The sequence below is a fragment of the Theobroma cacao genome, chromosome 5 (genome assembly GCF_053813885.1).
Source record: "Theobroma cacao isolate CCN51 chromosome 5, ASM5381388v1, whole genome shotgun sequence".
NCBI lineage: Eukaryota > Viridiplantae > Streptophyta > Magnoliopsida > Malvales > Malvaceae > Theobroma > Theobroma cacao.
Genome location: NC_142643.1, coordinates 39,147,232 through 39,291,410, shown reverse-complemented (window position 1 = coordinate 39,291,410; position 144,179 = coordinate 39,147,232). Strand labels below are relative to the sequence as shown.

Sequence of the window (144,179 nt, the reverse complement as noted above, 5' to 3'; positions counted from 1 at the left end):
TTGAGCGAACTCAGTCCAGCCAATACCCCATATAGGCGCTTCTTATCTTTCACTAACCTCAACAATCCAACTAAAAGACTCAAACTTGCAACATTTTCAGACGCAGAATCATTCCCTTCCATCAACATTCCAATCAACCTCGTACAGTTGATCTTGGTCTCAATCGACCCTTCATTTAAAATATCCACCATTAAAGATATTTTAGCGAGCTGCAATAAATCAGACTTGGAATCGAAATCAAGATTCAAGTTCACAAGAACTCCAACTACCTCTGACCCAACAACATGAGTTGTAAAAGGACTTAACAAAGATGAAATCAAACCAACACCTCCACATGCCACAACTGTCTTTTTAGCTGTCCCATGAGCTTGAACCACTTGCCTAAGCTCCTTAAGAGCTTGACCTCTAGCTTGACCCTTAACTTTCTTCAAATTCTCCAAGATCTCTTTGACCCTTCCTTGCACATCCTCTGACAGAACCCAAACAGTGGAAGAGTGATGGAGAGAAAGAAGGGAAGAGCGGGGAAGAACGGTTGAGAGAGAGAGGGGAAGAGCGGCTGACAAAAAGAGGGGAAGAGTGGGGAAGAGCGGTTGAGAGAAAAAGGGGAAGAGCAGCAGAGAGAGAAAGAAGGGAAGATCGGCTAAGAGAAAGAGGGGAAGATCGGCTGAGAGAAGAGGGAAAGGAGGATGAGAGAGAAAAAAATATTTTATATGGACCAAGTTGTAAATTTGTGAATAGGATAAGGGTATTTTAGTTATTAAATATTTTAAAGCTATTCCATGATTCACGAAAAAATAAAATCAAGAGAGAATCGGGAATACTTAAAGCAGACTTCTCACACTTTAAAGAATACTGATTCCTGAGGAATTTTTATTCCTTATTCAACTTTTAAACCAAATAAGGGTTTAGGGATTAGTTGGAAATAGAGGGGGAATAGCATAGTTATTCCTCATACTAAACGTGCAGTTAATAATTTTGGATACGACACAAGAAGATATGAAATCTAACAGATTTGAATTTAATTCTAACGTGTTTTTTGTTTAATTGTGTCTGACATATTTAAGACATAAAATTTTTGTGTATTAAACGTGTCATACATGAATAACACGTTTAAATACGTTTAATTAATCGTGTTAATCGTATTTAAAGGTATATAAATGACACGTTTATCAATCCATTAAAATTAATAGTAAGATAATATTTTAACCTTACTTAAATAATTTTAAACAATTATTTTAAAAAGTTTTTTGAATTTCATAAAGATAATAATATAATTATCCCCAAACCCTAATTTGAACCTTTTCTTTGTTTTCATTTTAAGGCTTTTTTTAAAAAAAAAAATTGAAAGAGGAGATGTGAACCTCACTCTCTAAACAAAGAAATCATACACCAACCAATAAATTAAATGCTCGAGTATTATTTTTATTTTAAGTTTAGATGTTAATGATAAATTTTATTAATATGAATATGATAAATTGATAATGAATTTTATGTATGTTATTTATATTAAATTTTATTATATTCGATGTTATTGTTATTTTATTTTATTATAATTATTTTTATTTAATTTTATTAAACATGTCGTATGTTGATATATTTAATAAATGTATTAAACATGTCGTATGTTGATATATTTAATAAATGTATTAAACATATGATGTCATATTACACGATTATTAAACATATTCGTATACATTTTATGTTCATATTTAACCTTATCATATTTCGTATGTGATCATATCTAACATAATTAAAACACAAAAACATGAATTTTCAGATCTCATTAATTTATCCCATTGCCAGACCCGAATGAGGAAGAGGAATAAGAGTTGCTTTAGGCAAAACCTCAAAATTCAGCTGTTTTTGCTAGTAAGGTCTGGCATCGGTTGAGCAAATAACTATGCCTAAAACTACAACAAGTACAAGAGAAAGGTCAAGAATGGCTCAATGGCCATTCTTAGTGATAATGCACAAGTAAATGCTTAAGCTTGTACAGAAGAAACCTCACATAAATTAAGGGGGCAGGATAAAATATATAGTAACGAGAACTTTTTTTAAAATTAAATTATTTATTTTACTTATGGTACGTTTGGTTGACGGAATAGACAGAAATAGAATAGAATAGCTATTATGTGGGAATAGAATGAGGTGAAAATAGAATAAAATAGTTATTATTTAGTTTGGTATGACAAAGGGAATAGGACATGAATAATTATTATGACTTATTGTAGTGTTTGGTTGGCAACAATAATTTTGGAATAAGAAAGGAATAGAAAATAAAAAGACAAAAACACTCTTTATTATTTATGTGACATTTTATTTTTATTAGATTTTTTAAATATTAATAATCTAAAATTTAATTAAAATATTAATAATTAATCATTTAAATATTAACATTTATTTAATTTAAATATTATTATGATTAATTTTTATTTTATTTTTAAAATATTAATAATTGATAATTTATTTAAAATATTAATAATTGATAATTTCAATATTAATATTTATTTATAATTTAATTATTTATATTTTAAAATATTAATATTTTATTTAATTTAAATATTATGATGATCAATTATTTTATTTTATTTTATTTTTGAAAATTAATAATTGATTATTTATTTAAAATATTAATAATAGATAATTTAAATATTAATATTTTATTTTATTTAAATATTATTATGATTAATTTTTTATTTTATTTTTTAAATATTAATAATTGGTAATTTATTTAAAATATTAATAATTGATGATTTAATTATTAATATTGTTTATCTAATTTAAATGATATTATGTTTATTTATTTTTAATTTATTTTGTTTTTAAATAGGAATAATTTATAATTTATTTTATTAATAATTGATAATTTAAATATTAATATTTTATTTATAATTTAATATTAATATTTTATTAAAAGTTGGAATCAAGTGAGAGAAAGAGGAGAGAGAAAAAAATAATATTTTATACTAATAAAGTTGTAAATTTTCAAACTTATAAGGGGTATTTTTGTCTTTATAAATTTTTGAATTTATTCCTCAACCATTGAATAGCTAATACAATGGGGGAGGGTTGTATTAGCTATTCCTTGGTTTTGAAAGATTTTGAATAATAGCCATTCCTATGGAATAGCTATTCCTTGGATCATTTTTCAACCAAATAAAAAAACCAAAATTCCTTGAGAATAAAGCCATTCCCCCAACCAAACATGCTATTAAAAGTAGTGAATGAATAATGTAATACTTTAGATTTAGAGTCCATTGACTGTTTAACACTCATAGCACGTTTGGTTCGCGGAATAAATAGAAATGGAATAGAATAGTTATTACGTGAGAATAAAATGAGATGAGAATAAAATAGAATAAGTATTATGTAATTTGGTATGATGAATGGAATAGAGTAGGAATAATTATTATGACTTATTACAGTGTTTGGTTGGTAACAATAACTTTTGAATAAGAAAGGAATAGAAAATAAAAAGATAAAAATACCCTTTATTATATATAATTATTTATTTTTATTTTTATTTTTTAAGTATTAATAATTTATAATTAATTAAAAAATTAATAATTAATAATTTAAATATCAATATTTTAATATAATTTAATTACCTATATTTTAATTAATAATATTTTATTTATAATTTAATATTATTTTGATTAAAATATTAATAATTTTTATTTTTATTTATACTCATTAAAAATTAAATATATTAATAATTTAATAAATAAAACATTAATAATTTAAAATATTAATATTTAATATTTTAATCATATTAATATTAATAATGTTTCAATTATATATAAAATATTAATATTTTAAATTTTACAAATAATTTATTCTTTTTTATTCTATTTTTGCCTTCTTTTTTTTTCATGGGCCGATCGTCGAAAAGGCAACCGGTGTAACAAAACGCCGATCTGGCGCACCATGTGGCCGGATCTGGCCACTATGGCGCCAGATCGACCTTTCCCCACGGCTGGATCTGGCCGTGGAGTGCCAGATCCAACCGTGGGATTTGATCGAGAAGCACCAAATCCGATGCTTCCCGCGACGAGATCTGGCCGTTGAGTGCCAGATCTGGCTGGATCTCGGTTCAATGTTGTCGGAAAGGACTAGATCGACGTTTTTCGATCATATTCGGTCGCTACCGTTGCCGTCGTCACCGTTGCCGCCGCCGTCACCAATTTTGAGTTCCAATTAGAGAGAGAATGAGAGAGGGAGAAGAGAGAGAAAGAAAAGGGAAAATGGGAGAAAAAAAGTATTTATAGGTATAGGGTTGTAATATTTTTAGGTTATAAGGGCTATTTTGGTCATTATATATTTGAAAGCTATTCCATGAGCCATAGAATAGCTATTACCGGGGGGAGGGAAGGGAATAGATAAAGATGACTTATAGCCTATTTGACAGAATTTTTATTCCTGTGGAATTGCTATTCCGTGTTTCAATTTTGTACCAAACAAAGGAATAGAAAATGACCGAGAATAGAGGGGGAATAGCATAGCTATTCCCCGTACCAAACGTGCCATCACTGTGTCAGGATATGATACAGTATAAAAATGCTGATAATACATCATACATAATACTGGTAAAGGGGAAATGTGAGTATGAAACAAATTCATACCTAAGGTTCATTAGGGAGCAATTTTGCCCCTGAAACTCATCCTTCCACTTCAGGCATCCACGCGACTGAGTTAAGAAATTATAATATACAAAAATCTTGATTGCCAAAAAGCTGTGTGAATGCCATTTGCACAGCCACACAATGGTCCCTTCCCCCTTACATTTCAATGTCTTCCAGATCCGGAAGAGGGAAACGAAGGATTGCTGCAATACCAGTCAGCTGCGCCAGTTCTGTTTATGACACAAAAATAAGTGAGGTGACTACAGAGTAATAAAACTAAATACCAAAAGCAGAAACTGGTACTCACGTTCCCCTGACACGTGCATTGATGAAAAAATGTGAGCAGTGCCCCCTGAATCCTTAACCGAGTTTACCAAATTGACATACTTTTGCCTCGTAGCTATATCAGAGTTCCTGAATGCCAAGTGAATAAATGAACAAAAAGACTAAATCAGCACAGACCTCTAATCAAGAAACTTCCACCACAAAAAACTAACAATGTACAGAGGTAAGAGAGAGAGAGAGGTAGATATAATTGGTGAACAAAAGCCATCCAAAAAGAAGAGGTAATAATAAGTTAATCTCTTCAGAATATCAGAGTAACAGTTTCAATACATTAATTGGTAGTTTATCACTTTATCCCCTCCTATGCTTGTAAAGAAGTATATCTTGATATGTACAGCAATTTTCTCAAGAAAACTTGATACACAATTATTGGTCAGTGCTTGCTGAATACGCATCAGGGTGAGAATTTGTGATGCTTTCAGCAAGTAAATAAAGTGAAACATAAAGCAATTTGAGGATTAAAAAGCACGTGGGTGCTTCCCATCAATCTCACAGTCAATTTGAGAGAGCATTGGCAGAAAAACCACATGAAATGAAATATAATTATCTGCAGCTTCATCTCATTGAATCTAAACTTCAAACAAATTGAGCTGATCACATGATACATACCTGAAGAGATCATCTGTAATAAGAAGGGTTTGAACTGCCATTCGTTCATGGGCAATCTCCACATGTTTTGGTCCATAGCATGCACGAGCTGGATCCTTTACAATAAAATTGAACCAATTACAGCACAAGGGACAAAAAGAAGACAACTAACTTTTAAGACAGGCACTGAGTAAAATAGAAGTTTTAAGACAAGCAAACAGGACGCTGTATCACGCAAGCACATCCCAATTCCCCCAACCTCTTCCTAACTAGTTCATATGGGCACAGATATTATGTACATGGGCATCCATGAGTGTGTGTGTGTGTGTGTGTGAGAGAGAGAGAGAGAGAGAAGTCACATTTTGGTAACTATTCCCGACACCCAGAACAGCCATTGTGAATTTGTGACTCATTCTTTGCTGCATCTTCATCCAACTTCTTATCCTTTCTCTGTAATTTTTTAAAGCCTAATAAAATACTTGATATTAATTCTAGTTATCAACGAAAAAATTCTATTAATTGCCTAGCTGCCTATCATTAAGTTATTCCAGTCACTGATATCTGGCTCTGCTTCATAGCAAAACCTTTTTCACCAATAATTAAAAGAAAAACCCATTTTGACTAGCATTCTCTTGAAGCCTGAAACTACAATTAACATTAACTCACAATATCATTAAGTCATTCCAACCACAGCATATAACCAAAAAATAGTGTGGAAAAACAGACACACTCACACACCCCATACATCTCTATGTTAGAACCTGACATTTGAAAGCATGCTGAAGAAATCTTTGAGAGCTCGGACCTGGTAAAATTGGGGAAATGGAGAATAAAAAGATGTTGTCAAAAGTAAAAAAAATTAAAATAAGAAACAATCAGTGCAAAAATAAAATTCTTAACCAAGTATGGTTTCTAGAATACCTCTTGGGCTGCTTTGGTATCTTTTATCATGTTCATGACATTTGGGGCATCAAGCACTTCTCTCAAACTATGCCTGTAGTCCAAATATATTGCCAAATCACGCTAAGATCCATATGTGCACAAAAGCTCCAAATGAAAAAGCATCTATTAGAGAAACTATGATTGCATCCAATTCAAACAGGAATATGGATAAGACACAAGAAGACGCATCAACTTTTAGAGTCTTGTTACCAGATCAAAGCATTTCAGAATCATGAAGGAGGTGAGCATCGTTCTCTAGTGTTTTTAATGTATAAACCAGTATATTCTAATGCCACATTTTTCAAAATAGTTATTCTATGCAATTTAAGCAGGGAGGGAAGCAAAGAAGGCATCACAGTCTACTAAGAGTATACTCCAAGCAATTCTCAAGATATATAGAATGTATCAAGACATCATAAAATAATGGACTTGTCAGCTGTATCAACATGGAGCCCCTAGATACATGGTTTTTCAGATGAGGGGAAAATTTACATTGCCCAATCCAGTTAGCAGAATAAACCCAAAGCAAAAGGCAAACATACTTGTATCCAGAGCTTGTGTGCACAAGAATTATTCGTGACTTATTCTCAATAATTGGTCTCAGCTGTCTTCTTTCTGCCTCCAATAAAAGATGACGATGAAACTGGTCCTGAAACAGATCAAAGAAATAATAAAAATAATGATTATCATGATGATAATAATAAAAGCCAAATGTAATGTGAATGGTGTAAGAAGATAAGTGCTGTAAACTTCTCCTTCCATGAGTAGATGTTTGAGGAACATTAAAATAATCATAGAATTATGCCAATCAGAAACGGAAACAAAGTTACAAGGTTTTCTCACAGACCTTTGTGAAACCAGGACTTGCAATAACAGCACAGCGAACAACATTAAAATCAATATGTTTCATGAAAGCCTATAAAAGATGCACAAAAGCCAATTAGGAGCCACAAAAACTCACTTACTATCCTCAACCAAGACAATTCAAGCATAACTGACCTGTAGAACATTCTCAAAGAACTTCTTCAAAGCCTGTAAAATGTTAAAAAAGAAATCAACAATTTCACAAATTAATAAGGTTGAGAACAAAACCGATTCTAATTATATGCTGTCAGCAGAGGTAAATGGCTTTCTAAATCAGAAATAAATTCCAAATTCAAAGAAATAATAAAGAAAGAAATACATACCGCCTCATAACCGGCAATGGCAGGTCCATGCTTGCGAGGAATTGAAGTTTCAATCCGTGAACGAGTACTTGTCATACTTTTGTACAAGCCACAGTAATAATACTTAAGTTAAAAATCTTGGACACCATTACATACTAAAAAATTTATCATTTGAAAGTCAAATATGTAAGCAGTAGACAGGAAGGGTCAAGGAGACATTGTGTGACTTTGAAAGGGATGATTCAATAAGAAGGTTCATGTGCTTCCTAAATCTGCAACCAATGATTTCATTTTTGCAGGAAAATAAAACAAAACAAAACAAAACCCTGCAACCAATAAATTACACTTCCAGCAAGGATTCGTCACTTGCTCCCAACTTTCTTCACACCTTACCCCAAAAGCTTTTGCCGACAATTTATATAGATGCTTAACAAAAGATTAAGGAGACAAAATACCTAATGACCCCATCTTTCTAGGAAGTAATGCTATACAGAGGCATTTAGATTGTTGTCAATTCCATACTACCACAAAACCTTAAAAGAAGCTTGTGTTACTTCTCCTTAAATGACTTCTCTAACCAACCAAATTCCTCTAAACTAGCCCAAAAAAGAATGAATACCATCCATTCTAGGCCTCTACGAAACTAGATACAAAAAGATAGTACTGAAAATATACATCATCAAAGTCAGGATCCAGAATTTGTTTATATAAGAACAATATGTTGTTAAAATGTTATTTCCCCAAGTATCACGGGCAAAGTTTAATCCATTTTATTTAAACCTAAACTGGCAACAATTCCAGTTTTTTAAGAACCCCAAACGAAAATACTACCTGTTTCAATTTCAACATGTTTAGGCAAATAACTTCAACCAAGAGAAATTCAAGTGACCTTGGAATGGGCAATCACACCAGTACTTGCCACTATTTCTGTTCTATAAAGGTTTCATCATGAAAGGAAAATCCCCAATTCCCAGAGTTTCCTATGTCACTTTTCTCTTCCCAGAATTTGTGTCTGGACAAGGACAACAGAGAGTGGCAATTTACTTAGTTGCACTGTGTTTTGGGTTTTCACCTTCCAAGTTTCAAAACTTCATGAGCTTTGAGGAATATGATAGGGTCCACAGCCACATTGGAAAGTTTAATGAAAGCTATTTGTCTTCCTTTTCTTCTTCCTTGTCTTTTCCTATTTTGGAGATTGTGATAGTTGTAACAGTGGCTTAGAATTAGCAACAAAATCAATCTTGATTCCACTTGAATTTGGGATTTGTTAACATTCTGCCCTTCAGTTATTATTGTTCCTTTGGCCACACTGCTTTTATGAATGTAAAAACATATTTTGGGAGGTAATGTTTCCCAGCAATAAATGCTAAATGGTACATCAAAGTTCAAAACAGTCTGAAACTGTCTGAAACATGAAATATTTCATTCCAACACAGAAAACAAACGCAGAATGGACATAATCGATTCTGGCACTGAGACCCATTCAAAGCAGCCCATGCACATGTACTTGTTTTCTCTGCGTTTTGGCCCATAATCATATGTTGAGTCCATACCTTTCTGAATTATCCTTTGCTATGGTGAACCTCACTAGGTATCCACATGATATTTCAGAGCAAGTACAGCAAGCATTAAATAAACAAGTGTGATCCCAGCTGATCAAATAATAATTTTAACTCCTCCCATCCTGCACCCTACAAACTTTCACTCACTTATAAATACTAATTACTTTAGCATCCTTATCAATTAAACTAAGTGAAATATGACAAAGCCAAGCTGCAGATGTCAAACCACTTTTCAACAATATCCTGAACATTATATCATAGACAATATGGATGGATCCACAGACAAATTAAAGGGTGATTTCCAAACTTTATTGATAACAATCACTTCACCAAGCAGGCAAGCACCTGAAACAAAGTTATGAACATTCATACTTCAAGTTAGTCACACATACCTTTTACCAACAAGCAAAATATTTGCTAACCCTTCTTGCATTAACACCACAGCCAGATCAGCACTTGCACCAGGATCTGAAATATGCTAAGTATTAGTTACAAAGTTAAATCACACTTAGTAAAAACTTTTCAAATACAAAAATGATGCAACCTGAATTAGCATTACTCAAGTCATGACACAATATAAGGATTGAAGTGCAAAATGAAGACACATGACAACAAAAACTATATTTTAGGAAAAAGAGAACAGGCAAAAGGAGAAAGAAGAGAAATATCAAATGCTTAAATGATGAGAGAGAGAGACAGAGAGAGAGAAAAACAGACAAACATACAGAAAGAAAGCAAGCTTTTAAAAAATTTTTATCGGCCATCTTTATCACAGCTATAACATAAGCACTATACATTATGCATTAGAAGCCCATGCACACACATAAACACAAGTTAATTCAAGGAAAAATCAAGAAACGACTAAGCAATGATGGTAGCTGCCTATATAAGCTAGCCAGCAAAACATACATCCTATACTTGGACACCAAATATGTCATACATCACCTCACATTCATCTCTTTCAACAATATTTAGTATTAGTACAAAAAAAATCTATGTTTAATGATGTGAACAAAAAAAAAAATGAGGCAGCAATGACAAAAAGTTAGAGCAAAAGTGAGAGAAAAAAAAAGAGGAAGAGAGAGAATGGGAGGAAATGAAAGCCAAGAAAGAGAACCATTAGAGAGAGTATTTGAAAATTTCAATTCCCAAATATCAATTTTAATTCAAAAATAACAATAATAAGCATTTATAACACAAGCCTTACATTATGTCAAATATTGTTAGCATCCAACCTGAAACTAATTAGCATGAGAGTCCCAACCTGACTATAAAGCCACCATAAACCCCAAAATTAACTGATATAGGATAACAACTCTTAACACTCACATGTAGCCGAAACACCTACTGAAACAAAGGGGCTACCATGTGAATAACAAATTGGAAAACCAGAAACAGTTAAGAAATAACAAACAAAGAACAACCAACCTAGGTGATGACAAGGTAATACCATGTAAAGACCCAACCTAAAATCAATTTCTAGTAAATGAAGTAATAAACCTGAATATAGGGCCCCAACAACTGCCCAACTTGACCAATGTAAGATACACCACTTAACAATAACAAACAAGGAACACCTGGAAATAACCTAATAATGAACAATTTAACCTTGCTGTCAACTCTTATTCCAATCAATACTTCAACCCTAAAATTCAGATATGGAACCAGCTAAAATTACTATTCAACCATAGAAAACACTTCTCAGAAACCCTAACCAAGATCAGAGCAATTTGCCACCAAACACAGAAGAAACTCTGAAATCTGTTCTAAGGATAATAACAAATGTCAGATGCTTTCTTGTGGAGATATACAGAAGAATAGAAAAATCAGACTGCATACCAGAGGCCTGTTGGAGTACATCTAATGCCAATGAGTCCCAAATATCCTGAAATATGTAAGGAAAATTCCGCAAGTCGGTGAGAGTACCAAATATTTGGGGAGAGCAACAGAGAGAGCACAAATACACTTTAAGGAGAACAAACACTGAAAAACTAGTAATGGATGAAAATAATAAGACTAATAAGATAGACCAAAAGCTCTGAACAAATAATCAAAGCAACCAGATGATGTCAAGTGTAAAATATATTCCACGTAATCATTGTCAGGTAAATGTATTCCAAAAGAGGAGGGTCGTTCAGAAGGCTATAAAGGAAAAACCGAATATGAGAAACTGAAACTAAAAGTGTAGTCAGCATTTAGTGTCGCACTCAGGATAGGCTAAAATCATTATTCAGATTTCTCACTGTTGTTATAATTAGTTTTTAACAATGGGTTTCACTAAGCTATTTTACTTTTCAAACTTAAGTCCATGCCGGTAGCAGCCTACATATAGCTTATGAAAACAAAGATATGCTAGCTTATTTTTCTTGACCTCTTTGTTTGCCCTCTTTTATTATATTTGTTCCACTATGAATTTGAACTTCAGTAGATTTGCCTCTTCAGTACCAAGCACATACAGCCCTAAACTTCAGATCTTTTTCCATACCCTTCAGCATGCACTCAGCCCACTATCCTTAAACCCTCAAATAATAGCAAATTAATGTTGAGCATAAAAATCCTGCATCCATTATACTCCTTTGATGTTATTGGGCCTTTACTTATGGTCCAAGAGTGGGTGATAGTCAAGTTTGGCAGCTTCCATTGTCATACAAGAAATCTTTGTGGGACTATGATCAGCAAAAGCCAACATAAATCCCTTACTCTTTCATTTAACTAATGAGTATATTGAAAACTTACTATTTGGTTACAAATCCTTTTCTGAAAACAATTACCAGAAACAACACAAACACACTCTCAGATTGAAGGGAGAAAACTAAGACTAGGGACTGATGTAGAATTCATCTTCTTTTCTTATTCCCTTCACCCTAGAAAACCCCTTTAGAAACTATAATCCACATCTATTTTTCCAACTCTATTGTAACCAAATAGTCCTTGATAATACCCTTTGAAACTGTTGTTTCTTGACATCTATGTCAAAAGGCTACTTAAGCCACACACACACAAAGGAAAAAAAAATTCAGTCCAATTTATTGATATAGCCTCAAAAATAGCCAGTCTCCAAATAACAAGGAGAGAGAAAATAAATAGGATGCATCACATATAAAGGAGTATATATTTACAAGCACATCTTCTACAAAGCTGAAAAGCAAGCTGAGAAGTGCCACTGTTATCATTAGTTGATCCTCATAGTGCATTTAATCTGAGTAAACTTTTAACTGTAGATGCTTCTATTTCTGTCACCTATTCTCCTACAAACATTCGTGGTGATCTCCCTCCCTCCCTTTCCTACAAACACACGCACACATAGATGGAGAGACACCTCTTCCACTAGTCACAAACCTCCTTAAATTCTATAATGGCATATCTTTAAAAAGCCAAAACATGTAGAAAGTATAGAACTTGGGTAACATTTATTACTGTATCAAAGAATTTTGAACTATATGAAGAACGAAAGATATGGGAACAAACGAAGAGGAACATCTAAAGATTCATAACTATCAACAACAGGAGCTTGACTACTGAATTAAGGCTCCATTCGGTAACCAGGAAAATGGACTTCAAAAGAAAATTTGGTCAACTGAAAATGGACTTCTGGTCAATGTAAAAAACACTCAAATCTGAGGAATTTGTGTTCCCTTTTGGAGACCTGGAAGACAATTTCCTAAACTCACCCATAACACATAGCTAACAACACAACAGCCTAAAACCCCTCCCAAACCCAGCAGACTCAAAACCCAACTCCAGTGACCACCACTGGAGCAACTGGAGACCAGTCCAGCCACTGACTTCCTTCTCATACTCCACGCTCTCCCTCTCTCCTCCACACTCTCATTTTCTTCCTTTCCTTCAAACATAACACAGCCACCAAAATTCCTTCTTCCACTTTGAACACCAATATCCTCCACCTGTAACTTTCCCTTTGCAACCACCAAGAAAGATATCCCTTTTTTTGATCAAATATTGCTATTTGGTTCTTTTATTGTGTTTATTTATATGGGTATTTATGAATTTGAAACGGGTTTCATGTGCTTTGAACAATTTTGCTTGATTTGGATTAAAATCATGATGAAATGTTGAGGATAATGGAAAATGTAAATCGCTGAATGGGAAGATGACAAAACTTGGTTAACAGGAGGAGTTTGGTGATGTTTCAAGTTAGAGAGAGGTTTAAACAGGGAGATGGGAAAGAGAAGAGAGAGGAAGGAAGAAAATGTTAGGTGTTTTTCATTTGAATCATAAACCAGAAAATGATTTTCTCTAAAGCCATCCAAACAATGGAAAATTTTTTATTTTCTGGAAGTTGTTTTCTACAAACAAATGGAGCCTGAGAGAGAGATGCCTAAAAGCATATGATGTTTATATTGCATGAATATAGCACCCATAGCAAGTGGACAAACAAGAAAAGATACACTGCTGTAGATTACTCTCAAAAGGATAGCTACCTTTCTCAATACAAAAGGTCGATGAAGCTCAAGTTCTAGAGTATGGAATGCTCCTATCTGCAACAAGACAATGATGCATTTAAACACAAGAAACTAATAACATTTCATAAAATCAGACAAAATTCTATGGTGCACCTACCTTAACATGTTCATTTTCCAGTATGTTCTTTCCCCTTATACGCAAGATAGAACCTTCTTTGTCATAATCTATTGCCTGAATAAACAAAATAACATAATATCAGTAGTAATCTTCATAATAGCAAAGTTAAAAATTAATCAAGCTGTTCAACATATTGGCAGATATACCTCAACTTTGATTTCTAACTTCAGAGTAATACGCTCTGCATCTCTTCCACCAGCTGTCTCCCGTAGAACTTTCCTATTATAGAATGTCCACAATAATAAAAAGATTTGACCTCAAGAAACATATAAACATCAAACTAGTTGGATTTTACAAGCTAAAAATACAATTGCAATTAAAAGTTATGAGCTAGCATTAGAAATAAGACCTGCAATTGCAGGAAAAAGGATTTTTTTTTTTATCAACTAACAAATATCTGACTGATAACCAATAATTCATTAAAAAGAAACCCATATTAGGAGCTAATAATAACATTAAAGAAGAAGAAAAATAAACTATTTATAGTACATAAAAAAACTCTACAAACCCTAAATTACCCCATCCATAACCACACAAAGTAGCTAAATTTCATCAGAAAAAAAAAAAAAGAAAGTCAATTACTAACAAAATAGAATAAAGCAATCCATTCAATAAAAAAAATTGAGAGGAAAAAGAAAAACCTGACGGTTCGAGCCATAACACTATCTCCAGTAGCTATCAAATTGTAAACAGACCAGAGATCATCTGAATCCACCGGTATCATCTGCAATCAATAATTTCTCGTTAAAACAAGGCTCAAAATTGTATTATATAAATAACTTTTTTTACCTTGACGCTGCCGGGGCCGTTGGGAACGAGGTCTCGGCGTACGACTTTCATGATTTTTACTACAAAATCTGTTTTTTTTTTTTTCTTTCTTTCTTTTTCTCTTGTAAGCTCCGCAAAAGAGAACTCGTAAGTACATAAACACGACTAGTTCATATTTGTAAAAATATAATACCAAACGCAGGGCAGTAGTATAGATATAGGATCTAAAATATTATTAGTTTAATTTTGGATTACGTAGAAAATCGTTAAATTTTTTTTTTAATATTAACCTTTTGATAAAATTTTTAAATTTTTTAACATTATATTTTTATATTGAATAGTGTTCTAAAATTAAAAGGCTAAAATTAAAATATAAGTAAAATAAAATTACTTCATAATAAAGTTTAATTTTCCAATTTTAATGTAAATATTTAAACATAATTAAGTAAAAGTCTCTAAATATATACATATAAAGATTATTTAAGAATAAATAATTTTTAAGAAATAAAAAAAATACAAAATGGTAATATTGGTGGGTGGAAATGGCCTATGAAATATATAAAATAAATCACCCAATTTTTATTTTTTTAAAAAAATAAACATTTTAAATGGACTGAATTAGTACAAAATTTGAAAGTTGAATTGAGTTTTGTCATCTTTAAAATAAATAATAAAATTTATTTTTATCTAAAGATTTTTAAAATTAAAATATTCAAAATTTAAATTTTTTTAAAAAATAATAAACATTTAATTCAATTTTATTATTACTATAAATTATATATTTTATTTAGAAACTATATTAATGATGAAGGTCTAACTGTTTTCCTAAACCTTCTTTCTCAAATAAATATATGAACAGAAGTAATAACAATATACACAAGGAATGGTTTCTAATTTTCTAGTTATTAATTACTAGTTGTTGCATTCTTAATTAATAAATTATTCCAGCATGATCAATGGTAAAAGTTATATGAACTTAAATGTAACCAAATCGACTAACTTTCACACTTATTTTCCTACATAGTTATGCAAATTGATTCAAATTTAAATATGATAACTTGGATAAAATATAAAGACGAATTGGTTAGATATTTAATGAACAAACTGGGTTCTGTTCTGTTACTTACTATATTCAGAAAAATTTTAATATAAATCCATTAAAAATAATAATAAACAAATAGCCCAAAGTTTGATGAACCCATACACATTAATGAGACTTGAATTTGGAATTTAGAGGTTCAAGATCTCTTGCTGATTTATTATGCTTTCTCACCATGAAAGTCTGTAAAAGATATCTGTCTGACCATTTAGCTGATAATTGGGATGCCCACCTAGATGCTTGAGGTTGGGGCTGGCTGAAGGCTTGAAGAAGTTTCCATAACCACTCTCAGAATATATTTTCTGGAGAAGTACTATTTGAATCAACATGTTATAATCATCAGAAAGAAGGTTGTATCAACTTTGAGGAAGCTGCATGGATTAGCAGAGTATCTGATTCTACTAAAATGGATGTGTTCTGAGCTTTGTTTGCGATAACACAAGTTGCTTCTGCAGTTATATTAATTTCCAAAAGAGTCCTCCTATAAGTGCTTAACCTTCATGCCATTGTTCTGACATGCACAGGCCGATGAAACAGGTCTTTAGTGTTGCCAGTGTTAAGCAACCACGTTGAAGTGCGGAAACCTATCTCTGCATGCAAATGGACATCTGGCAATCTCCTCTTTCCAACGCGTGTCATTATCAACACTCAATGATCATTTCCTTCTTTGCTCTTTTCTATGTTACAGCTTACACTGCTACTCCACTGCTAGGCTTTATGTTTCTACTCCCCTCTTTTTCAAGTTTCAATCAAACCTACACCTGCTTGAAAGATCCATCATGACTTCAACAATGTTCGAAGTAACTATCTAAGTATTTTTATCAGGTAAAAACTTGTACAGATTTTTTGGTTCCTAAGAAAACTTGAGAGAAAAAATTCCTGTGTTTCTCTTTTCTTGGGGGTAGGTGTGGTAGTAAGATCAAAGGGTTGAAAAAAATTCTCTTAGAGATATCAAAACCCTCTGTTTGTTGTTCTTTCTTTCTCTTACCTTTAATTTCTAGACAGTTAATTTGCAGGACCATGTTTCAGAATTTGGAATTATCATTATGAAGATTAATTTTGTGCCCTGTAATGTATGTTCTAAATATTATTCTGTTTTTGGCTCTTTCGGCTCCATTTGTTAGCATCCATGAAAATCTGAAGGCAAGTTACAAAGCAACCAAACAAAAGGTTAGCTGGTTAACTTTTCTAATGCTGAATTTTGTTCAGAATTTTATTTTATTAATTCAATGATGGCAATTTTATTTTCTTTTCTTTTTTTTTTTTATTTTCTTCAGCTAAGTGAGTAACTAATTTAAGGCTTGTTAATTTGTTCTAGGATGGATGACCCAGAATCAGAATGGGAAATCCAAGAATCATCAGGAGGGAACAGTGACAACGGAAAACTACGTTGGATGATGAGATTAGGAAAGAAAATACTGGTCACTGGAATTGTTGTATCGTCTGCACCATTTGTGCTTCCTCCACTTGTGGCTATCTCCGCTATTGGGTTCTTTTGTTTGGTCCCTTATGGGATCTTCTTGCTAAGCTATGCTTGCACTGAGACTGTCATGAGTAGGTTATTTCCAATGCCTTCACCAACTGCCCCATTATTGTTGGAATATAGAGAGGCATATGATGGTGAAGAAGAAGCTAATGGGGATGAGAAGCAAGGAGAACAAAATGAAGTGATTAAAGGAGGTTTTAATATGGAGAGGGAGGAAAAAGAAATAAAGGAGGATACAATTGAAGAAGTTGAGATGAGAATTGAATTAGTTGACAAGGTCAAGGAGGAACTTGTTGAAGGGAATATTTTGCAAGGGGATGCATTTTCAAATGATGGTGTTGAAAATGATGAAAAGAAATCAATGGAAGAAGTGGATGAAATTTTAGAGGGAAACAGGCATGAGGAAGATGATGGTGAATTTTTGGATGAAGAAAAGGAAAGTCCATCCCAAAGTTTTGAGGTAGAAGTTAAGGAAGTTACAGAATCGAAAGCAGAGCAGCCTACTGTAGAGGAAAGTAGGGGTGAACAGCTAGCAGGTGATGGCCAAGGTTCTGAGGCTATCGTTGAGGGAGACAAGAAGCACAGCAGCAATATTGAGAAGGAACCACCACTGGAAGCTGAAAATGTCGAAGACAATGGGGAATTAGTAAGAGAGAGAAGTGGTTTATTGGGAAGAAATAAAGTTGAGAACAAATCTGATTATGCAAGGGATGATAAGGAGAGTGTTCAGAACGTAGATGCACAGAGAAAACCAACAAAGAAGACTGAGTTGAAAGTTGAGGGAACAACAAAAAGGAAAGGGGAACAATCCATCGCAGAAAGTGTGAATGAACATCCAGGAGATGAGATTCATCAGGGTGAAGAGAAGGAAAGGGGCAATTTGAATAAGGAAACGACATCTGAACTGAAAAATGTTGCCGCTCAAATAGTTCAGGCCACTAATATAGAGAGTGATGAATTGGTAAGAGAGTCAAGGGGATCATTAGAAAGAGGCAGAGAAAAGGGCAGAAATCGTGATGCAGTGGAAGATAAGCAGGGTGTGAAAAGGGCAAAAGTTGATGCCGAAGGAGAACTACTTGAAGGGAATGAGAGAGCAACAGAAAGGAAACAGAAACAACCCCTTGTAGAAGAAAGTGTGGGTGAGCAGCCAGTAGATGAGGTTAGTGGTATTCTAGGTGGCTTAGAGGGAAGTGATAAGAATGACAGCAATATGGAGGAAACACCACTGGAAGTTAAAAATATACTTGTTCAGTTAGTCCAGTCCATTGATGTTGAAGAGAATGAGAAATTAGTGATAGAAGCAAGGGGTTTATCAGAAAGAATCAGTGATGAGAGCAAACCAGATCATGAAGTGGATGATAAGCAGAGAGCAGAAAGAGTAAATGTAGGTGGAGTTGGAAAGCAATCAAAAGAGATAGAGGCGAAAATTGAGGGAACAACAGAAGTGAAAGTGGAACAATTCCTTGGAGATGAAAGTATGAGTGAAGAGCCAATAGAGGAGGTTTGTAATATTACGGTTGAGTTTGAGGGAGATGAGAAGAATGGCAGCAATATTGGGGAGGAAACACCATTTCAAATAAAAAATGTAGCTGTACAATTATCAGAGTCTACTGATATTGAAGAGGATGAGAATGACAGCAATATGGAGGAAACACCACTGGAAGTAAAAAATATACCTGTTCAGTTAGTCCAGGCCATTGATGTTGAAGAGAATGAGAAATTAGAGATAGAAGCAAGGGGTTTATCAGAAAGAATCAGTGATGAGAGCAAACCAGATCATGAAGTGGATGATAAGCAGAGAGCAGAAAGAGTTAATGTAGGTGGAGTTGGAGAGCAATCAAAAGAGATAGAGGCGAAAATTGAGGGAACAACAGAAGTGAAAGTGGAACAATTCCTCGGAGATGAAAGTATGAGTGAAGAGCCAATAGAGGAGGTTTGTAATATTGTGGTTGAGTTTGAGGGAGATGAGAAGAATGGCAGCAATATTGAGGAGGAAACACCATTTCAAATAAAAAATGTAGCTGTACAATTATCAGAGTCTACTGATATTGAAGAGGATGAAGAATTAGTAAGCGAGACTACGGGATTACTAGAAAAAATCAGGGATGAGGGGAAAACTGATTATGCAGTGGATGATACGCTGCGTACAGTAAAAGAGCATGCAGGTGCAGAGAAGGATGATAAGAAAATTGTTGGGGATGTTGGAGAGGCTGAAAATAGATGTATTCTTGCCTATGACAGAATGGGAAAGCCAACTAGGGTGTTCGAACCCAAAGAAAATAAGGAAGATAACAAAGTGCAAATGAAGGAATCTATGGAAAATTTGGATGCTGCCTCAAAGGAGATGAAGCTGGGTACAGATATTGAAGGTTTATCTGAGAAAATGGATGTTGATAATATTCCCTCAGTAGGGCTGGTGAGTGAAACAGCAAAAAATGGTAGCAGTACAACAGAGATTATAGTAGAAAGTGCTATATTAATGGAAGGAGGACGAGCAGAAGTTGGTAATGAAAACAATGTAGAACAAAATTATCTACTGAATTGGGAGAAGAAAGATGTGATTTTCTCCAATAAAGATGAAAGAGAAATCGGTGATGAACAAGGGCTTGACTTGTTAAGTACGGTTAGTCAGCAGGGCTCCCCTTCATATGTGAACACTTTTGAAGGTAGCCTTTTGCAATAGTTGCTTTTCAGTTTATCTTGTTCTCAGTATTGCTCTTGGTAATAAGGGTAAATGCGATTCTCATATTTATACCCATATGGTGCACATGCAGAAAGTCATCCTTCATTAAGTTACTCAGATCACCAAGAGATTTCTGATTCTTTAGAGCTTCCTATTTCTACAAAGGCTCAAGAATCAGACGACATTCATATATCTGCAGCAGGTGCCATTGATAAAGCTTCCAATGAGGTAAGGCCTAAGTTTATTTATATTGCATATCATTGTGGCTGTTACTGAATAGAATTCTCAGTCTCACTAAGATTGGGAGCCATACTCCAAATAATTGATGTATAAGGGCAGAACTTTTTTAGCTTACTTTTTTTTTATTGTTTCAGAATATTCTTAGTATTAACCACTTTATTATTTGTTTCTTACCTTCGTTACTTCTTGTTCCAAAATCATTTTACAATCAATAAGGCTTAGCTTTCTGAGTCCAAGGACTGATTTGGTCATCTTCAATCAAATCATTGCCTTTCTGGCATTACCCTTTGTTGACTGCTGCATGCACCATTTTTTTTCAGTGACCATCTATGCATGCTTTCTCTATTCTTTGTTTGTTATAAAAATGTCAGTGGCGCTTCATATGCCACATTTGTATTATATACAATGACTGCAAGCTTAGGTCTTAAAGGAGGATGCCACAGATTGTTTTAGGTGACTATTAAACTTTTACAAGAAAAAAAAATTGAATATTTGCATTGTGGAGAACATTAAATCCTGGGGCCAGCACATGAAACATAAGCACCTGGCCTGATGCTGCTCATAATTTAAGTGAAACCTTTACTGTTCTTTCCACTTTCTTCCTTTTTTTTTTTCCCTGAAAGCTTTTAACTCAATAGTCATGTTGTCAACAGTTTGTATGGATGCATAGGCTGTACACCTATGTGCTCTTTTATTTTGTGTCATTAAAGTCTTGAGAGGCTCTACTGAGCATTTACCAACCTGTGAGTGTTTGCGGTTTAGAGAGAAGTGAACATTTTAAGGGTTTATACAAACATTTACTGGTGTCTAGTGATTGTTGCCAGTGTTAACTTTGAGAAACCTTTAGATTCTGAGAGCAACATTAAGTTGCATGTTGGATGTTCTTGGATAGGTATAGGCCCTCAATTTCCACTATGGCCAAGGGAGAAAAATGAAAAAAAAAAAAAAAAGGTAAGAAATCAGGAACATATAATATAATACAATGCTGTAACACATCCCAGATGAATCTTGCCACCAAAACAAGTTGCCTTTTCAAGACAGAATCAGTCTCATTAGACAGCAATTCCGAATAATATGTTGCTGCTGGTTGTATTGAGCTTCTTGAGTTTCTTCTCTTCCTAAGTTCTCACACGTACACCCATAGGTTCGGACATAGTTCAAAAAATATAAGATTGAAAGCAAATAATGGAAACACTTACTTTAAAATTATCGACATGGTAACTTTTTGATTTGTGGGATGAGAACGCAATTGATCACACTGGTCCTATTGGTCATTTTCAATTTATTTGTTGTTCCTTTGTTTTGATCTTTTTTAAACTTAGAACAGGCTAGCTTGCTCGAACATGAATTAACTTGTCGGAACATGACCGTCATGATGGTAAAACCCCTAGCACATAGGGAAGAGGTCTTTCCTGAAGTAAATGTGCTTATGGCAAAGGATTATAAACATTTCAATCCTCTTGTCTATTTGTTGCTTTTGCTTGTAGGCTACTTCATATTGATTGCATTAAGTCTATCCTACTGTAGGCATTATACAGTAAGGCGAAGGTATGGGAACAAATCAATGCGCTGCGAACAATAGTTGGATATGAAGCTGCACGAAAGGAAACGTGCACAGAGGAATTGAAAGCTCTCTATCTGTTCACTGGAATTGAACCCCCCGCTTCCTTCAAGGACACTTCTGATGTTGTGGAAGTCAATGCCAAGCTTCGGTTTCTCATGTCTGTCATTGGAGTGAAGTAGGAAACTAGTTCATCATGGACTTGCTTTTAGTAGGCTCTATGGAATTTTCATTTTCTTCTGAGATTTGTGTACTAATTAAAAACTTCATCTTGTTATGCTGTTTAGGACTTTAGACTAAAGAGTAGAGAAAGCTTGGAGTGTAGGATAATATGAGCTTGAGCTCTTTTGGTCACATGAACTATCTCTATATGTAGCATATTGAATTTTGCATTTTGGAACTAAGTGTTGTTTTTGCATTAGTGTTGAATTGGACATTGTTGCAATATTACCTTTGGGTCTAAGCCATTTCCTTTGGGGTTATAGTTTGATCATGAAGCATGCTTCAAGAGGCCCTAAGGAACAGTTTCAGATACAAAACCAGCAAAGTGATGAGCAAATTTTCTGTGATATTTCATGCTAGAGTCCCCAACATCTTCATATTCATTCCTGTATAAAAGAATCTTTTTATCATCATTAAATTATCAATTTAATACTTAAAAAAAAAAAATTCATATATATATATATATATTAACAATTTATTGAATATAAGAGAAAACAATCTCCCTTACAAAAAATCACTTGAAGCCCAAGTGTGCATAGGAGTGGGTTGCTCAATCTGGGTCAGAGCCGTTTATTTTCTCAGCCCATGATTCCACTGATCCGATCCCATCCAATCCCATACGTGCGGCTGACGAGGCACGTGTGAAGATAACTGTGAACTAGACTGTACAATCAAAAATTGTCAGACACAAGGGGGACGGAGAAACCGCTGCAGATCCTCAGCCTGCAAAACTGCAAAATCGGATCAAGCACTTAGACCGATTCTTCATTTATTTTTATTTTTTAATTTTATATGCAGTTGTTTTAGTTATAGATCCAAGAATATTATACCTTTACTTTTAATTTTTTTTTGTAAGAAATCAATATAAAAAAAAATTAGGAAATGAAATAAGTTAAAGTGAATGAATGAGAACCCCGCCTTCTTTGCTGTCTTTAACTATAGATTCAGCTGTCATAAACCTTTCCAACATCACCGATCTCTCTCCTCTACCTGATCATATCCTCATCGATCTCTTCCTGGTAAACTTTCTTTCTCTCTTCATTCTTAGTTCTTGATGCTCTTTTCTTTTTCTTTTTCTTTTCTTGAGTTGTAGATGGGTAGTTCGATTCTTGACTGTCTTTTTGAATTTCTTTCTTTTTATGTAAAGTTATGAATCTTTCATGGTTTGGGTTGGGTTGGGTTGTGTTGTGTGGCTGTAGCTATGATGATTTTCTGGGTTACACGATTCCTTTGATTTTAATGTGATATGGCTAAGACTTTAGGAAGTGGTTAATAGTTTGGTTAAGGAGTTGCCTAGTCTGTTTTCTTGCATTCACAAGTTTGTTTTGATCAGCTATCTAAACTGGGTTTCCTTCTTCTTCCTTATGTTTTTTTTTTTTTTCATATTAAACAAGTTTCAAACTTGTTTCATATGTGCTTCAATATGATTCATTGTCTTTTCAATCGAAAATGGCTTTCAGTCAATATTTTCTATCGAATTTGAATTCCAGTCTCGGTTACATCTTGATTTCCAACTGCTAACAAAAAATTGTGAGCGGGTGTATACTTAAGGGCGTGTTGGGATCTCATGCGAGTAGCTTGAAGTTATCTAGATACTAATATATGAGAACTTTAAGGCCTTAGGATGTGTAAAGCCACAGCTCTTTCTTTCTTGTTTAAATTTTCAGTCCAAGTGGTAGACAATGAAATTTTACTCTGGTAAGACAATCAGCATAGATTTTGAAGAATGGCTGTTGAATTTAATGTTTTTCATAATAGAGTAGGCAGTATTCAAAATCTGGTGGACAATTGTTGTTTCCAGTGAATGGAGAAACCTGAATAGATTACCATATTGATGGCGATTTCAACAACTAAGCGGTTAGCCATGTTGGTTGTGGTGCCTGCTGAGTCCTACAATCAATGTGGCAGGGGGCAAAGAAGAGGAGTTTCTCTTTCCATTTCAACAAGTAGCACTTTGCTTTCTTGATAAAATTTACCCACTTAAAAAAACAAGGCAGGAGAATACTTTGAGGAGTGTCTTATTGTATAGGATCCATAAGTATACTTTGCAGGAAAAGTCACCGCACTGGTTTTTAAATTGATCGATTTGAACAAATTTTCTGACAGTTTAAGTGGCATTGAATGGATTTTTGGGAGAATAAAAGTTTTGTGATTTTGGTTCGATGTCAAGGAGTTTGAGATTTGCATGTAGGTTTACATTTTGGTTCTTTAGGACTAAAGATTTTACTAATTCTTTTAAAGACATATCTAAGGAAACAGCAAACTAGCTGTTGAATTTAAGTTACAGAGGCTTCTAAATTTTTCTTCTTTGTTTCCCTTCTTATGCTTGGATGGGTAGCTCACATCACTCGCTTTAATCACTTGATTTGATAAGTTTTGTTATCTGTGCCACTTGTTTAATAAATTTCCTATGCGATGATAATGTTTTTTTTCTTCTTTTTCTTAACCTTTTATTTATTTATTCTGTATTGCATAATTTTCCACATTTTTGTTTCTGAATTCTTTCCATTTTCCTTTTCTCCATCAAATCCTTTGAACCTTAGTATAATTGAATTAAATCTCAGCTTCATGCTTATTTTTACTTTCTTTCTTCTGTCTGCCAAGCTTGAATTTAGGTTTATGAATCTAGCTTGTCTCTGGAACCTTGTGATTTCTTTGTTTGAACTTTTTGTTTGGTTCAAGTGGCATTTTTCATGATTCGGCAGAGAACATTGAGAGCTGGAAAGCTAACTGAGAGAGTTCTGAAGCTGTTTATAGCTACTGGAAAGGACGAGGTCCACTCACTTATCCAGGCACTCAACATTCAGGTCATAGTTACCCCTGTCCTTCCTACCAGTAAGTCTTTTTCAGAATAATGAATATTCCTTTTTTTTTTTTAGCAATAGGTTTTGAGCTGATTTCAAAATGAATTTTTGTTCCCTCCATAGGATGTTCTGAGAAATTCTAAGATTGGTTTAATCTGTGGAACACACGGTACTTTGGTCTAAACACCAGTTGCTTTTAAGGGGCCAGACTTTCTGAATTGGGTTGTTGTTTGTATTTGGCAAGATGTCTCTAGAAATTAAGGACGATGAGATTGACATTGTGATTGGAGCAGTCAGTTCTGACATGACATCTTTCTTGAATGAATGGAGACCTATATTCTCTCGATTTCATCTCATAATTGTCAAAGACCCTGATTTGAAAGAGGAACTCAAAATACCTGAAGGCTTTAACCTTGATGTCTATACAAAGTCTGACATAGATCGAGTGGTGGGTTCTTCTACTTCAATTCTCTTCTCTGGCTATTCATGCAGGTATTTCGGCTATCTTGTTTCTCTGAAGAAGTACATTATCTCTGTAGACGATGACTGTCTCCCTGCCAGGGACAATAAAGGCTTTTTGGTGGATGCTGTTGCCCAGCATATTACCAACCTTACAACCCCAGCCACTCCATTCTTTTTTAATACTCTGTATGACCCTTTCTCTGAAGGAGCGGATTTTGTTCGTGGCTACCCATTTAGTCTTCGGAGTGGGGTGAAATGTGCTTTGTCATGTGGGCTCTGGCTTAATCTGGCTGATCATGATGCACCTACTCAAGCCCTCAAGACAAGACAAAGGAATTCCCGATATGTTGATGCAGTTATCACTGTCCCAGCTAGGGCCCTGGCACCTATTAGTGGAATCAACATTGCTTTTGATCGTGAGGTGGTAGGACCTGCCTTGGTTCCAGCTTTGAGATTGGCTGGGGAAGGTAAGTTTAGGTGGGAAACAATGGAAGACATCTGGAGTGGGATGTGTGTTAAGGTTGTATGCGATCACCTGGGGCTTGGTGTGAAAAGTGGACTGCCTTATGTGTGGAGAACTGATAGAGGTGATGCTATCTCAAGCTTGAAAAAAGAGTGGGAGGGTGTGAAGCTGATGGAGGAAGTTGTCCCATTCTTTCAGTCAGTGAGGTTGCCACGAACAGCTACAACAGCAGAGGACTGTGTCGTTGAGGTGGCAAAAGCTGTTAAAGAGCAGCTAGGATCAACAGATCCAGTGTTTGCTCGCGCTGCTGGAGCCATGCTGGATTGGGTCAAGCTCTGGAAATCAGTTGGATCTAGCTCATCTCCCCCTGGGGTATAGGAATTAATCATGGTTATAAGTTCCTTTGTTTTTTTTTTTTTGCTAGAATGATTTCCCGTATGCACTTCCTAGATTTCCATGTTTTTATCATACTTGTACCCTATAATAGTACTTTTATAATGGTTGATGGAGTCTAGCCTGGTCAATGAATAAAACATATATGGTTGTTGCAGAGAAGGTTATGTTGTGTTAAATTTTTGGACGCTGCAATGTGATTGTATTGTTCATACTCTTATGTTTCTGATTATCTTCACTTTGCTGATTGATAGAACTTTTGGATGGAAAATTTGGGTTAAACTCTTGTGTTAAAAAAGTCATGAATTATTTCCTGCTAAATTATATTTTTTAATAGTCCAAGGACTTCTGAAGAAATCTCTTTTTCTTAGCAATAGTTATAGGCTCTCCTTTGTCACTAGTTAATCATCAATGAAAATACAAAATGAGCAATAGTCCTTTGAAGGAATCCCAAATACATAATGTTGCTGTTGTTGTTTCTTTTGCAAATCAATTGTAATTAATGGTCAATGGAGTTAAAAACCATTTTTGCACTTCATCTTTTTTTAATTTGTTTGCATCCAAATTTCATTTAAAAAATTTAAATGTAACTTTCCTTGGTTTAGGAGAATTTGAATAGAAGGTATGTTTCTTATTGAGCCAAACATTCAATGCTCATAAAATTTTATGTGTTCCTTTTGTATAAATAACCATTTTTCATGGTACCCAACTCTAAATATCTCTTTTTATAAACCCTTTCTTAAAACCCCACCAGGCACAAGCTTCCCACGAGTTCAACGAGAAGAGCCCTCCAAATAAAAAACCCAGTAATCATAACGGACTTGCGTGCCTTCGTTTTTTCCTTTTTCTTGGTTGGATTTTCAGATAAAGGCTTTTCTGGTTGTGGGAAAGTGAAAAATGTCAAAGTCTTGCAAGGGTTTGGCCATGGAACTGGTAAAGTGTTTAAGTGAATCAGATTGTATCAAGGTACTCTTTCTTCCCTTTTTCTACTACTCTCTTTTCCCTCTGCTTTCCCATTTTTTTCCCGACATAAAATTGTAGATTATTATTGAATTTGGGCAATTGGGTATTGTTGGTCAGGTTGAGAAGCGTTCCTTCAGGGAATGTGCTGGAGAAAAAAGCCCTTGTATTTCAAGCGAGTGTGTAGGACTCAGAGAAACTTATTTCAATTGCAAAAGAGGACAGGCATGCTGCTTCTTCTCTTCTTATTTCTCTGTGTTCAATTATAGATGTTTTCTATCTTATTCATGTCTCCTATATTGCTGGGGATTTCTTTTTATCTTTCATGGGTATGGTTTAAATTATGGTCCAAGTTATTATTTTAATTGGTTTAGGAAATGGTTATCTGATTTTTTTTTCTTCCTGAAAGAATGGTCTGCTGTTGATTTTTTTTCTTCTCGTATATGATTTGGGATTACAGAATGGGAGGTAGGCCTCTCCCACCTTGCTCATCCCAAGATTGGAACTTGATCTAAGACAGAATTTCAGGTTCTAACCGCTATGGTGTCCCCATGTGGAAAATGGTTGATAACGACAAGATTCATATCACTTACAGTTACCTTTGCTGCCACCCTTTTCTCTAGGTTGAATTTTACCAAATGGAAAAGGGATCACTAGTAGGATATGAATAAGTCTTTTGTATATTTCTCTGCCAGATGAATAGTTATTCCTGTAATGTATATAGAATCAGAATATATTTGAAAAACATCAGAGATACTGGTTTGTTGGTTTTATCTGTGTCCTTTTTTTTGAACTTTAAATTGAAAAAAGAAATAAATTTTTCTTAACCTGTAACTCCCAATTGGATTGCATTGCTTACAAAGGGCAAACAAACCTAATAGAGCAGTTCATTTTGAGATTTTGGCTTTCTTAGTTTATCCCCACAACAATGTCATAAAGGCATAGGCTAGAATATTTATCATTATAATTCTTCAGATTAAAGGGTCTCTGTTTTGTTATGTTCCAGTTTTCTTTAGTTTTAGATTTAGGACTATCTAGTACATTCAAAGTTTGGCCAAATCCAGAGCAATTGCTGCCCCATAAGATAATGGTACTATTCATAGTGGCATCTTAACCTGTGTCTCTTGGACCTCATATGAGTCTCAAACAGTGGGTCACTTAATTTTTTGTTAGTTTTTCCTTACATTTGAAGGACCATTTTCTTCTACCACGTCTAGTTTCAGGTGCTGGGTGTGTGCCAGACATTGGCATGGTAGAAAAAACTCTGACTAAGATGGAGCTTATGAACTTAAGCATCTCAGTATCCCTTATTTAATTTTAATCGCGGAAACCCTACATTTGTATGTATTTTTGATATGATAATAGAATGCAGGGTTCATATGTACATATTTGATAAAGTCATGAACGTGGTCTAGGATATATTGACTTTGAAAAGCATGTTAGATTGAAATAATTGGAGTCAAATTAGTTATGTAAATTGTAAAGTAAAGAACCTTCATTTTGTTAACATATATTACGTATTAATATGACCAAGATCCCAATTTGTCTGTTTGTTTTCTTAAAGCCTTACTATCTTTTAAATAAGGGGAGGGGAAACAAATTGCTAAGAGAAAGATGGAGGGAAAGCATGTTTTTTCCCTTTTGAATGCAACTTAATCCCTAGAAGCTTCTGCTATATAAGTGCTAATTGCTGTTCATTTATAGTTAGTGAGAACATTATCACATTTTGCTGCTGCGGGTGGTCCATGCATTTGTGATCTTTCTTTCCTTACATTTGAAATCTTACTTTTGTTATTGTAAACCAAGGATTGTGAAACTAATCGATCTATAATGTATCTTTGTTGCAAGATATCTGTATTGCACATAGGTATATTTGCTTCGTAGGTTCATGATAAATAGATGATAATGATTTATCATATCAAAGGAGATCAAGCAGGCTTATGATTTTAATAGTTGAAAAACACAATTGTCATAGTAACGCGTAGCTTGGATGATTGAATTTGTAAATAGGTAACATGAATACAAACTCTATAGGAGAAATGCTGGGTATTTTGGTGAAATAGTAATGAGTTATGGCCTTCTGATGATATTGAAAATCGAACACTTCCAGTTATACTAACCTGTTATGCATTCATTTTTTCACTACCAGGTTGACATGAGAGCTAGGATTCGTGGAAACAAAGGCTACTGAATGGGGGATGATCTGTTCTCTACTTGTACATGGTTTACTGCATGGCACCTTTGAAATTTTCGTTTTTGTCTCCCTTCCCAATTTGCCTCCAGAGTAACAGTTTTTGGGTTAGCTTCAACCTTAGACCTTGTCTACACACTTTAAATGAGGATACACCAATCTCCACGAGATGTTGAACATTTAAGACATGGATGTTATTATTCTGTAAAATTCTTGGTGTCACGAGTCATTGTTAGAGTCAGATATAACTATGAAAAATAATGTGCTTATAACTGGAGTATTTTGGATTTTTCGAAAGTGGATTTAGGGATCTGAATTTTGGACCCTTATTGCTAAGATTGGTATTCATTAATTTTTTTTTTCAAAATGAATGTCGATGAGTCACATTCTCTGTTGCTTGAAGCAATTAAAGGTCATCTTTTCGAAGAATGGGGAGTGAACAGTTATTTACGTTTGTGGAGAATTTTGTGTCTGTGCATATTGGATGATCAGGGGCAAAACTCGATGAGATATTGCATGTCTTTGATGATCCACCAGATTGTGTTGACCTTCTTTTATGCGAGCAGCTTGGTTCAGATTTCCTCCAGTTTAATTAGCACGTTAAGCTTTTAGCAATTTCTCTTTGTATCAATAGAAACCAAGTTTATGTAAGTTTAATTTACATGTGAATTAGACCCTGTTATTTTTCTACTCGAGTAAAGGGCCCAATATATGATGATGTAACACCCTGGATTGACTACCATAGAGTTATCCAAATAATAGGGACTCAAAATGATTAACTGCAAAAGTTAATCTCAACAGGACAAGTTAAAGGAATCGCCATCGATTAATCAAAGGTTCACAAACTCTCTACTGCTAGAGTGCTTTGAATATGAACATATGATCATTCTGTTTTAGTTAATCAATACTTTCATATACGTGTGTTCTTACCTCACTTTCATCTTAAAATTGGAACTTAAAACCTTAAATTTTAAAGTCCAATCATCGGAAAAGGAAAAAAAAAAGCATGAAAATGTTTGCTGCCATGTATTATTAGTTCCTAAAAGTATGAATTGGTGTTGAAACCACATACCTATCCTATAAGACTGGGTCCTCTTGACCACAGAGCATACCTTCTAAACCAATCATTCTCAAAAATTACTCTAACATCAACCAACATAAACCGCCTTCTTCCTTCTTTATATACCCACTTTACAAACACAATTTTTGCGTTCAATTGTTTCGTCCTTGTCCAACAAAGTTCCATTAGAAATCAAAATGGCCATCTTAAACCTTGTTAACAACCTGTTCACTATTGGTAACTTTGGAGCCACCATCACTAGGAATAGGTTAGTTTCAGCAGCTGTCAGGCCAAGATTTATTCAAGTAATTTTTTCTTCTCACTTCAGTCTTTAGCTTCACAGGTTTAGCCTAGTTGGCAATAATTAAGCGAGTTCTTGTTTGAAATATTTATTTATTTTTTTTTTGATGTGCTCTAGGCAAGTTCGAAGCAGGAAGCTCAGGCAGCATGTGATAAGGCAAAGGAGGCTGTCAAACAAGGAGCTAATGAAGCAAAGAAGACTGGTGAAAACATAAAGGATAAGGCTACTTCGACAGCTGACCAAGTAATAAAAATCCTATTCTTTCAGGCTCAAAGTCTCCAGTTTTTAATCGTCGGGGTGTTGTCTTTGGGATTATGTTGATATGTTTCTCGTTTCTGTTAGTATAATAGCGTGAACAGGTTTCTCAGCAAAAAATTTGATTAATATATATAGGTGGGACAGAAGACAAAGGAAATGGCTGGCAAGGCAACGGATGCAGCGCAAGAAATGACTGCGAAAGCAAAGCAGACTGCGCAAAACGCATGGGATTCAGCCAAGGAGACAGCTCAAAAGGCCAAAGACACTGTGCTAGGAAAGGCCGATGAAACAAAGGAAGCTATTAAAGAAAATGCAGAAAAAATTAAGCAAAGCATCAACACCAAAAACTGATACATTCCTAAGGTCGAACCACAAGAAATAAATTCGCCATTAGGCTAACAAGCCAATTAGTTGGTGCACCTTCTTCGTTCTTTGGAGCCCTTTTTTCTTTTGCTTTTCTGTTTTGGCTCTTTTCATTGGCAGTTGTGAAGTATCATGTATAAATTACTCTTCCGTTAATAAAATTTTGGAATTTTATTAAAGTATATATACTTATCACCCCTCGACAGATTTTTTTGGGTAAAATGTATTAACATCTTTAAGTTTTGATTATAATTTTACGCGCATCCATTAGTTTTTAAAATATACAATCCATCCCAAAAAATATCTTTTGTTGAACATATAAGTCTAGCTATTGAAATTGGATGGTGAATTATGCCTTGGATGACTAGTAGACTTTATGTCGTAAATAATCCGAGAATAGAGGTTGTTTGGATTCCCCAAATGAGGGTGAATTGAAATTTTTTGTCAACAAATCAGCTAAAGGGAGTCCCAGGTCGACAAGTTGTGGGGGAGTGCTTAGAGATTGTAATGGTAATGTAATGAGTTTGCTCTTTGGTCTTTTGGGTATATGAGAGTCTAATTATGCAGATTATAGCCATTCAAACTGTTTTATATCTTTATGTTGATTCTCCATGGAAAAATATTAAATCTTTGGTGATTAAGTTAGATTCATGTGTTGCATTTTCATGGGTTCTTACATAGGATACTAGGTCATGGGTTTTGTGGAAGGTTTTTACTGATATTGACAAGTTGTAGAATGATTAGTGAAGTTAGATACAAGTAGATTTATAAGGACGCTAATCATTTTGCACACGCACTTGCAACAATGAGAGTGAATTGACTCATCATGTTTAACGCGCATTAGTGATTGGATATATGCAACAAAAATGGGCATTGGTATACTTGATAGGATCAGTGTGCATTGTGGGTTGGACACATGATGCAGAATGCTTTATCTCTTTAGGCTATCATTTGTGGCTTGTTTTGACCTTTCATGGTTTTTTTGTGGGTTTATGTGCAAAGGAGTTATTGTTTGAGTCCGGACGAAGATATCAAAAAGTAAGGGTGGATTCGAGGCGGGCATTTATCCAACCGAGTGGCTAACCACATTGCGGTCCCTAGTTTTGACCTATACCATGCGATGGGGCTGTTAACCCTTACCGGAATGCCATTAACCTTATGAGGTGTGATGGAGGAGCAGCGCCAAGCCTAGGCTGTTGCTTGCTTTGCTTGATTAATGAAAGCTTCCGTACCATGTATGGAATTTTAACGTGCTCGCCTAATATTAGTGATTAATATATATAGCCTAATTTGTTGGTATTTATGATGCACAAATCCTTTAAGTTTTGGCTATTAATTAGTATTTGGCTTAGCATTACTATGGATTAAAGGATTAAAGTTGCCCAACATCAACGTAAGCTTTTGTTGTAATGGCAAGCATTTTGATTCTAACAATAGATATATTAGACCAGAGGTAAATCGGGAGGTAAAACAGTCGACGCCAATCGATTGGTGGATTACCACTAATGGTTGCTCACCCTGAGTAGAAGTAGTCAATTATGGGTGACCTACTAAGAACAACAACTTAAGTCCCTTTAGAGTTAATTGTAAACCTTTTTACATTCATCCTAATAATTAATTTGTATAACAAATAAAATCCAAATTCAATCTTCAAAAATTCATGTTATAGATGAATTTCCATCCTCACAATTAATTTTTGAATAATTTCTCTAGTTTTCATTTTATTCTTGATCCTCAACTTCTCAATCGCTTAATTCAAGTCCCAAATCCTTTTAAGGCATTACAATATAGTCCTTGTCGTTACATAATTCAGTTAAATTCGACGAAAAGTGCTTACTAAACAATCATCTAGGCATTTCTGTTTATTTGAGCGGAATTATTTAATGGTATTACATTATTAAAACAATATAAAGAGGTTTTGGATTTTACTGAAACAATTAAAAGGAGTTAGTCACCAAAATGAGTTTTTACTTAAAGGTTGGGGACTTTGGATATATTTAATTTACTCAAACAGGGAAAGGAATGCATTATATGGAAAGGAATGTGTAATATCTAAAAAAACCCTCAAAATATTTAGAAAAATTCAAATAAGTCTTTAAACTTTTATTGTATTCAATTAAGCGCTTATGCTTTTATTTTGAACTAAATTTTACAAATTCGTATTTATTGAGCCACTATAAACATTAAAAATAAACATTATAATTATTGATCTTTTATCACTTTTAATTTGCTATCTTGCTACCAACCATTTCAAATTATTAGCTCGTTCAAATTGATATTCATCAATTCAAGATATTTTGCAAAACCTTCCAAAATTAAGAGCCGTGCACAGATCAGCATAAATTTAATAAAAGGAAAGTATAATCTATCCAGCATTCTTTCGGCTATTTAAGGTTACTGTAAAATCATGATTAAGTGTTTACCATAAATAAGCGATTCTCAATATATATATTTGTATAGATTAAAAAGAAACAATCCATCAATTTTTTTTATTAGATTAAAGGGTAGCAGCTTCTTTTTTGTTTTTGAAAAGGTTAGTACGAAGAATGATTTTACAATATATATATATATATATATATATATATATATATATATATTTTATGATTACGTTTAGATTTATGATTACTGTAATGTTAATTTATATCCAGAATGAATGAAAACCTATAATTATGTACAGTTTTATAGAATAATTTTCTTTCATAATTTAGACATCGATTTTGTATCTGTCTCCCATTTGATACTTTAACCTCTTTTCTAAGAACAAGAGGTCATTATCTTTATAGGAGATAAATTCTAACTTTTATTATGTACTTGATGATTGTTTTCTTAGTGTTTTTTTTTTACCATTGTTATATATTGTTTTCATTTCCCTTTTCTATATATTCTCTTCATCCCCTTTTGTATTCTTCATACAGGATTGAAACTGTGTTAACTCAATTCGTGAAGTCGACTAAGCATACTAGAAAAGTGGTAAGATTTCTCAATTACAGTTACAAAACACATTTCTTACATATCTTTATTTGTATATTGAAAATTTCAGGCATGATTTTGTTTTCTAGATTAGTTAGAAACCAATAAATTATGATGAAGGTAAAACCTCCTTAAGAACAATTTCAATTGGAATTTTTAGTTTTCTATTTTGTTTAATTGCAATTCACCAACTTAATTATTTTTCTTCCACTTTGTGACAATCATAGAGTCTGCTACCAAATCTTGAGGCACATAGGTAGCTTTTATTGAAATTAACATATAGATTTTTATATTTTATTTCTCAATCTCGACATTTAAACTTATACTTTGATAGATGATCTTCAAGTTTAAACTGATCTGCGAGTTGTTAATTTATTGTAGATGAAGCATATCATTAAAATCAATATGACTACTTAATTAAAGTGTCAATGGAGATAAAGAAATTGGACAATCATATTCTTTTTATAGTTGATGTATTGCTATTGATGTTTTTACTATATTTTATTTAATTATCAAGCACTTGGAGAAGCAAATTTGAGAGGAAGGAAATGGTTTTTTTTTTTTTTTGAAAAGCTTGATTTGTTTTCAGTAAGAACAAAATCAGACTGATGACTGACGAAAAGGTCATAGTCTGTGAGGGCGGCAGCAATTGACCGCCCAGAACCGGAGGGAAAAGTCCAAAATAGAGTGGGTTCCCTCCACCGCAAGAACATGGGCATAAGAGCAAAGAAACTACAACCGGATGCCCAGAACAAAACAGAAAATATTTATAGGAGAGAATAGCTATTTGCAATGCAGTTTCACAGTAGCAGTCTCACAGTTAGCAGTCAGCAGCATCAATGTTGCCCAAAGGTAGATTGTTCCGTAGATTACCTATAGCCTCAGTGTTGATCCACAGTAAACCATGAGCTCTTTGAACGCCACTCTTAGTTAAAACATCAGCTTCACCATTCGCAGAGCATGGCACATACCGTAACTGCCAGTACTGAACTTTCTCAAGACATTTCATAACCTACATTACCAATCTCCTTAACGTCCATGGCATAGTATGGGGGTTTTGATTCCATTTAATAATATTTTGAGAACCATATTCAAACAGCAAAGAGTGGGAGGGGCGCACCACTCCTATGCAGCAAAGAGAAGAGTAGCTTCCTTAACAGCAAGGAGCTGGGCCCTGTTTGAATCAGAGGTTCCAATTGATTTGGAGAAGAGAATAAGAGAACCGTTGTTGTCATTGCACAAAATACCGTCAATGCCAGACTTGTCGGGGATTCCTCTAGAGGCTTCATCTGTGTTGAACTTAGCCACCTTGCTTATGGTTTTAACAAGTGCACTTGAGGCTTAACTTTTCTTCTTCTTGTGATGGGATTAGTTCCCTCATATGGAAACCGAACCAAATTTCCAATACTTAGATTCAACTCAGACCATTTTGCATTGCACCACCAGGCCACTCTAACTTTGATAAGTTCAAAGACTTGATCAACCACCCATAGTTTTCCTTTAAATACAACATCATTCCTTGAGATCCATATCGCCTAGATGATGGAATACCGTGCCATTCTCTAGACTAAACCATTTTCCAAGCAGCTGCTAAACCTGAACCAAGATAGAAAACACGAGAGAGGATCCCCATGTGCAACCCAATCAACATTCCATAGCTTCCCCACCATTTCCACAGCAGCCATGTGCACTCACATGTGAAAAAGAGATGGCCAATTGTCTCCCTTTCCTTCTTACACAGTAGACAAATAATTAGGGCATCACTAAGCATCCCCTTACTGACAAGGGAGTCCTTGACAGCCAACCTTCCCCTAACTAGTTTCCAGTAGAAAATTTCAGTCTTGAAGGGTGCGAGAACTGACCAAATCTGCCTCCAATTACTAGCATACTCAGTGTTATTGTGGACAGCTTTGTAAAGTGATCTAGTATTATAGTCCCCACTGGTGTTGCCTTTCCATATAAGCTTGTCATCAAACTCTCTAACCAAGACTTGACTCTCCAAATGCCCTATAAATTGCCCCCACTGTTCCTCTTCCCAAATAAACACATTCTACCTTAATTCAATGTGCTATTTTCAATCCCCACTATCCCAATTACCAAAATCGGCAACTTTATCCTCTTTTTTACAAGCCAAAGTGTAGACTTTGAGAAAAGAATGCATTAGAATTTGACCCTCTATCCATTCCTCGTCTAAGAAGTTGGCTCTCTCGCCAGTGCGTAAAGTAATGCCAATACCATCCAGCACAAAGTTATTGAAGCAGCAGCTGCCATCCAGAGGCTTGGTTATGCTTTTCCAGAACCCAGACACTCTAACACCTTGAGCTGGCCTCGACATAAGTCTATCTTCCTTATTACCGAGCTTCCCCACTATCACTTGCTTCCAAAGACTGTTCGAGTCATTGCAGAAGCACCAGAGCCACTTGTTTAAGAGCGCTCTATTTTTAAGGCCAATATCAATGATGCCAAGCCCACTCAAGTCACAATAATTACACATCGCATCCCAATTGACATGATGGAGTCTACTTATCAAATTAAGACCACCTCAAAGGAACTTTCTCTAGATCTTGTTGATGGAGTTCTGAACACTTACTGGCATTTGAAAGAGTGACATATTGAAGATCGGAAGGCTGTTAAGGATAGATTTTAGAAACGTGACATGACCACCCATAGATAGAGTCTTGGTCTTTCATAAGGCAAGCTTTTTGTTGAATGACTGGTTGCCACATGCTTATAGAATTTTGAGTAGCTCCCAAGGGCAGCCCTAGGTAAATTGTTGGAAGCTTGCCAGCTTTGCAGTTAATTTGATCAGCCCATGCTGCCACAACATTCTTGTCCAAGCCAATACCATAGAGCTAACTTTTCTGAAAATTAATCCTTAATCTCGAATTCGTCTAAAAACACTTCAAAATACGTTTAGCATTAACAAGAGAAAGAAAATCAGGCTTAAAGAAAATCAGGCTTAAAAACAATTACAGTTTCATCGGTGTCCTGAAGGTGTGAGACACAAATTCTTGAACGGCCGACTTCCACACCCTTCACAAGTTGATTGTTATTCGCCTTATGCATCATAAGCTGAAGACCTCAACTGCTAAATTAAAGAGCAAAGAAGAGAAAGGACAACCTTGCCTAAGTCCTTTACATATATTTACTTCTCTAGTGGGAAACCCATTAACGAGTATAGAGATTGAAGCAGTGGTATGTAGAAAAATTAGATTTGTAGGTGATTTGTTAGGAATATTTGAGGACTTTGCCTTTAGTGTTTTTGATTAAATATAAATAGAAGAGGCTAATTACAAAATAAAATCATATAATGATGATTTAAAATTGTGTAAATTGTTTTTGCACATGTGTAGACCTATTAAAACCTTGGGCTTTTTATAGATTTTACTTTGATAAAATTAATTACGTTTCAAAATAAAAAAATATTTCTAATGTATAAGTATGTTATTTGCAAATTTAAAATGACACTATGCCTCAAGCATGGGTTGATTTTTTATGTACTATATAATTACTTGTTCATTTCAACTACCTTTGATGATTATAGGAACTTTAAGTCTATTTCATATTTCATAATGTCAACCGAAGATGATACTGCAGCGGCAGCATCTGCTGAAAAGGCAGTCAAACTAGAGGCTGATACGCAGGTAATGCCTTCATAAGCCCATAACCAACTGAAATTTAAAGATTGATAAGATTTATATCAAATTTGACAATATTTAAATCTATAAAAGATTAATTTAAGAATATAATAAAACTTGTTATCCTTAAATTTACGTTCAAGAAATGTTTTACCAACATTCATACTTTATTGTATATTTGTATAAGTTATGGATGAATGCATAATATCAGGAGGGTATGGAAGGAAAAGCTGACAAAGCAGGAGCAGATGAAAGCAACAAATCTGGAGTAAAGCAACCAGATGGTAACCAACATCTTAATCAATCCCAAGCATCTATCTATAGGTATTTGACAAGCCCTATAATCCATTCACTACTCACTTCTCGTTCTTTGCAACAAGCAGGAAGTTTGCCTTCCATTTACAACTCAATTAAGGTATTATTACAACACTTATAACTTGGATTTCGTGTTTGTTTATGTATTTGACATGTGCGTATTTTATAATTTCGTTAATTCACTTATCATTTTAGTTATAGCTTAATGCATGTGTGACAATTTTTTAAATAGGCTTGTGATGTGTTCAAATTTTCAATACTGCAATATTAAAAGAATTTCTTTTCTTTTAATATCAAACAACTAAAGTATTGTTAATCTCGCGACAGGGAAAGGAGCCGCTCCTTTGTGAAAGCTTTCAATCACTCAATCATGAGCAAGACCTTAATGTCAATGATCGACGATCATTTCGTACTTCAACAGCAAGTGTTTTTCTTGCTGAACATATGTTTCCGTATGTTATATTTGCTTAAGTATCCTAATTAAATAATTAGGCATATATACAGCAACACTCACTTCTCCTACACTTTCAGCAATAATTCTTATATTTCTCTTTTCCTTGATATATATGATGCGTGAATCAAAATATTTCTTTGTTTCTTTCTTGTTGATTAATTAGGCCTCCATCAATGGAAACACCAAATCATGGTAGTACAATAACTAGTGGTCACTCAATTGGAAATTTGAACAACTCTGTTGAAGCTTCTAATGACTACCTTCTTCCACCAGAGGTTACTTTTCTATTCTTCAACAAACATTTGCAAATGACAATCTATATATGGATTTTTTGAAGTTTTAGAAAAGGTACACAGGAAATAATTATACATGATATTAACACTTTCCTTCCTTTCTATTATTCATTCGTATAGACACAACAAGGAGATTGGATAAGTGGATCCTCTTTGGCCAACACAAACTGGATTAATTGGCAGTCCTCTTCTCAGATAACTAAACCTAAAGCTGCTACTGCATGGGGGTATGAAAATCTTTACCTATTTTTTCTTTTAAATTTTATAAACTTTTACGACTGAATTATATTTTATTTTTATATAAGGAGCTGAATAATGGATATCTTTTTCAAGTAACAGCACTTTTAACTTTTAATGTATAATGTGTGCAATTGAGTTAGTCTTTAAATTACATGTTGGAGTTGGATCCTCTCACTTTTTTATTTGCTCTTTGTTAGAACTACCATTCTCTTATTTTATCTCCATATATATATATATATATATATATCTTCAAACTTTTTCAAAATTATCCATTTTCATTAGGATTGTTTTTTGTTTTTCTGAGGAGATTGTAATTACAAATAGAAATTTCAATTACAATAAAAAGTATTCATTTTTCTTTCTCATTAGGATTGTTATGTCTTAATTTTACTATATATATATTTTTATTAGATTTTTAAGTTTGTGGTAATTTAAATTTAAATATAGTAATTTTCTTTTCCTGCTAAAGACCACAAGGATTCAGATACCAAGCAGTGTTGAATCAAATTTTGGCATCAAATAACTCTCATTTGAATGATGACACTCCTCTTCAACTTCAACCAGCAAAGATGCCAATCCAACAAGTATGTATGGCACAATGTGCATCTTTAGCAATTAGCATTTCTAGCATGGTGATTCAAAAAATATCTATTACTATCCATATTATATATTCTTAAAACTTTATATTTATGAAATTTTTTTAACAGGGAGCTGGGTCTAGCACTCAAGGAGAATCAAGTCCTATTCAATTTGATGGCATCGTTCCTACCAACCCTGATTTGGTATTTAATTTGTTTCTTTGATTTTATTTTGTTATTTCCGAATACCAAAACTTTTACCGAGTGTTACTCTTAATTCTAGTTATCTGAAAGTTCTTTTGGGTTGTTCTTTGCACATCTTCTTCAACCAAATTGTTTAACATTTGATGTAGAGGAAAATGACTCGGCAAGATAGCAGTCCACCTACTCCAAAGCTTCCTTTCATCAATTGGATGTTACCAGGACAAGACAATCAAGGCCTAAACAATCCAAGCAACCAAGACCAAAGCAGTCATGGCAATCAAGACCAAAACAATATTGGGAATCAAGGCCAAAACACTCCTAGCAATCAAGGCAAAAATAATTGTATTCCTCTTGCTTTTGGTTCAAGGTATTATGTAATCTATAAACCATTCATTTTATCTTAACAATCTTATCTTGAACTTAGTATCTACAATTTGTGCAGATTAATTATCTAATGTCTTCAATATATATATATATATTAATTATCAAAGTTCAGCTTGTATTTTGCTAAACTTTGTGATGTAATGTCAGATCCCAAGAGATATTTGGAACAAGTCGTGGAGTAAGCCCTATAGCCCTTTCACCACTCTCTTCTCGTTCTTTGCAACAAGCAGGAACTTCGCCTTCCATTTACAAATCAATTAAGGTACTACAACACTTATAACTTGGATTTCATATTTATTTATATATGTAATTAGCGCATGCGTATTTCATAATTTCATTAATTTGCTAATCTTTTTAATTATAACTTATGTGACAATCTTTGTAAATACGCTTGTGATGTGTTCAAATTTTTACTACTGCAATGTTAAAAGAAATTTCTTTTCTTTTAATATAAAACAACTAAAGTATACTTGATCTTGTGACAGGGAAAGGAGCCGTTCCTTTGCGAAAGCTTTCAATCATTCAATCATGAGCAAGACATTAATGTCAATGATCAACAACCATTTCGTACTTCAACAGGAAGTGTTTTTCATGCTGAACATATGTTTCCGTATGTCATATTTGCTTAAGTATCCTAATCAAATAATTAGGCATACATACAGCAACGCTCACTTCTCTTACACTTTCAACAATAATTCTTATTTCTCTTTTCCTTGATATATATGATGCATGGATCAAAATATTTCTTTGTTTCTTTCTTGTTAATTAATTAGGCCTCCATCAATGGAAACACCAGATCATGGTAGTAAATTAACTAGTGGTCATTCAACTGGAAATTTGAAGAACTTTCTTGAAGCGTCTAATGACTACCATCTTCCAATATCAAATCTTCCACCAAAATTCCGTTTGGGTTCCTCTTCTAGACTTCAAGTTCCAGAGGTTTGTTTTCTATCCTTACACAAACAATTGCAAATGACAATCTATAATGGATTTTGAAGTTTTAGAAAAGGTTAAGGAAATAATTATGGTGCTAACATCTTTCTTCCTTTCCATTATTCATTTGTACAGACACAAAAAGGAAATTGGACGAGTGGATCCTCTTTGGCCAACACAGACTGGATTAATTGCTCTTTGGCCAACACAGACTCGATTAATTGGCAGCCTTCTTCTCAGATAACTAAACCTGAACCTGCTACTGCATTGGGGTATTAAAATTTTTACCTTCTTTTGTTTAATTTTATAAATTTTTATGAGTGGATCTTATTTTATTTTTATATACAGAGCTGAATACTGCTTATCTTTTTTAAGTTTGAAATAATTTAAATTTAAATATAGTAATTTTATTTTCTTTTTAAATTAAGGTCACAAGGATTCGAATTCCAAGCATCTTTGAATCAAGTTATGGCATCAAATAACTCTCATTTGAGCGATGACCCTCCTTGTCAACTTCAACCGACAAAGGCACCAATCCAACAAGTATGTATGGCACAATATGCATCTTCAGTGATTATGATTTCTTTTTCTTATTTTTTTCCTTAAAAGAAAAATTCTAACATTGTGAATCAAGAAATATCTACTACTGTCCATATATATATATATATATATATAAATATTTCTTCCTTTAATAGGGATTTGGGTCTAGCATTAAAGAAGCATCAAGTCCTATTCAATTTGATGACAATGTCCCGAGTAACTCTAATAAGGTATTTAATTTGTTTCTTTGATTTTATTTTGTTCTTTCTTAATAACAAATCTTTCACCGAGTATTACTCTTGATTCTAGTCATCTAATGGTTCTTTTGGGTAGTTATTTGCACATCATCTTTAACCTCCACTTGAATAGCATCCAAATTGTTTAATATTTGATGCAGAGGAAAGTGACTTGGCATGATAGCACTCCGCCAACCCCGAAGGTTCCTTTCATGAATTGGATGTTACCAGGACAAGACAATCAAAAGGTTCCTTTCATCAATTGGATGTTACCAGCACAAGACAATCAAGGCCAAAACAGTCTTGGCAATCAAGGCCAAAACACTCCTGACAATCGAGGCGACAACAGTAGTGTTTCTAATAACACTCCACCACCCCCAAAGCTTCCTTTCATCAAATGGATGTTACCAGGACAAGGCAAGCAAGGCGAAAACATTCCTGGCAATCAAGGCCAAAACATTCTTGACATTCAAGGCAAAAACAATAGTGTTTCTAATAGCACTCCACCACCCTCAAAACTTCCTTTCATCAATTGGATGTTACCAGGACAAGGCAAGCAAGGCGAAAACAATCGTGGCAATCAAGGCCAAAACACTCCTGACAATCAAGGGAAAAACAATAGTGTTTCTAATAGCACTCCAACACCCCCAAAGCTTCCTTTCATCAATTGGATGTTACCAGGACAAAGCAATCAAGGCGAAAATAGTCCTGGCAATCAAGGCCAAAACACTTCTGACAATCAAGGCACAAACAACAGTGTTTCTAATAGCACTCCACCACCCCCAAAGCTTCCTTTCATCAATTGGATGTTATCGGGACGAGGCAATCAAGGCGAAAACCATCCTGGCGATCAAGGCCGAAAGACTCTCGACAATCAAGGCACAAACAATAGTGTTTCTGATAGCACTCCACCACCCCCAAAGCTGCCTTTCATCAATTGGATGTTACCAGGACAAAGCAATCAAGGCGAAAATAGTCCTGGCAATCAAGGCCAAAACACTTCTGACAATCAAGGCACAAACAACAGTGTTTCTAATAGCACTCCACCACCCCCAAAGCTTCCTTTCATCAATTGGATGTTACCGGGACAAGGCAATCAAGGCGAAAACCATCCTGGCGATCAAGGCCGAAAGACTCTCGACAATCAAGGCACAAACAATAGTGTTTCTGATAGCACTCCACCACCCCCAAAGCTTCCTTTCATCAATTGGATGTTACCGAGGCACAACAATCAAGGAGAAAATGGTCTTGGCAATCAAGGCCAAGAGACTCCTGACAGTCAAGGCAAAAACAGTAGTGTTTCTAATAGCACTCCACCGTCCCCAAAGCTTCCTTTCATAAATTGGATGTTACCGGGACAAGGCAATCAAGGCCAAAACAGTCCTGACAATCAAGGCTAAAACACTTTTGGCAATCAAGGCGAAAACAATAATGTTCATGCTATTTTGGCTTAAGGTTTTAAGTTATCTATAAACTAGTCATTTTATCATAATATTCTTTATCCTGAACTTAATATCTAGAATTCATGCAGATTAATTATCTAATACATCCAATGTATATACATATATTTCTCGTTTCTGTTAGTATAGTAGCGTGAATAATTTCTCAGCAAAAGATTTGATGAATATATATAGGTGGGTCAGAGGACAAGCGAAAAGGCTGGTAAGGCAACCAATGCAGTGCAAGAAATGACTGCGAAAGCGAAGCAGACCGTGCAAAACGCATAGGATTCAACCAAGGAGACAACTCAAAAGGCCAAAGACACTATGCTAGGGAAGGTCGATGAAACAAAGGAAGCTATTAAAGAAAATGCAGAAAAAATCAAGTAAAGCCTCAACACCAAAAACTGATACATTCCAAAGGTTGAACCACAAGAAATAAACTCGCCATTAGGCTAACAAGCCAATTAATTAGTGCACCTTATTGGTTCTTTGGAACCTTTTTTCTTTTTTGCTCTTTTGTTTTGGATCTTTTCATTGCCAGCTATGAAGTATCATCGTATAAATTGCTCTCCTATTAAATTTTATTTGGGAATTTTATATACTTGTCTTTCATCGGTGGATTATTATTATGAGCAATATTATATAATTCATAAGAGATTAACTTAATACATTAAATATAAAATCTCTAGTCAAGTTAAATGCAGGTTATACAAAGAGTAGTAGTTACAATTATATTTACAAACATCAATATACTTTTTTATAACGAAGAATTATGTAGATTAAGGGTCAATAACTGTAAGTACAGGCTTCATTTATAATATTTCGATAGATTTTACATAATTCTTCTTTGTGATTGAACCATTAAAAGTGATATGCTATGGTCCTACCTCCTACTTATCAAAGCTCTTTTCAAGCCAAAGTCGAATATTAATAATAATAATCTCGTGTCGGTCAAGTCAAGGACTTATAATAACCGGATGTCATGATTAGTCGAGTTGGACAGAGAAATGAGAGAGTAGGGATGGATTCAAGGTGGGCATATATCCAACCGCATGGCCCACCCCATTACAGTCCATATTTCCAACCTGTACCATGCGGTTGAGGCTGTTAGGCCTTACCTGAATGCCATTAACCTTATGGGGTGTGGTGGAGGAGCAGCACCAAGCCTAATGGGTTGCTTACCTGGCTTGGTTAATGAAAGCTTCTATACCATGTATGGTATTTTAAAGTACAGACCTAATATTTGTGATTAATATATATAGCCTAGTCTTTTGATACTTACGATATGCAAATCCTTAGTTTTGGCCATCAATTAGTATTGGGCTTTGCATTACTAAGGATTAAAGGATTAAAGCTACCTAACCACAAGTTAAGCTTTTGCTGTTATGGCAAGCATTTTGATTCTAACGATATAAAGTTTATACCAACTGTGATTAGGTAAAAGTAGTCAAATTATGAGTGACCCATTGGAAACACCAACTTATGTCCCTTAGGAGTTAATTATTGTCTTTTTGAGGGGTAGGGGCAAGCGTATGGTTTTTTTTTTTAATTGGGGGTGGAGGGAATTCGAACCTTACTCTCTAGGTAAGGGATCATGTACCAACCAATGAGCAAGATGCTCGGGTGTAAGCGTATGTTTGTATGGGCATGATAGCAATATAATAGCTCAACCATTGCTGGTTACTAAAACTCGTTTGGTAGCTTAAGATGATGGAAATGAGGAAAGTAAGTCTTGATTCAAAAGTTAAGTTAGATAATAACGAAAATGTAGTTATGAAACCTAGTCATTAGACTAGGGAAGATGGAGAAATGCTTGAACTCATCCTTTATTGTGTTGATCCAAGAGGTGGATAATCCACATATAAGATTGTGGTAAAGCTGTTGGCAAGAAAATTGAGAAGGGTGATTGGATCGCTTATAAGTAACACGTATAGTGCCTTTGTAAGAGGAAGACATATAGTGGATGGATATTTTTGGTGAACGAAATAATTAATAGTCTAAGGAAGAGAGGGGTGAAAAGTGTGGGGGGAACTGCTTTAAAACTAGACCTTGAGAGAGCTTATGACCTAATGGAATGATCATTTTTCCTTAAATAATGGAGATAATGGGATTTGGAGAAATATGGTGTAGGTGGATTGAGGAATACATTTCGATGGCAAAGGTGTTAGCTCTTGTCAATGAGTCACCTACAAAAGAGTTTGTGATGCAAAAAAAAAAAAAAAGGATTAAGGTAAGGTGATCCATTATTGCCTTTCCTTTTTATCGTTGTGACGAATGCTCTGCATCTCTTGTTATGAAAAGCAGAAAGCTTGGGATACTTTAAAGGGGTGGAGGTGAGTGAAGGGGAACATCAATTTCACACTCGAATATTACATATGATACTATTGTGTTTTGTGAAGTGGAGTTAGGTGAGATTGTTAATGTGAAAAAGGTGTTGATAGCCTTTGAGAAGTTGTCAGAGTTAAAAGTAAATTTTAGGAAGTCGCGTCTAACCTTAGTTAATGGAACAAAAGAGAGATGTGAGGAAATGGCATGAAGTTGGAATTGTAAACTAGATTTGTTGCCCTTTACCTATCTAGGAATGCCCTAAGGAACAAATTCAAGAAGGGTAAGTATGTAAGAATCATTTGTGAAAATATTTAGGGATAGACTAGCAAGGTGGAAATGAAAGTTACTTTCTTTTAGGGTAAGGTCACTGATCAACTTGGCACTTGCATCTTTGCCATTTTACTACATGTCACTATTTAAAGCTCTTAAAAGTGTGGTGAGGAGATTAAATGCAATGAGGAGAAACTTCTTGTGAGGGGAAAGGGGGTGACGAAAATAGGGACATGGCAAGAATGAAGTGGGATGTGGTCTTTAGGTCAAATGATAAGGATGGGTTGGGAATCTCAAATTTACTTGAGAAGAAAGTTATAAGTAACTGGTGGTGGAGGTATGGTGTGAAGAAAGACTTACTATAAAGGAAGGTTATTACAGAGGAATATGTGAGAGATGCTCAAGAATGGATTCCATCAAGAAAAAATGAGAAAACAAGGTCGAGAATGTGGAAAGAAATTATGGATATTGTAAATGTGGAGGAAATGTCGAGCTTAATAGGAATGGAGGGGTTTTGATGGTTTATTCGAAATGGTGAGAAAATTGCTTTTCAAAGCAATGAATGGTTGGATGACATCATGACAAACTTTTAAAAATTATTTACCCTAGGTTGCATGGCTTAACGATTAATAAAGAGGCAATAGTGAGTGAAAAGTTTAGGGAGGCAAACAAGGGAGGACTAATGTTTATGATATGTCACTCCCAAACTTAAGATTTTGCTAGTCTTTAAGCAAAATATAAAAGAGAAACTAAACAAAAGCGAAAGCAATTTAAATGATGAAATCAACCTAAATAAATTAACTATAGACAAATATCACCAAATCAACGATCTTTATAATTTTCTCAAAAGTATATCTATAAATCTCCAACTCAAGGTGAAATACAAATATCATTCAAATTCATGTTTCAATTCAATTGCAAGCACATTCTTGAAGGAATATCCGTGTGTGTGTGAAATCGTTTACAAAGAATATCATACTTATCCGGATGAGTTCATGCCAATGCAAAATTTCAAATTAGTACTAGAACTCCATAAGTTTGTTTTTCCTTGCTCTTTCTCCACTAATGTAGACTAATACTAAGTCAAGGATCAATAGGTATTTATTAAGCTTGTAATGTATGTCTAGGGTCAAGGTAGGATAAAAGATAAGAAGTTGGCTCAATTCAACCTAAGCACATTATCATTCTAGGACCTATATAGAGCTCTATTTTCATTCTCTACATACACCCTTTCTTCACTTTGAACTTTTCATTTGTTCAACACTTTGTTATTCTTTTTCTTTTTTTTTTTTCATCACAATTGTACACCCCCAAACTTATTTCTTTGTATTGTAGGTAGTGGGGTAATTTTTTTTTTTTTTTACAACTTCACCTTTTTCTACCTTATGCATTTAGCTCAATATATATTTCCTAAAACAATATACATACTTAGAAGTGAGGGATGGAAAATTAGAAATTTTATTTTAAGGCCAGGCTCAATTATTATGTGGTTGAACAAAGAAAAGAAAAAATTAGGCTCAAAGGGGTATACTAGGGATAAAATATAACAAGGTTGGCTTGAAAGGCTTAAATAGTCCATAGATGGCCTAAATTATCTCTCTAACTAAGTATTACTCAGGATTTTGCCTCAAGAGAGAATCAAACAAATTCTAAAATTCTTGACATAATCCAAAATTTACATCATCATAAACCTTTTTCTAGATACGTACAATAATTCAAAGCAAAAGATAAAGTGCTCATTATATGGAAATCACATTTTAACAATAATACAAAACAAAAGAATTTAGCACAAACCAAACAATATCCTTATTTACTATGAGCTAAAGATACAAGACAACTAAATTCTCATTATTGGATAAGGAAATCATTGAAAAAAATTTGGCGGCATTAATTAATCTAGATCTTAAAATTTTCAAACAATCATAACGAAAAGTAAATGATAAACTATTCTAATTAACTTAAAATTTAAATAAACATGCAAATAAAATAAAATCTTAAGTTCTCACAAAATATCCATCATCAGAAAAATATGCTCTCCCCCTAAACTTAAATCAAACATTGTCCTCAATGTTAGAAAGAGATCAAGAAAAGGAAAAAGGATACTCCCTAGGTAATTGAATGGCTCTAGAGAAGCTTTAATCCTCTTCCTTATCATTATTGCCAAAGCTGTGTGAAAGTGAGGTATAGCTTTTTTTTTTTCAAAAGAAAAGAGATTAATGAACAAATAAATAAATAAATAAAAACAAGAGCATAAGTTTAGAAAGTTTGGGTTGCCTCCCAAGAAGAGTTTCTTTATAGCCACTAGTTTGACTATGTCACCCCTTTTTGCACTTCTTCATTCTCAACATAAGGCTTGAGGCTTTGTTTATTAACCTTGAATGCTCTTGTAAGCGTACTAAAAATCTCTACAAGGCCATAAGACAAAACCTTTAACACTTTAAAGGTTTTCCACTAATGTGGTTGAAGTTGCCATGGTAAAAGATAGAGGCGTGAACTAGAGAGTACTACTTGTTGTCCAACTGCAAAATCAAGATCAATGGAAGGTGGTGGTTCTGACTCAAAAGTTGGCGCTTGCTTGATTGAATGTGGTGGAATAGGCTTACGTTTACCTTTATCAACAACATCCATTCTACAACAACTTTTTGTAAAGGAAGGATACTTTACTGAATTGAATATATGAAACTAGACTACCTCCTCTCCAACTTTGAAAGTTATCTTGTCATTCTTCACATCAATAATTGCTACAACTGTAGCTGAGAATGGTCTTCCCAGAATAAGAGAAATTTTAATATCTTTTTCCATCTCAAGCACTATGAAGTTCACCGGAATTTACAACTTCCCAACTTTAATCAAAACATCCTCTATAATCCCAACGAGGTGCCTAATTGATCATCTACTAACTGCAACATAACTGTGGTAGGTTATAACTCCTTAAGTCCAAATTTCCTAGCAATAGTCAAAGGCATAAGTGTAACACCTACACACAAATCACACAAAGCTTTAGAAAATTTAAAACTACCAATAATACAAGGGATAGAAAAACTCTTTGGATCTTCAAGCTTTGGTGGAAGCTTATTTTAGATTATAGTACTACACTCCTCAGTAAGTGTAACTGTCTCAAAATCTTCTAATTTTCTCTTTTTACTCAAGATATCTTTCAAAAACTTAACATAATTTGGCATTTATTCCAAAGCTTTTGCAAAAGGAATATTAATATGCAGTTTTATAAATACTTCATGAAATCTTTGAAATTGTTTATCAAGTTTCTACTTTCGAAAATGTTGAGAAAAAAGTGGTGGAGGTGGTTGTGAAGGCTTTATTTTTTATTTTTCTGCACTTAATTTTTCACCAGAATTTTCAACTATGACATCTTTTTTAGCATCTTTCTCACCTTCTTTTTCAATTTCTCTTATAGCAAGCTTAACCAAATTTTCAAAATTTAAATTTGTGCCATTTACCTCTTTTCCACTTCTGATTGTGATTGCATTGCAATGCTCTTGTCCTTCTTTTCTTGGATTGGGTTTAGTGTCACTTGGTAAAGCTCCTCGTGGCCTGTTATTGATGGCATTTGCAAGTTGACCCACTTATGTGTCAAGGTTTTAGAGTGATGTTGCCTAACTTTAGATTAATGCAGATTGACTTTGAATGACAACATCATTCTTTACCCCGTATTGCATGAACATCTCTTCCATTGTTGGCCTTTTCTGTGGCATAGGAGCTTAAGGTTACGGTGAAAATCCTAGAGGAAAATTTGGCTTAGGAGCTAATGAAGATGCTTGTTGTGTGCTTTGCTTGTGTAATGTGAATTGTGCTTAAAATTAAGTGGAAAATACAAGCAAAGACTATGAGCAAGTGTACACGATTGCAACAAGTAATACACTAGTAAATAGAGTGTCTGTCCCTCGAGGAATTGTCTCTAATTCTATTACTAATTACTAATTTCAAACCAAACTAATTCTATCCAAGAGTCGATAATTGAGATTTGGTGAAAATGAAATCTAATCAACGAAACTTAACTAGAATTGCAAGTAAATTGATTTGGAAACAATGGAGAAAGACCTAGGATTAAGGTTTGAACTAATGCTTCATTTGGACTTAAGATTGATTAATTACCTACTTTAATGGAAAACTAATAGTAGCCTAGGATCCTTGAACATGTACGATTCACTATCGAGATATCGTACAATGGCCTAAGTTAATTCAATTCTTCTCTATAATATATGTCTATAGCTAATTAATTAAGCTAAGTTCCTTAAATATAGGTCATATAATTAATTATGTATGGTTAATAGGTGTATGTCTACCCTATTAACAAATCACCCAATAAATTCCTAATTGCAATGACCATATACTATCTAAATCGTGGTCGTTTAAGACTAACTTTGTCAAGTCTTACCTAAAAACCTAAACACATCGTATCGGTGGTCAGTCAATAAAATGGGAAAAAAGTGCAGATTTGAATAAACATTAAATATTCTATAAAAAGCAACTAATAGTCAATCAAGCATCCAAACTATACATGAATCTCCACCATAATCCTAGAAAGGAAAGTCTAGCCTAACATTTCCATAACCCACAACAAAATTTCAGTAAATTAAAGCATTTATACAAGGAGATTTAGAGAAAGAAAAATAAAGCTAGTGAGACAAAACTCTTTTGGTGCAACTTTGTTAAGCTTCATTTCAAGTACTCCTCTCCTTATCTCCTTGTGGAAAGCTTCCTTTTGCCTCTTTTTTCCTTTTCAAAAAACTCTTTTTTCTCAACTCAAAGACATGTATTTATACCCCCCACTTTCAGCCCTAGCCATAAAAACCCGTGCAGAAATTTCTCATTAAATGACATGTTTTGGCTGCAGCCAAAATGGATCTCACTACAGCTTGAAAGTTTCTGACTTGAAGTGCTTAGGATGGCTGAAAATCTCATTGCAGCCAAAATGGGATCTCATTGCAGCGAGAAACTTGTTGTCTTACACTACGTAGTTTGCTGCAGCCAGTCAATTTCCTATGTATTTTTTACCATGATCTCTTCCAAATTGGGTGAAGTACTGATCAAAGTTGTAGCTCTTTCTCTTAGCTTTCCATAGCTCAAGAATCTTGTCAATTGAAGTTTTGTAGCTCAAGATATGCTTCAATTACTGCAGCATAGTCTGAGGTCAACGTAAGCAAAAATGCATGATCCTTTGCAAATTGACTTCTAAGCTCTTTTGCACCTTCACCAACATATAGCATAATTAATAGAAGGTTCAAACAAGACTTATTAACATGAAAATAAACTCAAATTATTTTGTGGCTATCTATTTCCAACATAATGGGTTGTTTCAGTGTAAATAAGACAATGGTCACTAGAATGTCTTTCCCCACAAAACTCAAATATTGAAAAAAGACTATGAATAACATTAACATCGAATTTATCAATTTTCTTGATAAGAGTAACCAATTGTAAAGTCAAGACATTAATTGCATCAAACTCATGAATATCAACAATTTTCTTGGACCTAATCTCTCAAATGGCCTCTGATAATTATTGTAAGCCATCTCATCTAATAAATCATAAACCTTATCAATGAATTTACTCATAAGTGCACCTTCAGCTGCAACATCAATTGTGGTTTTAATTGGTCTCAACAAACCATTATGTAAAGTCTGAACTTGCATCCATTTAGGTAACCCATGGTGAGGAAATCTCCTTAGCAAATCTTTATACTTCTCCCAAGCCTCATATAGTGTTTCAGAATCAAGTTGCACAAACGAGATGATATCATTATGCATCTTTGTTGTCTTAGAAGGAGGAAAAATTTTTGCCAAGAATTTCTAAGTTAAATCATTCCAAGTATCGAGTATAATGGATCCCTTGATGAATTTCTCAACCTTCATGAGATTTGTCATCAGACTTCTTGTACCTATAATTTGTAGTAAAATGGATTAGGGGAGAAGAAGAATAAACAAATATTAGAAGTGGTTCATGCCTCTCTCTTTAGCATGAACATGCCTCGGTTTTATTGGGGAGAAGTTGTAAAATCTACTAACTATCTTATTAATCGAATACCTTTTTGAGTAATAGACTTTCAAACCCTCCAACAAAAATGCTATCTTTACTTTCAATTCCCCACCTCCCTAATCTTGAACCACGAGTTTTTGGTTGCATTGTATATGTTCACATTCCCAAAAACTTGTGAAATAAACTTGATCTATGTGCAAAACGATGTGTCTTTGTTAGTTGTTCTGATTTTCGGAAAAGGTATAGTTACTATGACCCTCAAACTTATAAATTACATGTAACTTTGGATGTTTCTTTTCATAAAATAGAACCTTATCATTTAGGGGGAGTCTTTTGACATTCTTTTTAAGGCGAGAACTCTAGTGAAGAGAATGCGTTACAACAAAGTGGTGAAGGATAGGAGTTTATGGAGTTAGAGGAAGTGAATGAACGTTTTGGAAAAAGTGTTTAATAATGTTGTTATAGTATTCCTGAAATTGAGAGTGAGTTAGTTCTTCTTGCAAGTGAATTAAGTGCTTTCATCATAAAGTCCTAAAAATTGCCCATGCCTATGCCTACACCATTAACTAAAGAATTAACCTAGAATGTTCTCCCTCAGGTAATCCCGAATCCCATATTTGATGAGCTAATCCCGAATCTCATAATTAAGGAGTCTCATGAAATCTTGAATCTCACATCTGATGAGTCCCATAAAACACATTTTCCTATAGAAAGGTAGTTCCTAAATATCCACAAAGATTGAATAAGGGAGTCTTAAAGAAACGGTATGAACTTGATCCTAAAGCCAAGGTCAAATACCCAATTAGCAATTGTGTGTTTTCCCATAGACTGTCTGAATCATATGCACTCATTATTAATCAATTATCCACTATATCTATTCCTAGTAGTTTGCAGGATGCATTAAAAGATTCGAAATGGATTAAGGCGATGAAGGGAGAAATGGAGGCTTTGCAAAAAATGCCACTTGGGAACTGGTTCCATTACCCGAAAGAAAGAAAATGATTGGATGTAAGTGGGTATTTATGGTGAAACTCGAAGTAGACAGCAACATTGATAAATATAAAGTAAGGTTAGTTGTAAAGAGGTATACGTAATGGTATGGGGTGGATTATCAAGAGGTTTTTGCACCAGTAGCCAAGATCAATACAATTTGCATTCTCATATCTATAGCAGCAAATCGGGATTGGCCTCTACAATAATTTGATGTTAAAAATGATTTCCTCAATGGAGACTTAGAGAAAGAGGTTTACATGGAGTTACCACCAAGAATTAAACACAATTCTTTGTGTAGAAGGAAAGTTTGTAAATTGAAGAATCATTATATGAGCTAAAACAGTCACTTAGAGCTTGGTTTGAAAGGTTTTTTTCTATAATGAAAGCATGTGGTTATAAGCAAAGTAGCTCATACCGTACTTTGTTTATAAAACACAAAGAGGGGAAAGTAATACATTTAATCATTTATGTCGATGATATAGTCTTGACAGGAGATGGCCCATGCGAAATGAAAGCATTATGGGAATATTTGACTGTTAAATTTGAAATGAAGGATCTAAGGAAACTTAAGTATTTCTTAGGGATTGAGGTTGTAAGATTGAAACAGGGGATTTTCCTTTCACAATGGAAATATGTGCTAGATCTCTTAACCGAAATTGGAATGCTTGCATGCAAACCAACAAACATGCCCATAGAGATGAATCATAAGCTTGAAATTTTTCCAGATCAAATTCCAATAGACAAAGGTCGTTATTAGCAGTTAGTTGGAAGATTACTTTATCTGTTACACACAAGACTGGATATAGCTTTGCTGTAAGTGTCATAAGTCAGTTTATGCATGCGCCAAGTGAAAACATATGAATGTAGTATATCGAATCTTAAGACAATTGAAGAGTGCTCCGAGCATAGATTTATTGTTCTAAAAAAATGGTGTTTCTGATATTGAAGGATTTATGTATTCTGATTGGGTAGGTGATCAAACAACCAGAAGATCCACATCTGGTTATTTTACATTCGTGGAAGGTAATCTTGTCACTTGGAAGAGTAAGAAACAAAAAGTTATGGAAAGATCAAGTCAGAAGCTAAATTTCGAGGTATGGCTCATGGTGTATGTGAATTATTGTGGCTTAGGAGTGTTCTCAAAGAGTTGGGAATTGAATATATAAAACCTATGAATCTTTATTGCAATAATAAAGTAGCCATTGAAATTGCATAAAATCCCACCAAACATGTTGAAGTTGATCGACATTTCATCAAGGAGAACCTCAACCAAAAAATTATATAATTTCCATTTGTTCAATTTGAAGGTTAGTTCGCTGATATTCTCACGAAAGTAGTTTCAAGGAAGGTGTTTCATGGTATAATCGACAAGTTGGGCATGATTGATATCTATGCTCCAACTTGAGGGGGGATGTTAGCATGAGCTGTAATTATTAATTTTAAAAATATCTTGTTAAAATATTTTCCTATTTTCTTTTTAGATTACCTGTACTTCAAGGAAATGTAGATTTAGAATACTTTCTTATTTGTTATTTACTTTACTTGGGCACTATGCAGGTTTTGGTCGTGTTTACTATTATAAATACTTTACTTGCACGCCAAGTAATTTAAGTTTAGTTGACTATTATAAATAGCTCCCTATGTAATTCTTTATTTTTTATCAAGCAATTTAGTTTTTTTTTTATAATTGGGAGAAGGGGGATTTGAACCTTGCTCTTTAAGGAGGGGAATCATGCACCAACCAATGAGTCAAATGCTTGGATGCTATCAAGCAATTTAATTCTTTACTTAGATCTTGAATATTTTCTACGAGAAAGCATTAATCAATTTCACAACATGCATTGGTTTTATATTGAACAGTTAAAGTAGAGATAAAGTATTTTTAGTTGAAGAGAAAGAAAGTTATGAAAAAGTTTTTAGATATAATTAATAATACATGTTGAGAAAAAAATTCATAATATATATTTTTAAAAATTGTGAGAAGGATTTAGATGTAAAAATAAAAAATCGGCTAAACTAAATTGTTTCGGTTAACATTGTGCCTAAATTTTACAAGTTGGTATTTATTGGACCACTAAAAACATTAAAAATTAACATCATAATTATTGATTTGTTGCTACTTTTAATTTGCTATCTTGCTACTGTAGACACTGTTTTTATTACTATATGTTTTTTTATTTTATATTTTATTTTACCTTACTTTATATTTTTATTTTTACACACTTCATCTTAGTAATCATTTAAATTGGGTCTAGGCTAGGTGTTATGAAACTGTTTGGGGCTGGTAATGGGAAACTTACCATTGGGTCTGGCAATTAGTGCCAATGTCTAGACAAACAAGCCTAGTGGGAATAATTTGACAAAAAAAGGATTAAACCACATAAACAAAATTGAAATTAATAAAGTAAATGAAGCTAATTAAAATGAAGAACATTTTGGAAATCAAAAGAACAAAAAAATAAAAAGAAAAAAAAAGTTCAGCTATACCACACAGTAGGGTGCTTTTTGCACCCCGCTAAGCACGATTGTGCCTTGCCAGACACGAGAAATTCGCATATGGCAAAAACCTTGTGATGTTAGGGATGGCAAAAGTGGCTGCATCCACAACACCGAAGGGTAGCTATAAAGCTGCCCTTTTCCCCAAAATCAAAATAGAGGTAGAATTAGAGAAATCCTAAAAAAAAAAAACTCCTTTCTTTTCATTTTGAAAATCGGAGAACCAAAAGCCCTAGATTTTTCAATTTACTAGCAGCCAAAAAACCACAATCAAAACAAAAAAAAAAGAGAAAAAAGAGAACCTTAAGAATCTGAAGCTAGGGAGAGCTAGGGGGATTTTTTTTCTTTTTGTTCTTTCTCTCTTTTGTGGAATTTTTACAAAGTTTGAGGCTTGGTTTTGGGTTGTAGAGGAAATAGGGCAGAGCCACCACTTGAGAGAGTGAAAAAGAAGAGTTTGAAGGTTAGGGTTAGGGTTTATAAGAAAAAGGGAAAGATTTTTAGAGAGAAAGGAAAGCGTTTGCCGCTAAAGAGAGAAAATGGGAGAGGGAAGTGAAAAGAGAGGAAAGAAAAATAGCTTTTATACTTAGGGTTCCAGCTAAAGAGAAGGGGAAAGAAATGGCATCGATTTTGGTAGACTGGAAAGCCATTCTCCATTGCATCAAATAGTGCTGTTTTGGCGCTTGGGAGCTTTAGTGCAAAGCACCAAACGATGCATTTTAGAGTAGGTGGTGGATCAGGTTGGTTAGCTTGGGCCAACTTAGGCCAGTATGGTAAACCCATTACCCTTTTTATGGACCTGCTATGGATTGGTTTGTTTGGGGCTAGCCCATTTCATTTGGTTTTAGAATTATTGTCTAATTATGCAGGGTTAATTTAAATTATTTTTAAAAAAATGTTATAAAAATTTTAGGAGATATTTTAGGGTTAAGAAATAAAACAAATGGAAGAATATAAGAATAATAATAACAAAAAAAAATAAAAAAATATTTTAAAAATGTTTAGCTATAAAAAGAACTTAAGCTTAGATGAATATTTATTTATAAAAATATATATAAACTTAGGTAAGTGAAACATATATATATATATATATAAAACAAAAGATAAATGTCTAAATAAAATATGTTTACAATGATAGATCTAGACAAAAAAAAAGAGAGAGATAAATGAATAAAGCAAATAGATGTTTGGCAAAAAATATAGATTAAATGTAGCAAAAGTTGGAAATTCTTGAGTTGTTAATGGGACGGACTTGGATAGATGAAAAACATAAGGGAATACACACACACACATTAGGTTTTAAAAAATAGGTTTAGTAAATGAGTATAAAAAAAAGGAAGAGAATATTACAAAAAGAAGTGAATAGAAAATGTATTTAAAAATAAAATAAAATATACATTTATGTAATAAGAGGGTGGAATGTTTAGTTATAAAGAGCTTTGATGTAGGTAAACAAAGTAGACATTTGATGTCAAATATTAAAAAATGGTAAGGTGAGTCAAATAATAATTATAATAAAATATATATTAGAATCAACATTAATAATTAAGAAAGTATATAAAATTAGGTCTCAAAGCACTTCAATATTAATCACGGGAATAATATACAAGTTGTGTCAATGATGGGATATTCATTTGGAACGCAAGAAGTCGCAATTCCGAATAAACTTTCCTAAGCTCGGAATTTAAATTAAGACTCAACCAATAGGATGGGAGGGTCTTAATTTTGAATTTCGATGTTTCTAATTCTAAATAAATAAAAATTATATATGCTCAATTGGTCAAAATATAAACAAAATAAATATAATAATGAATGTCAGAGGACAAATGATATATATTTACTTAAGGTGTCAAAAGATAAATATAGTATTGTGAAAAGATAATAATAATCATGACAATAAATAAATAAATAAATAATAATAAAATATTCGATGATGGTAAATTCATAATAATGAATACATTTAAAATATAAAAGGTAAATATTTAGTTACAAAAAAAAAAGATTTATAATAGTTATTTTAAAAAAGAATAGGATAGATAAAAAAATAAAGAGGAAGAAGTTGAATTAAAATATATACGTAAGTCATAATAACTATAAAATAAGATATCTTGCTCAAAAGATATAGAATTTAGGTAAAAAGAGAATCTATATAGTAAAGTAGATAGACACCTAAATAACATAAAAAATATAATTCATAATATACATGCCTATAAAGAGAAATAATAATAAGGAAATCTTAAAATAATAACAAAGAAGATATTGGAAGGTTTAGAAACAAATATTAAATTTCATAGGCACGTCACACATCATTATTGCATCGTTAAATGTCATGGCATGTAGATACTTTATGTACACGAGTATAAGCCCCAATGATGGGATTTTCCGAAAGATCTTGCGAATGTGAGTTTTCTTCAAAAAATTCCTAGGTGAAAAGATATCTTCGAATCTCACCAGTACAATGGGAGGGCTCGGAGAATATCTTTAATAAAAGGCTTTTGCTCGTAATAGGTTCACATTCATGAAAATATTTTTTTTTCTAAAAACGGGAATAATTACCCCAATGATGGGATTTATTCATTAAATTTACAAAGGTAAGTTTCTCGGATAATTTCCTAAGTGAGAGAATATTGCCGGATCCCACCAGTATGTGGGTGGATCCGGGAAATATCCTCAATAAATGGTTTTTGTCTGACATTATTTGTATTTCATACCATGCATTTCACAAGTGCACCATGTGCATGTCACACCTGAACACCAAAAAAATATTTTAATTTGCTAACAAAATGGAGGATAAAATAAATAAATGATAATTAAGGAAACATAATGAAATAAATTAAAGAATTAAGGCTCCAATAGGATAACCTACAATTAAGTGGTACCGTTCGTGGAACAAGCATCATGGGAGTGCTAATCCTTCCCCGTGCATAACCGTACTCCTGAACCCAATTCTAAAAAATCGTATACCAGTTTATTATTCTTTCGACCGACCTAAAATTAGTATAAGAGCTCATCAATTAAAATCAAGTCAATAGGTGGCCAATCGCACCTAGAAAAAAACGATTGGTGGCGACTTTTCAATATTACCTACGTCTAGCGGACGGGTTTTCTGATCCACACGTTATGACAGCTACCAACCATTTCAAATTATTGGCTTGTTCGAATTGATATTCATCAATCCTGGATGCTTTGTAAAACCTTCCAAAATTAAAAGCCGTGTGTGGATCAGCTTAAATTTAATAAAAGGAAAAAAATCCATCCAGCATGCATTCGGCTATTTAAGGTTATTGCAAAATTGTGATTAGCTTTTTACCATAATTGAGTCATCCTTAGTATATTTACATAGATTAAAAAGAAACAACCCCATCAATCTTTTTTAGATTAAAGGGTGGTAGCGTCGTCTCTATCTCTGAAAAGGTTAGTAAGAAGAGTGATTTTGCAAAAAAGAAGTTTTATATTTTACAACTGTGTTTAGATTTAAGATTACAGTAATGTTAGTTTACATGCAGAATGAATGAAAAATCTGTGATTATGTATAGCTTATTATATTGTCATAACATAGTATAGATACCCAGGAAAAATCTCTTTCACTTGTAATTTTACGGTTTTCATACTAATGCAACTACTATACATGGATTGCTCAATGGTGCAAAAATACAAAGGTAGATTTATTGGAGGATAAAGTTAGCCATAATTATTTATATATATGTCAATCGTAGACACGGTGAGACTAAAGAAGCAAAATTCTGTTGCTGGTTTGTAGATATAGTTTTTGTAGCTTTCTAAGAACAAGAGGTCACTATCTTTATAGGAGGTAAAGCCTAACTACTTTTATTATGTATTTCATGATTGTTTTCTTAGTTTTCTTTCATAATTATAAATTTCTACAGCATATATATATTCTTTTCATTTCCCTTTTCTTTTCTTCATATAGGATTGAAGGCGGATTAACTCAATTCGTGAAGTCGCCTAAGCATACAAGAGGAGTGGTAAGATTTTTTCAACTACAATTACAAAACTCACAATCATACATTTCATACATATCTTTATTTGTATATTGAAAATATTTCTAATAATAATGTTATTGGCAAATTTTTTTCAAATAATTACTTGTTCATTTTAATTACCTTTGATGATTATAGGAACTTTATTTCATACATTATGTCAACCGAAGATGATACTTCAGCGGCAGCATTTGTTGAGGAGGCATTAACCGAAGATGCTGATACGCAGGTAGTGCCTAATTTCATAAGTCCATAACCAACTGAAATTTAAAGGTTGATAATATTTATATATAATTGAACAATATTTAAATCCGAAAAAGATTAATTTAAGAATATAATGAAACTTGGTATCCTTAAATTTACGTTCAAGAAATGTTTTACCATCATTCATACTTTATTGTATATTTGTATAAGTTATGGATGAATGCATACAAAAATTTGGATTCATGCATGTGTATGCATATAAAAATTTCTTTTCTTTTAATATCTAACAACTAAAGTATACTTAATGTTGTGACAGGCAGAGAAGCCGCCCCGTCGTGAAAACTTTCAATCACTCAGTCATGAGCAAGACATTAATGTCAATGATCATACTTCAACAGAAAGTGTTTTTCATGCTGAACATATGTTTCGGTATGCCATATTTGCTTAAGTATCCTTATTAAATAATTAGGCATATATGCAGCAACACTCACTTCTCCTACACTTTCAACAATAATTCTTATTTCTCTTTTCCTTGATATATATGATGCATGAATAAAAATATTTCTTTGTTTCTTTCTTGTTAATTAATTAGGCACCCATCAATGGAAACACCAAATCATGGCAGTACATTAAGTAGTGGTCACTCAATTGGAAATTTGAACAACTCTGTTGAAGCTTCTAATGACTACCTTCTTCCACCAGAGGTTTATTTTCTATCCTTATACAAACATTTGCAAATGACAATCTATATATGGATTTTTTGAAGTTTTAAAAAAGGTACAGGAAATAATTATATATGATACTAACACTTTCCTTCCTTTCCATTATTCATTTGTATAGACACAAGAAGGAAATTGGATGAGTGGAGCCTATTTGGCCTACACAGACTGCATTAATTGGCATCTCTCTTCTCAGAAAGCTACTGAATTGGGGTATTAAAATCTTTAACTTTCTTTTTTTATAATTTTATAAACTTTTATGAGTGAATTATAGTTTATGGTTATTTTCGGAGCTGAATAATGCATATCTTTTTCAAGTAATAGCACATTTAACTGTTAACGTATAATGCATGCAATTGAGTACTCTTTTATCTATTTTTTTTTAAACACACTAAATTATATCTTGGAGTTGGATCCCTCCAATTTTTGTTTTGTTCTTTGTTAGAACTACCACTCTCTTATTTTCTCTCCATATATAATCTTTAAAAGTTTCTCAAAATTATCCATTCTCATAAGGATTTTTCCTACTTTCTAATGAGTTCGTAATTACAAATAAAATTTCAATTACAATCGAATTACTCATTTTCCATTCTCATTATGATTGTTATGTCATAACTTTAGTGTATATATATTTTTCATTAAATTTTTAAGTTTGAGATAATTTAAATTTAAATATTATAATTTTCTTTTCCTATTAAAGGTCACAAAGATTCGAATTCCAAGCATTGTCGAATCAAGTTATAGCATCAAATAACTCTCATTTGTATGATGACATTCCTTGTCTACCTCAACTGGCAAAGATGCCAATCCAACAAGTATGTATATATGGCAGAATATGCATCTTTAGTAATTAGTATTTATTTTTCTTCTTTGTTTTTCTTAAAATAAAAATACTAGCATGGTGATTCAAGAAATGTCTAGTACTGTCCATATTATAAATTGTTAAAACTTTATATTTATGAATTTTTTTTTAACAGGGAGTTGGGTCTAGCACTGAAGGAGAATCAAGTACTATTCAATTTGATGGCATTGTTCCTACCAACCATGATAAGGTATTTAATTTGTTTCTTTGATTTTATTTTATTCTTTTTTAAATATCAAAACTTTTTACCCAGTATTGCTCTTGATTCTAGTTATCTAACGGTTCTTTTGGGTAGTTATTTGCACATTATCTTTAACCACGACTTGAATAACATCCAAATTGTTTCATATTTGATGTAGAGGAAAATGACTTGGCAAGATAGCACTCCACCACCCCCAAAGCTTCCTTTCATCAATTTGATGATGCTAGGACAAGGCAATGAAGGTCAAAACAATTTTGGCAATCAAGGCCAAAACAGTCTAAACAATCAAGGCCCAAACACTCCTGGTAATCAAGGCTCAAAAAGTGTTGAGAATCAAGGTCTAACCACTTCTAGCAATCAAGATCCAAAGAGTCCTGACAATCAAGGCTCAAACACTCCTGGCAATCAGTGTCGAATCAATAGTGTTCCTATTGCTACTGGTTCAAGGTATTATATTATCTATGAACGAGTCATTCTATCATAACATTCTTATCCTGAACTTGGTATGTGAAATTCATGCTGATTAATTATCTAATGATTTCCAATGTTATATACATACATACATTTATATATATGTATGTCTGTATTTATATATGTGTGTATATAAATATATTAATAGACATATATACATATAAATACATAGACAATACATGTCAAACACCTGTATTTGAAATAATTTAAATTAAAATATAGTAATTTTCTTTTCCTTTTAAAGGCGACAAGGATTCGAATTCCAAGCTTTTTTGAATCAAGTTACGACATCAAATTATTCTCATTTGAATGATGACACTCCTTGTCAACTTCAATCAGCAAAGTTGCCAATCCGACGTGTATGTATGACAAAATATGCATCTTTAGTGATTCGAAATTCTTTTTTTCTTTCTCTTACTTAAAAGAAAAATACTAGAATGATGATTCCAGAAATATCTATTACCGTCCTTATATATTTTTTAATAGGGAGTTGGGTCTAGCACTAATGGAGTATCAAGTCTTATTCAATTTGATGGGATTGTTGCTAACAACCCTAATAAGGTATCTAATTTGTTTCTTCGATTTTATTTTGTTCATTCTAAATATCAAATCTCTTACCTAGAATTACTCTTGATTTTAGTTTTTATTTCTTTTGACAATTACTTTTGATTCTAGTTATCTGATAATTCTTTTGGCTAGTTATTTGCACACCATCTTTAACCTCCACTTAAATAGCATCCAAATTGTTTATATTGTTGTAGAGGAAAGTGACTTGGCAAGATAGCACTCCACCATCCCCAAAGCTTCGTTTCATCAATTGGATGTTACAAGGGCAAGGTAATCAGGGCAAAAATAGTCTTGGTAATCAAGACAGAAACAGTTCTGATAATCAAGACCCATACACTCTTCATAATCCAGACCCAAAGAGTCCTGAGAATCAAGTTCCAAACAATCCTGGCAATCAAAGCCCAAAGAGTTTTGAGAATCAAGGCCTATACACTCCCTACAATCACGACCCAAAGAATCTTGAGAATCAAGGCCGAAACACTCTCGGCAATCAAGCCCAAAAGAGTCCTGGAAATCAAGGTCGAAACACTCTTGGGAATGAAGGCCAAAACAATAGCGTTTCTACTGCTTCTTGTTCAAGGTATTATGTTATCTATAAACTAGTGATTTTATCATAACATTTTTATCAGAAACTTGGTATCTAGAATTCATGCAAATTAATTATCTAATGTGTCCGATGTTATTTGTGTGTGTCTATGTGTTTGTTTGTCTAAATATATGTATGTGTGCACAGGTATGTATGAATATATATATATATATATATATATATATATATATATATATATATATATATATATAAATATGTTAATACACTGATTCATACATATAGATACATAAATATTACATGTCAAAAATACCTGTATTTGAATTAACATAACATGATTCTAAGTTATATTTAAATACTTTCATGGTATCTTCTTTAAAAAAGAAAAATTAGTGAACATTCTATTTATAGGTCCAAAGCTATCCCGAACTCAGTGTACGATCCATCATATGAAGCTATGGGATTACCGATCGACCCCCATTTAAGATGTTTCCTTTTAAGACGTGAAAATGGTACATTTCATTTGCTTAATATTCTAGTTTTTTGTCTCATATTTGTTGTTTGCTGTTGAAATTGATGCAATGTCATAATATAAATGTGGATTGCATTTTTTTTCTTGATCTTCATGGCAACAGAAAACAAAGATAGTGATAAGAAGGATGATGGTGGATCGAAGACCATGGCTCGTAAAACTTAATTTCTAGCTCTTATGATCACAATTCTCTCGACTTTCGGATATTATCTATAATAAATCTTATATGAAGGTTAACTTCAAAACTTGTTTGGATCTGTATTGTTTCTTTGGAGCAACTTTGAATTTGTTTAGAACTATATTGGTGAGTAGTTTAATTTGTTTGGAATATGATAAAACTTTGATGTTTATTTTGATGGTTAATTATTTTGTTTTTTTTTAACTTATTTATCGGGCTTGTTTGTTGTTCATGAAAAACGAGTTTTTGACAAAAATTTCCATTGTTTTGATCTATTAATGGCAATTAGCGTAAATTAATTTGCAATAGAGATGGTAAATTCAGAACAAAAAAAAAATTGATGGCATTATTACATTGTTACTGATTTTTTTTTAAAAAAAAAAAACGCGATTTGTCTTAATTTTATTAATGACATATTGCCATATGCTGCTGGTTGAAGTTTTCAGCCTTTATACTTAGGCAGGAGACTTTCCCAGCCTCAATGGCTAGCAAGTAGACTGATCACACTTCAATGAAGACCCCTTTAAATAGTTTCCAACCCCGGTTACAATGGCACTTAAAAGACCCCTACCCATCAGTCTTGATGACAGCTCTCAATGCCCCTTGTCTTCTCTTCTACTAGGCTTCCTCATCAGTCATCCTCCCTCCCCAGAATTTTGCAGACCCCGCTGGTTGTTCGGTTCCGTTACTTGGCTAACCTCTCATTACCTAAACGTTGTCCTCAGTTGCCCCCTGCATTTGCCTATGTTTTCTGTTCATTGTAATGACTAAAGATGAGATGTTCATCTTGTTTAGGGCCTCATAGTTGCATGGCAGGTACTTCCATGAGACTGTGCAGACTGTGTGCCCGAAGTTGTCCTTTTTCCCCCAAGCTTTGAAGCTTTAAGCCTTCCTGTGAAAAGACCTTGTAAGCCTACATTAAGATCCACCCCTCATTCCTTTCTTTGTCCTGCTTTGCATGTTCCAGGTGTTCGTTCCTTTCTTGACTGCTGCCCTTGGTTATGTTCTCTGCCCGTAAAAAATCCCCCGCCTCACTCTTTTTATTTCTCTAGTTCTCTTCAACTCTATCCTAATCTATCCCCATTTTTTGTTTCTTATGGATGAAAAGGTAATACTAAAGGGAATGTTACATTCATAGGAATGTTACCGTACCAAACATAGGTATATTACTTACCCACTTACATTTCGAAGAATGTTTTCAACATCATGAGTTAAGACTATAAATAATTGTTTTAGATAGTTCTATGTATATCCTATCAAAATTATAGAATTGCTTTTATTTTACTTAAAGAGTAAGGTTCGAATCTCTTTTTTTCAAATTAAAAAAAAAACTTATTATGCACTAATTAATGAGTCAAATACTTGAGTGACTTTATAAACAATAAAATTAAATACAGAGTGTCCTTGGATATTTAGATATTTTAGTGACTTTTTTCCCTTCAATTTTCTTGGAAAACTTGCTAGTCAACAAGTCGGCATTAGCACCTATAAAATATAATACATCTCATTCTGAATTCATTTAAGGTGAAATGGTTTTGTTTGGAAGAAATGAATACTTTTTTTTTTGAAAGGCATAATTGTGTATTAAGATAATCAAGAGTTACAAGGTGCTGCTGCAAGTCTTCTTCCACAGCAATTTACAACCCTCATAACCAAGTCAAAATTGCTCAAAACCCAACCCAGCAAATTAAATATGACATGGCTTTGACCATCCAGGGGTAAACCTGTACACTTTTTTCTCATCAACAAAAACTTATCTCAAAGGGGAACCTCTTCTAAAGCTAACAGTATAGATTAATTTCCACCTCATGTATTATCAACATTTTCTTAATGAGCTTGTTCCTACCTTTATTATCAAATTTTATATATTTTCTTCTTCATTTTCGAATAATTTCTCTAGCTTTTATTTTATTCTTTATATTTTCACTAGTCATGTGTTCATAATTTTTCAATTCTATTAGACTTTCATTTTTTTTTCCTTTTTCCATTACAATTCATAGTTATTATTTGACCTAAACAGAAGAACCTACACGCTAATTTCTGGAAAGCATTAAGCCATTCTACGACATGCATTGGTTTTATATTTAACATTTAAAGTAGAGAAAAAGTATTTTTAGTTGGAGAGAAAGATAGTTATGAAATGGTTTCTAGATATATTTAATAATATATTTTTTTACAAATTGTGAGAAGGATTTAGATGTAAAAATAAAAACAAATAGGCTGAACCAAATTTTTTTGGATAAATTTGTGCCTAAATTTTACTAGTTGGTATTCATTGGACCACTAAAGACATTAAAAATAAACATTATAATTATTGATCCGTTGCTATTTTTCATTTGCTATCTTGTTACCAACCATTTCAAATTATTGGCTTGTTCAAATTGATATTCATCAATCCAGGATGTTTTGTAAAACCTTCCAAAATTGAGAGCCGCGTGTGGATCATCTTAAATTTAATAAAAGGAAAAAAATCCATCCAGCATGCATTCGGCTATTTAAGGTTACTGCAAAATCATGATTAGCTTTTTACCATAATTGAGTCATTCTTAGTATATTTATATAGATTAAAAAGAAACGAGCCCATCAAACATTTTTAGATTGAAGGTGGTAGCGTCGTCTTTGTCTCTAAAAAGGTTAGTAAGAAGAGTGATTTTGTAACAAAAAAGTTTTATATTTTACAACTGTGTTTAGATTTATGATTATTGTAATGTTAGTTTACATGCATAATGAATGGAAAATCTATGATTATGTATAGCTTATTATATTGTCATAACATAATATAGATACTCAAGAAAAATCTCTTTCCCTTGTAATTTTACACTTTGATTGCTCAATACAAAGGTAGTTTTATTGGAGGATAAAGTTAGCCATAATTATTTTATATATGCCAATCGTAGACATGGTCAGACTATCGAAGCAAAATTCTGTTGCCGGTTTGTAGAATAATTTGCTTTCATGATTTAGATATAGTTTTTGTAGCTTTCTAAGAACAAGAGGCCAATATCTTTATAGGAGGTAAAGTCCAACTTTTATTATGTATTTCATGATTGCTTTCTTAGTTTTCTTTCGTTGTTATAAATTTCTACAGCACATATATATTCTTTTCATTCCCCTTTCGTATTCTTCATACAGGATTGAAGGTGGATTAACTCAATTCGTGAAGTCGCCTAAGCAAACAAGAAAAGTGGTAAGATTTTTTCAATTACAATTACAAAACTCACAATCACGCATTTCATGCATATCTTTATTTGTATATCGAAAATATTTCTAATAATTATGTTATTGGCAAATTTTTTTTCTAATAATTACTTGTTCATTTTAATTACCTTTGATGATTATAGGAACTTTAAGTCTATTTCATATTTCATTATGTCAACCCAAGATGATACTGCAGCGGCAGCATTAGTTGAGGAGGCATTAACCGAAGATGCTGATTCGCAGGTAGTGCCTAATTTCACAAGCCCATAACCAACTGAATTTAAAAGGTTGCTAAGATTTATATCTAATTTAACAATATTTAAATCCATAAAAGATTAATTTAAGGTTATCCTTCAATTTACGTTCAAGAAATGTTTTACCAACATTCATACTTTATTGTATATTTGTATAAGTTATGGATGAATGCATATAAAAATTGGATCCGTGCGTGTGTATGCATAGAAAAACTTCTTTCCTTTTTATATCTAACAACTAAAGTATGCTTAATGTTGTGATAGGCAAAGAAGCGGCCCCGTCGTGAAAGCTCTCAATCACTCAGTCATAAGCAAGACATTAATGTCAATGATCATACTCCAACAGAAAGTGTTTTTCATGCTGAACATATGTTTCTGTATGCCATATTTGCTTAAGTATCCTAATTAAATAATTAGGCATATATACAGCAACAGTCACTTCTCCTACACTTTCAACAATAATTCTTAGTTCTCTTTTCCTTGATATATATGATGCATGAATCAAAATATTTCTTTGTTTCTTTCTTGTTAATTAATTAGGCCTCCATCAACGGAAACACCAAATCAAGGTAGTACATTAAGTAGTGGTCACTCAATTGGAAATTTGAACAACTCTCTTGAAGCTTCTAATGACTACCTTCGTCCACAAGAGGTTTATTTTCTATCCTTATCCAAACATTTGCAAATGACAATCTATATATGGATTTTTTGAAGTTTTAGAAAAAGTACAGGAGATAATTATATATGATATTAACACTTTCCTTCCTTTCCATTATTCATTTGTATAGACACAACAAGAAAATTGGATGAGTGGATCCTCTTTGGCTTACACAGACTGGATTAATTGGGAGCCCTCTCCTCAGATAGCTACTGAATTGGGGTATTAAAATCTTTAACTTTCTTTTTTTATAATTTTATAAACTTTTATGAGTGAATTGTATTTTTTTTTTATCTACGGACCTGAATAATGGATATCTTTTTCAAGTAATAGCACATTAAACTGTTAATGTATAATGTTTGCAATTGAGTACTCTTTTATCCATTTTTTTTAAATACTAAATTATATCTTTGAAAATTTCTCAAAATTATCCATTCTCATCTATTTTCTAATGAGTTTGTAATTGCAAATAGAAATTTCAATTACAATCGAAATTACTCCTTTTCCATTCTCGATTGTTATGTCATAACTTTAGTGTATATATATTTTTCATTAGAAATTTAAGTTTGAGATAATTTAAATTTAAATATAGTAATTTTTTTTCTTATTAAAGGTCACAAAGATTCGGATTCCAGGCATTGTTGAATCAAGTTATAGCATCAAATAACTCTCATTTGTATGGTGACATTCCTTGTCAACCTCAACAAGCAAAGATGCCAATCCAACAAGTATGTATATAGGGCAGAACATGCATCTTTAGTAATTAGTATTTCTTTTTCTTCTTTGTTTTTGTTAAAAGAAAAATACTAGCATGGTGATTCAAGAAATGTCTATTACCGTCCATATTATATATTCTTAAAACTTTATATTTGTGAAATTTGTTTAACAGGGAGTTGGGTCTAGCACTAAAGGAGAATCAAGTCCTATTCAATTTGATGGCATTGTTCCTACCAATCCTGAAAAGGTATCTAATTTGTTTCTTTGATTTTATTTTATTCTTTCTGAAATACCAAAACATTTTACTCAGTATTACTCTTGTATATAGTTATCTAAAGGTTCTTTTGGGTAGTTATTTGCGCATCATCTTTATCCTCCACTTGAATAGCATCCAAATTTTTTAATATTTTATGTAGAGGAAAATGACTTGGCAAGATAGCACTCCACCACCCCCAAAGCTTCCTTTCATCAATTTGATGATGCTAGGACAAGGCAGTCAAGGTCAAAAAAGTACGGGCAATCAAGGTCGAAACAGTCGGAACAATCAAGACTCAGACGCTGCTGGCAATCAAGGCCCAAAAAGTCTTGAGAATCAAGGCTTAACCACTTTTGACAGTCAAGACCCAAAGAGTCCTAACTATCAAGGCTCAAACACTCTTGGCAATCAAGGCCGAAACAATAGGGTTCCTCTTGCTTCTGGTTCAAGGTATTATGTTATCTATAAACTAGTCATTTTATCATAACATTCTGATCCTGAACTTGGTATGTAGAATTCATGCTGATTAATTATCTAATGATGTCCAATGTTATATATATATGAATGTATATGTGTAATTATATATATATATATATATATATATATATATATATATATCCAAGTATGTTAATATGCATATATACTTATAAATACACAGACAATACATGTCAAATACCTGTAATTGAGATAACTTAAATTTAAATATAATAATTTTCTTTTCCTTTTAAAGGTCACAAGAATTCGGATTCCAAGCATTATTGAATCAAGTTATGACATCAAATTATTCTCATATGAATGATGACACTCCTCATCACCTTCAACGAGCAAAGTTGCCAATCCAACGTGTATGTATGACAAAATATGCATCAAATTATTCAAACAGCATTTCTTTTTCTTACAAGAAAAATACTAGCATGGTGATTCAAAAAATATTTATAACTGTCCATAAATTTTTTTAAAAAAAGTTTTATATTTATCTAAATTTTTAATAGGGAGTGGAGTCCAGCACTAAAGGAGTGTCAAGTCCTATTCAATTTGACGGCATTGTTCCTAACAACCTTAATAAGGTATCTAATTTGTTTCTTTGATTTTATTTTGTTCTTTTTAATACCAAATGTCTTACCTAGAATTACTCTTGATTTTAGTTTTTATTTCTTTTGACAATTACTTTTGATTCTAGTTATCTGACAGTTCTTTTGGCTAGTTATTTCCACATCACGTTTAGCCTCCACTTTAATAGCATCCAAATTGTTTAATATTGTTGTAGAGGAAAATGACTTGGCGAGATAGCACTCCACCACCCCCAAAGCTTCCTTTCATCGATTGGATGTTACAAGGGCAAGGCAATCGAGGCAAAAATAGTCCTGGCAATCAAGACGGAAACAGTTCTGATAATCAAGACCCAAACACTCTTGATAATCCAGACTCAAAGAGTCCTGAGAATCAAGTTCTAAGCGATCCTGGCAATCAAAGCCCAAAGAGTTTTGAGAATCAAGACCTAAACACTACTCCCAACAATCAAGACCCAAAGAATCCTGAAAATCAAGACCAACACACTCAAGGCAATCAAGACCAAAAGAGTCCTGGAAGTCAAGGTCGAAACACTCCTGGCAATGCAGGCCAAAACAATAGCGTTCCTACTTCTTCTGGTTCAAGGTATTATATTATCTATAAACTAGTTATTTTATCATAACATTCTTATCCTAAACGTGGTATCTAGAATTCATGCAAATTAATTATCTAATGCATCCAATGTTATGTATGTGTATGTACGCGTGTGTGTTTGTTTATCCATATATATATATATATATATATAAATATATAACACCTATATATTAATATATAAATATGTTAATCCATAAATACTTACATATAGATACACAAACATTGCATGTCAAAAATACCTATATTTGAATTAACATAACATGATTCTAAGTTATATTGAAAGACTTTTTCTTTCATGATATCTTCTTTAAAAAAGAAAATTGGTGAACTTTCTATTCATAGGTCCAAAGCTATCCTAAACTCAGTGTACGATCCATCATATGAGGCTATGGGATTACCGATCGATCCTCATTTAAGATGTTTCCTTTTAAGACATAAAAATGGTACGTTTCATTTGCTTAACATTCTAGTTTTTGGTCTCATATTTGTTGTTTGCTGTTGAAATTGATGCAGCATCATAATATAAATGTGGATTGCATTTTTTTTCTTGATCTTCATGGCAGCAGAAAACAAAGATAGCGATAAGAAGGATGATGGTGGATTGGAGACCATGATTCGCAAAACTTAATTTCTAGCTATTATGGTCACAATTCTCTCGACTTTCGGATATTATCGAATATTTAAAACAAATCTTCTAAGAAGGTTGAAACTTCAAAACTTGTTTGGCACTATATTGTTTCTTTGGAATACCTTTGAATTTGTTTGGAACTACATTCGTGAGTAGTTGCTTGTTTAATTTGTTTGGAGTATGATAAAACTTTGCTGTTTATTTTGGTAGTTATTTTGTTTTGTTTTTTTAATTTATTTATCGGGCTTGTTTATTGTTCATCATGAAAAACGGGTCTTTGACAAAAATTTCCATCGTTTTGATCTATTAGTGGCGATTAGCTCAAATTAATTTACAATAGAGGTGGCAAATTCAGAATAAAAAAAAATTGATGGCATTATTACATTGTTACTGACAAATTTTTTTTTTAAAAAAAAAGCGATTTGTCATAAATGTATTAATGACATATTGCCATATGCTGGTTGAAGTTTTTAGCCTTTATAGTTAGGCAGAAGACTTTTCCAGCATCAATGGCTGCCAACTAGACTGATCACACTCCAATGAAGACCCCTTTAAATAGTTTCCAACCCCGGTTACGATGGCACTCAAGAGACCCCTACCCATCAGTCTTGATGACAGCTGTCAATGCCCCTTGTCTAATCTTCTACTAGGCTTCCTCATCAGTCATCCTCCCTCCCCAGAATTTTGCAGACCCCGCATGTTGATCGGGTCCGTTACTTGGCTAACCTCTCATTGCCTAAACGTAGTCCTCAGTGGCCTACTGCATTTGCCTATGTTTTCTGTTCATTGTAATGACTAAAGATGAGATGTTCATCTTGTTTAGGGCCTCGTAGTTGCATGGCAGGTCCTTCCATGAGACTGTGCAGACTGTGCGCCCGAAATTGTCCTTTCCCCCCAAGCTTTGAAGCTTTAAGCCTTCCTGTGAATAAACCCTTGTAAGCCTACATTAAGATCCACCCCTTATTCCTTTCTTTGTCCTGCTTTGTATGTTCCACGTGTTCGTTCCTTTCTTGACTGCTGCCCTTGGTTATGTTCTCTGCCCGCAAAAAATCTCCCCGCCTCACTTTTTTTATTACTCTAGTTCTCTTCAACTCTATCCTAATCTATCCCCATTTTTTGTTTCTTATGGATGAAAAGGTGATACTAAAGGGAATGTTACATTCATAGGAATGTTACCGTACCAAACATAGGTATATTACTTACCCACTAACATTTCGAAGAATGTTTTCAACATCATGAGTGAAGACTATAAATAATTGTTTTAGATAGTTCTATTTATATCCTATCAGAATTATAGAATTGCTTTTATTTTCCTTTGTAAACAATAAGGTTAAATACAGAGTCTTCTTGGATAATTAGATATTTTAGTGACTTTTTTCCCTTTAATTTTCTTGGAAAACTTGCTAGTCATCAAATCGGCACTAGAACCTATAAAATATAATACATCTCGTTCTAAATTCATTTAAGGTGAAATGGTTTTGTTTGGAAGAAATGAATACTTTTTTTTTTTATAAGCATAATTGTGTATTAAGATAATCAAGAGTTACAAGGTGCTGCTGCAAGTCTTCTTCAACAGCAATTTACAACTCTCATAACCAAGTCAAAAGTGATCGAAACCTAACCCAGCAAATTACATATAACATGGCTTTGACCATCCAGGGGTAAACCTGTACACTTTTTTTCTCATCAACAAAAACTTATCTCAAAGGGGAACCCTCTTCCTCCATACTCTTCAAAGCAAGCTTCCCATATCGGCACGCCTAGGTTATATTACTATGGTAAAAATTGTCACAGGCCACCTACATGCAGCATTAAACCAACCTCTTACATAGTAAAGGCAAAGGACTTATCAATCACAATCAATCTTCATGTGATCTTCCAAAAATCCAAAAGGTGCGCAGGCCACATAAATGCTTTGAAGAACCAACCAGAACTCAGAACAACCAAGAATTGCATCATAGGAGAATTCATTAAATATAATCGAAGAAACTGAGAAGAACCTGGTGTGTTTTACATGTCAGGGTCTCGCACTAGCTAACTTTATCTCCAGTACAAAGGATTCAACATTAAACTCGTTCCTTCTTCCCAGCATTCAAGACTCTATTGCATTAAACACATCAGCAAATTTAAATCTCTCTCCATCTCCACCTTTTCCAGTAACTCAGAAAGCAGAATGGGCGTAGCAGCTGCTCATAGTCAACCATCTGAAGATCTTGTTGCCTCTCAACTCCCGCCTTTGCTAGAGTGTCTGCCATGCTATTCGTAGTTCTAAGCGTGTGGGTGATCTGCCAATCTATAAGTTTGTTGATCAGGTTAACGATTTGCAGCACATGTTTTCTGAGCTTCCATGGTGCTTCATTTGGACTTTGTACCCATTTCAAGCGTGCAGCTGATTAACGGCAGATCTAATCAACCTTTTTTGGGATCAAAGACAAAGAGAAATAAGGATTAAAAATTTTAAAAATTAATATGTTTAAACGATTCATAATATATAATAATTTTATAACAGTTTAATACAATGATTTATATTTGAGAATTACATAATAATTTTTTTAATTTTTAAAAACTAAAATTATAGAATATAAAATCCACATAATAGACAAAAAAACATGACAAGTAGCAGTGTTGGCTCAAGGGTGAAGCCACCAAAGCGGTGGTTTTAAGTCCAAAATTTTTATAGGTTTCTAATTTTCTAATAAAACAATTAATTGTAATAAAACTATAAAAAAATAAGATAATTAATAAAATATCTATATATTCTCTTAGGCTTAATAAATATTTATTTTATCTTTTTTCACATTTTTATTAATTCTCAATTATTTGACTCATTTTTCATGTAAAAGTCAAGATAATTAATAAAATAACATATTTTCTCAATTCTCGAATTATGTGCTTAATAAATCTTAGTTTTTTTTTATCAATTCCCAATTCCTACAATACTATTAATTTTTAATTATTTTTGTTATTTCCAATCAATTAACGTATTTAATTATCTCCAATAGCTATTTTTTATATATATAATCTTTTTTTAATTTATAATACTCACTTTTAAATTTTTCTTTTCTCACTTGCTATTTCTTCTTTTAACTTCAATTTTCCTCCTAAAAATATGTAGGAAGTTTATTATACTATTATTTTCATAAAGTCGTGAATCTTATTTGCTATTTGCAATAAACATTCAACAATTAGGTACTATTATTTTAATATTTGTAAACTTTTTTGCTCTAATTTAGAGTTTATATAATATTATTATATTGTCTCTATTTTACATGATAGTTGATTTATTGAATTAGAAATTTAGCTAAAAATTTTAATAAATTTTTTTCTTAATTTCAATAAAAAAAAGCCTCATTTAAATATGTAGTTTTATACCTTTGAGGTTATTAAGCCATCCCTAACAAGTAGAAGATAGAACCTACATAATAAAAAAGAAAGAAGCAAAATATAGTTGATGGTTTATAAAAGTTTAGAGAAGAAATCTATAAAAACTTAAAAGATTTGAGCAAATAGAATAACAATGAATAATAATAGAAAAAAAAAGATAAAAGAAAACTTTACCTTTTCTTAATTTCATACAATGGTAATAAGTGGTTCTCGTCCTTCCTTATCCAAGTTGACAAGCTCATGAATCTCTCTTGAAGAATGGAGTGTGTTTTAGTGATAAGTAAGAGAAAAGAGAGTAAAGTAAAAATGAAAGGATAAAATAGAAAAGAAAGAAAAAAAGAAAGAGTTGTGAAGAAACTTAAGAGTTAGGGTAAAATTGAATACAGAGTTTACGGGATCATTTTGTTATTTTTTATTTATATTAATTATTAAATAAAAATAACTCCAAAAAAATTATTAAATAAAAAATATTTGAGTAGTTATTAAAAGAAAAAAATAATACATAAAAGATTTTAAAAAATTTGAGAGACCAAAGCCCCCTATAATTATCCACTCTTGCAACCATGGGTGAACCCATGTTGGAGGGAGTGGTGTCACATGACACCACTCACTTCCTAAAATGTTTTAATTTTTATTTTTTTTATTTAGGGTTTAAGGTAGTTAAGACACTAATGAAACCATTTTTTTTTTACAATTTTATAAGGAGTGGGGTCAAATACTATGAGTAAAAGTGATTTATTAAAAAAGTAACTTATGCATTAATATTTAAATACTACATGGAAAGACAAAAAAATTTCTTTTTATAATTTATGTATTAATTTGGGTTCATAATTACAATCTGGCTAATAGAAAATAGTATTACATGTTAAATAATATCTTGAAATTATGAGTTTTTTTTTTTATATATAGATATATTACTTGATTATTTGATTTTTGTATTTAACTTTATGTGATTTGTAGATGCTTACATTTAGTTTTGATTAATGAATAGAAAATTTTCATATTGTTAGTTATTGAACCTGATAATTTGCATTTGCTGTATAAGATCATATTTTATTTAATTTTAATATTTTAATTTATGCTAATGAGTAATAATTTTTAACAAGTTTTATAATTTTAGATAAATAAGTCATAAAAAGATATTTGAAAAAAAAGAAATGTCTCACAAGACTCAGATCTTGGGCAACAACAAAATTCAACTAATAATGGTACTCAATAATATTCTTCTAAATACAATCATGTTGAATTTGATCTAAATACTTTTCTAGTAGATCTTGGATTGAAGAAAAAAATTTCTAAGCATCATCCTAATGACACCACTTAAAAAAATTTTTGGGTCCACCCCTACGTACAACTAAGGAGAATTTGCCTATCTAGAGGCTAACAAGGCCACGTAGATCAGCAATGCTTCTTTGATGGCTAAAAGTAGGGGTATGCAAACGGTTAGTTTAGTTAATTCGGTTTTGGATATCCAATAACCGAACTAATCGAACTCCTTTTTAAAAATAATCGAAACCAAATCAAGCTATATAACTAACCGACCTAATCGAAACTGAACTAATTCTGTTAGTTCGGTTTAGTTTTCAAAAACCGAGCTTAACAAATTTTTTTTTTGTTTGTATATATTTATTTATGCTGTATTTTTTTAAATAAATCAATATTACAAAAATATTACAAATGACCCTAAAAAATTATAATAAATAAAATGAATACTCATATAATTTATATTATATAAACAACAATAAATAATTTAGATTTAGGATTTTTTTTAATGTAAAATTTCCATAATACCCTTATTTAGGTTCAATTAGTTCGGTTAGTTCAACTAAAAATTTTTCTAACCGAAACCAAACCGAAATAATTTACTAACTGAACTAACCGAATCAAAAAAACCAAACTCATTTCAGTTCGATTCGGTTTATATTTACTCACCCCTAACTAAAAGCTTTGCACTTTCAACATCTCTTACCCCAATAGCTTTGGAAAATGTCACGAGAACTCTTCCTTGCTCATCCATAAGCATCTCGGACTCTTCCTTGTAGTTCTGTCCTCATTAAATTTAAGTTGCTCCGTCCATATTTCGGAAGAAATGAATACTTAGCTTCCAATAAAGTAATTTACCTTGTTAAAAAAAATTCAATTTGTAAGTCATGATAAAAAATTTAAAAGATTAGTAATTATGACAATTGAAATATATAAGGTTAGAAGGTCATGATTTTTTTTTCTCAGGCAAAAGTAGAAATTTTATTAGAAAATAAAAGAAATAACAAAAGGTTCCACAACAGAGGAAAGGAACAAAAGTTGCAAGACAATAAGGAACTGGAGCGACAAAATAAAAGCAGTCAAGAACAGAGGATGAAGAGAAAAATCATCAAGGCAGAAATCTCTCCTAGCACAAGACCAAAGTGCAAAGCCTCCAAGAGGAGAACAGCATTAGCAAAAAAAAAGGCCCTTAACGATTAAATAGTTTACCATCGGGCGCAAAACATAGAATTTTTGTCGACACCGAACTTCGCCAAATTATCAGCGAAAGAGTTGCCTATATGCATAACACGACATAAGGAAACTGTGCCTAACGACAACTGAAGCTCGTCAATTTCATTAAATAAATGCCAATACTTCCTAGGCCTGCAAGAATCCTCAGACACCTATGCTAATGCATTACTTGCATCAGATTCAATTATCAAATGAGAGTCCTTAAAGGGAGAAGAAGCATAGAATCTCAACGCCTGAAGGATAGCATAAAGTTCAGCATAATTTGAATCATGGAAGCCTAAAGGACCAAAGAAAATACCAACAACATGGCTTGCAGAATTTTGAAGAACTCCACCACAACTTGCTAAACTAGGTTTGCCCCTAACAGAGCCGTCAATGTTGAATTTAAACTCACCATCATTTGGCGGTTGCCTAGAGATGCCAATTCGATGATGAAGAGGAGTTCAACCAAAAAAAGATATAGAAGGCTCTGTCCACCATCCAAATTCATCAATAGAATCAATACCCTCACAAACTCGAATCCAAAGAAATGATCGCATTTGAATAAGGAATAAGATTTGATAAGCATCCCAAACTTTGTTAGAAAAAATAGGTTCGTTGTGTGCTAACCACAAAAACCAAAATGTCACCCCACAAACAAGCCACCTTTTACTAGAGATTCCAGAAAAATAAGAATTTGCCCAAGACTGAATAAAAAATAAAAAGAAAAACAGTATTAGGGGAAGACCAAGAAACACCCCACTAATTCAAGATAAGACACTAGACCTTCTAGCTGAAGAAACAATTGATTAAGGCGTGGGAGCAAGTTTCATCTTCCTGACCACACCAAACACAATGATTTTGGCTCTCAGCAAATAACACTCCTCTGGTAGCTAGGAAAAACTTCGTGGGAATTGAATTGAGGATAGCAAGCCAGAGAAAACATTTGACTTTCGGAGGGATTAAAATCTTCCGCAATGAATGAAACCGAACTTTCTAATCAAAAGGGTCCGAATCCAACAATGAGCAAAATTTTTTGATAGAAAAATTACCATATGAGTCATGAACCCAAATCAGCTTATCACTTTTCCCGATGGAAAGAAAAACATTGGCAAGTTTACAAAGAATTTCGTTGTAAGAATCCATTTCCCAAGAATACAACGATCTTCTAAAAGGGATGAACCATGTACCAATATTCCACAAATCAACAACTTTGAACTCGTTGTCCACAACAATAGAGAAAAGGCTAGGAAATCAAGAGCATAAAACATCATTAAAGAGCCATTTATCATACTAGAAAAAAATAGATTCCCCATTCCCAACAATCCAACGACATGCATGAAGGCCAATCAAATTACGAACCTTATCATTGGATGGGAGTTGAGAAATACATCTCCAAACCGTTGACATTTTATTTCTCCAAGAAGTATTTGGAATTCACTGAACTTTATCGATTCCATATTTTCCAATAATTAAGCGATGCCATAGAGCCTTTTCTTCAGTGCCATAGTACCACCACCAATTGCCTAAAAAAGCCAAATCTTATGACAAAGACTGCAAATACCTAAACCTCAAAAAGTCTTGGGCTTACATACAGTGTTCCAATTAACCTTATGTAATTTACGAGAGTGATCATTGCCACCCCACAAGAATGCTCTCCTAAGTTTCTCAAGCTTTTGAATAACTCCCTTGGGGGCTCGAAAAATAGATAGATTATATAACGGTAAAGAGTTAAGAACGGAGTTAATTAGAACAGAATGACCACCAAAGGATAGGTACTTATGCTACCATAAAGCAAGTCTTTGCCTAAATTTATTAATAACAAGATCCCAAGTACGAGCAGAACGGGGGTTAGCACCAAGAAGAAGGCCGAGATAGTTGAAAGGCAGCGAACCCACAAAACACTGAAGATGGAAGCAAACTCTAGAGCTGATGAATTTGAATTGCCGACAGGATAAACATAACACTTATTGAAATTAATTCAAAGACCAGATGTAAGCTCAAAGCAGCTAAGAAGTTGTTTAACAACCATAGCGTACTGCAAAATAGGCTCCATAAAGATTATAATATCATCTGCAAATTGTAGATGGGAGATGGACAGCCCAGAAGATGAAAGAGAAATTCCTTTAAAAAGCTGTAGAGATTCTGCTTTGGAAAGAAGAAGGTGTAAAACTTCTGCTGCCAAAAGAAATAAAAAGGGCGAGAGAGGGTCACCCTGCCTAATTCCACGACTCATGGCAAACTCATTGGTGGCCGAACCATTAATAAGAACTACAACCCGAACAATGGTAATACATTCCTTGATCCAAGAGATCCATCTAGAACCAAATCCCACAGCTTCCATAACTCGAAGAAGAAAATCTCTATCCACACAATCAAAAGCCTAATCTAAATCTAATTTAAGAACAATACCTCCACAACAATAAATACCATTCTTCATACTATGAATGATTTCGTTAGCAAGCAAGATGCTGTCCGTAATCTGCTGACTATTAATAAAAGTAGATTGATTATCACCAATAACAGCATGAAGGACTTTTTCCAATCTATGAGCTAAAAATTTAGCAAGAATCTTGTAAAGAAAGTTCACCAAGCTGATAGGTCTGGATTCATTAATAGATATGGGATTGTCAACCTTCAAAATGATAGCAATAAAGGAAACATTCAAACTTTTCTATAGCTTCCTGGTGTTCAGAAATTCCACGATGAAATAAAAAATATCGTGCTTCACAAAATTAATGTTGAAGCCGTTGGGCCCAGGAGCTTTCAAACCATCACATCCCCAAACAGTCAATTTCACTTCCTCCATAGTAACCGGGGATTCAAGGAAAGCAACATCATTTCTATCAATCTTTTTAAATTGCAAACCATGAATAAGTGGGTGAGGCCAATTGTCATTAGAGAAAAGATTAGAGAAAAAGTTCAAAGTAGCTTGCCAAATTTCTCTGGGATTGGAAGTCCATTTACCATTGACTTTTAAACCTGCAATAAAATTGCATCTTGAGTGGGCCTTAGCTTTGCTTTGAGAGAAACGTGTATTTTGTCCCCCTCTTTGACCCACTAGATACAAGATTTTTGCCTCCAAATTGACTCCCAAAGACAATAAGCTGTCCAGAGGTTACGGGCAGTACTCCTCTTTAAAAAAACATTCCTCTTCAATTAAATCTCTAAAATCTCCAATTTTATCAAACTCATAAATTTTATTCTCCAACTCAACAATATTAGAATAAATATTGCCACAAATTACTTTATTCCAGCTTTTCAGATGGGATTGCAAAAGATAAAGCTTGGATTTAAGACAAAAGCTTGCAGAACCTTGCATATTAAAGGATGCCCATTTTTTCACAACAAAAGAATTGAAACGATCATCCATAAGCTAGCAATCCAAGAAATGAAATGGACGAGGGCACCTGTCCATCGTTTTAGAAGAGAGAAAGAGAGCACAATGATTAGAAAGAGATCTCTTCAAACACCTTTGAGAAAGATTATAGTAGTTCAATTTGTTATAGAGATATGGAAGTCTAGTTTTCAATTAAATATTCAAGTGCATTAAATCTATGACATTACTCTAAATTAATTGCATATTATATTAGTGGCATATAAAAATAAACTCCAGTAAATGCTTTCTGCAAATTCTTCCACGACATATATTTCCCCTATTATAATAACATCAAAATACTAAATTATTAATATCTTTAACAACTTCAAAAATAATTTCTTTAGCTTGTATTTTATTCTTTAATTTTTTTGCGAGTGTGTTCATACTTTTCAATTCCTTAGAATGTCACTTTTTTCTTCATTTCCCTACAATTCGTACTTGTCAAACCACACATCTCAAAAGTTTTGTTGATGATGGTTATACTAATTGAAAAATGTCAATGAAGTTGTTTGCATACCAAAAATTTGAAAGTTCATAACCAATTATACATAAAGCATCTATCTAGTCTTGTCTAAAAAAAATAATGAAACTAATTTTCTTTACAGATTACTTATCAAATAGTAGAAATCACTATACAAATGTTAGGCTAATTATATCTTTCAAAAAAAAATGTTAGGCTAATTATGAATACCTCTCATTCCTTTATTTCTAGATTCAAATATATATATATTCAAAGGTGAGATATATTTATAAAGAGGCAATGAAGATTCACCTCATAAAACAAATACTAAACAGACGAAAATAAACATAGCCCACCAGTGAATGGCCAGGATCGGAACAAACAGACATCAGAAAAATGTGAAACAAAAACTGGCCAAAGAACAACAGAAAAACATCCCCCACCAAAATTGAGAAAGAGCAGAGCACAAAGCAGCCAGTCAGAAGTCCCCTAAAGCAACCAGCCAAAAGTCAAATCCTTCAGAACAGAGCACAAAACAACAAGCTTGAAGTGAAGATGCAGCACAATTATCAGAGAGCTCATCAGAGCAAAATCAGACAAAGAACTTGAGTAGCAAAGGGGAAGAAGAAAACAAAAACGCAGAAGCACAAAGAAGGCAAACCCAAAAGAAGAAGAATAGAAAGATAAAACATGATAGGGATTTCATAGACAACAAGCACAAAGGGAACTAGAAAAATCAGAATGGCGCCATGAGAAACAAGAAAAACGAAAACTCAACAGAAAACAAACATTAGCAGAACACTCAGAGATTAAGAGAGCATTATAAGATGATGGTCACGCCTCACATCATCTTTGGCAAGGTAGTCTGCTAAAGAGTTAAATTTGAGATTTAAAAGACTCAATCGGAAGGATGATATGCACCAAGTGCCACAATGCTTCGTTAGGAGAAGAGGTCCATTTAATTGCATCCATGGAATCGGATTCAATAATCAGATCAAAAGAATTAATTAACCCATAAGGAGGCAACAACAAGGAGAAAAGCTTCTTTAACAGCTAACAATTCCACCATGTTAGCATCCCTCATCCGTCAAATTTGGAGAACTACAACATGACCCTGTACGCACAAATTTCTCTTCAAAATTTCTTAACTTAAAAATTATAAGACAAATATTAAATATTTGATGATGTGAGTGATAATCTTTGGAAATTCCTTTGATTAATTTCTTCGCTTCGTCTTCAAGAGCCCCGAACTCGGACTTAGTCTTAATCATGAACTTCGCTTGATCTTGGCTTTAAGGGTCTTTACCACTTAATCTTGATCACGAACACTTAACTTTGCTTGATGACTTGATCATGAACTTATCTTGATGACTTGATCTTGATCACGAACTTCGTTGTTGATGCTTTGATCTTGATTACGAACTTCGTTGCTGCTCAATCTGAATCATGAACTTCGTTGCTGCTCAATCTGAATCATGAACTTCGCTGCTGCTTAATCTTCACTTCAAAAATCTTTTACTCTTCTTGATCTCTGAAATGCTCTCAATCTTTGAATGCCTCCCAATCTTCGAATGCTTCCAAATGAATGAAAATGGCTTGAAGGAGCCCCTATTTATAATGCTAGGTGGGAAACTTTGATGAGAATGTAGTCTTTTTCAATTATCTCTAAATTATTTTAATTTATTTAGAGATAAATTATTATGACTCATTAAAAGTCTTTTGATTGGCCGGACTTTAATTCCTTGAATTTTGATTGGCCAAAGTTAGGTGTTATCTCTAAATTATCTTAATTTATTTAGAGATAAATTAAATAATTTAATTTGATTTTTATCTCTAAATTAATATAATTATTAGACATAAATTAATGACCAATAATTAAATTTTGATTGATCAAAAGTATGAATATTTTCTCTAAATTACATTGATTTATTTAGAGACAAATTGGATGCCCAACAACTAAGTTTTGATTGGTCCAATTTAAATATTATCTTCAAATTATCTCAAGGGATAAATATATGACACATAAGTGAATTGGTTCAACTATGTGTCTTTAAAACAATCCAACCAATAAATTAATTAATTAGTTATTTTATAATTAATTACTTGGTCATGACATCATCAAGTTCATGTGGCAGCACGTAATTGGCTCATAATTTTTCTCATTCTACAGACCCTACCATTGAAGTCCCTTAAAACTTTACCGATACCCCAAGACTTAGACAGATTATAGAGTAGCTTCTTCATTAATTGAGCATTTGGGAAATGTTTCCTTAATGCTTTCAATCTTACAACAGTGTTTGTAAACCTATTGTAAATTTAGTTTATCGATTCTCCATCTTTCATCCTAAACAAGGGTAAGTAAGCTTATTTTGGACTCTTCAACTTGGTTAGTTCCCTCATGAAGGGTTTCTAAGGTATCCCAAACTTCCGTTGCATTCTCACACATTAATATCCTATTGAATTCGTCAGCACCTAAAGCATAATAAAGGGTGCTGATGGCTTTGGCATTAAGTTATACTAACTTTTTGTCTCTCTCATTCCATTCCCTCATAGACTTGACTACTAGCCTTCCTTTGACACTCTTAGTTGGCATATGGAGACCTTCTAAGACAATATTCCATACATCAATGTCATGTGCTTGAATGAACATTTCTATCATTTTCTTCCAACAAATATAGTTTTCACTAGAAAAGAGAGGAAGTCTTACCAAAGATGGACCTTCACCTAGTGGAGTTGTCGTAGGTTGCAAAGCCATGATTTTTAGCTTTATAGGATCTTTCCCAAGGTGATTAAATCTATAAGCTTGAGACTAAAGCTCTGATACCAATTATTAGATTTGTAAGCTCAATATAAAGATATTCAACAGGGGGTAAATTGAATATTTAAAAAATTTTCTAAGTTTAAAACTTAAGAAGCTTTACTTTTTGAAAAATCGTTTTGATTGAGAACTATCACAAGTAAAGAAAATCTTTTAAAGAAATTAAAATTTGAAAATAACAAGTATAGTTAGAAGGAAGAAAAGCATGAGACGATTATTTTATAGAGTTTCGACCTCTTTGCTTACGTTCTTTTTCTTAGTTTGCTAAAAAATTTAGAATCCATTGTGTCTTTTAAAGATCAGGTGCAACCTTTACACTAGTCTTTTCAAAGGCTAAGACTCAACTCCTCTACCTTTTCTATAGTTAAGGTATAACCAAACAACAATACTTTTTGGAGGTTAAGGTAGAACTTTTTAATTCAATACAATAGTGAAAATATGAAAGCTTTAATGCCTTTAGAAGGCTAATAGTTTTAGTGAGCACAAAAGGTTTACAAAGTATATCACAAAGGAATGAAGAAAGTCAAAGCTCAATGATTGATACAATGAAAAGATATAAAAGTGAAAGAGAGAATTTGATGATTTTGAGGATGATTCTGGTTCTCTGCTCGAAGGAATGTTTTTCAGTGCCTTCTCATTATGTCAAACGTAGTTGAAAACTTGTATTTATAGTATGGAAGTCCTTAGGGTCCGTTTGAATTAATTTGTATGAAATATAGCCGTTATTTGTGTCTTTCTTGCGCTTTCTATCTTGAGGTATCTCGATAAGTTTTGCTCGAGTTTCAATACTTTGCCTCTTGAGCTTTTTGGGTATCAAGACTTCCCACTAGGGTATCGATACTTTCAAGTTAGAATGCTTTCTGTTTGAAATATATCGATACTTTTCTTCTAGATATCAACACTTTTGAAGTTGACTTCTAATCTTTGACTCCTCATATAGCAAGTTATCGAGACATAAGGGTTAGTATCAATACATGATGCAAAATATGAATGAGGTATCGATACTTGTTTGCTAGGTATCGATACTTTTAAGACAAAATGATTTCTATAAAAAATGTATTGATACTTTCTCGCTAGGTATTGATACTTTTTAAATAGAATGGTCTCTGTTTTATTCAAAAAAAAATAGTTTCTGTTTAAAAGGTATGGATACTTTCATGCTAGGTATCGATACTTTCAAATATAATGATTGCTATCTTAAATGCATCGATACTCATATCTTGAAAGTCTTGTTTTTGAATCATTTTGACATTTAAACTTGTCCATACTACAAATTTCATGGGGACTTAAAATACACTTGAAGAACATATTTTTGTAATTTTGATCATTTGTTTAAGTAATTTCAAAGATTAAGGTCAATTGTTAAAGCTAACAGTATAGATTAATTTCAATGTCATGTATTGTCAACATTTTCTTAATGAGCTTTTCCTACCTTTATTATCAAATTTTGTATATTTTCTTCTTCATTTTCGAATAATTTCTCTAACTTTTATTTTATTCTTTATTTATTCACGAGTCATGTGTTCATACTTTTTTAATTCTATTAGAATTTCTTTTTTCTTTTCATTTTTCCATTACAATTCATAGTTATTAATTATTTGACCTAAACAGAAGACCTACACGCTAATTTCTGGAAAGCATTAAGCCATTCCACAACATGCATTGGTTTTATATTGAACATTTAAAGTAGAGAAAAAGTATTTTTGGTTGAAGAGAAAGAAAGTTATGGAAAGGTTTTAGATATATTTAATAATATATTTTTTTACAAATTGTGAGAAGAATTTAGATATAAAAATAAAAAAAAATAAGCTGAACTTAATTTTATTGGATAAAATTGTGCCTAAATTTTACAAGTTGGTATTTATTGGACCACTAAAGACATTAAAAATAAACATTATAATAATTGATCTGTTGCTACTTTTAATTTGCTATCTTGTTACCAACCATTTCAAATTATTGGCTTGTTCAAATTGATATTCATCAATCCAGAATGTTTTGTAAAACCTTCCAAAATTGAGAGCCGTGTGTGGATCAGTTTAAATTTAATAAAAGGAAAAAAAATCCATCCAGCATGCATTCGGCTATTTAAGGTTATGTCAAAATCATGATTAGGTTTTTACCATAATTGAGTCATTCTTAATATATTTATATAGATTAAAAAGAAACAACCCCATCAATCTTTTTTAGATTAAAGGGTGGTATCGTCGTCTTTGTCTCTTAAAAGGTCATCTTTGTCTCTTGAAAGGTTAGTAAGAAAAGTGATTTTGCAAAAAAAAAAAAGTTTTATATTTGACAACTATGTTTAGATTTATTGTAATGTTAGTTTACATGCATAATGAATGGAAAATCTATGATTATGTATAGCTTATTATATTGTCATAACATAGTTTAGATACTCAAGAAAAATCTCTTTCACTGGTAATTTTACACTTTTCATACACTTTGATTGCTCAATACAAAGGTAGATTTATTGGAGGATAAAGTTAGCCATAATTATTTTATATATGTCAATCGCAGACATGGTGAGACTACAGAAGCAAAATTCTGTTGCCGGTTTGTAGAATAATTTTCTTTCATGATTTAGATATAGTTTTTGTAGCTTTCTAAGAACAAGAGGCCAAAATCTTTACAGGAGGTAAAGTCCAACTTTTATTATGTATTTCATGATTATTTTCTTAGTTTTCTTTCGTTGTTATAAATTTCTACAGCACATATATATTCTTTTCATTTCCCTTTCGTATTCTTCATACAGGATTGAAGGTGGATTAACCCAATTCGTGAAGTCGCCTAAGCATACAAGAAAAGTGGTAAGATTTTTTCAATTACAATTACAAAACTCACAATCACACATTTCATACATATCTTTATTTGTATATTGAAAATATTTCTAATAATTATGTTACTGGCAAATTTTTTTTCTAATAATTACTTGTCCATTTTAATTACCTTTGATGATTATAGGAACTTTAAGTCTATTTCATATTTCATTATGTCAACCGAAGATGATACTGCAGCATCAGCATTAGTTGAGGAGGCATTAACCGAAGATGCTGATTCGCAGGTAGTGCCTAATTTCATAAGCCCATAACCAACTGAATTTAAAGGTTGATAAGATCTATATCTAATTTAATAATATTTAAATCCATAAAAGATTAATTTAAGGTAATCCTTAAATTTACGTTCAAGAAATGTTTTACCAACATTCATACTTTATTGTATATTTGTATAAGTTATGGATGAATGCATATAAAAATGGGATCCATGCATGTGTATGCATAGAAAAACTTCTTTCCTTTTTATATCTAACAACTAAAGTATACTTAATGTTGTGACAGGCAAAGAAGCCGCCCCGTCGTGAAAGCTCTCAATCACTCAGTCATGAGCAAGACATTAATGTCAATGATCATACTTCAACAGAAAGTGTTTTTCATGCTGAACATATGTTTCTGTATGCCATATTTGCTTAAGTATCCTAATTAAATAATTAGGCATATATACAGCAACACTCACTTCTCCTACACTTTCAACAATAATTCTTATTTCTCTTTTCCTTGATATATATGATGCATGAATCAAAATATTTCTTTGTTTCTTTCTTGTTAATTAATTAGGCCTCCATCAACGGAAACACCAAATCAAGGTAGTACATTAAGTAGTGGTCACTCAATTGGAAATTTGAACAACTCTCTTGAAGCTTCTAATGATTACCTTCTTCCACAAGAGGTTTATTTTCCATCCTTCTCCAAACATTTGCAAATGACAATCTATATATGGATTTTTTGAAGTTTTAGAAAAGGTACAGGAAATAATTATATATGATACCAACACTTTCCTTCCTTTCCATTATTCCTTTGTATAGACACAACAAGAAAACTGGATCAGTGGATCTTCTTTGGCTTACACCGACTGGATTAATTGGGAGCCCTCTCCTCATGTAGCTACTGAATTGGGGTATTAAAATCTTTACCTTTTTTTTTTTTTTAATTTTATAAACTTTTATGAGTGAATTATAATTTACTTTTATCTACCGCACTGAATAATTTATATATTTTTCAAGTAATAGCACATGTAACTGCTAATGTATACCACTCTCTTACTTTCTCTCCATATATATATATATATAATCATCGAAAGTTTCTCAAAATTATCCATTCTCATCTATTTTCTAATGAGTTTATAATTACAAATAGAAATTTCAAATACAATTCAAATTACTCATTTTCCATTCTCATTATGATTGTTATGTTATAACTTTACTGTATATATATTTTTCATTAGATTTTTAAGTTTGAGATAATTTAAATTTAAATATAGTAATTTTCTTTTCCTATTAAAGGTCACAAAGATTCGGATTCCAAGCATTATTGAATCAAGTTATAGCATCAAAAAACTCTCATTTGTATGGTGACACTCCTTCTCAACCTCAACCAGCAAAGATGCCAATCCACCAAGTACGTATATACGACAGAATATGCATCTTTAGTAATTAATATTTCTTTTTCTTCGTTTGTTTTTCTTAAAAGAAAAATACTAGCATGGTGATCCAAGAAATGTCTATTACCGTCCATATTATATATTTTTAAAACTTTATATTTATGAAAATTTTTTAATAGGGAGTTGGGTCTTGCACTAAAGGAGAATCAGTTCCTATTCAATTTGATAGCATTGTTCCTACTAACCCTGATAAGGTATTTAATTTGTTTCTTTGATTTTATTTCATTCTTTCTGTGATACCAAAACATTTTACCCAGTATTACTCTTGTATCTAGTTATCTAGTTGTTCTTTTGGGTAGTTATTTGCACATCATCTTTATCCTCCACTTGAATAGCATCTAAATTTTTTAATATGTTATATAGAGGAAAGCGACTTGGCAAGATAGCACTCCACCACCCCCAAAGCTTCCTTTCATCAATTTGATGACGCTAGGACAAGGCAATCAAGGTCGAAACAGTCTGACCAATCAAGACCCAAACACTCCTGGCAATGAAGGCTTAAAAAGTCCTGAGAATCGAGGCTTAACCACTTTTGGCAATCAAGATCTGAACACTCTTGGCAACCAAGGCCAAAACAATAGTGTTCCTCTTGCTTCTGGTTCAAGGTATTATGTTATCTATAAACTAGTCATTTTATCATTACATTCTTATCTTGTACTTGGTATATAGAATTTATGCTGATTAATTATTTAATGATGTCCAATGTTACATTTATATATATATATATATATATATATATATATATATATATATATATATATATTTATATATATATATATATATATATATATATATATTTATTTATGTATTTATATATGTATCTAAGTATGATAATACACATATATACATATAAATACAGAGACAATACATATTAAACACTTGTGTTTGAGATAATTTAAATTTAAATATAGTAATTTTCTTCTCCTTTTAAAGGTCTCAAGGATATGGATTCCAAGCATCTTTGAATCAAGTTATGACATCAAATTATTCTCATTTGAATGATGACACTCCTCATCAATTTCAACGAGCAAAGTTGCCAATCCGACGTGTATGTATAACAAAATATGCATAGTATTATTTAAATAGCATTTCTTTTTCTTCTTTCTTTTTTTTTATAAGTAAAATACTAGCATGGTGATTCAAAAAATATTTATTACTGATCATAAATTTTTTTAAAAAAGTTTAATATTTATTTAAATTTTTTAATAGGGAGTTAGGTCCAACACTGAAGGAGTATCAAGTCCTATTCAATTTGATGGTATTGTTCCTAACAACCCTAACAAGGTATCCAATTTGTTTCTTTGATTTTATTTTGTTCTTTCTGAATACCAAATCTCTTACCCAGAATTACTCTTGTTTTTAATTTTTATTTCTTTTAGAAATTACTATTGATTCTAGTTATCGGACAGTTCTTTTGGCTAGTTATTTGCACATCATCTTTAACCCCTACTTAAATAGCATCCAAATTGTTCAATATTGTTGTAGAGGAAAATGACTTGGCGAGATAGCACTCCACCACCCCCAAAGCTTCGTTTCATCAATTGGATGTTACCAAGGCAAGGCAATCAAGGCAAAAGCAGTCTTGGCAATCAAGACCAAAACAGTCCTGGTAATCAAGACCCACACACACTTGATAATCCAAGCCCTAAGAGTCCTGAGACTCAAAGCCCAAAGAGTCCTGGCAGTCAAAGCCCAAAGAGTTTTGAGAATCAAGGCCAAAACATTCCCTTCAATCAAGACCCAAAGACTCCTGAAAATCAAGGCCTAAACACTCTCGGCAATCAAGACCAAAAGAGTCCTGGAAATCAAGATCGAAACACTCCTGGCAATGTAGGCCCAAACAAAAGTGTTCCTACTACTTCTGGTTCAAGGTATTATGTTACCTATAAACTAGTCATTTTATCATAACATTCTTATCATGAACTTGGTATCTAGAATTCATGCAGATTAATTGTCTAATGTGTCCGATGTTATATATAATTATATGTGAATGTGTTTGTGTTTGTGTTTGTTTGTCTATATATATAAATATATATAAATATGTTAACACACAAATACATACAACTAGATACACAAATATTACATGTCAAAAATACTTAAATTTGAATTAGCATAACATGATTCTAAGTTATATTTAAATACTTTTTCTTTCATGGTATCACTTTAAAAAAGAAAAATTGATGAACATTTTATTCATAGATCCAAAGCTATCCTGAACTCAGTGTATGATCCATCATATGAAGCTATGGGATTACCCATCGATCCCCATTTAAGATGTTTCCTTTTAAGAAATGAAAATGGTACGTTTCATTTGCTTAACATTGTAGTTTTTGGTCTCATATTTGTTGTTTGCTATTGAAATTAATGCAGTGCATAATATAAATGTGGATTGCATTTTTCCTTGATCTTCATGGCAGCAGAAAACAAAGATAGTGATAAGAAGGATGATGGTGGATCGAAGACCATGGCACCCAAAACTTAATTTCTAGCTATTATGGTCACAATTCTCTCGACTTTCAGATATTATCAAATATCTAAAACAAATCTTATATGAAGGTTGAAACTTCAAAACTTGTTTGGAACTATATTGTTTCTTTGGAGCAACTTTGAATTTGTTTAGAACTACATTCGTGAGTTGTTTGTTTAATTTGTTTGAAGTATGGTAAAACTTTTATGTTTATTTTGGTGGTTATTTTTGTTTTTTTATTTATTTATTGGGCTTGCTTATAGCTCGTGATAAACGAGTCTTGACAAAAATTTCCATCATTTTGATTTATTAATGCAATCAGCTCCAATTAATTTATAATAGAGATGGTAAATGTTGGTGTATATGAGGTTTTGATGGAATTCAAAAAATTGATAAAATTGACGTTAAGACGAGCCTTTTAATAGATGCTATTTTTGAAATTTATTTCGCCCTCATCACTTGGTATGTAAAGAGGAATTATGCAAATAACCCTAGAAATATAATAAAGCCAACATTTAATTTCGTCTTGCAATTTACGAGAGTAGACCACTAAATACACTTAAGGATTTGCAAAGTTGTTAAACTTTAGATTCTACTTTCTACAACAAGGAGATTATAAGGAATTTGGATTCCGTTGATAGATGATAGGAACTCGAGTATTTATGTTAATATTTAGAACATAACACTTCTCTTGATCATAGTTTTTCTGTTGTTGTCTTATTTGCTTTTAATGTGCCAAAATGGTTGGTAACAAGTATTTTATATAAGCTTGCAAGTGTCCTTTCTCAAGGATACAACCTTTTCATTAAGGCATCTCTTTGTTTTAAAGATACCTTTGTATTTTGCAAGACACGATCTTTGGATAAATGTATTATTTCAATAATCACTTTATGAAAGGACAACCATTCATCCTATAAGACATAAGCTTCGAGTTACAATATGAAAAGATAACTTTTCATATCCAAACTTTTGAGTTGTAGTGTTTTTCCAATTGTCTTATAACCTTTGGATTTAAAAATGTTTTTTCAACATGTTACTTTACTAAGGGACATAACTAATCACATGAAAATCTTACCTACAATCTAATAATCACACTATGTGACATAACTTTTTATTTTAAAAATACACCAACAATCCACCACTGTTTCAAAATTTTCAAATACCAACAGGTTTGCTAATCTTATGCATAAATATGATTGGTTCTAGTTTAAATTGAGTGGTCGACCAAGTATTAAACCATCAATTCTTCATTTGACTAGTTGGGCCATTAAATACAAGCAAGCTTCCTTGCTCACTTTGTATTTAGTTTTGCCAACATGTTTTTATGGCCTTGTGTTTTGCATCCATTCATGAGTACTGTCAAAATCAAACCTTTAGCTCCTAAAAGTAGTCACACTTCCACTCACATAGGTAGGCTCTATTGGAAGTACCATGTAATTATAATACTTCAACATATGTGTTATGAGTCCATTAAGAACTTTTGTTCAACTTTACCTTACACATTATAGGAACCAAGCACTATACACCTTGGAATGAAAAATATAAATTAGTGCTTGCAATCATCCAAGTGGTAGAATGGTTAATACCCAAGACTTCTAGGTCGACCACAAGCATCGAGGTGAGCTCCCATCGTCAGAGATTTAGTTAATAGGCTTGAGACTCATCCCTTTTGAAGTTTTTATTACCAAATCTTTTTTTGGACATTTGGTAAACGAATCTACTAAATTTTCACAAAACTTCACATAACTTATAGTGACTATACCATTACTAATTCTTTGTCTTACAATGCTATATCGAAGTTCATTATATTAACTCTTTTCATTGTAAGCTTGATTATATGCCTTTGACACCATTGGTTCATTGTCACAATGTATTAACATTAGTGCCATTGGTTTAGGCTACAATGAATTTTCATAAAATAAATCTCTCAATCATTCCGTTTATTGGATGGCAAATGCTAAAGCTATGACTTCAACTGTCATGATGAAGTCCGCTTAACAAGATTGTTTCCTCGAACCCCAAGAGATGCTACCCTCATCAATTGTAAAAATCCAACCAATCATAAAAGTATGATCCATTCTATTTGAGTTCCAACTAGCATCTGTATACCCTTATAAAATCAAGAGAAAACTTGAATAACAAATATCATAATTCATTGTACTCTTTAAGTATCTTAAAATTTTATGAACAACATATTAATGTTCTTTACTTGGATTACTTGTAAGCAACTTAGCATTCTAATTGCAAATGCAATATGCAGCTTTGTACACAGTATTGCATACATTAGACATCCAATCAACCTTTCCATATTCATTTTGTGTTATTGGCTTTTCTTTGTTAGGTACTAACCTTAAATTAGAATCATAAAGCGTAAACATTGGCGTATAATCTGACTTATTATACTTCATTACAATCTTTTGAATGTAATAAAATTGAGACAATGTTAGGCCATTATTGTCTCTCATTATTCTTATACTAAGAATAACATTTGCCACACCCATATCTCTTATGTCAAAATTCTTTGATAATAACTTTTTGTGTCTTCCACTTATTTCAAATTGGTACCAAAGATTAACATATCATCCACATATAGACAAATGATAACACCTTCACTATTAGGGAACTTACTATAGATACATTTGTCAAATTGATTAATCTTGTAGCCATTAGCTAGCACAACCTCATCAAACTTTGATGTTATTGTTTTTAGATGCTTGTTCTAATTCATACGAAGACTTTACAAGCTTACACGCATCTTCTTCTTTCTCAATTGACACCATTGTACCTTGATATACAATTGGAATGTCAAATTAATACATCAAGATATATGTTTATGCAAGCACCATTGTACCTTTATTACACAATAGAAATACCATGTCAAAGATATTGAATATCTATTTTGCACTATTATGCCTTCGATGATAAAATAAAAATCCACCATATACCAAGATATTAAATTTACATATTGACACCATTATACCTCATGTATAATAGGATTGCTAGATGCCCACTTATCACTTAGACTTTGATGGTATTTATATATTGATATCATTATACCTTAATGTATAATAAGAATGCCACATACTCATACATTGTGTCTTCCATCATATGGACCTTCATCGACTCAAGATGGTTTACTTTAAAATCCTTATCCTTCTCATCCTGTTTGTGACTTCATCTTGGTTGCAACAATCTTCTTTTTTTGAAGATGATATCCAACATTCTTGAGAGACATGTTCTCTTTCTTATACTTTAGAATTTTCTTAGTGTTTCTCCATGATGGGAGAAGTATGTCAATTATAGAAGACACAACAATAATCTCATCCATATCAAGATCATATATGAATATAGCAAAATCTTTCTTTCCAACCAATATACGTTTTCTATGCATATCAAATACAATATCATACAAATCAAATAAGGAAAGAAAACTTATCTTATAATCCGATGAGTAACCATTTTGTCACTTTCCTTGCTACCATCAAACTGGTCTAATTTTTGTCAACGAATAAAGTTTCTTCCTTTAAAACAGTCTAGCTTGACATTGTTATATCTCTTTTAGGGGAGCCATTGAATTCCAACACCACAAAACACAAGGCTTAAAATTGTTGGTGCATATAGCGTTTAGATGAAATTCAAGAAATCGACAAAATTGACTTCAATGCGAGCCTTTCAATAGATGTTATCTTTGAGACTTATTTCACCCTTACAACTCAATGTGCAAAGGGAAACTAAGCGAGTAGCCTTAAAGATACAACAAAGCCAATGTCTAACTTCATCTTACACTTTACGAGAGTAGATTGTTAGATACACCCAAGAGTTTGCAAAGTTGTATTTGATACTCTAAGAGTCTACTTTTTATAGCAAGGAGATTATAAGGAAATTGGATTCCTTTTGTAGATGATTGGAGTTCGAGTGTTTATGTTAATTTTTAGAACATAACACTTCTCTAATCTTGATTTTTCTGCTCTTATTTTCTTTATTTTTGGCATGTCAAAATGGTTGGCAGCAAGTCCTTTATATAAGCTTGCAAGTGTCTTTTCTCAAGGATATAACCCTTTCATCGAGGCATTTCTTTGTCTTAAAAAGACCTCTATATTTTGCAAGACATAATCTTTGGATAAAAATATTGTTTCAATAATTACTGTATGAAAGGATAACTATTCATTCCATAAAATATATTCTTTGAGTTATAATATAAAAAGATAACTTTTCATATCCAAATTTTTTAGTTGTAATGTTTTTCCAGTTGTTTCATAACTTTTGGATTTATAGGTGTTTTTCCAACATGTCATTTTACTAAGAAATATAACTGTTTACATGAAAAAACCACCTGCAATCCAATAGTCACACTATATCACACTATGTAACATAACCTTTTATTTTGAAAATACATCAATAGTGAATTCAAAAGAAAAAAAATGATGACATTATTACGTTGTTGCTGATTTTTTATAAAAAAAAAAACGATTTGTCATTAATGGTTTAATGACATATTTTTTACTTAACAGAAAGAAAGTTATGAAAAGTTCTTAGTAATAAGTAATAATATATATATATATATATATATATATATATATATATATATTTGTTAAAGAAATTATGAGAAGGATATGAAATACATTTTTTTTAGATAAAATTGTGCTTAAATTTTACAAATTGGCATTTATTGGACCACTAAAACATTAAAAATAAACATTATAATTATTAATCTGTTGCTACCTGTAATTTGCTATCTTGCTACCAACCATTTCAAATTATTGGCTTGTTCAAATTCATATTCATCATTTTAGGATATTTTGTAAAACTTTCCAAAATTTAGAGCTATGTGTGGATCAGTTTGAATATAATAAAAGGAAAGAAAATCTATCTAGCATTCATTTGGCTATTTAAAGTTATTGTAAAATCATGATTAGGTTTTTACCATAATTGAGCGATCTTACTATATTTATATAGATTAAAAAGAAACAACCCCATCAATCTTTTATAGATTAAAAGGTGGTAGCTTCTACTTTCTCTGTGAAAAGGTTAGTATGAAGAATGATTTTACAAAATATATATTTTTTTTTTTTATAGTTGCGTTTAGATTTATGATTGCTTTAATGTTAGTTTACATACAGAATGAATGAGAAATCTGTAATTATGTATAGATTTATTATTGTCATAACATAGTATAGATAAGAAAAATCTCTTTCACTTGTAACTCTACAGTTTTCATACTAATGCAACCACTTTACTATGATTGCTCAGTGTTTACTTAATACAATTAATGGTGTAAAAATACACAGGTAGATTTATTAGAGCACAAAGTTAGCTTTAATTATCTTATATATATGTCAATCGTAGACATGGTGAGACTAAAGAAGCAAAATTCTGTTGCCAGTTTATAGAATAAATTTCATGATTTAGATATTGTTTTTGTAGCGTTCTCCCATTTCATGCCTTAACCTCCTTTCTAAGAACAAGAGGTCATTATCTTTATAGGAGATAAAGTCTAACTTTTATTATGTATTTCATGATTGATTTCTTAGTCTTTTTCATTGTTATATATTCTTTTCATTTCCCTTTGGTGTACATCATACAGGTGTATTAACTCAATTCGTGAAGTTGCCTAAGCATACAAGAAAGGTGGTAAGATTCTTTCAATTACAATTGCAAAACACACAATCACACATTTCCTACATATCTTTATATGTATTTTGCTTAATTACAATTCCCCAACTTAATTATTTTGCTTCTACTCTGTGACAATCATAGAGTCCACTACCAAATCTTGAGGTATATAGGTAGCTTTTATTGAAATTAACATCTAGATTTTTATATTGTATTTCCCAATATCGACATACTTATTTTTTAATAGATGATTTTCAGATTTAAACTGATTTCGTGAGTTGTTAATTTATTGTAAATGAAGCATATTATTAAAATCAATATAATTACTTGTTCATTTGAACTACCTCTGATGATTATAGGAACTTTAAGTCTATTTCATATTTCATTATGTCAACCGAAGATAATATTGCAGCGGCAGCATCTGCTGAAGAGGCAGTAAAACTAAAGGCTGATTCGCAGGTAATGCCTTCATAAGCCCATAACCAACTGAAATTTAAAGGTTGATAAGATTTATATCTAATTTAACAATATTTAAATCCATAAAGATTAATTTACGAATATAATGAAACTTAGTACCCTTAAATTTACGTTCAAGAAATGTTTTACCAACATTCATACTTTATTGTGTATTTGTATAAGTTATGGATGAATACATAATATCAGGAGGATATGGAAGGAAAAGCTGAAAAAGCAGGAGCAGACGAAAGCAACAAATCTGGAGGAAATCAACCAGACGGTAACCAACATCTTAATCAATTCCCAGCATCTATATATATGGCTGAAAGGTGCATACTCTTTATCTTGGATAATTAAAAACCTTTTTATTTCCCCCACTTTTTAAGTAACCTAAACTTTGTGATATAATGCCAGAAACGAAGAGATTTTTGGAACAAGTCCTGCAACAAGCCCTAGAATCCATTCACTACTCACTTCTCCTCCTTTGCAACAAGCAGGAACTTTGCCTTCTATTTACAACTCAATTAAGGTATTACAATACTTATAACTTGGATTTTATGTTTATTTATGTCATTGACACGTGCATATTTCCTAATTTCGTTAATTTACTAATCTTTTTAATTATAACTTAATGCATATGTGACAATATTTTTAAATACGTTTGTGATATGTTCAAATTTTTATTATTGCAATATTAAAAAAAATTCTTTTCTTTTATTATCTTTTTTCGAAAAGTAGGGGCACAACAGGAGGAAATAAGTATAGGAAATGATAATCTATATGTGGATTTTGAAGTTTTAGAAATAGGTATAGGAAATAATTATAAATGACACTAACACTTTCCTTCCTTTCTATTATTCATTTGCATAGACACAACAAGGAAATTGGAAGAGTGGATCCTCTTTGGCCAACACAAACAGGATTAATTGGCAGCCCTCTTTTCAGATAACTAAACCTGAACCTGCTACTGCATTGGGGTATTAAAATCTTTGCCTTTTTTTGTTTAATTTTATAAACTTTTATGAATGAATCATATTTTATTTTTATATACGAAGCTGAATAATGGATATCTTTTTCAAGTAATAGCACATTTAACTGTTAATGTATAATGTGCGTGCAATTGAGTACTCTTTTATGTATTTTTTTTTAAAAATTCTAAATTATATCTTGGAGTTGGATCCTCCAACTTTCTTGTTTTGTTCTTTGTTAGAACCACCATCTCTTATTTTCTCTCCATATATATATTATCTTCAAAACTTTCTCAAAATTATCCATTCTCTGTAGGATTGTTTTTTATTTTCTAATGAGATTGTAATTACAAATAAAAATTTCAATCACAATCAACATTATTCATATTCCATTCCCATTTGGATTGTTATGTCTTAACTTTACTGTATATATTTTTCATTAGATTTTTAAGTTTGAGGTAATTTTAATTTAAATATAGTAATTTTCTTTTCCTTTTAAAGGTCACAAGGATTCGAATTCCAAGCATTGTTGAATCAAGTTATGGTATCAAATAACTCTCATTTGTATGATGACATTCCTCGACAACTTCAACAAGCAAAGTTGCCAATCCGTCATGTATGTATGACAAAATATGCATATTTGGTGATTAGCATTTCTTCGGTTCTTTGTTTTTCTTAAAAGAAAAATATTAGCATCTAGGCGATTCAAGAAATATCTATCACTGCCCATATATTTTTTAAAAACTTTATATTTATGATTTATTTTCAACAGGGAGTTGGGTCTAGCACTAAAGGAAAATCAAGTCCTATTCAATTTGATGGCATTGTTCCTAGTAATCCTGATAAGGTATTTAATTTGGTTCTTTGATTTTATTTTGTTCTTTCTGAAATACCAAAACTTTTATCCGGTATTACTCTTTATTCTAGTTATCTGACAATTCTTTTGGGTAGTTAATTGCACATCATCTTTAACCTCCTCTTCAATAGCATCCAAATTATTTAATATTTGATGCAGAGGAAAATGACTTGGCAAGATAGCACTCCATCACCTACAAGGCTTCCTCTCATCAATTTGATGTTACTAGGACAAGGCAATCAAAGTCAAAACAATCCTGACAATCAAGGTCCAAAAACTCCTGGGAATCAACGTCGAGTCACTTCTGGCAATCAGGGCCCACACAGTTTTGGCAATCAAGGCTCAAACACTCTTGACGGCGGAAAGAATCTTGAGAATCAAAGCCGAAACACTCCTAGCAATCAATGCCGAAACCATAGTGATCCAACTACTTTTGGTTCAAGGTATTTGTTTTCTACAAACCAGTCATTTTATCATAATATTTTTATTCTGAACTTGATATTTAGAATTCATGCAGATTAATTATCTAATACGTGTAATGTTTTTGTATATATATATATATATATATATATATGTATGTATATTAATAAATACATAGATATACATATAATACATGTCAAACACTTATATTTTAGATAATTTAAATATATTAATTTTCTTTTCTTGTTAAAGGTCTCAAGGACTTGGATTCCAGACATTTTTGAATCAACTTATGCCATTAAATGACACTTCTCAACTTCAATCAGCAAAATTACCAATTCAACGAGTATGTATGACACAATATGTATTTTTAGCGATTAGCACTTCTTAAAAGAAAATGCTCACACTCACATGGTGATTCAAGAAATATCTTTTACTGTCCATATATTTTTTAAAACTTTATATTTATGTAAATTTTTTAATAGGAAGTTGGGTCTAGCACTAAAGGAATATCAAGTCCTATTCAATTTGATGGCATTGTTCCTACCAACCCTAATAAGGTATTTAATTTGTTTCTTTGATTTTATTTTGTTCTTTCTGAATACCAAATCTCTTACCTAATATTACTCTTGATTCTTGCTATCTGACGGTTCTTTTGGGTAGTTATTTGCACATCATCTTTAACCTCCACTTGAATAAAATTCAAATTGTTTAATATTGCTGTAGAGGAAAATGACTAGGCAGGATAGCACTCCACCACCCCCAAAGATTCCTTTCATCAATTGGATGTTACCCGGACAAGGCAATCAAGACGAAAATAGTTCTGCCAATCAAAGCCAAAACACTCATGGTAGTCAAGGTCCAAAGAGTCTTGGGAATCAAGAGTCAAACACTTTTGACAATCAAGGCTCAAAGAGTCCTAGAAATCAAGGTCTAAACACTCTTGGCAATCAAGGTCAAAAGAGTCTTGATAATGAAGGTCAAAACACTCCTAACAATGAAGGCCAAAACAAAAGTGTTCCTACTGCTTCGGGTTCAAGGTATTATGTTATCTATAAACTAGTTATTTTATCATAAATATTCTTATCCTGAACTTGGTATCTGGAATTCATGCAGATTAATTATCTAATGATATGTGTGTGTGTGTTTGTTTGTCTGCATATGTATATATGTACATATAAATATGTTAGTACACATATATACACATAGATATACGAACAATACATGTTAAACACCTGTATTTAAATTAACATAACATAATTTTGAATAATGTTTGGATGCTTTTTCTTTCATAGTATCTTCTTTATAAAAAAAAATTGGTGAACATTCTATTCATAGATCCAAAGCTATCCCGAACAAAGTGTATGATCCATCATATGAAGCTATGGGATTACCGGTCGACCCCCATTTAAGAATGTTCCTCGCAAGACGTGAAAGTGGTACGTTTCATTTGCTTAACATTCTAGCTTTTGGTCTCATAATTGTTATTTGCCATTGAAATTGATGCAGTGTGATAATATAAATGTGGATTGCATTTTTCTTGATCTTCATGGCAGCAGAAAACAAAGATAGTGATAAGAAGGATGATGGTGGATCCAAGACCATGGCTCGCAAAACTTAATTTCTAGCAATTATGGTCACTATTCTCTTGACTATTGGAACTTATCCAATAGTCGAATATCTAAAACAAATTTTATAAGAAGTTAGAAACTTCAAAACTTGTTTGGAACTAAATTGTTTCTTTGGAGCAACTTTTAATTTATTTAGAATTACATTTGTGAGTTGCTTGTTTAATTTATTAGAAGCATGATTTGGTGGTTATTTTATTTTATTTTGTTTTTTTAATATATTTATTGGGCTTGCTTATTGTTCATGAAAACCGAGTCATTGACAAATATATCCATCGTTTTGATCTATTAATGGCGATTAGCTCACATTAATTTACAATGGAGATGGTAAAGTCAAAAGAAAAAACCAATTGATAGCATTTTTATGTTGTTACTGATAAATGGATTAATCATTAATGACATGTTGCCATATGGTGGTTATAGTTTTTAACCTTTGGTTAGGCAGAAGACTTTCCCAGCCTCAATGGCTAGCAAGTAGACTGATCACACTTCAATGAAGACCCCTTTAAATAGTTTCCAACCCCTGCTACATTAGCACTCAACAAACCCCTAAATTAATAAAGTAATTTACCTTGTTAAAAAAAATTCAATATGTAAGTCATGACAAAAAATTTAAAAGATTAGTAATCATGACAATTGAAATATATAGGGCTAGAAGGTCATGATTTAATCCAGTAAAATTTGTTAGAGAGACATGGAAGTCTAGTTTTCAGTTACACATTCACGGGCATTAAATCTATGACATTACTCTAAATTAATTACATATTATACTAGTGGCATACAAAAATTAAAATTAAGCAAATGCTTCCTGCAAATTCTTCTACAACTTATATTTCCCCTATTTGAACAACTTCAAAATATTAGATTATTAATATCTTTAAGAATATTATAAATCTTAAAGATCTATATATTTCCAGTATAACCTTCTAGCACTCATATTTCTCCAAGTATGCAAATGCTTTATCTAATTCTCAAAATTTGCATAATTATTAAGAAAAGAAATCAACACTAATTGTTGATCAAATAACAAAATAACCACCACCCACCACTACTAGCTAGATCAAGTACCAAAGAAAAACATCTTATTTAGAATCATATTATTTCGTTAATAAAAAATTATATAAAATTCAATCAAATAAAAAAATATTATTAAAGTAAAAGAATCACTTTCGATATTTGAATAACATCCATACTATTCAGTAATTCATATTTGATGTTTGAATTTATTACACAATTTCAATTAACGATTATATAATTACAGATCACAATTAGTCTTCTTCTGGTAACAAATTTCATTTGTTTTGTGATCGAATATTAGAAAAGATTGGAATTAAATAGATGGTAATCCTCCCATGTAGTAAAAATTCCATTTTTCTTTTTCAAAAATTGAAATATAAAATCTTCACATTAAAATCTAATAATCTTAACCGCATGGACTTAGATGTAGAGAATGCAGTATGAAATACAAAAAAAAAAAAAAAAAGACAAAGTAAACAACACAAAAACAAATGAAATGGACTTGCCAACGGCTACAACTTGCCAACTGTCTTGGGTGGCCAAAGACTAAAGTAAAAACAAATGATAGGCGGAGGGAATAGCTATAAACTAAACTATGGCTGATGGGTTGGAAAACGGTGATTCGATGAATCGGTATCTAACGTTATCCATTGCAGTACGCTACTGAAAAGATTCCCACGTTCGCGCTTCCTGTTTTTTATCGGTGAGGACAGAAGATGAGTTTGAGGGTTCGAAAACCCGCCACATTTCACTTCTTCTATTATTTATCTTCACTTCCCTTTTTTTCTTTATATATATATATAGATATATTTATATTTTTTATTTGAAAGTTTTATATATATTTATATACCAACAATATAACCAAATTCGTTGGCAGCTTAATGAATTATGGCTGCTACTCCAGCTTTTCCTCCTCTTCAACTTCATTTAACCAAACCCAAATCAGCAGCATTCCCTTTAAAACATTATGGTGTGTTTAAACTGTAGAATTTCTAGTTGTTTGTTTGTTTCTTTTTTGTGATTTTTGTTTAAAGTGTCCTTTTGCTTGTTTTATGGGAATTTTTTAGGGACATCTAAGTTTGGAATAGTAAAATGTTGGTCATCGTCTAACGGGAGAGAGCCTGACTCAGTCGACAATGGTGTTAAAAGTATCGAACTTTTGCGTGAAGAGAAACGCCGGGCTGAGTTGTCTGCTAGGATTGCTTCCGGAGAATTCAGTGTTCAGAAATTTGGGTATTTGCTTTTTTAATTTTTCGTTCACTTTTTTCTTTTGTTTCTATTTTTACCCTTTAAATGTGATTGTGATGCTTAATAATCTTCTGGGCATCTTTTATTTTTCCATCAATGAAAAGTGGATGTTACATTTTTTTCTTAGTTTTTCAATTAATTGTGTTGAGAATCATCTTGGTATTTCAAAATTCTTTTGTTATCTGCTATCTCATATGCGCCGGCTTAAATGTATTTATTTTAGTAAATGCTATACATCCTTCTTAGTCTATATTCTGTTTCTAATTTTGTATATTTTTCTTTTATTTTCATAATTTCAATTCATTTACTTCTTGTTGTGTCTTTTTGTTTCTGGGAACAAGTTTTCCTTCTCTATTGAGGAATGGTTTATCGAAACTGGGTGTTCCTATTGAGGTTCTTGAATTTTTATTTAAATGGGTTGATGATGGTGGAGATTATCCTAAGATTCCAGAGGCGAAAGGGACCATTAAGGCCATCCGGAGTGAGGCCTTCTTTCTACCTTTATATGAGCTGTATCTTACTTATGGTGGGATGTTCAGGCTAACCATTGGACCAAAGGTTTGTGTCTTTTTTTTTTTTTTCTGCTTAAAATTTTGTCTAATAAATAGTTTTGTCTGAGAATAATCATAAATTTCCTGTTGATCATTTGGTTATATTGCTGCAGTCCTTTTTGATTGTATCTGATCCTTCCATTGCTAAGCATATATTGAGGGACAACTCGAAGTCTTATTCAAAGGTAAATTGTATTATTCTTTTTTTTTTTTTGGTTTTCCTGCATATGTTATGGGCTAATGTGGCTTTATCGTTTGTCTCATCCTTGATCTCTTTAATCTGAAGGGTGTATTAGCAGAAATTTTGGAATTTGTCATGGGCAAGGGACTCATTCCAGCTGATGGTGAGATATGGCGCATTAGAAGACGTGCTATAGTCCCAGCACTGCATCAAAAGGTGTTTTAATTAATTTATGGGTCCAATGTTTTTAACCAAAAAACAAATGTTTTTTATTTATATTGCATCTTCTCCCATTGTTTTGACTTTTGATTCAATTAAATTTGGTGCATGTAAGATGAACAATTCTATATTATGTCTTTGCACTTCTAAGCATGTGTGGCAAGTCTTAGTGGCTAGTACCTTTGAGTATGTGCTTGAACTATGTGATGGAAAATTTCAGAGTTGTTAGTAGTTAGAGGCATAATTCACAGATTCAAAAGAATAATGGAAAGGAGTATAAACATGCTGACTTAAATAAAAGAAGATAAAAGTTACTAATAGGGTGTTCACTATCCAAAATCATTAGATGAGAGGTGTACTTATTGAATTTTTCTTTTTTACAAAATAAGTTATTGCTGATATTTCTTTCTATTTTTGTTTTTCAATTTTTAGTATGTAGCAGCTATGATTAGCCTTTTTGGACAAGCTACTGAGAGGCTTTGCCAGAAACTAGATGATGCCGCAACTGATGGGGAAGATGTAGAAATGGAATCACTTTTCTCGCATTTGACGTTGGACATTATTGGAAAGGCAGTCTTTAATTACGATTTTGATTCATTAACAAATGATACCGGAATAGTTGAGGTATTTTCTCTTCTTATCTACATTTTGGCTGGCACTTTTTGTTTGAAATTTTGACTGAGTTTTGTTTACATTTTTGTTAAAACCATCTGAAATATTTGTCTGTATTTTGGCTAGGACAGGCTGTTTACACTGTTTTGCGGGAAGCAGAAGATCGAAGTGTCTCACCAATTCCAACCTGGGAGATCCCTTTTTGGAAAGACATTTCACCACGACAAAGGAAGGTTGCAGAAGCGCTCAAATTGATTAATGATGTACTTGATGATCTAATTGCAACATGCAAGGTAAAGTTATTAGTAAATGTAGTGAGATAAAATATGCTTTTTACCTTTATGCCCTCCATAATCACTATTTACATGCAATGATATATGTGTTTGTGTGAACATGGATTATTCTGTCTTAAACACCATAATGGTGCGTTCATAGCTTCTTGCAGTGATACCAAGTACTGGATATATCCTTCATAGGTAGTTAGGGAAATGTCAGACCTGGAAAATCTCTAAATGGATCATTCTTGGCATTTTATTGGAGATGCATAGGTTGGATGTTGATATAAAACAAGCCAATTTGAATAAATTTAGTGGCTAGTTGGTTAGTTTTATGCAGGAGTAGTAAGCATGAGTCCAAATCAGCAGACGTCTTAAGGCTGGTGACAATCACCAAAAGTGACTCCAGCTTTCTTTTCCTGGGTGCCTTTTTCAATGGGACAATAATGGCGTCACAGTCTTTGAATTTGAAAGAACTTGCGATTTCTTTTTTCGTTCTATGAACATTCACTACTTTTTTCATGTATTGGTAAACCAAGTGAAATTTGCTACAAATTTATCTGGGATTCATTCTTAATTGACATATGTAACTGGGATTTGGAAATTTTCTTAACTTTGTACTCTGCTCCTTTCTAATATATCGGTGTAAGCTTAAAACTTTTGTGGTGTGGTTCATTCTAATTGTTTGGTTGCTGTGTGTTTTACATATTGGTTTGCATATCTCATGGCAATTAATCTTTGCACTGACTTGATTAAATGTTTTCGTTTATTCTCCTTTAAATCTAATATCTGCAATATTCAGAGGATGGTGGAAGAAGAAGAGCTACAGTTTCATGAGGAGTACATGAATGAACAAGATCCTAGTATTCTTCACTTCCTGCTGGCATCGGGAGATGATGTATGTATTAATAATGATCAATTTTGTGAATTATCAGCTTGTGCAATCTAAGATTTCATTCAAAATTTTTGCAGGTTTCTAGTAAGCAACTCCGTGATGATCTAATGACACTGCTTATAGCTGGGCATGAAACATCAGCTGCTGTTTTGACATGGACCTTCTATCTTTTATCAAAGGTAATTCAAGATTAGTTCTTGGAGAAAAAGGACCTAAATGCCCTCTCCTGTGACATTGTAATTCTTCTTGTTTGTGGTCTGCCCATATAATAACTTTTGGTTCTAATTTCTGTACCTTTATCATTGAGTACTTCCTGTAGCAACTTTATGAGAATATGTGTACAATGTAGATTTTTGTGGCAAAGAATTAATGCAGCAAGAATGTAAGACACAAAGACATAGGGATTTACATGGTTTGATCTACTGATCAACATTCATGGGACAGATGGTGCATAGATTCTATATGACCTACAGTTTTTCAAATCCTTGTCCCAATAAACCCAGTGTAACGAAGCACTCTTAAGTTTCTGAAGTACGTTAGATTAATAAGAATATAGTAATTGGGTTGCTCCTGCTTTACTCATGAATAGGCACATGACATTTTACCATTGGGCCTGAAAGAAATTGAATTCAAGACATACTCCAATAGCAGGAAAAGCATATGACAATCTTCTTGTTCTGATGATGCATGTTTGTTTCCTCATGCTTTTCTCCTTGATATTAATGGGTATAAGAACTGATCATACTGTAATCTTTCCTTGCTGTGCATAAGGTTTTGTTTGGCTTGATGTTATAGCATCACTTATACTTATAATTGGTTGTACAGCTAGAATAACTAACATACATTCCAACCTATGCCAAGATTGCTTGGTGTAGCAATAGATAGTAGGGTTTTGAGGTGTGCCTGCAGGATTGCTTTTGGATTGTGGCTAATTGATGGTTTTTTTTTGGAACGAGGATCTCCCTCATATGAGTCATTTTTCTCATGGACTTAAAAGAAATATCATGGTTGAATGACAACTTATTTCAAGTTCTCATTAGTTTTTTTTCCCTGATGGTCACAGGAACCTACTGTTGTATCCAAGCTCCAGGATGAGGTATCTTTAAAATTTTTGTGCAATACTGGTATCAAAAGTTCTAGTCTAAGCTTTCAATTCTGTATAACCCATCTCACAGCCTCATTTTCTTATTTATTATTGCATTGAACTTCCTAGGTTGACTCTGTTCTAGGCGATCGATTTCCAACAATAGGTGACATGAAGAAACTCAAGTATACTACTAGAGTTATTAATGAAGTAAGAAAATTAGTTCTATTCTGTTCCATGTTTCTTCAAATATTATGCATTAATGCATTTCATATGGTGATGATTCTGTCTACCCTTTGTGCAGTCTTTGAGGCTCTACCCGCAGCCACCTGTCTTAATTCGTCGTTCTCTTGAGGATGATGTGCTTGGAAAGTACCCTATAAAAAGGTCAAACCCTAATAAAATCAATATCATTATCATCCTATTGGCCAGTTTGCATAAACCATCCAAATCATCTTCTTCCAAAAATAGCTTTCTGACCTAATTTTTCTTTTTATTAGAAGGAGAAAACTGGGTTCTTTGGTCAAATCAATAAATATAAACTTCTAAGAATAGATTAAGTTGATTTTTATTAATATTTATTACCTGATTATTACCAGATTACCCCTACAAAAATTGGACACATGAATAAATATGTTATTTTATACACCTATATGTTTGCTGCAAGATAATTGCAATGATATTGGAATATAAAACATCTTCTGATCATTTTGAGGTGTTTATAATTTGATTTTAGAAGCTCTCATTCTGGACTTGTGCATTCTTTTTCATCATATGTGACAAATATTTGTCTATATGTGAGTGCTTTTGCTAGAAAGCATGTTGGGGTGGGAGCCTCTGTGGTAACTGTTTTTTTGCTTATATGGATAACTTTTATGTGTATATTGCTGCTTTAACATGAGCTTTACATGCAAGTGCTATGATATGTTGACTTTTGAAATCGGAATTTTTCTAAACTCTTAACTTGATCATGAATTTTACTTTTAGGGGTGAAGATATTTTTATCTCTGTTTGGAATCTGCATCATAGTCCAAGTCTCTGGGAAGATCCTGAGAAGTTCAATCCTGAAAGATGGCCTTTAGATGGACCGAATCCTAATGAAACAAACCAAAATTTCTGGTAACAAATAACCACAACTTTGCTTATTGCGTCAATTATGTTTGTTTTAGATGAGATGTCCATGAATTTCTTCTCACTTATATTAAATCTTTTTTTTTTTCAGAAATTTAAGATGTAGTTAGGTAGAACTGAAAAACTAGTTCGGAAAGCCTGGGGTGGTTTCATTAACTGTATTTGAGGACTGGTTACAGAAATCTAGAATTGCATTATTTCTCTTTTTTCTTTCTTTTTTTCTTAATGAAATAGGAAATTTCATTAATAGGGAGAAGATTTGTCGTCCAAGTACAATAAAAGCAAGATACTCTTCTACAAAAGTATGTAAACCAGCATGAGGTAAAGCATGTCAGGCAAGGTGATGGGCAACCAGTTAGCCTCCCTTTTAGCATTAGACACAAGACAACTATGAAACATTCCCAACCACACCTTAATCTCCTCCATCAAGACCCCCACAATCCCAAAGATAGTCATTATTGCTATTTATAGCCCGAACTAGTAAGAAAGAACCACTTAATAAATGGAACCTACTGCACCCGAGTTCTTGAGCACCACTGTGCAAAAAGGCCTAATCTTCAATATTAATTGCATCCAATACTGGGCCTTCCTGCAAAAATGAACCACCTTGAACCTCACCCCGGCTGTCTTTAAGAATTACACCAATCCATGAAATACTCTTACCAGCAGCACCATCAACGTTAACCTTACAATATTATCAGCTGGTTTCTGCCATTGTGAAACAGGTAAAACACTGCTGTTAACATCAACCAACTTGATCAAGAAAATTCCTGAACTGAATGAAATCTAGCAGCAACAACCAAGGAGGGAATACAACATCTATTTTTAAACCAAGTTCTATTTCTATTGCCCCATAAAAAACGCAATACCACTGCCATATAACACACTGCTGTTTATGAAGAAGACCCAACATAACTATCATCCACCAATAAAAGAGTTAGCGCTAAAATGGAGACATTGAGGATTCAAAACTTAAGTTGCCAAAGGGCATTCAACCAATACATGCAACACAGATTCTTTTTCACTCTCACAAACAACACAATAGCAACTAACGGCCAAACCTCTTCTCCTAAGATTGGTATGCGAAGGAAGGATGCCAGGACAAGCTTTCCGAAGGCAATGATTAATCTTGTTAGGGAACTCAAGATTACGTATCCTCCTACAAATCTCCAAACCTGAATCCTTTATACCACCACCCTCATGGCATGAGTTTTGCAAATAATAAGCACTTTTAACACAGAATTTTCCTGAATAAGGATAAATCAAATGATCCCTCTGACTGACAGACCTAAGTGAAATTTGAAGGATAACTTCAGCTTCTTGTTCCAAGAAAACTTGTCTAATCAAGTTTTACATTCCATCCTCCATAATACAAATTTTACAATTATACATGTGTATGCTCAAATGTGTGTGTGTCATGCAAGTGCATTTCAGTAGCATTTTTGGCTCCGGGTCAGTTATTTCCTCAGACTTTGGGAGAACTATTGTGTTTGCATGAAGCATTTGCTAGGTTTATCAAGCAACTTTAACAGCATGAATACCCACTCTATTGCCTAAATGTTTTCCACGTAAATTTTCTTTTTTCACTTAATAACCATATGGTCACAACATTAGCATAAATCACTGGACTATTTAGTTAGGCTGAGTTATCGGTTAATATGTTTTCTCACTGAGTTACGTGTTCTTCAATTCAGTTACTGTCATATTTTTCCTTTTATTACTGATACTAGCACTCTTGTCTCACTCAGTTACTTGCCCTTTGGTGGAGGACCTCGGAAATGTGTAGGAGACATGTTTGCATCTTTTGAGGTAATTTTTATCAAAAAATATGCATGAAAAAATTTTCAGTCAATATCAAAACTTGTTAGTAGCTAAGTTTATGTGTTGGGTTCAATACTTATTTGTTCTAGACGATCTACCTAGGCTGATAAATCTGTCCTTTTGGTCACTAGTGATTGGTATTATAGAACCTGAAGCAGAGTTATTTTGATCTGCAGAATGTTGTAGCAGTTGCAATGCTTGTTCGACGATTTAACTTTCAAATGGCGCTTGGAGCTCCTCCAGTAAGTAACCTACCTTGTGCATTTTGTTAGTTGCAACAACTTTTATGCGTAAATTTAAAGTGTAGCAAGAAAAGAAACAGGCTGAAGGGCATCAAATGATACTTTTTTGCTAAACCAACAATAGAAACAAGTGGCAATAGTCAAATAACTGAAACTGCTGCTGGCTCTCCAACTCAAGATTTTCAAACCCCTAAAAGTGGTTCCATCCGTAATGAAGAAATTCATTTTTATGCTAAGATTAAGACACACTTCCTAAAATACCCTTCCATAAATAAAACGAATGAAATACTCCTTTGGTGAATAAATTAATGACTTCCTGGCTGAGTCCCTCTTTTTCCCATGCCGGAGAACTTCAAATGTTGACCCCATTGCTCCTGCATTAAGATAGTTGAATGACCGCATCAATAGTTTCAATTGCTCTCAAACATTCATGGCAAATTTATAAGTGATGATGACATTTATACTAAAGTCTGGCGTTACTCTTTCATCTTTTATTCTTTTATGAAAGTGGACATAGAACCTGAACTGAAACTTTTTCATAAAGTTCACATATTGATATTTAACAACATTGGCTGAATAGAATAGATTTGTTTACTACCTGAATCTTGAAACAACTGCATATAATCAAAGCATATAGCCAATGCAAAAGCTATGTAAATTTGTTGCACTTGATTAGAAAATTCTCAGCAATTTATGACGTAAATACCACTACCTAGCCAAGATGTGATTGATTTTCCATTGAGTGTGCCATAATCATTTGACTGTGCTTTTACATGAATTGGCTCTAGGTTGATGTCACATAACATCAATAGAAATTGAAAAAGGAAATAGATATTCCTTATGAAGAATCAATCAAATTCATATGCAGGTTGAGATGACTACTGGAGCAACTATCCACACAACAGGGGGGCTGAAGATGACAGTTACACGAAGAATACAGCCCCCAATTATCCCTGAACTAGACATGCAGGGATTAAAGATGGAAGCATCTGCCAGAAATTCTGAAGAAGAGACCCAACTAAACAGAATTAATTAGTATGCCATAAAGAATTTTGCTTAATGAGCAGGTTGTGATGTATTAAATAGAGGTTATCTCTTAAATGCTTAGGTTGTTTTCAAGAATTAATAATGACTTTGTTTTTACTTTGCCTTTGAAATTTGTTAGCTTTTGTTTTTGAACCCTGTACTACATTTTCTTTGTTTTTGAGACAAGACTTCATGTTATTTAAGATCAGCTGTGACCTCTATGTATTCTCTTGGATTGTACATCTCTAACTTCTCACTTTTTCCCAGCACCTCACTCTTTTGTAGGAAACCCTTGGTCCCTTATTTTTGTCTAGTCTTGCATTTTAATTTCGTTGTTTGAGACAGGGAGACTTTTTTTTATTAGCTTTTAGTGTTATGTATCTTCACAGCTTGCACATTTGAGAACTCTCTCTCTCTCTGGCTCTCTAAATAATATAAACTTCATCAAATAATATTCTTTGTTATTCTCGTTGACATGATTCATCAAATAATATTGTTTGTTTATATCATAGACATGAGATTGCTCTTCATAATATTGCTTTGTTTATGTTGCCCTTTTTCTTTCATAAAATTGTATTCTTCGCACATTATGCTACTTTTAGACTAACAGCACTATTACATGCCACATATTTGGATGAACAGTCTCTTATGACAAATTGACAACACTTTTGAAATTTGATATAGTTGAGTTGAATAGGAATCTAAATATGAGACAAGAAGAACAAATGCAGCTCATGCAAAAGTTCCTTTTGAAGCTAGAATCAACAAGTTTATATTTTGGAATCAGTTGAGGTTATACGTACGTTTGTCTTAAATTACATATTCTTGTCTTATCAGCAGCTACCTGATGGTGTGTATGCTAATATGCACACCAAAGAGTCCTTTCTTTTTTTATTTTTACATGGTTTTCCCCTTATGGTGGAGAAAGAAGGCAGAAAGAAGTTGAAGGTGGAGAAAGAAGGATTGGAGAGGTTAGAAGGCGGAGGGTGGAGAGGTTGGGGTGTGGCTTTGTTGAACAGGGAGTAATGTAAGCAATCCCAGTAACGAAACTGCAACCAAATGAAAGGAAGAAACAGAGAATGGAGAACTGAAGAAGCAGGACAGCTCAGATGAAACAGGAGTGGACAGTGCTATTTGAACAGGGTTTTGATACTGAAATGACACCCTGGCATTATAATATGAAAAACCTTATAACATGAAATGGCAATAAGACAAAAACACATCAATGTTTCATTGCTAAGGAATGGAAACTATATTACAAGGAGTAGGAAATTACTTAAAGGGAAGATTAGATTGTCGCAACAGAGTTAGTTTTTCGAGTTAAAATCAGTTTGAGTTCGGTTGAGTTTGGGTTATAATTATTTCAATTTTGAAATGTTTTTGGTTTGGGGTGACAGGTTCAAGGTGTTTATTTATTCAAACTTAGGTTCAATAAGTTTGAGTTGTTGATTTTTTCTAACCAATTTGATTGATTCAAGATAGGGTTTAGATAATAAAATTATCTATACTAATAATTTTTTTAAAAAAAAATTTATGTACTTAACAATGAAATATTATTATAATGAAGTTGGAAAACAATAATTGATAGCAATAATATATCTGAACAAAGAAAAATATATTAGAAGAATGTTAAATATTACAATCATAAGGTAGAAAATAAGTAAAGATTAAAACGGATACACATATGTTCAAATTAAAAGAGATGAGCAAATTAAGAATATAAGAAAATATTGCTAATAAGGAATAATTAGAAGCATCGAATAAAATGGCAGTATTTTAGTATATTAGATTTAAAGCTGATGAGGAAGAAATAAAATTAAAGAGGTGTAATATGCCCTTCCCTTTCTCACTAGTCCAAAAAATTTCCAAGATCAAATCTCAAACCTATTACTCATTGCTGAGCTCTCAACAACAATAGGGGGAATGATCCTTTCTTCAAAAGAGTGGACACATACATCTTTCAAGGGAAAAAAGTGTGTAGAAGTAGGGTTTGGCGGTCCTCATTCATATCGGGCCTCTCGATGTTCTTCTAATTTGACTCTAACAATTCTATCCATAGCTTCCTTGTATCTGTTGTAATACATGTATCATACACATTTGTTATGGAAACGTCAATTCCCCTGGAATACTGTAGTATGAATCTATCTCTGATTTGCACCTCTTGATTTTTCAAAACACGTCTTATCCCAAAAAACCAATACCCTTCGAGTCTAAAACTCAGAAGTCCTGTTTTCCCATTATAGGGTCCATAAACTTGGCTTTCACAACCTCTTTTTCAAATGCACCCACTCACTTTTCTGTACCAACCTTTAGTCATCAGTGTCGGCCACAAACAAGGGTCTCCATCACCTTGTGCAATGGCAGACCCCACTTTAGTCTAATTTTTCTTCATCCATTTAATCTTTCTTCTTCTCTCATGTTTAATTTATTTATTTATGGGTTCATTAGTTTGCTATATCAATACTTTAAATCTGGCTTTGCTCTTTTACATAGATGTAAAGAACAAAAAAAAAATTTCTTAGTTTCCTCGTTGATAGGTGGGAGAATTAATTGCTGAACTTATCTTTTCAAGAATCCATCTGTTGTTCAATCTCATCAGTGAAGGTGAAGAAAGGGAAAATTTCTCATCTTTTGTGAGGTACGCCACTACAAACCCTTCCAATATTAGGGCCTTTGGTATCTTTTCATTGCTTTGGTGTTGCTTGCTATATAAGAGGCTTCTCTTTCTTCTCCTTATTTGTATTTTCCTTTTCTGGTTTTCCTCTCCTGTTTTTCTCTGCCTTCTTTTCTTTTTTTTTTTTGGTTTACCCATAGCTGTTTTTGTTCAGTTTGCTTCTCACAACTTAGAAAAAGCAAAAAAAGAAAAAGGAAAAGGAAAACAAAATGGACTTTGTTGTTGGCGTCGTTAGCTCCATTGTCAGTACAGCTGCAGCGTACACGACCTCTACCATCAAAAACCATATCAAATACCTTTGCAATCATGAGAACCAGGTCCGGACCCTCAAGAATCAAGTTGAGAGCCTGAACGATGCAAGAGAAAGAGTACAGCATTCTGTTGATACTGCTAAGGGATATGGGGAAGAGATTGAACGCGAAGTCGACAAGTGGCTGACTACTGTCAACAAGAAGATCGCTGAAGAAGTAGAGAAAGTAAGGCAGGATGAAGAAAAAGCAAAGAAAAAGTGTTTCCTTGGCTTGTGTCCTAGTTTCTGGACTCGTTACAAGCTTGGCATGGATGCCGAAGAGGAGGCGAAGGCTGTCGCTGAGCTCCTCGAACAGGGCAAATTCGACAGGGTTTCGTATCGTGCAGCTCCACAAGGTATCATGGTCGCATCTGTTAAAGGTTTCGAAGCATTCGAGTCAAGAACGATGGTTTTCAATGGAATCATGGAGGCACTGAAAGATGCTAGTATTAATATTATAGGGGTGCACGGGATGGGTGGCGTAGGCAAGACCACGCTGGTCAAAGAAGTTGCTAGACTGGTTAAGGAGGGCAAGTTATTTGATTCTGTAGTTATGGCAACCGTAACTCAGACCCTTGATGTTGAGAAAATTCAAAACCAAGTTGCAGACTTATTGGGTTTAAAATTTGAGGAACAGAGTATGGTCGGAAGGGCACTTCGACTTCGAGAAAGATTGAAGAAAGAGGAGAAGATTCTTGTTGTTTTGGATGATATTTGGGCAAGATTAGATCTTGAAGAAGTTGGGATTCCCTTTGGAAATGAACATGAGGGATGCAAGATACTGCTAACGTCTAGGGATCTCAATGTTTTATCAAGTGGGATGGATACTCAGAAAAATTTTGCAGTTGGCCTTTTAAATGAAGAAGAAGCCTGGGACCTGTTTAAAAAGATGGCTGGTGACTGTGTTGAAAGTTGTGATGTGCAGCCTACAGCTATGGAGGTAGCAAAGAAATGTGCGGGACTGCCAATCGCCATCGCAACTGTTGCAAGGGCTCTGAGAAACAAACGTTTGTTTGAATGGGAGAATGCTTTGCGCGAACTAAAGAGGCCTTCATCAAGAAGCTTCACAGGGATAACAGCTGATGTATATTCAGCTATAGAGTTGAGTTACAATTATTTAGAAGATGAGGAAGTTAAGTTCACTTTCTTGCTTTGTAGTTTAATTGGCCATAATGGTCACGTTGAATACTTGTTGAAATGCATCATGGGTTTGGGTTCCTTTCGTGGTATCAACACAATAAAAGAAGCAAGAAATAAAGTATTGACAGTGGTGAGCAAGCTTAAAGCATTTTGTTTGTTGCTTGATAGTTATAATGATGAGCAGTTTGACATCCATGATGTTGTTCGGGATGTTGCCATATCAATTGCATCAAGGGACCACCATATGTTTGTGTTAAGAGATGGTGATGTGCTAAAAGAGTGGCCCGATCAGGAAATAATGAAAAATTGCAGTGTGATTTTTTTAAGTTCTCCTAATATCAGTGAGCTTCCTGATGAGCTGGAGTGTTCACATCTTTCCTTTTTCTTTATGAGCAATGAAGGTTCAGTGAATATTCCAGCCAACTTCTTCAGGGGAACAGAAAGACTCAAAGTCCTACATTTGGCTAGAATGCAGTTCCAATCTCTACCTGTGTCAATTAATCTCCTAACAAACCTTCACACGTTGCGTTTAAATCAATGTGCACTGGAAGACATAAACATTATTGGAAAGCTCAAGAAACTAGAAATCCTTAGCCTTTCAGGCTCAGATATTAAAGCGCTACCTAGGGAGATAGCACAATTGACTCAGTTAAGGTTGTTAGATTTGAGTCATTGTACTAAACTCAAAATCATCCCACCAAATATCTTATCCAATTTGTCCAAATTAGAAGAATTATATTTGGAAGATAGCTTTGTTCAATGGGAAGATGAAGTACTTGGTAGTGAAAGAAGAAATGCTAGCCTTGAGGAATTGAAGCATTTGTCTCATCTAACCACTTTGTATGCTGATATTCCGAATCCCCAAATAATTCCAGAATGCCTGTTCAGTGAGACATTGGACAGATACAAGATTTTTATAGGTGATGGTGCCTGGGAGAGGTTCTCTAAGTATGAATGCTCAAGAACACTGGGATTCAAGTTAAATACAAGCGTTTACTTGGATCATGGGGTGAAAATATTGTTGAAGAAGACAGAAAATTTGTATCTAGATGAACTTGAAGGTATCAAGAACGTAGTTGCTGAGTTGAATATTGGTGAAGATTTTCCACATTTAAAGAAACTTCACATCCAAAATGGTTTGGAAGTCCAGTATATAGCAACGGAGAAAACTCAGTTTTCTCAATTACAGTCCATGACACTTGATGATCTGCCACAGCTCATTAGCTTTAGCTCCGAAGACAAGATGAATTCCACCACCCAGCAGGAGCAGGGGAATACAAGCATCAAGCCACTTTTCAATAAACAGGTATTTATTTATTTATGGAGCATTCAATGGCTTATCATAAATTTCACATATATACAGGTTTCGCTTCCCATTTTCCAACTTTAGTTTTATTCATATTTACTAACAAACATCAAACAGTATTCTACTTTAAATACTAGTCCCTACTCTCTTATTTATTTTGTTAAGCGTCTTTAATTTAATTAATTATGAAGTTATGGAAACTAAGTAGAAACACTCTCGATGGCCTTTATAGTTTTTGCCTGAATAAGTACTCCATAATTATTCTATATTCAATATGTATCTGTGTACCTTTTAGAATCAATATTATTCTATATTTATTAATCATTAATGAGATTCAGCTACATTGAAAATTTATTGCGATTCATATATATATATATATATATATAAAGTTAATCATTAGCATTACTATATGTAAAAGCACGAACTTCAAAAGTATAAATAGAGAATAGTATATATACATTTGATAATTTATTATATTAATTATTTGTCTTTAATTAACTTTCAAAAAGTATTGTTTGTCTTTAATTAAGAACTTTTTTATTTATTTTCTTATTGACATTGAAGTCCTTATTAATGATAACTTTCCATAATTGATAATTTTTTATCAAATTAAATATTGACTAATTTTTAATTTACTAATTTTTTATTACCTTGAAATATGTATTTATTTATTGTAATTTTCAGATTTTTTTCTTTTAATTTATTGTAATTTTCAGATTAATTATGAATTTTTTATTAAAATAAAATACTAATGAATAATTTATTATTTATTTTTTTATTAAAATAAAATCCTATCTTTAATTAATCATACTTTTTTTAGAAGCTGCTCTATCTTGTGTGTGAAGCTCAAGCTAGCTATTATATGTGCCTGATAATTGCTAAATGCTAAGGACCAAAAGTATCAAACTCTGATGGTGGCTATTGATTCTTTGACTCTTGCATCCATAGGGACTGATTTTATTTTGCATAGTTTTGATTATTAGGTAGGGCAATGTGAGGAGCATGATAGTAGAAAAAAGCATGTAGTACCTGATTTTTATTACATTAAAGCACGTAGTAGCTGATTTTGCTTCCATTTGAGTTAACGGTTAGTCTAAGAAATTAAGGTGTAAACCAGTTTTATGTAATTATTTTTTTTATTGTTTTTATGTTTTATTAAAGTCATATTAAGTTTTGATTATAATTTTGTTTTTATGGATGGTTAGAAATAACAAATAAAAATTATATTTTTAAAAGAACCTGTTAAAACTTAAAATTTTACAAAGAAAGTCAATAAGTTCAATGTAGTTTCTTTGGTTTTGTTGTATTACTAACATAATCATTAATTAATATTAGTTTTTCCTCATTAAGTAATAATAATAACAATAAATATATAATACATAATAATAAATATGTACTAATATAATAAAAATAAACATGATAAAGTAAAACATTTATGTCATAAATAAATAAGGTTTATATCTTATTATTGACGTAACTAATGTTTTACTTCAAACTTTTTTGGCATAATGTTCAAATAAGTTACTAAATTATTCAAAAAAATTTTAATAAATTATTATTTTCTACTACGTTTAATCAAGTTTTTATATTTTTATTTTGAATCAAAGAGGCTCTTATGACTAATGATTGACTAATTGACATTAATCAAAATGTCATTTTTCATTTTATATCCACATGACATTGACATGGTGTTGATTTAGATGGTAAAAAATATTATATGGTCATATTATCATGTTAAATTATCATGTCATGTTATCATCAATTATAATATGTCAACATGTCACATCATCATCAATTATAATATGTTCGCATGTTACGTCATCCGACATAGAATTATAAATGACATTTTGATTAAGTCAATCATTAATCATAAGGGTCTATTTGACTTAAAATAAAAATACAAGAGCTTATTTGACTCAAAATAAAAATACAAGGACTTGATTGAATGCAATAAAAGTATAAGGGTTTATTTGAATTTTTTTGAATAGTTTAATTTTTTTTTTAAATATTATGTCAACTTTTTTTTCTACGCTAATTAAGACTTTTAAAAATACTTGGACTCTAAATTGAATTAGTGTCTTATGCCTAAAGTCATAATGCCAAATGTTATATCATATGCTCTAACTACAAGTTTGATGATAATGACAATCTTAAGATATGTAGAGTTAAACCTTACATCAATTAATAAAAAATTAATTTATCAGGATATTTTTTTCCCAAAATAATATTAAACTTAATATATATATTATTCATAATTTTTTCTTGTAATATGAAAACATTACATTAGAACTTTTTAATGTATTAAGAAAAGTTAGAAATGAGGTCCAAAAAGACATCAATTTCAAGAGAAAACAAGTAACATTGAAGTCATATTTTATAAAAATCTCTTAATTGAGTCATGTATATATATAATTTTAATGTATAAGAAAATTATTAATTAATATATCAAGTAGAACCTATGTGTGTGTTTTTTTAAATATATTATTTTATAAATTTAACGAATTATTAATTTACCACATTAGTCTCAAGTCGAGACTAGTCAAAAATATTATTTAATCGATATTATTAATTTATCGAGTATGGATTTATAGAATTTATATTGTATTCTATAACTACGAACAAATATTCAATATCTTAGGATAGTAATTGATTTTTTCATTGAAGTCTCATTTAAGGAAACATAAAACAAGCAATGAGATCTAGACAATTAAATAAATTTGGTTTTCATATAAATTCTATAAAAGATAAAAGCAACTAAAATATAAATTTAAAACATCTTTTGCATGTATGTTCATCTATGAAAAAGAATTTACTAATACAACTAAAATTTCCATAGTATATACTCTTAAAAATAATAAATAATTATATTACTATATTTATTTGATAAATAATATGATTTATCTTATTTTTTGTGACATTGAATTAAATTTATTTTAAGTCGCATAGAATATAAAACTAACCAATTAATTTTAAATAGCTCAATAAATTGATTTTAGTTTATGTTTTTTAAAATAATTTGGACAAAATGAGGAACCATTATATATAGAAAGTCATATATATTGTTAAATAATCATCAAAAGGTAATGAGTTTTTTTTTAAAAAAATGAGCTGATAAGCAATAAATATTTCATTGAAAAATCAATTATGATCCAATGATAAGCAAGAAAAACGTTACTGTTTCGTACTAATAAAAATTAAGACATAAAAGGAAATAAAATATTGAATTTGATAAATTATACATATGAGGGTATTTAGATCATTCAATTTTAAGACTTTTGAACTTCACAATTTAAGATACAGCCATATATTATCTAGATTCTTAAAGAAAAAGAATTGTACACGTGTGCAGATTGTGTTCCCTCAATTGAAAAGCTTGCGATTGTCCTCAATCAAGACCGAAAGGATGTGGCACAATCAGCTTTCAGAAACACATTGTTATTGCCTTCCAAATTTGAAGAGCTTTATCATTGAGGGCTGTGATGACTTACAACATCTATTGTTACCCTCTGTTGCTAGAAGCCTGGTGCATCTCGAACATTTTGAGATAGTGGATTGCAAGTGCTTAAGAGAGATAATATTTACGGAAGAAATAAAAGAAGAACAGGAAGATGTGATTTGTTTCCCTCTTTTAAACTCTTTGAAAATAAAGAATCTTTCGAATCTCATCAAATTTGGCTCAGGAAATTATAATATTGAGTTCCCATCACTGAAAGTGCTGGAGATTGAGAAGTGTCCAAACTTGGAAGAATTTATTAGTGAAACGAAAATGGAGGGGAAATATGAGTCAAGTACACAAGCTCTGTTCAATGAGAAGGTGAATTATTCTCTCACTGCTGTCTCTTGTTTTCCTTTTTCCTTGCTTTTCTTGCCTTGGTTTCATGAACTAACTCAAGTAATTCTTATTGGCACGAATTATGTAGGCTGCATTTCCTAGCTTGGAAAGGATGAGATTGTTCAGCCTGAGAAATGTGAAGATGATATTCCATGACCAACTTCTAGCAGGTCCTCTAGATTCTCAACTAAGGGAATTGGATATTTGGGATCTACCACAACTGAAGCACGTTTGGAATAAAGATCCCCAAGGAAGTCTTACCTTTCAAAATCTACGAAAGGTAAGGGTTACGTATTGTGGGAGTCTGAAAAATCTATTTCCTGTATCAATAGCCAAAGATCTTCCCCAACTCGAAGATCTAACAATAACACGTTGTGGGGTGGAGGAGATTGTGTCGTTAGGGGAAGGATTGGAGCAGCCGGTTAGGTTCAGGTTTCCTCGAGTGTCTTCACTGGAGCTTACATACCTAGAAGAACTGAAATGTTTCTATCCAGGGCAACATACAATAGTCTGGCCCATGTTGAAAAAATTGAAGACAGATTCTTCTACTTTTATAAAGATAGTAGCTTCAGAACGTCTTAGCATCCAAGAAATGAATGAGAATGACCGACGAGAATCCACAAAAGGACAACCACTTTTCTTAGGTGAAGAGGTATTATTCTAAACCTTTATTATTTCTTTTGAAAAAACTAAAACACGGTCACACGCATGGCACATCCATATCTACCACAAATACATAATTTTGAAATTTGAAGTATAATTTAGTAAATCTTTTAATTTGTCACCAATTTAATAATAATAAATAATAAATTAAGAAGCATAAGTAAAATGAAATTAAAAAACATGTATTAAATGAAATATATTCACTTTTAATAGAATTTATATCCAGCTCCATCATTAATTTCAATTTTAACTTATAAGAACGGTAAATTTGTACTGAAAAACGTTTTTTTCCTACCAATAATGTAAAAAGTTTAATTCTTGAAATATAAAATTTAAAGTACACATAAGTAAAAAATTTTGAATTTTTTACTGTATGTCAAGTAAACACACCTTTTTAAAGTTTTTTAAGCATTTTTTTTATATGAATCACACTCCGTCCTAAAATTTTTATAACACAATTTTTTAATTACGCTCTTTTTCATTTCAGTAGGGGCAAAGCCAGGGGACTGGCCCCTTGGCTTGTCAATGTTCCCTTGATAAAATCTTAGCTCTCACCTCCGTTGAATTATCCATGTATTCTGATCTCTCAAATTCCCACATTCTTTAAAGACACTGCATATGGTTTCTCCACTCTTAAAAATAATATTTCTCATCAAACTTGAAAACTAGAAACTACAAGTACAGTATATTTGCAGGCATCCCAACACCTTGCAGGCAACAAACTCACAAAACCAAGTAAATCAAATTTTATAGCAAACAACCACAAATCCATTCTTAGATGACGGTAACATAAAGTTTATATACCTACCTAACTAAAGCCTATTATCGCATATAGTCAATCACATCCAAAGATAAGTTGAATAACCCAATAGAAACAAGACACATAATCAAGAATGAAAGAAAATGTGATTTTAGCCGATTAATGAAAAAAATAATCATCTTATTATACATTTTATCTTGCACACAGCAAACATAATATATGATAAAAATCATGTTATCTTTCTCTTAATATTATCGTCTTATTATACCTTTTATCTTGCACACAACGAAATCTTACATATTATTAAACATTTTGTTCAAATTAAAAATATCTTTCTTACATAATTTATTTAAAAAAAATTCAAATGAATGCCCAAGACACAATTTAATGATGTAATGTTTTATTTGAAAGATCTATATATTCATAAATTTAGATCATCTAGTATATCTATAGAAAGATTATTCACGGTCTATGTATGAAAAAAATAATTCAACTTTTTTTTTTATAAACAAAAATAATTAACTCACACGATAATTTTTGGACTTGGAAAATCTCAAATTCGTTTTAGCATAATTAAATTAGTCCAGGCAATGGAAACGTTAATGGGCTGAGGAGATCATTAAGCTGAACTTGTATAGCTTTAACCCTTTTCCTTTTATGCATGTTTGTGTATATATCTGTGTCCACGGCCTGACCAAGAATTTTTTTTTTAGACCCTGTAGAGCAACATTGCCTCTGACTTTTTCTTACTTGATTGGTTTCGAAGGTCATTCCCCAATTAGAGGAATTGCGGTTATCAGAAATTGATGACATTGAAATGATAAGTGACAATCAGTTTCGTGCAGACTTCTTTCACCGTATTAAAGTTTTCGAGGTGAATGGCTCCAATTTTCCAATTGGTTTCGTCCAAAGATTGAACAATCTTGAAAATCTTGAGTTGTCTTGTTGTGACTTCAAAGATCTAGTCTCTTGTGAAGGCGATCTTGCTGAAACACCTGACGCTGGGACACTCTCACGAATTAGAAAATTAAAATTGGATTCTTGTAAAAGTCTTAGATACATATGGAAGAAAGAGTCAGAGCTAGGCCACATTCTTTCTAATCTGGAAACTCTTGGAGTTCTGTGGTGTAATGATTTGATAAATTTTGGACCCTCCTCAGCATCGTTTCGAAATCTCACAACTTTGGAAGTGAAAAGGTGCAACAAGATGATAAACTTAGTTACACCTTCAGTAGTCCAAAGTCTGGCACAAGTAACAAAAATAAGGATAGAATACTGCGAAAGGATGACAGAAATAGTTGCAAACGAAGGAGATGAAGCAACATATGAGAATGAGATCACTTTCAGCAAGTTGAAATATTTAGAACTGTATCATTTACAGAGCCTCGCAAGCTTTTGTCCAGGGAATCATACCTTTAAGTTTCCATCCTTGGAAGACTTAATTGTGAGTAGCTGTCCTAGCTTGAAGGTTTTTTCTCAGGGAGTTTCAACCACCCCCAAATTACAGAGAGTAAAAGAATCGCGTTACGATCACAGTGGGCGTTGGGCTGGTGACCTTGATACCACCATACAACAGTTGTACTCCGAAAAGGTATGAATTAATTCATGTCGCTTCCTCCTGCTACAATTTATTTTGCAAACTACTGCTACAATTTTACTTTTCTGATTGAAATATTGCCTTCTTTCATTGTTTTAGAAATAAAATGATATCAGTTCTATAACTTTAAAGAAGAAGATTTATCATTGTTATTTATATTTGTGATTAATGTTATGTTGTACCATATATAACTATTGCAATACATTGGGTTTGTTAGGGTGGATACCATCACCGATATTATTTGGAGCTCTCAGACACATTTTCTGAGTTGATGGAAATATGGAATAGGAGCCCTCAAGAGATTTTGAACTTTAAAAACCTTGGACATCTGGAAGTTTGTAATTGTAGCAGCTTGAAATACATTTTTACCCCCTCTATGGCTTTGAGGCTTAGGCAATTATGGACGTTCAAAGTAAAAGAATGTCCCTCGATGGAAGCAGTCATCATGGAACAGGGAGTTGAGGAGGAAGAAACGAGGACAGATAAGTTCACATTCCCCCACCTCTACTCCATTCAAATTGCGTCATGTTCCAACTTGACAAGTTTTTATTTGGGAAGTCGAGCTCTTAAATTTCCAAAATTGCGAAGAGTGAGGATAGCGGACTGTCCAAAAATGAGTACAATTGCTTCTTCATATTCAAGAGAGAAGGAGAAAGAGGCGAGTGGTGATGGAAGTGAAAAATGGGATATTACTACAACTTTTTTCAGCGATAAGGTCAGTTTGTTAGTGAAGATTCATTTTCATATTTTTGCAAGATTTTATTTTCTGTTTGCTTCTCTTTTGTTTTTTTTTTTTTCATTTGACTGTAAGAAGAATTTGAATTTAATTTTTTAACTAATATGATATATATATATATATATATATATATTTACCATTATTCAATTTAAAAATATTGTTTTAATTTTAATTTATAAATATTTTTTAAAGTATTAAAATTATAAAATACAAATTTATTATATTAATAATAAAATAATAGTAAAGTGAATAGATCAAGCCAAGTTCGAGCTTGAGTTTTAAAATGGGAGGTTCGATAGGTTAATTTGAACGACTCATGGACGCTTCTATTAGGGATAGAGAAAATACTACTTATGGCAAGTTTGATACACACGATGACGACCATGAATAAAATAAGATAATGATCATCCTATCTCATATTTGTTATTTATTTAAAATGGAAGGATTAGATTCCAAATATTGGATGAGTTAACCTCCTAGTAATAGTATAGATAAGAAAAGAGATGATTAATTTTAATACCATAAGATTGGATGATAATTTTTGTAGGTCTCCTACTTTTCTCTCTAAAAGTTGCATACATAGCTAATGGTAATGTGCCACATGTCATTGTCTAATTGGCAAGTCCAAAATGTCACAGTTTTTGGTTTCTTTTTTTTTTTTTTTCTTCTTTTTGCTTTATTTTCTCCTTTTTCTTTTTCTTTCTTTCTTCTCTTTTTAGGTCAAATTCAAAGTAGTAATTCTTTTTTTTTTTCTCTTTTTGACATAAATAATGGTTTAATTGTTTTCTTATATATACTGTCTTGTTTTGTTACTTTTTTTTCTCGCTACATGAAAAATGAAAAAGAAATAAAAATGTAAAAGGAGAGAACATGAAAGATGAGTTTTTAGATAAGGAAAAATGTTTTAGGTGCTTTGGTTTTTATATAAAAAATAAATAAAATTTTACAATTTTGTGCATCCTTGTTAGACCAGGACTAGTAAACGATATAAAACAAGAACAAAAAAGTAGAAAAATATAAAAAAGTGAATACAATATTGGATGAATTTTGACACTTGTACTTAATAGTGGCGTTCCACAAGTTCTCAAACTCACACGTTTGCAGCAGGTGAATTATTTTTTCTTATTTAAATTCCACAATGTCATGAAGAGAGTAATATCAATAAGTATATATATTTAGTCCATTGATTAATAATAATCTTTATTCATATTGCATAGTTTAGGCTTATAAAAAATAAGAGTTACCACAAGTTATTTAAAACATAGAATATAAATCTTTTGCTTATTGCTTTTTAGTTGTAGTTTTCATTTTTAGTTAAACTTTTTTAACTAAGAAGTTTATTATGAACTTCATCTAAATCTTGATTTCATTCATTTTAATCATCACTTATCAGTAGCATGCCCCTCTCTGAAATCATTTCTTCCAATTAATTTTTTTTAAAAGAAACGAAATGTTTTTCATACCATGTGAATTATGTCTGCAGGTTGTGTGTCCCAATTTGTACGATTTGGATCTGTCCTCAGTTAACGTTCAAAAGATATGGCATATCCAACAACTAGCATCCTCTTTTCATGTTCAGAATTTGGAACGGATTACGATAAAGGGCTGTCACAATTTGAAATACCTGTTTCCATCTGTCATGGTAAAACATTTTGCGCAACTCCTTGACCTTTCGATTTTGGACTGTAAGATCATGGAAGAAGTAATCCTCATGGAAGGATTGACAGAAGAAGAAAGGACGAGCAAGATGTCGTTCCCCACTCTAGATTTCCTAATGCTCAAAGACCTTCCCAAACTCAGAAGATTCTGCTACGAAACTGACAATGAATTCCCCTTATTGAGAACGCTAAACCTAATAAACTGTCCTATATTGAAGACATTCACCTCTAACTCTCTGATTGACGAAGTTGGAGATGAACCTCAAATTGATCAGAATGCGCAAGGAAATAACTCGACTCTCTTTAATGAAAAGGTGATTTCTTCTTTTGTTTTTCCTTTACCATTCTTTTGTCCATGAATTCTCCTTTTTGTTGTGGCATTTCTTTGATCTGTTAATTCAACCATGAGACCTTGTTTACGTTTTTTTTTTTCTTCAACACTTAAAATTTGTTATTTTCTTTCCTATTTCATTTATTAACCCAACTAAATGAATTTTTTAGGTGATCTTCCCTGGGCTAAAGACGTTGACAATCAAAGCTATGGGGAGCTGTAGAAGGATATGGCAGGATCAACTCACTGTGAATTCGTTTTGCAAACTAAATAATATATGGGTTGAAGGATGTGGAGCACTCCTAAATACCTTCCCTTTTAACATGATGGAAAGACTTGAGGAACTAAACAAGTTGCAGATTGTGAATTGTGATTCATTAGAGGAAATATTTGAGCCACAAGCACTCATTGCTAATCAATCACATGCAATAACAGCTACTCAGTCTATTGTGGTAGAAACAGAGACTAAGTTTGTATTTCCCAAAATGACGTATCTTCGACTTGATAAATTGCCCAAATTGAAAAGTTTTTACTCTAAGGCACATTTTACAGAATGGCCATCTTTGAAAAAAATGGAAGTGATTGAATGCCACAAAGTAGAGATATTTGCTTCAAAATGTCCTTGCTTTGAAGAAACACATGCAGCAAGTCAGGTTCAAATCTCCAATCAACAGCCCTTGTTTCAGGTCAATGAGGTATGAACACAAAACTTATAAAACTCTTTCTTTTATTATTATTTAACCAATTTAAACTCTTTGTTTTTGTTTAACACACATGTTTTAATTATTTAGGCTACGTTCCCTATCTTAGAAGAATTAAGCTTGAAGCAGAACGATACTATGAAAGGGACATGGCATAGCCAAGTACTCTCAACAAAATGTTTCAGGAAAATAAAAGTTCTTGAGCTCATGTCTGTTCCTGAGAAATCAACTGCTCTTCCATATTGCTTCATTCAGTCATTACCAAATCTTGAAAAGCTTGTTCTGAGTGATGCTTCCTTCTATCAAATATTCTGGTCTGAAGAACTCAGTGATGAGGAAAGACATGCGTCGTCACTCACTCGGTTAAGTGAATTGAGGTTGTCTAAACTTCCAGAGTTGACAAATCTCTGGAAGGAAGGGTTCCAACCCATACCAGCTTTCTGTAACCTGAGAATTCTTCAAGTGCTGGAATGTGGCAAATTAAAGACTTTAGTGCCATCTTTGGTGTCTTTCAAAAATTTAAAAAATCTAGAAGTGTCAAGATGTTATGGATTCATAAATTTGATAACATGCTCAACAGCTAAGAGCTTGATGGTACTCGAAAGAATGAGCATAACTGATTGTGAGATGATAGAGGAAATCATAGCATGTGGGGGTGATGAAATGGAAGGTGGTATTGTCTTTACCCGACTGAAGTATTTGCAATTAAGTTGTCTACCAAGTCTAGCAAGCTTTTGCTTAGGGGATCACAACTTTGAATTCCCAGTCTTGCAAAAGGTGATTGTAAGAGAGTGCCCAAAAATGAAGATTTTCTGTCAACGAGATTTAAGCACACCAAAGCTGAAGCAAGTGCAATTGACAGAAGATGAAGAAAAAGGGCGGTGGGAAAGTGACCTTAAAACTACTGTAAAACAGATGTTTGAAGAAATGGTATGCATCAATTTAAAGCATTTTCCAATGTTTTTCTAGTTTTCATTAGCTGCCTTTGCTATAATTCTACCCTCTGAAGCTATAGACATAAAGCTTTTAACATCTTTTTAATAATGAAAATAATTGCAAAATGTAGTTTGGTGCCTTTCACTACATTGCTAATTGGTTTTACCTTTCAATATGTTGTTCCTCATGATCACAGAATGTCCAAAATTCTGAAGTGGCTGAGGTTATCGTATAGTTGCCCAAGCTAGAATAAGGCAATATGCATGTTTTGGTGTCTGTGAGACAGGCTCATTTTCCTTGAATTGAAATCCATATGATGGTAATTAAGTACCTGTTCTAATCTCATAATTTTTTATTTGTCTGCTTTATTTCATCCATAATGATAAAATTGCAATTTATAGACTAACGGTTGAGATGCTTTTTCATTGCAGATTGAATTGTTCTACTGAAGAATGAATTAGCTGCCTAGTCGTCAGCCAGTGTCCTTGGAATCCATAAGGTTATTTCATTTCATTTCGAAACTTTCAGCTGTCGGTCTTATATGGCCAGAAAGAAAACTCAGCACTGATTTTTCTGGTGCATAATGCATGGCACTGCAACCTGCAAATATGTATTATTTTATTTGTAAACTCCGTCAGCCTATTATGATTCCCCTGTTTTCATATAACCATTTTGCCATCTTTGATACATTCGAATCAAATATATGATAATATATGCTTTTGCGGGTATTTTTTATAGTTTCCTCGTCTGTGGTACATTTAAGAGTCCAAGGAAGACAATGGGATTTGAACCTTGAATCTTAACATTCAAAAGATATGGCATATCCAACAACTAGCATCCTCTTTCTATGTTCAGAATTTGGAATGGATTAAGATAAAGGGGTGTCACAATTTGAAATATCTGTTTCCATCAGTCGGGGTAAAGCATTTTGTGCAACTCCATAGCCTTTCAATTTTGGACTGTAAGATCATGGAAGAAATAATCTTCATGGAAGGATTGACAGAAGATGAAAGGATGAGCAAGATGTGGTTCGCTCAACTAAAATTCCTAAAGCTCCAAGACCTTCCTAAACTCAGAAGATTCTGCTATGAAACTGACAATGAATTCCCCTTCTTGAGAGAGCTAGTCCTCACAAACTGTCTTGTATTGAAGACATTCATCTCTAAATCTGCGATTGAAGATGTTGGAGATGAACCTCAAATTGATCAGAACGCACAAGGAAATGACCTAGAGCTTGATAACTAGGCTCTCTTTTATGAAAAGGTGATTTATTCTCTGGTTTTTCCTGCATACCATTCTTTTGTCCATGAGTTCTTTTATAGTGGCATTTCTTTCATCTGTTAATTTAACCATGAGACCTTATTAAGGTTTTTTTTTTTTTCACTAACGATGAACTTTCTTGAAGAAGGCCTCTCATGTTGCTTCAAAGCAACCCTTCCACTCAAATGAACCTTCTTTTCTCAAAGCTCTAGCAACTGTTGCAATGTCCACTGGCAATCCTGCACATTGTTTTGGCTACCTCAATTGACACAGATCGCAACTCAGGACTTCAACATTGTTCCCCGCCATCTTCTTAAACAGGTAACAAGCTTCATTTTTGTTTTCTCAAAACACTGATTGCAAAAGTATTCTTAGCATCCATCCCATTGGTTAGAACATTATGATCTCTGGATGTCAGCAGCATCTTGCATCCATCGTGTTGATCTCCAAAAGGAATTTCGACTACCTCGAGATCTAGTCTTGCCCTAATATCATCTAAAACAACAAGAATATTCTTCTCTTTCTTCAATCTTTCACACAATCAACATGCTCTTTGTAAAAGCAAGAATATTTTTGTAAAAGCTTAGCTGCTGTTGTCTTAACCTGCCTTGGTCATGGACCAGCAGTAGCTTAGCTAGTGGTGCAGCAGACTTCTGCTGCATCAGATGGCTTTGGTGAGCTGCTGGTTGAGTTCTTTGACTGCTACTTTGAAGCACTGCTTTGTTAACAGGAGTTGAGCGATGAGATTTTTCCATTGTACTCTTACTACTGTAAGCTTTTCTTCCAGCTTTAAAGCTAATAACTCTGCAATTTGGTCTTGAATGTTCAGAATATCAGGACTCTGAGTTAAAGCTTCCCTACCACCAAATCAAATATCTCAACCTCCTCAACTTGCAACTTCCTCGACTAGTGTGGTCTTGCTCACCTCCCATCCCACACACCCCTATCATGCTGATGGTAGAATCTTCCAAAGCCTCCATGATCCTGTCAAAAACTGGCTTTCTTGATTTGAAGGCCTCAAAATTTTTGAGAGATGCAGTCATTGTGCCTTGTGGAACATCAGGGTATGATACTCAGTTAAATTCACCTTGTTGGATAAGCTCATCAAAAGTGCTGGCTCTTTCTTAGAACAAAACAAATGTAGGTGTCTACATTTACAGACTCGTAAAAGATATCTTTAAGCTAATTAGATTCAAGCGCTGTAATTTACCTAGAAATCAATACAGACTTGCACAAATAGCAAAACTTCTAATACATTGTCTTTGGGAAGGGAAATATTTTCCTGGCACCATGACATAATGGGCAGTGTTGACCATTCGTCCTGCGATCAAAAATTGCCAGAACCATCTATAAAGCATTTGTAACAACGTGAGCACATAGCTAAAGCAGCCAAATAACGTTTTTCAAAAGAATACCCTCTTACCATCTGACCCAATGGAAGTTCTAACAAACATGAGCTTCAGTGTCTCACAAAAACATAGAAGCATTGTCTTGATTGAACTTGGGGTGTGAGGAACAACCTTCCTCTTCTTTAGAATTGGAGACATTCTGTGAATATAACAACATCACAACAAACAAGAAATCAATTGTTACAAGAACTGCCCATTTTAAGATAATTCTATAAACAGGTTTGACATAACTCTTATTTTGTCAACTACTGCTGAAAAATAAATAAGATTACTTCCAATCAGGCAGGCTCAACCCTCAGGTCTATACAAAATTTGCTTTGGTTTCTATAGAATAAAGGTTAATGTTCTAGTTTTTGCAATGTGATAAAATTTATCTTCTATCAACTTCATCCTAAGTAGTTTTATTGTCAGATAAAATGCATTTACGCATGTCTAAATGAGAGTCTGCCATGTGTTTTCAGATCCCCGTTAAATGCCTGAACAAAACTGATGAATTACTTTTGAAAGGTAAAAAAGATATTTTTCAGTTACATTCTTAGACATTCTATAGCTAATGGCATGTTGTAACACAAGAAGCAATTGCATTTGAGCAAGCTCCAACTACTCAGATCAAGGCTTTAATAGGGTGGGGAGAGGAAAAAAAAGAGTAAGATATGTTGAAAGAAGGCATACCATTTGTATGAAGATCTGTTCTATAATTGTGTTTAGATTTCCATCCCAATGCTCTTCATCTTCAGCAAATTGAACTCTCTGCATATTGGGTGTGCTCAACTCTCCTTGAGAGAAAATCTTCATCTTTGAACAGTTTCTGACAGTAACATTTTCCAAGGAAGGGAATAGAAAGGAACAATTCCCTGAGCAGAAGCTTGATAGGCTGGGAAGATTACCAAGTTCCAAATACTTCAGTTGGGAGAAAATGATGCCATCCTTCACTTCACTTGCACAAGCTACGACTTCTTCCATCATTTGGCAATCAGTAATACTCATTCTTGCGAGATGCACCATGCTTTTAGCAGTTGGGAGCGCTATCAAAGTTATAAATCCATGGCATTTTGCTACTTCCAAAGTTGTCAAATTTTCAAAATACACAGAGGATGGCACTAAATTCTTTAATTTTCCACATCCCATCACATCTAGAGTTCTCAAGTTATAAAAAGCATCTCCAAGAGATGTTTCTTCCTTCCAGAGACATGTCAGCTCAGGAAGTTCGGATAGCCTTAGTTCACTCAACAAAACAAGTGCTTTTGCATGTTCTCCCACACCCTCATGTCCTCCACATTGAAATATTTCATTAAAGGAAGCTTCACTTACAACAAGCTTTGCAAGATTTGGTAATGACTGAATGAAACAATCTGGGACAGTAACTGCATTGTAAGGAAAGCTTATGAGCTCAAGCCCTCTCAGTTTGCTAAAATATTGTGTTGGAAGTTGTCCAAGCCATATCTCCTTCATAATGTCATTCTGCTCAAGAATTAATACTTCAAGATTGGGGAACGTATCCTGAGAAATTACCAATATGTTAAACAAAAGTAAAGGTTCGAATTGCCAAAGGATGTAGAACATACTTGCAATCCCAATGAACCATCTAAAGGTCTAAATCTCCAAATGTTTATTACAAAAATAAAAAAAGGGGAACAGCTACACTTCGGCATACTGATGCAATAGATATTTGTGAAATAACAAGAGAAAAAAAAAAAGGAAAAGTGGTGCAAATTCACCCTGACACAAATGACCATGTAAAATGTAACACTGAAAATTCATCAGTACAAGCTAAATATTTACGGTGTTCATACCTTACTAACCCAAAACAATGGTTGTTAGGTAGAGATTTCAAGTTGGCTCTCTCTTTGCACTTCTTGTAAGTTTAGATACTCCCCAGCGAATATCTCTACTTTGCTGCATCCAATCACTTGCAATTCTATTAATGACGGCCATTCTGTAGTATGGATCTTGGAGTAGAAACACTTCAATTTGGGAAGTGTAGAAAGTCCAAGGAATGTTACTTTAGGAAGTACAAACATGATGGTTGATTGAGTAGCATTAATCACATGTGATTCATAGGAATTGAGCTCATGAGCTCCAATTATTTCTTCTAATGAAGCACAGATCCATATATGCAGTTCTTTTAGTTTGTCAAGTCTTTCCATCATGTCAAACGGAAAAATATTCAAAAGTCTTTCACAATTTTTCACTAAGAGGAAATTTAGTTCACAAAATGAATCCACAGTGAGTTTGTCCTGCCAAATCTTTCTCCAGTTCCCCATGCCTGCAATTCTCAATTCTTTTATTCTAGGGAATGCGACCTGCAGAATTTATTTACTCATGTTAACAAGGGAAAATAAATCATACTTAGATAATCTACACAAAAGGGTTGGGAAAGTAACCAGTATGAAATCTTATTAAATATACTACTGCTATGAAAGGTGAAATTAATAGAAGTAAGAAAAGCTAGCTACAAGAATATACAAGAATACTGGAAGAAAATTAAAACTCATACATGGCAAAAAAGCAAAAGAAGAAATCACCTTTTCATTGAAGAGGGATAAAGCATCAACCTCTGACCTGTTTCCTTCCTCCTTTTGAGCCATCTGAGGTTGACCCCCAATTAGAGAATTGGAAATTAAAGTATTCAATTCAGGACAGTCCGCTATCCATAGTGTTCTCAAGAAAGGGAAGACAAAGTAATTTCCATGGCAGAATCTCACAAGTTTGGGAAGGCCTCTGAGCTCCAGTAATTCTAGTTTAGGAAAAAACATTTGTGATATCCTTTCTTTTTCTGTTAATCCTTCTACGATGATTACTTCCTCCACATTCTGACAATTAATAATATAAAGGTCCCTGAGTTGCAAAAAAGTTTTTCCCATGGTAGGTAGAAATAGATATTTCAAACTGTGACAACCCTCCACAATCAAAGTCTTTAAATTCTGAAGATTAGAAGATGTTACTTGTAGTTGATCGTGCCATATTTTTCGAATGTTAATTGAACACAATCGCAAGTACTCCAAGTGGGGACACAATACCTGCAAGCACAATCCTCATTGCATGAACAACATTCTATTCTTTAATTAAAGGAAAGCAATGTGACATGTTTCCTGAGCATTAAAGCAAGAATAGCCTATAAACAAAGTTTAATTTAGGAACTGGTGTATTAGCCAGTCCATTGTAGCAAGTTAGCTACAACCTCTGGAGATTAAAATAAATATTTAATTATCCAACAAAAAAAAGATTCCAAAGCATTGGCATGCAAATAATGAGAAACAACGATGGTCAGCACTATGATTAAATATGTTCTGGTACCAAAGTTGTGAACGATGGTCAGGACTCTTTGTGTTGTTATTGATAAGATAGAACCATGAACTATTCTCTTCTATGGATTTTTAGCGAGATTGAACCATAATCGTGAAGCTGCTTCAATATTTGAAAAGTTTGGGTTTGTTTTTTATAAGGCTAATTTATTTGCATGCCAAATCAGGTCATTGGGCTATTGCAGCTTCAGTATTTCCGGAACATTCGAATAAACTTTATTCTAGTGTTGATTAAATGTTGTTTTTCTCTCAATAACCACAACTACAAAGCTAAATATTCAAAACTTCAAAAATTATCATGCACAAATAAAAAAGACTGACCTTATCAGTGAAAAAGGGTGCAACAGAGTCATTGGGGATTCCCTTTCCATTCCTTTTCATATTTCCTCCGTCAAATTTCTCAGGCCCTTGCTCTCTGGAAATTGTGGATGCAAATGCAAATATCTTTGGACAGTCAACTAGAATAATTTCTTTCAGAGATGGACATTCCAATGTATTAATTCCTGAATAAAAACTTGTCATGTTTGAACATGACTCAAGAGTTGTGAACTGAAGCCAAGGGAACATGATTGTCAATGTCGCTGCTTCCTCTCCATCATTTGTAATAATGTGCTCCATCATGAGGCAATCTTTAACTTTTATCTCTTTGAGTTGCTGAAGATCCAAAGCCATGGAAAAGGTAAAAATGTACTTCAATCTATTACATCCATAGACTTCCAAACTCTTAAGATTTTTGAAGTCTAAAACTCAAGGAAGATTCTCACTCCATATCACCATTGACTTAGAAAATTCGGAAAGTACGCAATACTCCATTCCTTGGAATCCAACCTACAAAATTCAAATTATTACACCACTTATTATATTACAAGAATAAATATCATAACAACAAAGAAATAAAAACCGAAAAACCCTAAAGTAAAGCTAAACAATTAAAAGAAAATGAGCAATCACCAACGGTTTCCAAAACAACACCGAGCAATAGAAAGATTAATTACAAGAGCCTTACAAGACAAATAACATTAGAGATGAATAACACTTGGTAAATTGATAAGTACCTGTTCTGTGTAAAGCTGTTGGACGGTGCTGTTGAGATCACCAACCCAAGATCCTGTATCATCTTCGTTTGTTATTTGGACTCTTCTCAGCAGTGGGACATTTAGAACTCCATGACAAAAAATCTTCAATTCGGGACACTGGCTCACAATTACTTGTTCCAAAGATGGGAACTCATATGTGTGATTGCCTGAACAAAAGCTTGTAAGATTTGGTAAATGTTGAAGTTCCAAACATTTCAGGTTACTGAAAATAATGTCATAAGTTTCTTCATCTCCCAGATCTCCAACAATTTCCTTCATTGAAAGGCACTCTCTTATCCTCATTTTTTCAAGTTGCACCAGACTTTGGACTGCTAAGGATGTAACTAAATTTATCATTGCATTGCACTCCCACACATCCAAGGTCTTGAGATTTTGAAAAGATGACAAGGACTATCCTAAACCAATCAGACCCCTACAGTTGTGAACTTCAAGAGTATCAAGATTTAGAAGAATGTGGTGTAGTCGTGAGTCTTGCTTCCATATATGTAGAAGATTATCAAGACCATCCAATTTTAAGGTTCTAATTTGTGAAAGTGTCCCAGCACGTCTCTCCAAACCTATATCTCCTTCAGAAGAGAATAGTTCTTTGAATTTACAACAAATCACCTCAAGCCTTTCTAGATTTTGGAATCTTTCAACGAAAGCAATTGGAAAAATAGCATTTTCATCATGGTAGCAGAGCAACTTAAGGACTTTTACTCCAGGAAAAAGGCTTCTTGAAAACTGACTATCACGCATCATTGTAATGTCATCACAGTTTAATGACAATTCTTTAAGTTTAGGGATGACCTGAAAACGCACACACACCAAAAAAGTCCATCACATAAATGCTGAAAAGAGAGGTCATGCAATTCTTTAGACAAATCAGAATTACATTTCAAACTTTACTTCGTTTAATGATATTTCGTATTTTCACTATCCAATTGAAAATATTATGGACAGAACAAAGCAATGTAATATATTAATCTATAGTGGGAATATTAAAGTGAGTGAAAATGATGCAAACAATTGGACAACTTTCAAAATACCACTTCATATAAATTCCATTAGTCAAGCAATCCATGCAATGCCTATCTAAAAATAAAATCTAAACATTATGAAAGAAAATATAATTGCTAAAAAATGAAATAAAAGGATAAATAACTAGAGAAAATTTCTTCTATTGGAGCATGGGATGAGAAAATGAAAGAGAAATTAAAAGAAGGTGGTTAATAACGTTCCTTTTTTCTTTTATATTTTTAGGAGATGGTGATGAGACTTGAGAATGAGTAGATATAGTAGGGGAGAACTTAATAAACAAAAAATTAAAGTACTTACTAATTAAATTAAGTTTAAAATTAATAAAGTACCAATTAATTGAATTAAACAGTTAAAGTACAAGAATGAAAATATTCCCTTGATAATTTTTTATAAATCATTATGTAAAACTGTTATAGTTTTTCCAAAATTGTAGTGAGAACTTACATTTGAATATTTAGAAAAAAGGATAAATTATTTCATACCTTTTCAACCAAGAAAAGTGGTGGTTGGATTGGGGATTCAAGTTGATAGCCGCCATTCATTTCTTGGATGTTCCACTGTTCTGTACTGAGTATCATTATGTCATTGCAATGATAGGTTATCAACTTCTTTAACATTGGCCACTTCGTTGTATGCTTTCCTGGGTAGAAACATTTTAGTTTTGGTAGGTTCCAAAGAATAAGGGAGGATACTTGATGAAACTCAAAAGTAATAGCCACTTCCGATCCCTCCTCCTTCGAAACAATCTCCTCCACCGCACTGCTATATATTTTAAGATCTTTAAGCTGAGGAAGAACACTAGCTACGGAGGGTGGAAACACATTCTTCAGATTCCAACAATCCCAAACATATACTATGCATAGATTTTGAAAGGTTAAAATTCCCTGGGGATCATTATTCCAAATCTGCTTCAATTTTGGTAAATGAACAATATTCAATTCTCTTAATTGAGTGGTTACAACCTGTGTTTCTTCCATATTTAACCTTTGAAGGTCAAATACTTCTTCTAGTGAACCACAACTGGATATTTTCAGAGTTTGCAGTTGTTGGAATGTTCCCAATATGTTAGATGGAAAAACGGTCAGCAACTCATTACAGTGTTCAACTCTCATTTCTTCCGGTTTGCAAAAGGAACTTGCAAAGAGCTGGCTGTGCCATATCATCTTCAGATTTCTTAAGTGGGAAATCGTCATTTTCTCCAAACTGGGAAATGCAACCTGTATGTAGTACATGCCATTAAAGAGAGAAAAGATAATAAAAGTTATACTTCCTACAATCAAGGCCGAAATCAAGACAAAGAGAACATAAGTAGAGAAAAGAACATTAACAGTAATCTACCTTTTCCTCGAAGAGAGCATGTGTAGAGCAACGTTGGTTGTCCTCCATCATAGATTTGTACATGAATCCCTTAAATTGAGGGCAGTGCTCTATCTCCAATAGCTTCAAGGATGGGAATTCAATAATATGATTTTCTGAGCAAAACCCAATAAGATGTTGCATACTCTTTATTTTGAGAGAGTTTAACTGAGGAAATAAAACCATAGACTTGTTTTCATCTTCTATATCCTCTGTGAATATTATCTCTCTTAAGCACTTGCAGTCACTTATCTCAAAGCTTTTGAGATGCTCTAGACTTCTAATCATAGAAGAGGATAATAGGCGTTTTAACTTGCCACAACCTTCAATGATCAATCTTATCAGATTCTGAAAGCAATAAGATATTTCAGAAAGCTGATTGTGCCATATCCGTTCAACGTTAATTGAGGACAACCGCAGATTTTCCAAGCATGGAAACACCACCTACACATAAGTAATTTTTTTCTATAAAAATCTTACCTTCTTATTTCAACTAGAGGATAGAAAAGAAATTAAACAAAAAGGAATAGAAATTCTTCTTTTTGTGTATATATAATTACATAACACACTATGATGAAAAAGAAGGAATGATGCCTGCCATTCCAACAGCTGCGCCACTGAGCAGAAATTAGTACCCATTCTCATTCAGTGTCTTTAATAGCAATTGAGTTACGATGAGTTAGTGCTAGAAATCATTGGTTTTTAGATGAAATTGCTCTAAATCTCAACATCAACTGGACCTCCTTCCTTCCCACTTAATTAAAAATAATTTTAAAAAAAAAACTATGTTTAGCCGACAAACTATAGCGGATCCAGATTCAGATAACTGCTTCAACATCATACAAAGGGATTGTAAACAAAATGTTTCAAACAATGTCAACCTTAAAATTTCTCACACTTGTTTTCTTTACACATCATATAGCATATAGAGAAAATGATGATCTGATCAAAAACAAAAAGGAAAAAAGGGGGAAAAAGGAAGGAAAGAGAGAAAATGACTATCAATCAAATTCAGTTGGATCCCCAAGTTTCCAGTTTATTTCTTAAGCAGCTTATTTGAACTACAAATGAATTGTTGCCTACTATAATAAAATCAATTGGTTATCTATTCAATTCTTGTTGTCTCAATCTTTTAAGTTAGCTTACTACATTAGAGTAATATTAATCCTATCTTAAGATTAACCTATTCAAAACTAGACTAGGGAAATTCTTGAACAAAAGATCTGTAGTCAAACCCTCACACATCTTACCACTTAAGCTAAACTCTCACATATAAATTTACAAAGAGAATAAGTATAAAACACGATTTTCTAAAGAATTACGGGAAATCTACTTGAGTGACTCATGCCGAGCAAATTAATTCTGCAACTTATATATTGGCTTTATAACAATATAAGGGTCACTTAGCAAAAATAATGTGGGATTTAAATTTAATTTTGGGAACATTGTTTGAGATGAATAAATCTAAATATTGTTAGAAATAAGACCAACAAATGCCATTTACTAAAAGAGGATAAATAAATACCTTTTCATTGAAAAGTGGAAATTCCAGTGGAGATATGGAAGTAAAGCCTCTTCTGTTTCCAGAGCAAAAGCTTATAAGTTGTGGTAGATCCTGAAGTGTCAATGACCTTAGTTGAAGAAACTCAACTTTATCAACTGCATCATTGTCATTAATGATATATTGAATCTCCAAACCATTTTGGATATGGAGATTTTTCAAATGTGGAAAACCTTCCCCATCTTCCAACTCATTCAGCCCAACCTTGACACCTTTCATTTCATGTAGGTGTAGATCTTCAGTTTTCTTCAACAACATTTTAGTTCCAAGATCCAAATCATCAATGCCTGAATCTAGCTTGAGGTTCAGAGTTCTCGAGTATTCATTCGTATCAGACCAATTCCACTTATCTCCTAAAAAGATGTTGTATCTTTCCAAGTTTTCAAAAAACAAGTCCCTTGGCATAATCTTGGCATCAGGAATATGAACCTCTAAAGTGGTCAAACGAGACAAAGATATCAATTCTGCAAGACTAGCATTGCTTCTTTGATTGGCATGTCCCTCTGCTTCCCATTGGACAAAACTGTTACCCATCTATAATTCTTCTAATCTGGACAAACTTGATAAGACATTCGGAGGGATTACTTTGAGTTTGGTGCAATCATGCAGATCTAACAACCTTAGCTGTGTCAACCGTGCAATTTCCCTCGGTAGTCTTTCAATATCAGATCCTATAAGGCTAAGAACTTTTAAATCCTTGAGCCCTTCAATAATGGCTATATCTCCTACCACACAGAAATCTAGGCATAGTGTACGAAGATTTGTTAAGAGACAAATTGATGAAGGTAAGGAGGGAAGATGCATGTCAGTTAAATCTAGGACTTTAAGATCTTTCGTTTCCTTAAAAAAGTTAGCTGGTATTCTTACAGAAGCATCCTTGCTACCCATATGGAAGAAAGCAAGTTGAGGACATTTCAACTCATCAGGAAGCTCATTAATACTAGCATAACACAAACTAATGCTACTGCACATTTTCATAGTATCTTCATCAGGCCAATCTTTCAGAACATCCTCATTTTTTAATACAAACACATGGTTGTTCCTAGAGGCAATTGCTAAGGCAACATCCGAAATAAGGTCATGCATATCAAAGCGATCACAGGTGAAGCTATCAAGTAATAGACAAGAAGTTTTGAGGTTGCTCACCAATGTCAACAGTCTATCTCGTGCTTCTTCTACTGTGGCAACACCACTAAGTAAACCCAAACCCATGGTAAATTTCAACAAGTCTTGAATGGCAACATGGTGACCTAGTAGACTGCAAAGCAAGAAAGTCTGTTTGCGTTCCTCATTTTCTAAATGATTGTAACTCAACTCTATAGCTGAGTATACATGTGCCGGTATCCCTGTGAAGTTTGTAGGAGAAGGCCTCTGTAGTTTTCTCAGAGCATCATTCCATGCAAATAAACCCTTGTTTCTTAAAGACCTTGCAACTGTAGTAATGGCGACCGGCAATCCAGCACATTTTTGTGCTACCTTAATTGCTGTAGACCTCAACTCAAGATTCTCAACACTGTCCCCTGCCATCTTTTTAAAGAGGTCCCAAGCTTCACTTTCTTCCAAAACACCGATTGCAAAAGTTTTCTTAGCATCCATCCCATTAAATAGTATATCTTGATCTCTTGACGTCAATAGTATCTTGCATCCCTTCTGTTGATCTCCAAGAGGAATTCCAACTTCTTCCAGATCTAGCCTCGCCCAAATGTCATCTAAAACAACAAGAATCTTCGTCTCTTTCTTCAACCTTTCAGACAACCGACATGCTCTTCCAGTCATACTCTGCTCGTCAAACTTTAAACCCAGTATATCTGCAATTTGGTTTTGAATTTTCTGAATGTCAGGTGTCTGAGTTACAGCTGCCATAACCACCGAATCAAATAACTTATCCTCTTTGACTTGTCTCGCAACTTCTTTGACTAGTGTGGTCTTGCCAACACCACCCATCCCATAGACCCCCACCAGGTTGATACTGGCATCTTTCAAAGACTCCACGATCTCATCAAAAACTTTCTTTCTTGAATCAAAGGCCTCGAACTCTTTGGCAGAGGCAGCCACTATGTCTGGTGGAGCAGCAGGGCATGATACCCTGTTAAATTCACCTTGCCGGAGGAGTTTATCAATAGTGTTGGCATCTTCTCCTGCTTTCTTGCTTAGCAGGTAACGAGACCTGAAGTTAGGACACAAGCCAACAAAACATTTGCTCTTGGCTTTGTCTTCGAGATCCTTCACTTCCTTCACCTCTTCATTGATTATCCTGTTCACTCTAATAAGCCAATTCTGGACATCCTTTTCTATTATCTCCATGTTCCTTTCAGCAACATCAACAGCATTCTGCACTCTCTGCCGTCTTTCTGTTAACATCTCAACCTTTTCCTCAAAATTCTCAACCTTTCTCTTATGGAGAAATATGTAACTTATAGGACGTTTAAATTGAGTGGCTACGTATTTGACAACTTCAGCAACCAGGTTGCCAGCGCCACCAGTAGCAATTGCAGCTTCCATTCTTTCCGGTGTTCTCTTTCTTTCTTTGGTTCCTTGCTTCCTTTTTATTTTTCTTTTTTTTCAATAGGAACCAACAGCAGGGCAGACTCACAAAGGAAAATATTAATGAAAAACAGCAACCAAGCAACGATGACACCAAATGACTTAAATCAAATAATCAAAATGGTGAGAAATTAAAAAGGGTTTTGACTCACTCGCCATCTCTCTTAGCAATCAGAAAGCTAAAGAGAAAGTGTAGAATTAGTTAATGTGATGACAGAGAATCAAAAGGAAAGATTCTGGCTTTTGAGGAATGCAAGAGGCATGCAGAAGCAGCAAATGGAAAAGTACCAAACCCACAAAAGGAAAAGAAAATCAAACCAAGTTAGAGAAGACAACAGCTGCAAACGTTGAAGCATTTGTAAGAGTTTTGAGAATCAATGAGCAAAGCATATTTTCATGCATGGTCAGAACTCCAAAAAAGGAATAAAAAAAAAAGTCAACGCAAAGGGACCGGCTTGAGCTGGGATGAGTTGTCAAATTCGATGTCTCAACTAGACCAAATTCTTTCGACTGAAAAACGAAAATTTGACCAAAATTTTCTATATTTTTACAAGATGAGTATGTTTGGGAGCATTTCCCATAGTCAGTGTCATTATTAAATGTCCTATGTGGCAGTCAAAAAGCTTATTAAAATTGAAAATTAAAAATAAAATAAAATATATGCAAAAATCATGATCATATTTGAAAATTATTTACTCCAATCCTCAGAACAAAAGAATACATAACTAATCATCAAACTGGAAAATAAATTCAACATGATATCGATCAAAAATTTGTCAACACAAACAAAACCAAATGAGATCAAAGAAAATCTTGTTCTAATGGTGGAGAAAAGAGCTTGTCTTACCACTGCAGCAGCTGTCTATCTCGGCATTGGAAAGCTGAAATTGCCACGAATTAAGCGGCAGCTTCAACGCTTAGATTCACCGTTTCCACTTCCAAGGAATCCCCCCCCCCCCCCCCCACCCCAAAGAAAATGTATACACAAATGTTGAATACCCCAACTATACAAGATATAATAATTCACCATTCAACTCTTCACAGAAAAAAAAAAGAAGCAAAACAAAAACCCAAGACCGCCGTAAAACCCACTAGCCAAATCATACCCAAATAAGACGGGGTGGGTCTGTGAGAAAGAGAGAGGCTTCGGTGGTGAGAGGAGAAGAAAGAAGAGAAAGGGGACTGAGAGAAAGAAAAAGAGGGACTCAAACGAAGAAGAAAAGAAAAGAAAGGAGAAAAAGCAGAGTGCAACCGGCAGTCGGGTCAATGAAGGTAGACGAGAGCGGGAGACGAGATGAACAACAAGGGTTTTTTTTTCATTTTTGTGTTTTTGCAGCGAATATGCAGTAATTTCTCTATTTTTTTCATCAATTTTTTTAATTTTAGCAAAAATTTGGAAAAATAATTTCAAAATAAATATTCTAAATTAACAATAAAAAATAAGATACTATCTAAAAAATTTCTAAACTATTTTAAAAAATTCAAATAAAACTTTATCTTTTATTACCTATAATTAAATTCTTATATTTTTATTTCAATTTAAATAAGTTTTATATATTTATTTTGAGTCTAATAATTTATTATTTTATACTTAATATGTTAATATATCATAATTAATACTGATATGATATACTAATTTAGCGTAATAATATGATTATATAATTTTTTTACTCTTCACATCAATATCATATCAATGCTATATGAAAAAAAAATTAATAATATTTTAATTAATAATAATTAATTAATTATTAATTATAAAGATCTATTTAAGTTACAAAATATATAAAAATTTGATTCAATATAATAAAAATAAAAATTTATTTAAATTATTTTTAAATAATTGAAAATTTTATTTAAGAATTATATTTAAAAAAATACTAGTAACTACTATATCAATAAGAGTATAAAAAAGTAATATTACTAAGTAATGAGATTGAAGTCGAGCTCGACTTGTCACTTGTATAATATAATTTTTTTAATACTAAATTTGAATGGTTGATAAGTTTTTAATAAAATTTTAAATTTTTAATATTATATAAAATTTATGTATATTTTAATATTTTATTTGAATTTTATTTTAAATTCAGACTAAGTTTGCATCAAATTTTTAACATTTTATATAAATTAATAATAATCAAACTTGACACTATATTATCAAGATTACACCCCTACACGTCAAAATAAATAACAACAATTATGGGCAATTGATGAAGTTAATGAACTAAGTAGATGTGAGAGACGGTCCAAAATCATCCATAAATTGTCTTGGATCAATTTTAAAGTGCTCATAAGACTTAATTTACTATTCAAAATCATTCAAAATTTAAAACTTTTAAAATTAATTTTTTAGAATGATTTTCAATTTTAAATACTTACTCGATCTAGATCCAAAAAACTAAACCATAAGATCTATTCTTGAATTGACATAAGATCAATTTTAAACTACATTTTAAAAAATTATAATTATTCTATTAACTTTTTTGTTAATTTATTTTAATTTATTTTGTGGGTTAATAAAAAAACATACATTATAATATTTAAACCTGTAAATTTTTTCAACTTTAAGTGCTAATTGTGAGAGCTTTTAGACTAAAATATCAAAGCGTCATAGGTTTGTAGAATAATAATCCTAAAAACATATGGATTAATATATGAATTATTTTATATATTGGCATTGAAGTTTTTAAATTCCATAATACCATTTGTAAATTTGATATACTTGTTCATTTAGATCTTATATTAATTTATTAATATTTTATAGAATTAAAAAAAATATTAATTTATTAAATGAACAAGTGAAAATTTTATAAACCTGCAGATGATGTTTATAATTTTCATTAATCTCCATGAAGCATTCTAAAAACTTTGTGAAATTAATTACAGAATCTATCCAAATTCTCTTAAAGAGATATCAATGAAAAGTGAAAATTATTCTATTGTCTATTGACTTCAACTATCAGCATGTTGTTTCTATTAAATGATAATCTTTTACATTAATATAATTAGAATATGACTTGTGCATTGTACACAGATTAAATATAAGACATTCATGCATGTTATTCGCGCAAAGTTCATACTTCTACAATGTATATGAACAATTTTAAATCTCTTTCAAAAATACTGTTTAATTTTTTTAAATACTCTCTAAAACTGATATGTAGTTAAACCTTTTAAATATG

At 32.8% G+C, this 144,179-nt stretch overlaps 11 protein-coding genes and 1 pseudogene across 12 annotated transcripts; 7 read left to right on the top strand and 5 right to left on the bottom strand.

The window, feature by feature from the left end:
- Positions 1-1,722, bottom strand: part of LOC148762870 (U-box domain-containing protein 31 pseudogene) — a 1,826-nt pseudogene extending 104 nt beyond the window's left edge.
- Positions 1,723-4,542: 2,820 nt separating this feature from the next.
- Positions 4,543-14,783, bottom strand: PEL1 (Eukaryotic release factor 1 (eRF1) family protein). Its single transcript, XM_018121825.2, has 16 exons — positions 14,617-14,783; positions 14,469-14,551; positions 13,974-14,046; positions 13,807-13,881; positions 13,668-13,724; positions 11,065-11,110; positions 9,618-9,693; positions 7,685-7,760; positions 7,497-7,529; positions 7,345-7,413; positions 7,040-7,146; positions 6,477-6,549; positions 6,322-6,360; positions 5,577-5,671; positions 4,930-5,036; positions 4,543-4,852 (listed from the first exon to the last, which is right to left on the bottom strand). The coding sequence occupies exons 1-16, from the start codon at positions 14,665-14,667 to the stop codon at positions 4,779-4,781; spliced, it is 1,134 nt and encodes a 377-aa protein (XP_017977314.2). The 5' UTR covers positions 14,668-14,783; the 3' UTR covers positions 4,543-4,778.
- A 2,000-nt stretch (positions 14,784-16,783) lies between these two features.
- On the top strand, positions 16,784-22,064 carry LOC18599423 (uncharacterized). The gene is made up of 4 exons (XM_088806211.1): positions 16,784-16,864; positions 17,013-19,846; positions 19,955-20,091; positions 21,631-22,064. The coding sequence occupies exons 2-4, from the start codon at positions 17,014-17,016 to the stop codon at positions 21,844-21,846; spliced, it is 3,186 nt and encodes a 1,061-aa protein (XP_088662337.1). The 5' UTR covers positions 16,784-16,864; position 17,013; the 3' UTR covers positions 21,847-22,064.
- Positions 22,065-22,549: 485 nt separating this feature from the next.
- LOC18599422 (UDP-arabinopyranose mutase) lies at positions 22,550-25,484 on the top strand. 2 transcript variants are annotated; one of them, XM_088806764.1, is made up of 4 exons: positions 22,552-22,905; positions 24,592-24,721; positions 24,814-25,182; positions 25,359-25,484. In XM_088806764.1, exons 1-3 carry the CDS (start codon positions 22,792-22,794, stop codon positions 24,831-24,833), a joined length of 264 nt encoding a protein of 87 aa, XP_088662890.1. In that variant the 5' UTR covers positions 22,552-22,791; the 3' UTR covers positions 24,834-25,182; positions 25,359-25,484. The 2 variants fall into 2 exon arrangements, with proteins under 2 accessions (XP_088662889.1, XP_088662890.1); XM_088806763.1 differs by lacking the exon at positions 25,359-25,484 and having other exon boundaries at positions 22,550-22,905; positions 24,592-24,693; positions 24,814-24,952.
- On the top strand, positions 24,935-26,220 carry RGP5 (Alpha-1,4-glucan-protein synthase family protein). The gene has a single exon (XM_018122134.2). It carries the CDS (start codon positions 24,935-24,937, stop codon positions 25,991-25,993), a length of 1,059 nt encoding a protein of 352 aa, XP_017977623.2. The 3' UTR covers positions 25,994-26,220.
- Positions 26,221-26,762: 542 nt separating this feature from the next.
- Positions 26,763-29,495, top strand: LOC18599421 (cytochrome C oxidase assembly factor). Its single transcript, XM_007029385.3, has 3 exons — positions 26,763-26,974; positions 27,089-27,193; positions 29,118-29,495. The coding sequence occupies exons 1-3, from the start codon at positions 26,906-26,908 to the stop codon at positions 29,157-29,159; spliced, it is 216 nt and encodes a 71-aa protein (XP_007029447.2). The 5' UTR covers positions 26,763-26,905; the 3' UTR covers positions 29,160-29,495.
- An 855-nt stretch (positions 29,496-30,350) lies between these two features.
- On the top strand, positions 30,351-31,288 carry LOC18599420 (uncharacterized). The gene is made up of 3 exons (XM_007029384.3): positions 30,351-30,524; positions 30,638-30,763; positions 30,914-31,288. The coding sequence occupies exons 1-3, from the start codon at positions 30,417-30,419 to the stop codon at positions 31,127-31,129; spliced, it is 450 nt and encodes a 149-aa protein (XP_007029446.1). The 5' UTR covers positions 30,351-30,416; the 3' UTR covers positions 31,130-31,288.
- A 3,643-nt stretch (positions 31,289-34,931) lies between these two features.
- On the bottom strand, positions 34,932-36,605 carry LOC148762868 (uncharacterized). Its single transcript, XM_088806654.1, has 3 exons — positions 36,209-36,605; positions 35,685-36,118; positions 34,932-35,123 (listed from the first exon to the last, which is right to left on the bottom strand). The coding sequence occupies exons 1-3, from the start codon at positions 36,603-36,605 to the stop codon at positions 34,932-34,934; spliced, it is 1,023 nt and encodes a 340-aa protein (XP_088662780.1).
- Positions 36,606-73,231: 36,626 nt separating this feature from the next.
- On the bottom strand, positions 73,232-79,308 carry LOC148762867 (uncharacterized). The gene is made up of 5 exons (XM_088806653.1): positions 78,954-79,308; positions 78,406-78,490; positions 78,017-78,210; positions 77,155-77,262; positions 73,232-73,398 (listed from the first exon to the last, which is right to left on the bottom strand). The coding sequence occupies exons 1-5, from the start codon at positions 79,306-79,308 to the stop codon at positions 73,232-73,234; spliced, it is 909 nt and encodes a 302-aa protein (XP_088662779.1).
- A 22,817-nt stretch (positions 79,309-102,125) lies between these two features.
- On the top strand, positions 102,126-111,067 carry CYP97A3 (cytochrome P450, family 97, subfamily A, polypeptide 3). Its single transcript, XM_018122178.2, has 17 exons — positions 102,126-102,243; positions 102,418-102,510; positions 102,608-102,773; positions 103,130-103,346; positions 103,453-103,524; positions 103,626-103,736; positions 104,172-104,363; positions 104,483-104,644; positions 105,429-105,524; positions 105,599-105,700; positions 106,585-106,617; positions 106,735-106,815; positions 106,910-106,992; positions 107,593-107,724; positions 109,485-109,545; positions 109,734-109,799; positions 110,668-111,067. The coding sequence occupies exons 2-17, from the start codon at positions 102,429-102,431 to the stop codon at positions 110,833-110,835; spliced, it is 1,824 nt and encodes a 607-aa protein (XP_017977667.2). The 5' UTR covers positions 102,126-102,243; positions 102,418-102,428; the 3' UTR covers positions 110,836-111,067.
- A 2,149-nt stretch (positions 111,068-113,216) lies between these two features.
- Positions 113,217-128,317, top strand: LOC18507143 (uncharacterized). Its single transcript, XM_088806938.1, has 12 exons — positions 113,217-113,463; positions 113,654-116,234; positions 119,584-120,048; positions 120,155-120,718; positions 122,256-123,080; positions 123,304-123,801; positions 125,306-125,794; positions 125,982-126,506; positions 126,603-127,442; positions 127,645-127,767; positions 127,880-127,947; positions 128,187-128,317. Exons 2-10 carry the CDS (start codon positions 113,709-113,711, stop codon positions 127,681-127,683), a joined length of 6,771 nt encoding a protein of 2,256 aa, XP_088663064.1. The 5' UTR covers positions 113,217-113,463; positions 113,654-113,708; the 3' UTR covers positions 127,684-127,767; positions 127,880-127,947; positions 128,187-128,317.
- Positions 128,318-129,867: 1,550 nt separating this feature from the next.
- On the bottom strand, positions 129,868-141,937 carry LOC18599407 (uncharacterized). The gene is given in 10 exon segments (XM_018121011.2): positions 129,868-130,029; positions 130,132-130,256; positions 130,790-131,617; positions 131,911-132,420; positions 132,643-133,137; positions 133,744-134,250; positions 134,478-135,308; positions 136,022-136,756; positions 136,878-137,339; positions 138,421-141,937. Coding segments are annotated over 9 exon segments (6,987 nt in total). The 5' UTR covers positions 140,959-141,937; the 3' UTR covers positions 129,868-130,029; positions 130,132-130,175.
- Between the last annotated feature and the right edge of the window lie 2,242 nt (positions 141,938-144,179).

What these genes read in the sequence shown, in the direction of transcription:
- PEL1 (XM_018121825.2), bottom strand. Translation starts at nt 14,667, where the DNA reads ATGAAAGTCGTACGCCGAGACCTCGTTCCCAACGGCCCCGGCAGCGTC. An exon ending in ACGGCCCCGGCAGCGTCAAG is followed by an intron (nt 14,552 to 14,616) that starts GTAAAAAAAGTT and finishes TATTGATTGCAG; the next exon opens with ATGATACCGGTGGATTCAGA. An exon ending in ATTTTGCTTGTTGGTAAAAG is followed by an intron (nt 7,761 to 9,617) that starts GTATGTGTGACT and finishes CTTGTACAAAAG; the next exon opens with TATGACAAGTACTCGTTCAC.
- LOC18507143 (XM_088806938.1), top strand. Translation starts at nt 113,709, where the DNA reads ATGGACTTTGTTGTTGGCGTCGTTAGCTCCATTGTCAGTACAGCTGCA. An exon ending in CGACTCTCTTTAATGAAAAG is followed by an intron (nt 125,795 to 125,981) that starts GTGATTTCTTCT and finishes TGAATTTTTTAG; the next exon opens with GTGATCTTCCCTGGGCTAAA. An exon ending in AACAGATGTTTGAAGAAATG is followed by an intron (nt 127,443 to 127,644) that starts GTATGCATCAAT and finishes TCATGATCACAG; the next exon opens with AATGTCCAAAATTCTGAAGT.
- CYP97A3 (XM_018122178.2), top strand. Translation starts at nt 102,429, where the DNA reads ATGGCTGCTACTCCAGCTTTTCCTCCTCTTCAACTTCATTTAACCAAA. An exon ending in ATCTAATTGCAACATGCAAG is followed by an intron (nt 104,645 to 105,428) that starts GTAAAGTTATTA and finishes TGCAATATTCAG; the next exon opens with AGGATGGTGGAAGAAGAAGA. An exon ending in CCTTCTATCTTTTATCAAAG is followed by an intron (nt 105,701 to 106,584) that starts GTAATTCAAGAT and finishes TGATGGTCACAG; the next exon opens with GAACCTACTGTTGTATCCAA.
- LOC148762868 (XM_088806654.1), bottom strand. Translation starts at nt 36,605, where the DNA reads ATGTGTAATTATTGTGACTTGAGTGGGCTTGGCATCATTGATATTGGC. An exon ending in GGATAAAGTTGCCGATTTTG is followed by an intron (nt 36,119 to 36,208) that starts GTAATTGGGATA and finishes GGCAATTTATAG; the next exon opens with GGCATTTGGAGAGTCAAGTC. An exon ending in TAGCAGCTGCTTGGAAAATG is followed by an intron (nt 35,124 to 35,684) that starts GTTTAGTCTAGA and finishes TTGGTAATGTAG; the next exon opens with GTTATGAAATGTCTTGAGAA.
- LOC18599423 (XM_088806211.1), top strand. Translation starts at nt 17,014, where the DNA reads ATGGATGACCCAGAATCAGAATGGGAAATCCAAGAATCATCAGGAGGG. An exon ending in ATATGTGAACACTTTTGAAG is followed by an intron (nt 19,847 to 19,954) that starts GTAGCCTTTTGC and finishes GTGCACATGCAG; the next exon opens with AAAGTCATCCTTCATTAAGT. An exon ending in TTGATAAAGCTTCCAATGAG is followed by an intron (nt 20,092 to 21,630) that starts GTAAGGCCTAAG and finishes ATCCTACTGTAG; the next exon opens with GCATTATACAGTAAGGCGAA.
- RGP5 (XM_018122134.2), top strand. Translation starts at nt 24,935, where the DNA reads ATGTCTCTAGAAATTAAGGACGATGAGATTGACATTGTGATTGGAGCA.
- LOC18599421 (XM_007029385.3), top strand. Translation starts at nt 26,906, where the DNA reads ATGTCAAAGTCTTGCAAGGGTTTGGCCATGGAACTGGTAAAGTGTTTA. An exon ending in GTGAATCAGATTGTATCAAG is followed by an intron (nt 26,975 to 27,088) that starts GTACTCTTTCTT and finishes ATTGTTGGTCAG; the next exon opens with GTTGAGAAGCGTTCCTTCAG. An exon ending in TCAATTGCAAAAGAGGACAG is followed by an intron (nt 27,194 to 29,117) that starts GCATGCTGCTTC and finishes TTTCACTACCAG; the next exon opens with GTTGACATGAGAGCTAGGAT.
- LOC18599420 (XM_007029384.3), top strand. Translation starts at nt 30,417, where the DNA reads ATGGCCATCTTAAACCTTGTTAACAACCTGTTCACTATTGGTAACTTT. An exon ending in TCAGGCCAAGATTTATTCAA is followed by an intron (nt 30,525 to 30,637) that starts GTAATTTTTTCT and finishes GATGTGCTCTAG; the next exon opens with GCAAGTTCGAAGCAGGAAGC. An exon ending in CTACTTCGACAGCTGACCAA is followed by an intron (nt 30,764 to 30,913) that starts GTAATAAAAATC and finishes TAATATATATAG; the next exon opens with GTGGGACAGAAGACAAAGGA.
- LOC18599422 (XM_088806763.1), top strand. Translation starts at nt 22,792, where the DNA reads ATGAGAACCCCGCCTTCTTTGCTGTCTTTAACTATAGATTCAGCTGTC. An exon ending in TCCTCATCGATCTCTTCCTG is followed by an intron (nt 22,906 to 24,591) that starts GTAAACTTTCTT and finishes ATGATTCGGCAG; the next exon opens with AGAACATTGAGAGCTGGAAA. An exon ending in TCCAGGCACTCAACATTCAG is followed by an intron (nt 24,694 to 24,813) that starts GTCATAGTTACC and finishes TTCCCTCCATAG; the next exon opens with GATGTTCTGAGAAATTCTAA.
- LOC148762867 (XM_088806653.1), bottom strand. Translation starts at nt 79,308, where the DNA reads ATGGAAGCTGTGGGATTTGGTTCTAGATGGATCTCTTGGATCAAGGAA. An exon ending in CTGCTTTGAGCTTACATCTG is followed by an intron (nt 78,491 to 78,953) that starts GTCTTTGAATTA and finishes TGGCTTTTTTAG; the next exon opens with GCAATTGGTGGTGGTACTAT. An exon ending in GATAATTGAATCTGATGCAA is followed by an intron (nt 73,399 to 77,154) that starts GTAATGCATTAG and finishes ACAAACTTATAG; the next exon opens with ATTGGCAGATCACCCACACG.